Genomic DNA, 144,179 nt, shown 5'->3' on the forward strand with positions numbered 1-144,179 from the left:
CCTAAATTTGGTAACTCGGCTCCTTGAAAGTTCAGACTAACTCTATTTTCAGTCACTTTGCAGTGAAACTAGTTTTTATTTGCAAATAGCCAGAGCAGCTTTGCCCGAAGCATAGAACAGTTTGAGTGACGTTCTAAACATATTGAGATTTCAACATATTTTGAGACTATTCTTATAACAAATGTCATTACCTAACAAAAAAGGCAATGAGACCTACTAGAAAGTACTTGCGGCTTTGAACTTGGAGAATTTCACTTTGATGACTTAGAAAGGCAGATGAATTACTGCCAGTGGGGCAGGGCTTTGTTTGGACTGTAGATCTCTAGTCGGTGGTTTGAAAAGCTGTAAATGATCAGATATGGCCGTTTGTAGTTGGGAATGCTTATCTGCAATTGGGTACTTTCTAAATGAAATACTCATATTTCCCAGCCCAAATTGTACTGTGGATCTATAAACAATCCAAACTCCTGGCTTCTGATCCCAGCACTGAGGAAAAGGAGGAAGAGTAAAAGAATTGACCAGGGTTAGCCATTAAAAGAAAAGTTTAAAGAAAGAATTGGAGAGGGGCAGGGCTACCCTACAGACAGGCAGTTAGGATATACCAACCTGTGCCCTATCTTATTCACTGCTTTACACAGTGATTTCATCAACCAATTTGTCTGTAAGAATAAGGTGTATGGTAAAAATCCAGTTAGTCACAAAGTTGCTATTAAATGAGATGAGGTAAAATGGGTCAAATTGTTGCATACATTTCTCCTTAATGGTATAGATATCAAATGTGTAGACAATCAAATGTTACTTTAGTTCAGATGTGAGGTGACATATGTTTGCTTTCTATCACGAAGAAATTAAAGTTTTACTCTTTAAAGACATCAAAATGGCACTGGGCATAGTAATAAAGAATATAAAACCATGAAAACAAAATTTGTATTGGGAAAGAAAATGTCATGTACAATAAATGTAAGTCTGATGAAATGTATTACATTAACAAATTTTGTTTAAGAAACAAATACAGGTTTAGTAAAGGAAGAATGTGGAAGCTTAGAAGAGATTTCCATACACAATTTCCACACAGTTTTAAGTAACAAGATCTCAATTTGCATAAATTATATAGATCACTGAGGGAAAAGTGTATTGGTTGGTGACTATTTCCCATCATCAATTCACTTTGTACCTTAGAGATCTTTTACCATGATCTCAACTTTCATAGTCCTGATACTGTTCTAAAAAGGCCTTCTCAATCCCTAACTGGGTACTTACCAGGAGGTTATGTCACGGGTAGGGTTTTTTTGTTCATCGTGAATTAAATAAATTCCTCATGCTCTTAAATAAACTTCATGGTTTTCAAGACAGCTGCTTGAGCCAAATCTGGAAGAGCTCTTCCATTCTGGGATGTGCTTAAGTCACGTGTACATATGTGTAAAGAGTTTGGAAATGGCATCAGAATGTGTGGACAACTTTGTTGATACATGTTTAAGTCTCGTGTGAGCTAACAGAATCTATGCAATTCTGGAGACTATAGGTAAAAATGAATTATCTGTATATGGTATAGAAAACAATCTTCTATGAAAAATACTGTTTGCTTACTTTTATCCCCCAAACAGAAAACATCCAACAAGAACAATTTTATCTATGTTTATTTAATTACAACAAAGAACGATGTATGCCAAATGGAAAAAAAAATATTTTAAAATGATAAAATATTTAGAAACAGAAATGACTAAATTTAGCTGAAGAATCACCCAGGTGCCATTAAAGCACATTTGGAACTTATAATTGGTTATTAGTGTAAGTTAAATTTAGCAACCGAGTCCAAGTTCACTAAGAGTTGTCAAAATACTTTCAAAATGTTATATCAAAAATTGACAACATCCATAAGTATTACATAAAAAGCAAACAAAAAATCATTTAAAAAATGTATCCTGAGATAAAATAAAAATCACACTATGCTAGATTTATACCTCCTCTCCCCTCACATACAACTGTGAGTCTTCAGTATTTTGCATGTTCCAGGATAAAGTAATAATAATACATGTTGATGCAAATTTCAGCCATTAAAATTAAACTACTTAATAACTTAAATATTCCTACAATGAAACATCCAGACTCTAGTTTCGCTAATCAAAATTTTATGAAGACATAAATTGCATTTGGTTTTAACTCCTCAAATCACGACTGAAAACTTTCAACAAAGAATTCTAGGCTTTTTTTTTTTTCTCATACCAACAGACCCAGAATATATTTTAAGAAATGTTTATTTTCTGTGCATATTTGTTTTAAAATTATAAATCCCTGAGCACTTTTTCTTCTTCCTCCTCATCACTGTTGGTGACATTGACTTGCTGGATGCTAGAAGGAGTTGATGTCGGGGCTGTGAAGACATTCTCCAAGGTTCCAATGTCCAGCTGAGGCACAGGGTTTAAGTTTTCTTCCCCACTGTGGCTATGACTGTTACAGTAAGAAGTTCCATTCATGTTCTCACAACTCCGAGAATTTTCACTGTGTGTGCATTCACTTGAGTAGTCTCTAAAAGAATAGTCTCTATTTAAAGTTGAAAAGATACCCTCATGTTTTGGGTAACTGTCTTCATAATAACTAAGGCATTCTGGCATTGAACTCGGAAAATTTCCATAGCCAAAGGGAGGCCGACTGTAAGGGCATGTACTGCAGCAGAAAAACACAAACAAGGAATTAGATCTTGCCCACATATTGCCTTGCATACAGACTAACAGAGCAAGTTAATGCATCCTCTTTGGGGTTTGGAAAGTTCCTTTCTGCAAACACTTCATGCATTCCTCTGCTCTTTTCCCACTGCCCAGTCCCCACCCACAAGAAACAGGAAAGGGAGCTTGTGACTGGAATACTCACCAGCACTATTATCTATCGTTAGCCTCAGGCTTCTTACCTTTGACAACCATGATAACAAAATTGCTTATTCTGGTCTTCCTCTCATGATGCCTCATACCATATAAGGTTTTGGAAATGCAGATGTGTGTTGAGCTATGCTAAGAATTGACACTCAGTGGTTGGGCGCGGTGGCTCATGCCTGTAATCCCAACACTTTGGGAGGCTGAGGCAGGCGGAACATGAGGTCAAGAGATAGAGATCATCCTGGCCAACATAGTGAAACCCCATCTCTACTAAAAATACAAAAAATTAGCTAGGCATGGTGGTGCATGCCTGTAGTCCCAGCTACTCAGGAGGCTGAGGCAGGAGGATCGCTTGAACCCAGCAGGTAGAGGTTGCAGTGAGCCGAGACTGCGCCACTGCACTCCAGCCTGGTGACAGAGTGAGACTCCGCCTCCAAAAAAACAAAAACAAACAAAAAAACCCACAGAATTGACACTTAGTAAACAATGCAATAGTGCAATAGTTGTTTTTAGTGGTATTTGAAAGGAAGCTCCTGGTGGGGGGGAAATGTATAACTAGATTGAAATCAAGAGATCCAGAATATTGAGGCACTGGAACAGAAGACAAGTTAAATTTTTTCATTGACATTCAATAATAAAGTAAATTTAAAACACTGTTACTACTAGAAAGATTTAAAACTGATAGTAAACTATGGTCTTAAAGGTCTTTTCCAAAACATTTTTTGGAGGGCAGGAATGTGAAGAATCAAAAAGACATTTTGCAGTTTTACAAGTTATGGTTTTTTGGCTGGGCGCGGTGGCTCACGCCTGTAATCCCAGCACTCTGGGAGGCCGAGGTGGGCGGATCACAAGGTCAGAAGATCGAGACCATCCTGGCTAACACGGTGAAACCCCGTCTCTACTAGAAATACAAAAAATTAGCCAGGCGTGGTGGCGGACGCCTGTAGTCCCAGCTACTCAGGAGGCTGAGGCAGGAGAATGGCGTGAACCCAGAAGGCGGAGCTTGCAGTGAGCCGCGATCACGCCACCACACTCCAGCCTGGGTGACAGAGTGAGACTCCATCTCAAAAAAAAAAAAAAGTCAAATCCAAAATTTCTGCCATTTGCTGGGCACAGTAGTGCATGCCTGTAGTCCCAGCTACTCAGGAGGCTGACGCAGGAGGATCGTTTGAGCCCAGGAGTTTGAAGCCAGCCTGGGCAATATAGTGAGACCCCATCTCAAAAAAAAATTTTTTTTAAAAAGATTATACCTCAAAAATTCTGCTACTCAAACCCATTTGTCAATTGTTTTTAAGTATTATTCTCTCTTTCAAAGGCCTAGAGCAGGAATTATAGGAAGAGGTAGAGTCCAACCATCTAGTGACAGATGACATAAACATAATGACCATACTCATCGGCAAAACCCATGGCAAGTTAAGTGTTTCATTTCTGGCCTTCACACACACACACACACACACACACACACACACACACACACACACACACACACAGTCAACTTTGTTACCTTACTTTTAAAAACCTAAGTATAACAGACATACTAGACTATTATCTCAAACTCTGAAACTATGCCCTACCCCCAAATCTTCAAGTGCTAGGTACCTTGCTCATGTTAATTATAACAAATGAGGTAAAGTTTCTAAAATTTTTCAGGTTTCCATGCCTACTGCCACTCTTAGTTCAGGCATTTTAAATTTAATACACATGTCCTGAATACACTGTGCTTCTTTTTTTTTTTTTTTTGAGACAGAGTCTCGCTCTGTCACCCAGGCTGGAGTGTAGTGGCATGAATTTGGCTCACTGCAACCTCCGCCTCCCAGGTTCAAGCAATTCTCCTGCCTCAGCCTACCGAGTAGCTAGGATTACAGGTGCCCGCCACCATGTCCGGCTAATTTTTGTATTTTAGTAGAGATGGGGTTTCACCATGTTGGCCAGTCTGGTCTCGAAATTCTGACCTCAGGTGATCCGCCCGCCTCAGCCTCCCAAAGTGCTGAGATTATGAGTGTGAGCCACCGCGCACGGCCAAATACACTGTGCTTCTGGCTAGCACAGCTTTGCTCATATAGCAGGTCTCTCTATCCATTGAATTCCACAGATAATTCAGGGATGAAAAGAGGCTGACTATGGGTACAAACATACAGTTAGATAGAAGATGTAAGTTCTAATGTTCAGTAGCACAGTAGGGTGCCTATAGTTAGCAACAATGTCTGGTGTATTTCAAAGTAGCTATAAGAGAGGACTAAAAATGTTCCCAATATACAGAAATGATAAATAATCAAGGTGACAGATAACCCAAATGCCCTGACTTGATCATTACACATTTTATATATATTTATGACAAGTACCCCATAAATACGTAAAATGTTGTATATCAATAAAACAAAAATCTATCCCTTCCACAAAGCTTTCATTTCAGCTAGAAATAATTCACCCAATAACTGTCTTTTTCAGGACTCAATGTAGGCAAGACGCTATGTAAGGCTTGGTAGATAATTTTTTAAAAAACATAAAATCTAGGTATATATTAGACATGTGCTGAAGTCTATAACGCCAGCATTATAGTGACTATTTTGGTGTGGTAAAGACGAGTTCGTGTTATATTCAGAGAACAAAAAGATCAATTAAGACAAAGGCAATCCTAGAAGGTTACATGAGTGAAAGTAAAAAACTATAAAAGCATCATGGTGTAGGGGGAAAAACATTAATTAGAATAGTCCAAATAATAATATTATCCAATATGTAAGCATTTACTATTTTTTAGGCATTGGCCAAGGAGTGTATATGTTATTTCAATATAACACTGAACAACACTCAGAATGACCCTAAGACACAGATACTATAAATATCTCCACTGTACAGATGAGGAAATGGAGCTTTAAAAAGGTTAAGTAACTCGCTCAAAGTGATATAATTAGTAAGTGGCAGACAGAATCAGGCAATTTGACTCCAGAACTTGTTCTCCTAACTACTGTGCCGCCCTATCCAGGCTCTAGTTCTAGCTATGCCACATAAGAATCTGGTAAACTTAAGTAAATCTTACTTTATCTGATCCTTGTATCCTTCTTATATAAAATAGGGATAACAATGTCTGTTCTGTCAACCTAAAAGGTCTGTCATAAGGAACAGGAGAATATAAGTGATGGAAACTAGAAACACTATTTCAATGTATGATTGGTAAGTCTTATAAGAAGTTACTGCAATTTTTAGCTTGAGGATTTGTATTTGGTTCTTTTTCAATTTCTGTCTCCTTATTGATATGATCTATTTGGTGAAACATTGTTCTCCTGGTTTCCTTTAGTTCCTTGAGCATATTTAAAACAGCTGATTTAAACTATTAAGTTCAATGTCTCAGCTTCCTTGGGGATAGTTACTATTAATATTATTTCCTTGTGAATGCCCTACTTTCTTGTTTCTTTGCATGTCTTGTAACTTTTTTGTTGAAAACTGGATGTTTTGAATATTATAATGTGATGCCACTAGAAATCAAATTCTTTCCCTTATCCAAGGTTTGTTGTTGTTGCTTGTTTGGGGTTGTAGTTGTTTATTTGGTTTTCTAGAGTATTTTTGTAAAGACCGTATTCTTTGTTATGCATGGTCATTGAAATCTCTGTTCAATTAGCTTAGCGGTCAGAAATTTGATAGAGATTTCCTTAAAAACCTAGAAACAAAAACAAAACAAAACATATTTTCCTGGTCTTTATAGATTGGCTTTGAACTGGGGCACTCCTTAAATACTTAGCCAGGCTATTTTCAATTCTGCCTTAGTCTTTACTTCCTGCTTATACAGAGCCTACAGATCAGTCAGAGTTAAAAGCTTGGGGTCTTTTTGTGTATTTTCTGAACATGGGTCTAGCTCTGGATATGTGTGTGGCCTTCTGGATTTCCCATTTATATATATATTATATAATATATATAATATATATTATATATATAATATATATTATATATATATAATATATATATTTTATATATGTAATTTAAGAGATGGGGTTTTGCTGTCACCCAGGCCAGAATGCAGTGGTATGATCATAGCTCACTACAGTCTCAAATTCCTGGGCTCAAGCAATCTTCCTGCCTCAGCCTCCCAAGTACCTGAGACTACGGGTACACCACCACACCCAGCAACTTCCAGAGACTTGAATGATTGGTTTTTAAAAATAGTTTTCACCACTTACACTTGTTTGCTAGAGACTGGGTCCACAGAGCTCCCTGTGCTGCCATCTCAAAAATGAACCATACTCTCACTTACCTTTTTAATTATTTGATTCTATTTCTATTCTTGAGCTTTGCTCTTGGGTGCAGTTAAATTACTTAAAAACAAGTTGGTCCTTTCAGGTCTTGCTTTTAAGAATTTTGAGCTGGGCGCGGTGGCTCACGCCTGTAATCCCAGCACCTTGGGAGGCCAAGGCGTGTGGATCACCTGAGGTCAGGAGTTTGAGACCACCCTGGTCAACACGGTGAAACCCCGTCTCTACTAAAAATACAAAAATAAGCCGGGCATGGTGGTGCGGCCTGTAGTCCCAGCTACTCCGGAGGCTGAGGCAGGAGAATTGCTTGCTCGAACCTGGGAGGCTGAGGTTGCAGTGAGCCAAGATCGTGCCACTGCACTCCAGCCTGGGTAACAGAGTGAGAATTTGTCTCAAAAAAAAAAAAAAAAAAAATTAGAGCACAATGGCTCATGCCTGTTAATTCCAGCACTTTCGGAGGCCAGGAGTTTGAAAACAGCCTGGGCAACAAAGTGAGGCCCTGTCTCTACAAAAACATGAGAATATTAGCTGGGCATGGTGGTGCACACCTGTTGTCCCAGTTATTCAGGAGGCTGAGGAAGAAGGATCACTTAGGCCCAGGAGTTCGAGGCTGCAATGAGCTATGATCATGCCACCGCACTCCAGCCTGGGTGACATAGCAAGACCCACCCCATAACTAAAAAAAAAAAAAAAAAGAATTTTTAGTTGTGACCATAGCAACATTTAGGCTAAGGCTATCTGAAGCAAGACCCTTCTGAGTACCCAATGTTCTGTGCCCCATAAAAGTTTTCCAATCTAGTTGGTAGGACTATTCACAGCACTGTGTTAGTGCATGATTGCCAGATACTGTTTTCTCTGATCCTTTCAGGTGGTTCTTTCACTGCCTTGGGTTGTTTCTTCACAAGCATGCACTAATTAGTACTTCACTGAATACTCAAGAGGGACCCTACACAGTCATCCGGAGTTCCCTCTGTGCGTAGCTCTCTTTTCTCTGGTACTCTATCCTGAAAAGTCTAGCTAATTAGGTCTCATTGGATTTCCAGTAGAGACAGGTGAAACCCCATCTGTACTAAAGATATAAAATTAGCTGGACGTGGTGGTGGGCACCTGTAATCCCAGCTACTCGGGAGGCTGAGGCAGGAGAATCACTTGAACCCTGGAGGCAGTGCAGTGAGCCGAGATCGTGGCATTACACTCCAGCCTGGGCAAAAAGAGCGAAACTCCATCTCAAAAAGAAAAAGAAATGTCTGCATCCAGTGGACAGGGTGATTTTAGACTCTGAACCAATGTGTGAAACACCTTGGGAATTTTATTTCTAATGAAAATCACATAGAGCCCTGAGTAAAAACAAGATTCTTTCTGTGCTTTACCTGGATCAACGACAAAAATTTTATATTCCTTTTATCAAGGTTAGAAGTCCTTCCAGCCAGGTGTGGTGGCTCACGCCTGTAATCCCAACACTCTGGGAGGCTAAGGCAGGCAGATCACTTAAGGCCAGGAGTTCAAGACCAGCCTGACTAACATGGCAAAACTCAGTCTCCACTAAAAATACAAAAATTAGCCAGGCATGGTAGCATGTACCTGTAATCCTAGCTACTCAGGAGGCTGAGGCACGAGAATCGCTTGAACCCCAGAGGCAGAGGCTGCAGTGAGTTGAGATCACACCACTGCACTCCAGTCTGGCAGACAGAGCAAGACTCTGTCAAAAAAACAAAAAAAAGAAAAATTCCTTCCAGGGTCTTGGCTTTATAAAGAGGTTTTAGTTTCAGTACCTATCCCCACCTTGAACAGGGGAGCAGAGCAGGGTCAAGACCTCATCTTTTTTCCCTTCACAGACATTAAAACTCAAGTTTAGGTTTTTTTCTGTTTTTTTGTTTTAGAGACAGGATCACAATTTGTTGCCAAGACTGGCCTCAAACTCCACCTCAGCCTCCCAAGTAGCTGGGACTACAGGTGCATGACAGCACATCCAGCTTAAAACCCAAGTTTATAACCAATGAAACTATTTCTGAATCTGAAAATCATCTCCAGGACCACTATAACTAGTTTTCAACTTGTTGATCATTTTGGCACATGGCGAGTTCCTTGCTGGGGAGTTCAGGTAGGTATTAAATTGTTCATATTTAAATTCAACATTTCTAGCTTGTTACAGCAGAAGGTATTCTATGTTAACTAAGTCTATCATGTTTTGGGACTGTTAGTTTCCCTCCTCCATAAGTTTAGGCAAGAGTTTGTATATGTATGCAGATATGCATTATTATGGAAGAAGTCCATAACTTCAATCAAATTCTCAAATGGGTCTCTGACCCAAATGAAGGTTAAAGAGAATTGCTTTTAACCTTTGATTCATTTGCCTAAAATTTTACAATTTAGATGCTATTTCTACAAATCCAGGAATTCTTTGAACTTACTTTCCCTACAATATATCTGAGTGTATTTTCCATACATTTCAAGATAGTAAATCCCCATTTGTCTTCATATCTTTTCTTTATCCCTACTTACATAGATTTTAAACATATTTTTTACCCAATGGCCAACAGAATGAAGATCCTATGTATCTCCCTTGAATGTGAAAGCCCAATATACTGCAAGAAGAAGGAAGAGGAAGGGGTAGGGAGAAAAGAACTAGTCTGAAGAATTAATGTAGTACACAGAAAGAGAGCATTTTGACAAACACAATATGATGATGGTTAAGATCTGAAGGCAGGAATAAGATGTTAGCCCCAGAGAAGGGGAGCAGCACTTCTGAGTGTCCATCTGTTTTGTAAAATGACTCCTTGATTAAACCACCTAGCCTACTTGATTTTTACTCTACATAAACAGGGCAAAGTGAACTGCGTAGCGAAAAGAAACACTTTTTGGTTTTTTGAGACATGGTCTCACTCTGGTGCCCAGGTTGGAGTGCAGTGGCATGATCTTGGCTCACTGCAGCCTTCACCTCCCAGGCTCAAGTGATCCTCCCACCTTAGCTTCCTGAGTAGCTGGGACTACAGGCACATGCCACCACGACCAGCTAATTAAAAAAATTTTGGGGGTAGAGACAAGGTCTCACTAAATTGCCCAGGCTGGTCTCAAACTCCTGGGCCCAACAGATTCTCTCTCCTTGGCCTCCCAAAGTGTTGGGATTACAGGCGTGAGCCACCACGCCCAGCCAAAATTTTTAATAATGAATAATCATAAATATATACATATATACACAAAATATGTATATATAAGTATATCTCAAATGTCCATTACAATTCTAACATTGAAATAGTTGGAAAATTCCACATATAAATAACTAGAGTAGGAAGGAAATATATATATAGTTTCACTCTTGTTGCCCAGGCTGGAGTGCAGGGGTGTGATCTTGGTTCACTGCAACCTCTGCCTCCCAGGTTCAAGCGATTCTCCTGCCTCAAGCTTCCGAGTAGCTGGGATTACAGGTGCCCACCACCACACTTGGCTAATTTTTGTATTTTTAGTAGAGACAGGGTTTCATCATGTTCACCAGGCTGGTCTCAAACACCTGACCTCAGGTGATCTGCCCGCCTCGGCCTCCCAAAGTGCTGGGATTACAGGCGTGAGCCACTGCATCTGCCCAGAAATATTCCTTACAGAAAATTCCATTATCGGTTGGGAGAAGAGAAAAATTGAGAGAGAATCAATTAATTTTGGCATTTAGGGTTTACTGAAATATACTATCTAGACAGTCATAAATAGATTATCTATTTCCTTGGGGAAATTATCATCAGACACATACAGGTAGAGTTAGAAAAACAACTGAAAAATATTATAATTGATAAGGCTAGTCTTCTTTTCTAAAAAACTATGCATAGCTTAATGTTTATAGTTGACATACTGCTCTGACATTCTTAAATGAAATAAAATTCAGTATAATAGCTAGTCACTTCATTTGGTTCTTCCAATAGCATTATTATTAATTAGCAGTAATAGTATTAACAAAAAAGGTAGTTTCTGTCTTCCAAGAACTTACTTTTGGGTGGGAGCAGTGGCTCATGCCTATAATCCCAGTAGTTTGGGAGGCTGAGGCAGGTGGATCACCTGAGGTCAGGAGTTCGAGACCAGCCTGACCAATATGGTGAAACCCCATCTCTACTAAAAATACAAAAATTAGCTGGGTGTGGTGATAGGCACCTGCAGTCCCAGCTACTCGGGAGGCTGAGACAGGAGAATTGCTTGAACCTGGAAGGCAGAGGTTGCAGTGAGCCAAGATTGCGCCACTGCACTCCAGCCTGGGTGACAGAGCAAGACTCTGTCTCAAAAAAAAAAAAAAAAAACAAAGAACTTACTTTCAAGAGCTTCCTTTTAAAATGTTCCTTAAAGTGTCAGATAATTTATACATTAACAGTCAAATCTTACAAGCCTTGTCCCAAATAAATAAGATAGACTTCTATGATTTAATCTATGTAATATGTAAGGAAAATTACCTGCCCCAATGTCCACTTGACTATGTGAGGTTTTTATTCAAAATATATTTTTTCCATATGATTCTCTGCTAGCAACTAACAGCTGCCAATCAAGAGGAGCTGTCATAAAAGAAGTCTTACTGATATAGTAAAAAAGACAAATATGAAATTCAAAATCAATCAAACCTGAATTTGACTATTGGCTCTGCCACTGTACAACCTTGATGAGGCTATTTACTAATCCATTTATTTAACTGAAAAAGTAGGGGAATATTATACCCAAGTCACAGGATTGTTATAAAAACTACGTGTAAAAATTCTTAGCTCTCAAAACACTAAAAAGAAGAAAAATACAACAAACAAAAAAGTAGTAACAGCTAGAGTGAGACTGTGGTACACAGCCCATTGTAATTAACTCTTCTTCACCTATCCTGTGAGTAAATAGGGTCCAAGCATTTCCCATATTACAAAATTAATTATGTAGCAGATACAATTTTCCACAATTTTTGTTATAGGCCTCAAGATTCTAACTAAGGCCAAGTGTTCTCAAATTTACTCATTCATTAAATTCAATCTACATCCTTCATATTCTTCTTATATGTAGGAAACATTTTGTAAAATTCTCCAAAATTCCTGTAAAATCCTAGATCCTAGCAGATAGCAATGAAAAGAGATTATCAACCTCCCTGGCCTTAAATTAAAAGTCTCTTGAGGTTTGATCCCTTGAACTAAAATACTTATTAAGGCTGCAAAAAATAAAAATATTCTACATAAAACAAAACAAACCCTCGATGACAAAAATCTTCCTTTCTCCTGATCTAATCCTCTGGTTCCACTTTCTTCCAGTCCTGAGCTAAGGGCCCAAAAGCAAGCAATTGATTATAAATTGAAGCAACATAATATATACCTCAAAAGTTGTTTCTATTGAGGTGTAGTTATACCCTAATGGGAAGTAGATTTACTTGCTAAGTAAGAAACAATAAAAGATTGGTGTTAGACAGTTTAATACTCCCGTCTCAACAGAAACCATCTTTGTCTACACATTTAACAGTAATTGAAAAGTAAAGGCTAGGCCGGGAATGGTGGTTCACGCATGTAATCCCAGCACCTTGGGAGGCCGAGGTGGGCAGATTATCTGAAGTCGGGAGTTCAAGACCAGCCTGACCAATATGGAGAAACCCCGTCTCTATTAAAAACACACACAAAAAATTAGCCAGGCGTGGTGACGCATGCCTGTAAACCCCACTACTCAGGAGGCTGCGGCAGGAGAATCGCTTGAACCCGGGAGGCGGAGGCTGTGGTGAGCCAAGATCGCGCCATTGCACTCCAGCCTGGGCAACAAGAGCAAAACTCCGGAGGGAGGAGCCAAGATGGCCGAATAGGAACAGCTCCGGTCTACAGCTCCCAGCGTGAGCGACGCAGAAGATGGGTGATTTCTGCATTTCCATCTGAGGTACCGGGTTCATCTCACTAGGGAGTGCCAGACAGTGGGCGCAGGCCAGTGGGTGCGCACACCGTGCGCGAGCCGAAGCAGGGCGAGGCATTGCCTCACCTGGGAAGCGCAAGGGGTCAGGGAGTTCCCTTTCCGAGTCAAAGAAAGGGGTGACGGACGCACCCGGAAAATCGGGTCACTCCCACCCGAATATTGCGCTTTTCAGACCGGCTTAAAAAACGGCGCACCACGAGACTATATCCCACACCTGACTCGGAGGGTCCTACGCCCACGGAATCTCGCTGATTGCTAGCACAGCAGTCTGAGATCAAACTGAAAGGCGGCAGCGAGGCTGGGGGAGGGGCGCCCGCCATTGCCCAGGCTTGCTTAGGTAAACAAAGCAGCCTGGAAGCTCGAACTGGGTGGAGACCACCACAGCTCAAGGAGGCTTGCCTGATTCTGTAGGCTCCACCTCTGGGGGCAGGGCACAGACAAACAAAAAGACAGCAGTAACCTCTGCAGACTTAAATGTCCCTGTCTGACAGCTTTGAAGAGAGCAGTGGTTCTCCCAGCACGCAGCTGGAGATCTGAGAACGGGCAGACTGCCTCCTCAAGTGGGTCCCTGACCCCTGACCCCCGAGCAGCCTAACTGGGAGGCACCCCCCAGCAGGGGCACACTGACACCTCACACGGCAGGGTATTCCAACAGACCTGCAGCTGAGGGTCCTGTCTGTTAGAAGGAAAACTAACAAACAGAAAGGACATCCACACCGAAAACCCATCTGTACATCACCATCATCAAAGACCAAAAGTAGATAAAACCACAAAGATGGGGAAAAAACAGAACAGAAAAACTGGGAACTCTAAAACGCAGAGCACCTCTCCTCCTCCAAAGGAACGCAGTTCCTCACCAGCAACGGAACAAAGCTGGATGGAGAATGATTTTGACGAGCTGAGAGAAGAAGGCTTCAGACGATCAAATTACTCTGAGCTACGGGAGGACATTCAAACCAAAGGCAAAGAAGTTGAAAACTTTGAAAAAAATTTAGACGAATGTATAACTAGAATAACCAATATAGAGAAGTGCTTAAAGGAGCTGATGGAGCTGAAAACCAAGGCTCGAGAACTACGTGAAGAATGCAGAAGCCTCAGGAGCCGATGCAATCAACTGGAAGAAAGGGTATCAGCAATGGAAGATGAAATGAATGAAATGAAGCGAGAAGGGAAGTCTAGAGAAAAAAAGAATAAAAAGAAATGAGCAAAGCCTCCAAGAAATATGGGACTATGTGAAAAGACCAAATCTGCGTCTGATTGGTGTACCTGAAAGTGATGCGGAGAATGGAACCAAGTTGGAAAACACTCTGCAGGATATTATCCAGGAGAACTTCCCCAATCTAGCAAGGCAGGCCAACATTCAGATTCAGGAAATACAGAGAACGCCACAAAGATACTCCTCGAGAAGAGCAACTCCAAGACACATAATTGTCAGATTCACCAAAGTTGAAATGAAGGAAAAAATGTTAAGGGCAGCCAGAGAGAAAGGTCGGGTTACCCTCAAAAGGAAGCCCATCAGACTAACAGCGGATTTCTCGGCAGAAACTCTACAAGCCAGAAGAGAGTGGGGGCCAATATTCAACATTCTTAAAGAATTTCAACCCAGAATTTCATATCCAGCCAAACTAAGCTTCATAAGTGAAGGAGGAATAAAATACTTTACAGACAAGCAAATGCTGAGAGATTTTGTCACCACCAGGCCTGCCCTAAAAGAGCTCCTGAAGGAAGCGCTAAACATGGAAAGGAACAACCGGTACCAGCCGCTGCAAAATCATGCCAAAATGTAACGACCATCAAGACTAGGAAGAAACTGCATCAACTAATGAGCAAAATCACCAGCTAACATCATAATGACAGGATCAAATTCACACATAACAATATTGACTTTAAATGTAAATGGACTAAATTCTCCAATTAAAAGACACAGACTGGCAAGTTGGATAAAGAGTCAAGACCCATCAGTGTGCTGTATTCAGGAAACCCATCTCACGTGCAGAGACACACATAGGCTCAAAATAAAAGGATGGAGGAAGATCTACCAAGCAAATGGAAAACAAAAAAAGGCAGGGGTTGCAATCCTAGTCTCGGATAAAACAGACTTTAAACCAACAAAGATCAAAAGAGACAAAGAAGGCCATTACATAATGGTAAAGGGATCAATTCAACAAGAGGCGCTAACTATCCTAAATATATATGCACCAAATACAGGAGCACCCAGATTCATAAAGCAAGTCCTGAGTGACCTACAAAGAGACTTAGACTCCCACACATTAATAATGGGAGACTTTAACACCCCACTGTCAACATTAGACAGATCAACGAGACAGAAAGTCAACAAGGATACCCAGGAATTGAACTCAGCTCTGCACCAAGCGGACCTAATAGACATCTACAGAACTCTCCACCCCAAATCAACAGAATATACATTTTTTTCAGCACCACACCACACCTATTCCAAAATTGACCACATAGTTGGAAGTAAAGCTCTCCTCAGCAAATGTAAAAGAACAGAAATTATAACAAACTATCTCTCAGACCACAGTGCAATCAAACTAGAACTCAGGATTAAAAATCTCACTCAAAGCCGCTCAACTACATGGAAACTGAACAACCTGCTCCTGAATGACTACTGGGTACATAACGAAATGAAGGCAGAAATAAAGATGTTCTTTGAAACCAACGAGAACAAAGACACAACATACCAGAATCTCTGGGACGCATTCAAAGCAGTGTGCAGAGGGAAATTTATAGCACTAAATGCCCACAAGAGAAAGCAGGAAAGATCCAAAATTGACACCCTAACATCACAATTAAAAGAACTAGAAAAGCAAGAGCAAACACATTCAAAAGCTAGCAGAAGGCAAGAAATAACTAAAATCAGAGCAGAACTGAAGGAAATAGAGACACAAAAAACCCTTCAAAAAATCAATGAATCCAGAAGCTGGTTTTTTGAAAGGATCAACAAAATTGATAGACCACTAGCAAGACTAATAAAGAAAAAAAGAGAGAAGAATCAAATAGACACAATAAAAAATGATAAAGGGGATATCACCACCGATCCCACAGAAATACACACTACCATCAGAGAATACTACAAACACCTCTACGCAAATAAACTAGAAAATCTAGAAGAAATGGATACATTCCTCGACACATACACTCTCCCAAGACTAAACCAGGAAGAAGTTGAATCTCTGAATAGACCAATAACAGGAGCTGAAATTGTGGCAATAATCAATAGTTTACCAACCAAAAAGAGTCCAGGACCAGATGGATTCACAGCCGAATTCTACCAGAGGTACAAGGAGGAACTGGTACCATTGCTTCTGAAACTATTCCAATCAATAGAAAAAGAGGGAATCCTCCCTAACTCATTTTATGAGGCCAGCATCATTCTGATACCAAAGCCGGGCAGAGACACAACCAAAAAAGAGAATTTTAGACCAATATCCTGATGAACATTGATGCAAAAATCCTCAATAAAATACTGGCAAACCGAATCCAGCAGCACATCAAAAAGCTTATCCACCATGATCAAGTGGGCTTCATCCCTGGGATGCAAGGCTGGTTCAATATACGCAAATCAATAAATGTAATCCAGCATATAAACAGAGCCAAAGACAAAAACCACATGATTATCTCAATAGATGCAGAAAAAGCCTTTGACAAAATTCAACAACCCTTCATGCTAAAAACTCTCAATAAATTAGGTATTGATGGGACGTATTTCAAAATAATAAGAGCTATCTATGACAAACCCACAGCCAATATCATACTGAATGGGCAAAAACTGGAAGCATTCCCTTTGAAAACGGGCACAAGACAGGGATGCCCTCTCTCACCGCTCCTATTCAACATAGCGTTGGAAGTTCTGGCCAGGGCAATTAGGCAGGAGAAGGAAATAAAGGGTATTCAATTAGGAAAAGACGAAGTCAAATTGTCCCTGTTTGCAGACGACATGATTGTTTATCTAGAAAACCCCATTGTCTCAGCCCAAAATCTCCTTAAGCTGATAAGCAACTTCAGCAAAGTCTCAGGATACAAAATCAATGTACAAAAATCACAAGCATTCTTATACACCAACAACAGACAAACAGAGAGCCAAATCATGAGTGAACTCCCATTCACAATTGCTTCAAAGAGAATAAAATACCTAGGAATCCAACTTACAAGGGATGTGAAGGACCTCTTCAAGGAGAACTACAAACCACTGCTCAAGGAAATAAAAGAGGATACAAACAAATGGAAGAACATTCCATGCTCATGGGTAGGAAGAATCAATATCGTGAAAATGGCCATACTGCCCAAGGTCATTTACAGATTCAATGCCATCCCCATCAAGCTACCAATGACTTTCTTCACAGAATTGGAAAAAACTACTTTAAAGTTCATATGGAACCAAAAAAGAGCCTGCATTGCCAAGTCAATCCTAAGCCAAAAGAACAAAGCTGGAGGCATCACACTACCTGACTTCAAACTATACTACAAGGCTACAGTAACAAAAGCAGCATGGTACTGGTACCAAAACAGAGATATAGATCAATGGAACAGAACAGAGCCCTCAGAAATAACGCCGCATACCTACAACTATCTGATCTTTGACAAACCTGAGAAAAACAAGCAATGGGGAAAGGATTCCCTATTTAATAAATGGTGCTGGGAAAACTGGCTAGCCATATGTAGAAAGCTGAAACTGGATCCCTTCCTTACACCTTATACAAAAATCAATTCAAGATGGATTAAAGATTTAAATGTTAGACCTAAAACCATAAAAACCCTAGAAGAAAACCTAGGCATTACCATTCAGGACATAGGCGTGGGCAAGGACTTCATGTCCAAAACACCAAAAGCAATGGCAACAAAAGACAAAATTGACAAATGGGATCTAATTAAACTAAAGAGCTTCTGCACAGCAAAAGAAACTACCATCAGAGTGAACAGGCAACCTACCACACGGGAGAAAATTTTCGCAACCTACTCATCTGACAAAGGGCTAATATCCAGAATCTACAATGAACTCAAACAAATTTACAAGAAAAAAACAAACAACCCCATCAAAAAGTGGGCGAAGGATATGAACAGACACTTCTCAAAAGAAGACATTTATGCAGCCAAAAAACACATGAAAAAATGCTCATCATCACTGGCCATCAGAGAAATGCAAATCAAAACCACTATGAGATATCATCTCACACCAGTTAGAATGGCAATCATTAAAAAGTCAGGAAACAACAGGTGCTGGAGAGGATGTGGAGAAATAGGAACACTTTTACACTGTTGGTGGGACTGTAAACTAGTTCAACCATTGTGGAAGTCAGTGTGGCGATTCCTCAGGGATCTAGAACTAGAAATACCATTTGACCCAGCCATCCCATTACTGGGTATATACCCAAAGGACTATAAATCATGCTGCTATAAAGACACATGCACACGTATGTTTATTGCGGCATTATTCACAATAGCAAAGACTTGGAACCAACCCAAATGTCCAACAATGATAGACTGGATTAAGAAAATGTGGCACATATACACCATGGAATACTATGCAGCCATAAAAAATGATGAGTTCATGTCCTTTGTAGGGACATGGATGAAATTGGAAACCATCATTCTCAGTAAACTATCGCAAGAACAAAAAACCAAACACCGCATATTCTCACTCATAGGTGGGAATTGAACAATGAGATCACATGGACACAGGAAGGGGAATATCACACTCTGGGGACTGTTGTGGGGTGGGGGGAGGGGGGAGGGATAGCATTGGGAGATATACCTAATGCTAGATGACGAGTTAGTGGGTGCAGCGCACCAGCATGGCACATGTATACATATGTAACTAACCTGCACAATGTGCACATGTACCCTAAAGCTTAAAGTATAATAAAAAAAAAAAGAGCAAAACTCCGCCTCAAAAAAAAAAAAAAAAAAAAAGGAAAGTAGAGGCTAATACCACTCTATCAAAATACTTCCAAGGGAGTTAAATTTCTATCATTCCAAAATGAAGTTACACATTTGTTTTCCCTAGATACTTCCCTATGAAAATGAATTCCTTTATTGGTAATTTATGTGGGAAATTTTCTAATTTGGTAAAAAGGGCACAAAGAGGTAGTATAACTTTGGTCTAGTCATTTAACCTAGGTAAAAAAACAATTTTTCACGTAGACCAAGTGCCCTCCTCTATACCCTTGCTATTCAAAGTGTGGTCCATAAACCAGCAGAATTGGCAATCACTTGGGAGCTTGCTAGAAATGCCAAACATCAGGCGTACTATACTCCCATATAGGATACTACTATACCCCAGACCCAAGGAATCAGAATCTGCATTTTAACAAAATACCACATGATTTATATACACAATAAAGTTTGAGACGCACCCCCTCTATACAATAAGTACACCTCAATACATTTGACTAAATGGTCTTAAGGTCCCTTATAGTTATTTTGCATGAAAAATTATATCCAACAACATTAAAGCCTATATTCTTGTTCTTTTTTTTTTTGAGATGGTCACCCAGGCTGGAGTGCAGTTGGTGTGATCTCAGCTCACTGCAACCTCCGCCTCCCAGGTTCAAGTGATTCTCCTGCTTCAGCCTCCTGAGTAGCTGGGATCACAGGCACGTGCCATCACGCCTGGCTAATTTTTGTATTTTTAGTGGAGACAGAGTTTTACCATGTTGACCAGGCTGGTCTCAAACTCCTGACCTCGAGTTACCCACCCACCTTGGCCTCCCAAAGTGCTGGAATTACAGGCATGAGCCACTGCCTGAAGCCTATATTCTTATGTAACAAGAGTCAGCTGGAGCTGAGTTAGAGCTGCACTCTCTCTAGCTACCCCAGTCCTCACCTGGCCCTCTCCATCTATTTATGTTAACTGCTTGACTCCTAGTCAGCAGAATTGAAGAAGTCTGCTTTTCAGTATTTAAAAACAAACAAACAAAAAAAATGTTGTGACAGGTAAAAACTCATTAGCTGAATGTTTAGGTAAAAGGAAAAAAAAATGTTAATTTACCTTGATGGGAAGTAGTGAGGTCCGGGTAGGAAGTAAGGGTGATGAAAAGAGAATCTTGGTGGTGTCCCGAACAGTGTGGCTGGATGGCCAAGGGGAGGGGGCTGGTAGACATGTGGGTGTGGAATGGGAGAAGCCTGGGGGATTGGAGCACTTCTGGGACAAGGGGAAATGCTGGAATACTCCTTAGGAGGTTGGATGGTCGAAGTTGCAAATCTGGCATGGGCAGTACTTGCACTACTTGAAATCCTGTTGGTGCTCTCTAGAGAGACAGGAGTGGGTTGCTTCACAGTGTGAGTGGCTTCAGAAGGCAGCTGATGAGTGTCTGTTTGGGAAGGCCCAGTAAAGCGTTGGGGTGGGAGTGCTGGATAGACAGGTAGACTTGGATCCTGGACAGCCACCTGAGCAGCACTGGAGACGCTGGGCTGGAAAAGTGTGACAGGGCTTGGGCGCTGGACTGCAGGTGTGGGCAGCTGGATAGCAGGTGTGGGCAGCTGGATAGCAGGTGAGGTTTCACCTTTAGAAATAAAAATAGCATAAATCAAGAATTAACTGAGTCATTCCATGTTTTTCTTCTTTCAGTAAAGTTTAATAAATTGTATAAGCAGAGGCCTTCATCAATCACCTTACCTAACTGCATCATCATATCAAACCACTCTATTTCATTTGCAGCATTTTGAACAAACTGAAGTTATCTTGTTTTCTTGTTCATTTACATTTTTTGTCTCTCTCTCTCAACTAGACTCTAAGCGCCCTGAGAAGAGCAACGTTTTCTGTTTTGTTTGCTGTTGTATCCCCAGGGTGAAACATTCTGTCTGGGGCAGAAGAGGCCCTCAACAAATATTTTTTAGATGAATAAACAAATGAATAAAATTATTGATAGATATATTAAAAGACTGAAAACACATAAATGCTGGTATGCATATATATATTTAAAAATAATAATAATATGAAGCTATTGACACTAGTTACCTTTAAGGAGCCATGATCTAAGAGAGGGGACAGGGCAGTGGGGCAGGAGGAAAAGCTAGACTTTCGTTTTATACCTACTGGTACTATTTGAATGTTCTGTTTACCTAAATATATTAATCTTATTTTTACTATTACTAGGGGTTTCAGAGTAGCAGTATGGGTCACTTTTCTTTTCTTTTATAAACTTCTCTATATTAAACTAAATTATAAATGACATTTAATTTTTTTAGTTGAAAAAAACTTAAACAACAAAATTACTTCACTCTATTGTATTCAATATGAATACGAAAGGAAATTTCCAAGTGAGAACAAGACTTGCCACATGTCAACCATTGGTGACAGATACAAAAGGAATACTATTGCAGCAGAGCATGAAAGATATGGCAAAATTTTTAAAGGTAGGTGAAACAATTAATGTGTTTTAGCTTTCTGTTCCTGAAGAAGACAGGACTACTGATTGAGCTGCTAAGTGCCCAAATGACACACCTGGTCTAAATTTAATTCAACTTTCCTGAAGAAATACAGATGGATGCCACAGCAAGAGAGTCATGATCTAACGTATTGCAATACAGTTTCGAATCCATTAATAAAGAAGATGCAGTCCAAGAAATTCTGCGGTTGGACATGTCTCTGTCATAGACTGAAAGAAATGTGGATCTTTTTCCAGCTTCATTCAGGTGACTTCCCTCTCCTTTCTTTTCTCCAGATAAAGCAGATAATGCCCCTCTTAAAGCAGGAAGTAGGGAATTAAGGGACATAGCCACCTGTCTGAAGATGGGCTCTGACCCAGTGAAGTAGAGAAACAGGATGTAATGATGCTGCCCTGATTTTCACCTGATGAGGTTATAGGGACTAGCCCCCTATCTGTGAGGCACAGCCCCTACTCAGGCCCTTCCTGATTTATCAAGCACAGGTTAATTTCCCTTGTCCACATTCCCTCCAAACCTTGTAAACCTATCACCTATCATGAAATAGTGTAAATCTTTGTGATTATTTGCATGTCTGCCACCCCAACCATGATCACCAAACTGGGAGATTGAGAGCAGGAACTCTCAATTTCTATTCGTATCCCAGTATCTAGCCAGAACCTGGTTAATAAAAAATAGTTAAGAAAAGTATGAATGGATACAGCTTTTATAAAAGTTCCAAAGCCTTTAAATGAATAGGAATACTCATATAAAAGGAGGATGCTGGCATAACTGGCATCAAAGACATGTAATCAAAGATCTGAAGAGAATTCCACACTACCATGCTATAAGCGAGACAGGATAGTGGGGTGGCAGGGATCATCTCACCTTCACTCACATATTTTTCCATACATGCCCACTGACCACCGGACCTTGCAGCACCACCCCCACTGACACCATACCCATTCACCAGACCTTGCAAGCTTTCTGAAAAAACTAAGATAAGCAGCATTCCACCACAAATCTTACTCAAGGGAATCAACTCTATCGCCTGCATGTGCACAAGGGCTGCATGTGAGAATGGCCTCCTGGCAAATTCTAGAATGACGATCTAGAATTAGAATGACGATCCTAACCCCTAGGATTGTAATATTAAAATCTCTAGGATTGAAATACTAAAATCTCCGCCCAGGGAGATTTTCTGATCATGATCAACATATGAGTTAGCATGATTCCTTACTTGTCTGCACACCCTGCACTCCACCTCGCATATGTAATGACACTCAGCTACCTCATGAATTATGCATATCACCCTCCTGAAGACACCATAATGCACTCCCTTGGAGAGCCAGCCAGAGAACCCTTTCTCCTGTGCTGTCTCTCTTAATACCCAATATTTCCAGGCATAAGCCCTAACAACCCCTGTCTAGGAAAAGTTTGCCTGGCCTCTTGTTAATTTCTATTACACTGAGAGCCAAGAACTTTGCGCCAGTAACATAAGCACTTTCAGAAACTAGAAACAGGTTGGGTGCCATGGCTCACATTTGTAATCCCAACACTTTGGAAGGCCAAGATGGGAGAATCACTTGAGTCCAGGAGTTTGAGACTAGACTGGGCAACCTAGCAAGACCTCATCTCTACAGAAAAAAAAAAGAACTAGAAAGAGAAGAGGAGCTTGGGAGATAGTACTAAATGTGAGTGACAGAGTAAATAATGCACCAGACATAAAAATAATACCAGACAAGGGCTGGGCGTGGTGGCTTATGCCTGTAATCCCAGCACTTTGGGAGGCCGAGGCAGGTAGATCAACTGAGGTCAGAGGTTCAAAACCAGCCTGGCCAACATGGTAAAACCCCATCTCTACTAAAAATACAAAAATTAGCCGGGCGTGGTGGCATGCACCTGTAATCCCAGCTACTCCAGAGGCTGAAGCAGGAGAATCGCTTAAACCTGGTAGGTGGAGGTTGCAGTGAGCTGAGATCACGCCACTGCACTCCAACCTGGGTGACAGAGCAAGACTCTATCTCAAAAAATAATAATAATACCAGACAAGAAAGTAGATTCTGTCAAAGAAAAAGTAGTTATATTTATATCTATACTTGCTATGACTACCTAACGAACTCTTTGACAGCAGAGACTATAAAAAAACTTTATATGTTGTTCCTAGCAGAGTTTGCCCCATAATAGGATTTAAGAAACCTTAGTAGTGAAGGCGGCAGGTAAGCAGGCATACAAATGTGCCACTGGAATTTACTCAGAAGATATCTGAGATAAAACTCACTGTTACAGGGGAGAATACCAAATTAAACTGCCAGATTTCGAATATATTTACTGAATATCTTAATGTGATAAAAGTGTACTGGGAAGATCTAGTACAAGACAAGTGATCGATTAGAACAAAAAGGTTTGGTAGAATAGACAGTAAAATGAAATCAGCTTGAGGGCCGGGTGCAGTGGCTCATGCCTGTAATCCCTGCACTTCGGGAGGCTGAGACGGGCGGATTACTAGAGTCCAGGAGTTCAAGACCAGCCTGGCCAATGTTGCGAAACCCCGTCTCTACTAAAAATACAAAAATTAGCCAGGCGTGGTGGCGCTTGCCTGTAGTCCCAGCTGTTCAGGAGGCTGAGGCAGGAGAATCGCTTGAACCTGGGAGGTGGAGGTTGCAGGGAACCAAGATCACGCCACTGCACTCCAGCCTGGGAGACAGAGTAAGATTCCCTCTCAAAAAAAAAAAAAAAAAGAAGAAGCTTGATTGAGAGCCAAATAATGGAGAAATATTACTAGAAAATCCATGAATTCAGTGTGTGAAATATTATGCGGTAATAATCACAACATATTTAAATTTATGATCCTGGCTAAAGAGAAAGTCAAAAAAATCTATGCTGGGGTTATTCAATTTTTGGAATATTGATATTGGTTAGGGAAAAAGGCTGATAGAGATTAAAATAAAAAGTTCATAGAAAAATGGAGATTATTTTACATGACAATGCTAAATACACAGAAGAAAGAAATGTGCCTCAAAGTCACAGTTACTATGGCTTACTGGCAAATAAATAAATAAATAAAAAATAACAAAAATAACAACAACAACAAAAAAACCTTCAAAAGCTTGTCCAAATGTACAAATGAGCCCAACTGCGGTGAGGCAAATGCAAAAAAACTAGGCAGTCCAAAGGAAAATTGAAGGAGCCACATCTGAGAGACCTCAAAGTCAATACTAATTGACTCCAAATATTTTTACAAAAAGGAGAGAATCAGTGGAATTATTTAGTCATTACGGTATAAACAGCAACTGACAGAGAACGGAGAGACTCAATAAATTCCTTTCTACTAAAGAAGACCTTAAGAAGATTTCTGAACCCTAATTTTCAAAGTAAATAGGTTAAAAATATTAGATCAACTACAGTATAATGACAAGTTCAAAGAATGTTCTAATCCAATTGACAAAAGGAATATAAATAGATCTTAGATGGCATTCACCTAAGAATTTTTTTTTTAAAGAAGAAAACGGACAACAACAACAACAACAACAAAAAACCTCTGTCCAGGCATGACGGCTCACACCTGCAATCTCAGCACTTTGGGAGGCAGAGGTGGGCAGATCACCTGAGGTCAGGAGTTTGAAAAACCAGCCTGGCTATCATGGTGAAACCCCACTAAAACTACAAAAATTAGCCAGACATGGTGGTGCATGCCTATAATCCCAGCTACTCAGGAGGCTCAGGCAGGAAAATCACTTGAACCCCGGAGGTGGAGGTTGCAGTGAGCTGAGGTCGCGCCACTGCACTCCAGCGTGGGCGACAGAATGAGACTTTGTCTCAAAAATATATATAAATATAAATATTAAAAAATTTTTTTTAAAAACCGCAAGGGTGGAACTGAGAAAATTTTAGACAAAGTAGGTACAAATGGCTTCTGCCAGAGATTTTTAGAAAATTAACATGACTTCCAGCTATTGAAACTGATGACCTTGACAACTCTAGCTTGGTGAGTCTATTATCTACACCTGAAATGGTGGTGAAATGTATACAGTACGATATTAATGCACAAAGCTTGCTACAGAAAAAGAGCAAATTGTTTCTATATGAGAAAAATCATATACCTCACTATCTTGATATCTTTCTTCCATGGAAATAAAGCAAACATGCTTGAAAAACAAAATTACCATAACTTCATATTTAGAATATGAAATTACTTGAAACAACAAAAAAGTATATACATTAACAACTGTATATGACGATATTAAAATTATGATTCCCCAAGATTATAGCACACAAGAGATGTGTGCTATAATCTGTTCTAACTTAAGCTTCACAAATGATTTAGAATATTAAATATACAGTGAAATTTCCAAATTTGCAAGTGATACTGACTTCTCTAAATAATATAACGCCAAATTGATGAGAACAATCTATAAGAATATATTTCAAAGCTATATGATTGGGGAACAAAATAGCAGATAAATTTCATGATTTACTGTTAAGGTGTATATCTTAATAATTCCCAAATTACGCTTACAAGATAATGTTCTCTGTTTATCTTTTGAGATGCAAGAAACAAATTTGTTTGTTTGTTTTTAGAGACAGCGTCTTGCTATGTTGCCCAGGCTAGTCTCGAACTCCTAGGCTCCCAAAGCACCAGGATTACAGGCATGAGTCACCACAGCTGGCCCAAGAAATAAATCTTTACTGACACTACATGTCACCAGAAATAAGAGATATTGTAAAAAACAAAACAAAAAACTAAGCACAAACAAAAAAATAATTCTTGTCTTAGATTTGATTACTGTTGTGCATAGCTCTGAAGTGCTTCCTATAATTCTGCCTACCATACTTAAATACAACATCATGGACAAAGAACCCTACCAACATTAGAAGAAATCTTCCAGTTTCTACTCAACCCTTATCTTTGCTCAGAATGGCATAAAATTAATGTATCAAATGTCAACTGTTTCAAATAAGAACGTTGTTAATTCTGTTTCTGGGAAGAGAAAATATACAGCATTTAACAGTGGGTAGAAGCAGATGTAAGTGAGGTCTTGGAAAAAGGGATAAAAAGAAGAAACTTATATTATGAAAACAGAAATCATAACATAATACAGGCTGGGCATGGTGGCTCACCCTGTAATCCCAGCACTTTGGGAAGCCAAGATGGGTGGATCACTTGAGGCCAGGAGTTTGAGACAAGCCTGGCTAACATGGTGAAACCCCATCTCTACTAAAAATACAAAAATTAGATGGGCATGGTGGTGTGCACCTGTAGTCTCAGCTACTCGGGAGGCTGAGGTGGGAGAACTGCTTGAACCCAGGTGTCAGAGGCTGCAGTGAGCCGAGATCGCGCCATTACACTCCATCTTGGGTAACGGAGCAAGACTCTTGTCTCAAAAAATAAATAAATAACGTAACAGAAAAACAAGGTAAGTGAACAAAGTCATAATTAAGCCTGGGTTGAAATACAAGATTAAAGAAGTCACTACCAAACAGTGAAGATTGAGAGTGCCTGACTGTGCTAGGACAGAACAGGGCTATAGGATCAGCTTTCTGCATCTCTCTCTTGAGTCTAGACATCTGGAATGTAGCTTGTTGCTATCAATTGCTAAAATGATACATTAAAAAACAACAACAACAACAACACTGAAAATGCCTAAGATTCTAATAAGTCAGTTTCCAAGGTATCTAAAACTCTCAGCTCATATGGGTGGCTTTATTACCAGAAGGATTTAAACAGGTTAAAAAAAAATAGAAAAAGCAGGTTTACGCAGTCTTAGTAGGTTTAAGAAAGTGGACCGGGTATGGTGGTTCACACTTATAATCCTGGCACTTTGAGAGGTCAAGGTGGGTGGATCATTTGAGCCCAGGATTCGACACCAGCCTGGGCAACATGGCAAAACCCCATCTCTAAAACAATACAAAAATTAGCCAGGCATGGTGGTGTGCACCTATAGTCCCAGCTACTAGGGAGCCTGAGGTGGGAGAATCGCTTGAGCCCAGGAGGGCAAGGCTGCAGTGACCTGTGATGCCGCCACTGCACTCCAGCCTGGGCAACAGAGTGAGACCCTGTCTGAAAAAAAAAAAAAAGTGACAGCAAGTAGTGAATGTATAAAGCTCTCCCTTAAAGATGGTTAAAACATGTTCTGGGGGCCAGGCGTGGTGGCTCACAGCTGTAATCCCAGCACTTTGGGAGACCGGGGCGGGCAGATCATCTGAGGTCGGGAGTTCCAGACCAGCCTGACCAACATGGAGAAACCCCATCTCTACTAAAAACACAAAATTAGCTGGGTGTGGTGGTGCATCCCTGTAATCCCAGCTACTCGGGAGGCTGAGGCAGCAGAATTGCTTGAACCCAGGAAGCAGAGGTTGTGGTGAGCTGAGATTGCACCATTGCTCCAGCCTGGTCAACAAGAGCGAAAACTCCATCTCAAAAAAAAACTGTTCTGGAAAAACAAACCAATGATGGATAGCCCTATAACAAGTTATTAAGATATTAGGTTGTCAATTTTTGGTTCTTAAAATCAATAACAGGAATGTAAAGAACACAGAAGAGACATTTAGAGAGATTAATATAATGAACCAAAGAAATATTTGGTAGAAAATAGATTACTTCCACTGCTTTTCTAGAGCAGTGAGAGAATGGTCTCAACAAATCAGTATCATTACTAAGTTCCAGGACAGGATGCCTCATACCCCATTAGCAAGGCATTTTTTTATGCTGTTAGTAAAAAGACTCTCCTTTTTCCTATTGAATTACCTCAGTTATTTCCTGCATTATCTGCCTAATCTATGGGCTCATCCTGATTTGCTTAAAAGGTCTGAGGTTTTACACATGGATTATTTGCTACTCTGGCAAACCAAGTGTTTTGATCTCTACTGAAATTTTTCCTTCTCCTATTTAATGTTCTCACTTTCCCTCTTCTTTTTTTCTTAATATTGTTGTTCCAAATTCTTAAGACTAACAGAAAGAACACTTCAAACTTGAGGTAAAATTTTCTTGCAGCTTTTTAAAAAATAGTAATCTACAATAAAACTAACTCACCAACTGGATGAGTGATGGGATTCTGTAGGCTGGGAATTACCACAGAGTACGTAGGTGAGCGGTAAGGATAAACTGTTGTAGGATTTGTAGAGATGATATTCTGTGTGGTACCAGAAAATACACTGGGAACACTTAGAGGGAATCGTTTTCGCTTCCCTGGACGAGGCTGATAAACCCAACCTATAGAAGACAAAATATGTTTAAATGTGTAGACTCCATTTAGCCTTTAAATAATTTTTTTCATACTAAAATGCAAAGCACTTTAAAGTGTTTTAAAAACAAATTATTGTCTAAAGTATCTTTTCCAGCTCCGGGATATTATTTCAGTGAATGACTTCTCCACTGTGTATTTTAACATGCATATCCAAATAGCTCCTGACTAGCGGCCAATGTTATAACTCATCATTGAAAAGAAGAGGGTCAATTTTTTTTTTTTTTTTTGAGACGGAGTCTTGCACTGTTGCCCGGGCTGGAGTGCAATGGCACAATCTCGGCTCACTGCAACCTCCACCTCCCAGGTTCGTGTGATTCTCCTGCCTCAGCCTCCTGAGCAGCTGGGATTACAGGTGCATGCCACCACACCCGGCTAATTTTTTGTATTTTTAGTAGAGACGGGGTTTCTCCGTGTTGGCCAGACTGGTCTTGAACTCCTGACCTCGTGATCCGCCCGTCTCGGCCTCCCAAAGGCTGGGATTACAGGCGTGAGCCACTGCGCCTGGCCAAGGGTCAAATGTTTTATAACCAATGACACAGAATGAACCTGTAGTAGAGTCAACATCAAAACCGCTGTATTTGAATCCCAAAGCCTTTCCTCCACCTTATCAAATAATGCCTCACTATGACATTATTCATCTCATTTCCTCACTTTCTGTAAGTTACAATCATCTATATCTTACAATGCAATAGTCACTAATGATCAGTCACTATTTTTTTTGAGACAGAGTCTCACTCTGCCACCCAGGCTGGAGTGCAGTGGCACGATCTTGGCTCACTGCAAGCTCCACCTCCTGGGTTCATGCCATTCTCCTGCCTGAGCCTCCCAAGTAGCTGGGACTACAGGTGCCCACCACCACGCCCAGCTAATTTTTTTTTTTTTTTTTTTTTTTTTTAGTAGAGATGGGGTTTCACTGTGTTAGCCAGGATGGTCTTGATCTCCTGACCTCGTGATCCACCCACCTTGGCCTCCCAAAGTGCTGGGATTACAGGTGTGAGCCACCGCACCTGGCTGATCAGTCACTATTTTTATGCCTAGTTCAAGAAGAGTCACTCTCCTAAACTCAGCAATCTCCAAGTCCACAAATAACTTAATTTCTTCCAAAGTCAGAACAGTGGAACTACGGCATTTGCAGCCACTGTGTAATCAGAACAATCACTGGTTCACTGTAGTTGCTGCCTCTAACCTTCATTCCTAGAACCTCTCTGCCAATATTTCAGAAAATAATAAGTTTTGTCCCACCTTGCACAGACATGCTGGCCATACACTGTGCATTTTCCAAGCTTAATCCCAATGTTCCCACTGCTAGGGAGAAATCGGACTCCTTTCACACTATATCATGACAGGGCTAAATTTATCAATCAGAAGGCAGGACTATGTTCTGACAATCATATGTTAAAATGGAATATGGTGACAATCCCTGCATTCTCATTAAGCGTAGACTGCATGTTTTTTCTGTTGCTATCATTTTAACACTTCTATAGTTTACTTGCAAAATTATAGCCTAAAGCTTTCAAGATGTACTTTCATTAAACTTACATCTATCTAAATCAAAACCACAATAAAACTGCGTGTCCTCTGATTTGTATGAGTTGGTGAATATGAAATCAGATATCCCTTTGCTTGGTTCTATTTAAGGAAACTCATGGCCAGTGTCATTTCAATCATTGTTATTAGTCATTATTCTCTTTATTGTACATATCAGAAAAAAATTACATATTTTTGTCTTTCAATCTCAACCTACCCTAATCTTTAACTAAATAAATTCATTTAAAAGAAGTAAGAGGCATTATTTAATTTGATTACCAGGAAATTCCTCTCTGTGCTTTTCCTTAATCTTTTGTGCTTCATCGTAATAGGGTTTCTTTTGTTCTTCACTAAGTTTGTTCCACTCTAACCCAAGCTGGACACTGATTTCTGCATTGTTGGCTGCTGGGTTAGCTTTGGCTAGTGCTGGTCGGTGGATCCTTGCCCAAACCATAAATGCGTTCATGGGTCGCTTCACATGACCATTTCTGTCCTTACTGAAGGGAGTATCTGGTATGCCTACATGACAAAAATTAAGAGGCTAAATTAATGTGCCATACACACACACACACACACACAATTTTAAGGTAAAGTGCACCTCCGTCTATACTTATTTTTGAAATATCTGGAGGAAATATACACTTCAATATAACCAAAAAAACCTGCCAGTATTCCACAATTCCTTACATCCCCTGAACTCGCCATTCTGAACTGTAGTTTAGAATGACTCCTTTTCCTCAAAGAGGATAATATTGTTGAAGATAACTGTGGCAATAATCATGGTGAAGAGAGTAAATTGTTGCCTTATTACTTATTTGATCTGTATTATTAGTACCTCTAGCAATAATTAACATTTATTTATTTACTACTAAAAATATTCTATCATTAAGGAACAGGAACCATGCATGACTTACTCGTGACTATAATCTTAGCTAGGTAGAGGTTCTCTAAACATTCACAGGAACTCATCTACATGCTGCTCTTGTGTCCTTTCAAGCAAAACTATTTATAATATTATAACACTATATTAGTTGTATTTCACTACAAAGGTGAAGCTCTTACCAAGTGGAATCATCAACACTAGTCCTGTGTCCTGGGAGAAAAATGAAAGAAAACAATAAAAATAATTTTTTGGGCCAGGTACGGTGGCTCACGCCTGTAATCCCAGCACTTTGGGAGGCCAAGGCAGGTAGATCACGCGAGGTCAGGAGTTTGAGACCAGCCTGGCCAACATGGTGAAACCCCATCTCTACTGAAAATACAAAAATTAGCCGGGTGTGGTGGGTCATGCCTGTAGTCCCAGCTACCTAGGAGGCTGAGGCAGGAGAATCGCTTGAACCCAGGAGGTGGAGGTTGCAGCGAGCTGAGATCACGCCATGGTACTCCAGACTGGGCAACAGAGTGAGACTCAGTCTCAAAAAAATAATTTTTTGAAAGTCACAGAAGGCAGGTGCAATGGCTCACACTTGCTTCTGACCTTCATTCCTAGAACCTCTCTGCCAATATTTCAGAAAAAAAATGACAGAAAATAATAAAAGTAATTTTTTTGAAAGTCAGAGAAGGCAGCCACAATGGCTCACACCTGTAACCTCAGTACTTTGGGAGGCCGAGGCGGAGGATTGCTTCAGCCCAGGAGTTCGACACCAGCATCTCTCTTTCATAAAATAAAATTTAAAAAAAGAAAGTCACAGAGCCAGTTGAAATTTCAACAAAGGAAGTTATCTAAATTCACATCTCTCATGTATTTTATCAAAAATAACTGTCCATAAATTTATTATATTATTTTAGGATTACTTCATATATTAAAAATTTCTTAAAAACACTAAGGATGAAATAAGTAGTATAAAGAAAGCTTTCCCTTTCTTTCCTTTAGAAAACAAAAATAAAATCTAAAAACTACTAAAGATAAAAGCAACCGGGTGGAGTGGAGAGGAAGAATCAACACAGAAAATTAAAAAAAAAATAAACATAAAGTTAATGAAAATATGAACCAAAGATTAATATGACTTTCCAAGATGTTCATTGGCAAAGTGTTCTGTGTGAACTAAATCTTAAAATAAGAATTTGCTAACTATATATCTGGAAATACTGAACAGAAATAAAAACATTATTTGTACTTGTTAACTGCTGCAACTAGTCATTTCTTTAAAAATAATATTTATGGCTCATTCTACTGTATTCTTTTCAATATTTCTATAAGTCATTACCTTTCAGAGGAATAAACACTAAAATATTACATTGAATCACGTATTGTTTTCTGCTAAAATATTTATTATTCATTTTTAAAGACAGCCTCTATAATCGGTATAAACTTTCCTGTTTAATTATAATCACTTTTTTCATTCAACACCATTATTTCTTCCATTTCTTGATACATATAAAAGTACTGAGCTGTTATACTACAATATTTTTAATCTTGATTATTTGTAGCATATAAACTGAGGGCTCTGCGCTGTCTAGCAAGAATATTTCTATTTGTCTGTACAAAAATTAGTCCTATCTAAATACTGGGCCTTAAAATCGAATTTTTAAAAAATACTTGAGAATCTTGAAGGCATTCGTGTATTTTACTGCTATATGTACAAGTCAATCAGAAGTGATACCTGTGCAGACTCTGCCCTGAAAACAATCAGTTCCATTACTTTACTTTTGTAGTTTAGATTTGGGAACTGCTGACAAAACAGCTATGGGCAACACAGACGCAGTTTTGAAAACCCGACTCCCCTGCTGTCTAATACCTGCATCTGAGGGCAACACGGTGAGCGGGACATCTTTGGTTTCAATTTTTACAGAAGGCTCCAGTAGGGACTGCATTTTAATAGGCACTGGTGTCAGGGGGACCTTGGTCAATCTTATCAGCTCTGAAGGCGGAGCTCCCTGAAACTGGATCCGGGCCCCAGGGGGGACCGTGTGGAGCGTCAAAGGGATCCTAAGGTCTTGCTGGTGCGGCCCAAAGGCACCGGACGTTGGGGCCAAGATGACCTCCGCGCTGCCATGAACCAGGCCATTGGACGCGGGCTCCGCGCCGAGGCTGCAGTCCTCGAGGAGTCTCTCGGGTTCCTCCGTTTTGATCACACCTTCTCGGATGGCTGCCGGGCTTTTGCCTGCCCCGCCTTGCATCGCGTCTCTCATGACCTCCTCCGCCTCCAGCTTGCCCTTCTCGTCCCCTCGGAAGTAGCCGAGGGCCGGCCCGGGGCCTTCCAACTTGACCACCCTGGAGGCTCTAGGACCGGTTTCGACGGCCCCTCGAGGCCCCACTGACTGATCCAGGCTGGGCCCCAGCTTCTGCTTCTTGGCCTTGACATGCAGCGCCAGGGGCTGCACCGGGTGCAACTCGGGCCTGGAGGTGGCGCCGTCTGACGCTGTCGGCGGCTGCAGGAGCCGCAGGTCGGGCCTGAACTGCAACAGCCGCGCCTGCGCGGGCGAGGCAGCGGCTTCCTCGTTCTGGGCCTGAGGCTGTGGTAGCAGCAACACCTGCTCTGGCTTCACCTGCAGCAGCCGCCGCACCGCGGGCTGTAAGCCGGACGCCACTGCCTCCCCGCACGACGAGGCCAAGGTCGCACTGGCGGCCGCGCTCAGTGTAGGAGACAACGGAGGGGGCTCCATGGCTGCTGCCCAAAAGGAGGTGCCCTCGACCGGCAGCGGGGGCGGAGCGGGACGCAACCCGCGCGGCTGAGGCGGCGGCTCGGGTCTGGCTCTCTCCATGGGGGAGGGGGACGCCCCGGCCAGGATTGTGAGCTCAGCCGTTTGTTGGCGACCTTCCCCCTCCCCCTTTCGGTTAAGAGCCTTGCAAGGCCTTTGCTACCCAGAACCCTACGCGGGTCAAAACGCAGCTGTCTGTCTGGGCCTCACCCAATCACAACCGACCGATACCCGTGGACGGCCAATCACAGGCGGGTTTTCCGGCTCTTCCCGGTCCCTACTCTCGCCTCGTGCTGAGTCCTCGAATCACCTGCCATGGCGGGAGCCGCCTCACTTGTTGCACATTTTCGCTCTGACTCTCTTGTGGAGTTCTCTTACAGCCGTTGTCTTTAGTCATCCCTCCCCCACCGGAGCTGCGACAATGGCGTTGCCCAGGAAACGTTGCACTTCCAGGCCGCTGACGTCCAGGGAATGAAGTCTTGCGTCACAAGGCGAGCGACGGCCTTGTGCACGCGCTCTGTGCGGCCTGAGTAATCTGTCGGCCCTGAGTATCACCAGGGCTTTTGAATCTTTGCCAAGGGAGAATGGGGAAGATTTTGCAACTTATCAATAACCTATTAGCTAATCTTGCTGGGGAGGATCTTCGACTTTGTGTGATTATTGTGCTAAAGTTTCAATTAATCACCAGGCCCTGTGGCCCTACTTCCAAAATACTATACATCCCAAATTCATCCACTGTTTTGTGTCTCTACCTGCCATTATCCTGTTCCAGGCTCCCAGTATCTTTCACTGGGATACTGCCGTAACCCTGTAAATAGTCTCCCTGCTTGTCACCCTTGCCCCACTACACTCCAGCTGCCAGTGATCTTTCGAAAACGCAAATCTAAGGTTGTCACACTTTTCCTAAACTTTCCATGGCTCCCCACTGATAATGTAATGAAAGTCTAAAATTCTTAGCAAAGCCTTAAAAATCCCCCAGTGGCTTTGGGATCTAAGCTCCTCCTACTGCTACTATTAGATTGGTGCAAAAGTAATTGTGGTTTTTGCCATTAAATAGTTATTGAGTCGGTTTCAGCCACATTGGCCCCATCATCATTCTGTTTCTACTGCAGGGTGTTTAAACATGCTCAGCATGCTACTTTTTCCTTTGTGTCTCCTTAATTCCTCCTGCACATTTTTCAAATTGCAGCTCAACTGGGACTTCTTCAGAGAAGCTTTTACTGACTCTGAAAATCAGATCAAATCTTGGTCTACTTATACCTCTATCACTTGGTTTGCTTACCACAATTTGTAATTAGAATTTTTATGTGATGATTCCACTGCCTCTCCCACTTGACTATAAAGTCCTTGAAGGCAGAACAGTTTGTGTTTTGCCCATCACTGAATCCACAATGCAGACCATTGAGCCTGGCATATAGTACTCAATAAATACTTGTTGAATAAATAAATGAATAGCGACTGTGATAGGGTAATAATAAAATAGTAATAATCACTACCTGTGTTAAGGGCTTACTTTTATGCTAGACACTCTTCCAAATCCTTTCCATGTTTACGTTTCTCCTTTTACTAGGATTGTGTTTATTTCCATTAAACATCACCAAGAAAAACAAAAAGAAATCCTGTATTAACATTTGCTGCATTTCTAAATGACATTCTGGCCAAAAACTATAGTTTATCTTGACGTAGATGATTTTTGCAATCAAGACAAGTTATCACTCAAAGACCACTCCAATTTATTGTCTAATCCTCTGGTAACAAATGTGGTCAGTAGGAGTTCTTATACCTGGCAGATAGACAAGGGCAATGGTTTTCAAACTTTTATCTCAAGAACTCATTATACCCATAAAAACTATTGAAGATCCTGGGCTGGGTGCGGTGGCTCACTCCTGTAATCCCAGCACTTTGGGAGGCCGAGGCAGGCGGATCACTTGGGGTCAGGAGTTCGAGACCAGCCTGGCCAACATGGTGGAACCTCGTCTCTACTAAAAATACAAAAATTAGTTGGGCATGGTGGCACATGCCTGTAATTCCAGCTACTCGGGAGGCTGAGGCAGGAGAATTGCTTGAACCTGGGAGGCAGAGGTTGCAGTGAGCCGAGATCGTGCCACTGCACTCCAGCCTGGGCAACAGAGCAAGACCCTGTCTCAAAAAAAAAAAAAACTATTGAAGATCCCAAAAAAACTTTCATGTGGATTTTATCTATCAATATTTACCATGTTGTAAATAAAAACAAATTTTAAAGATAGTTAGCAACTCATTTAAAACGTCAACAATAAAACCGTTCTGTGGTAACACATTTTCATAGGAAAAAATTATATTTTCCCCACCTTACGCTCACAAGAGAATGAAGTGAAAAGAGCAAATATTACATAGGATTATTATGAAAATAGTTTTAACCTAGCTGACTCTGTAAGTGTCAGTCCCCATACCACACTTTGAGAACCACTGTACTAGGGTTTAGATGGGAGAGGCAACTGTATGCATGAGCAAAAGCTGATAAAAGAGGCAAATAAGTTGTCAGAGGTGTGTGAACCAGAGCACCTCCATCTTGAGTAGGTGCTGGGTAAAATGAGGCTGAAACATACTGGGTCGCATTCCCAGACAGTTAAGGCATTCTAAGTCACAGGATGAGATAGGAGGCTGGCACAAAGTACGGGTCATAAAAACCTTGCTGATAAAATGGGTTGCAATAAAGAAGCTGGCTAAAACCCACAAAAACCAAGATGGTGATGAGAATGACCTCTTGTCATCCTCACTACTACACGCACACTGGCAGCATGACAGCTTACAGATGCCACTGTAATGTCAGGAAGTTACCCTATATGGTCTAAAAAGGGGAGGCATGAAAAATCCACCCCTTGTTTAGCTTATCATCAAGAAATAATCATAAAAATGGGCAACCAGCAGCCCTTGGGGTTGCTCAGTCTATGGAGTAGCCATTATTTTATTCCTTTACTTTCTTAATAAACTCGCTTTCACTTTACTTTATGGACTCGCTCTGAATTCTTCCTTGTGCGAGATCCAAGAACTCTCTTTTGGGGTCTGGATGTGGACCCCTTTCCTGTAACATCTTTCTGGTGACCCAGGTGGGATTATAGTGCGTAAGCCCCCAGTAAGTGGTGAGGTCCTGTAACATCTTTCTGGCAACTATGGAATGGACTGCAGTATGGAAACCCCGACCCAAAGGCGAACTTTGGGTAAGTGGTGGGGTCCGGTAACATCTTTCTGGTGAACCCTAAGCGGACGATACTTAGGAGACTCCTGACTCAAAGGAAATAGACTATAGCCCTGATTGGACAATTTTGGATAAGTGGTGGGGTACCCAGATAAAGAATGGGATTGGGTTAGAAGCCCAACTTAGGAGGGTTAGAGTCCCTTCTAAGATTTAGGGGGCTAGAAGCCCCTCTCGGTAAAGTCCCTTTTGGCTAAGAACAGGTTTGGCACTACGGTATGTTAACTTCTATTCTCCTTGGAATAATCTGCCTTGTACTCTTTGCTGATGGATGCGGATGACAGGGTTAGGCAGGTACAGAATCATGGGACATGAGGAGCTTTTTCCTCCCGTAAAGGGGAAACTTGAGAGTCGATGGGACTGCTGGAAAACATCCCTTCACTACCGAGAAGTGGCCACCTGAACTCTTCACTGTCGCTGCAGTGGGTGGATCTTTCTGTGGCTTCCCTGAACGCCTGGCCTTCCCCACCTTGCCTCAGGCAATGCTGTCGTCTCTCTCTGTGCAAACTGGTTGTAGGAATGGTAAAAATCACTATTTCTTACAAAGTTTTGATTAATGGAAGAAAGGATTTGTGAGGCTAGTCTTAAGCTGTAGCCAATCTGGTGTGTTTCCTGTGTCATTCTGTATTGTTCTGTCATAAAGAGGGGTACCTTAGGATAGAACATGGGCTTAGGACACCTATAAGCCTGCTGTTCAAGATGGCCCAGCAAACTGGTCAGTTAAAAACTTTGCTGCAGGTCCGTGAAAAAAACTGGATGAGGTTTCCCTCTTGTCTTGTATGTCCTTGGGAGCTTGACCTTGTAACCATGTGGCTGTGCTTTCTCTTTCACAGTGGTGGCCCGGGTTCAGGGTTCAATTCCCATCTTAGGAGATGAGTCCTTTATCTTCTGTCTGTGTATTTATGTGTATTGTGTGTGGTGCTTGTATATAACAGAGGTTTGATTAATTGGTTAAAAATAATAAGTGCTTCCGTCATATTTTTGTGAGAAAAATTAAACGTATAATGCCTTTTATATAGTTCATGTGACTTAAGGAATCTTTGGGAAATGAAGACAGTTTTAAAGATTATTGGTAAAATAAAAATATCTTAAAATGTAACCATTTGGTCTAAATTATGCAGGTCAGATATTAGGTTTGCTAAATGCTTTAAGGTCATAAGCTGCTGCTTTCACTTTTGAAAATTGTTTAATTTACCTACTTTGACCATATTAGAGTCTAGATAAGGCCTGGGGACATGTGATGTTAGCCATACCCCAAGCAATGCTAGAAAAAGTCAGACCTTATCTGCACTTCTGTCTGTGTCCTAGGCTGCACGCCTAGTACATAATTAAAATGCTTACCAACCAGGGTTTTCACCAAAAGTAAAAATCACTGAAAGTTAACATTGTAACATGTAATTGAGACTACTGAAGAATAGTTCTACACATAAGGTGTGTAAGGAAAGTGAAATGTGTTTTTGGTAAAAGATCATTAGAAGTCATGAGAATGTAAATTTTCTTCCTTAGATTAAATGGTTAAATTATTGTTTTAAGTTAGATAGAATGAAGCTGAAGGTTTAACAAAGTTTTGGAAAGTGTGAAAAATTAATTGTAAGACATTCTGTGTGTGAATATATTAGTTAAAGTTAAAGGGGTATTCAGTTTTTCTATAAATTAAACATTGGAATAAAAGCACAAGTTTTTTCTGGAGCAAAAACCTGCTATGATTTGCTCTTTAACAAAAATATGTAAAGGGTTATAAAAGGTTTGTGAGAATCTTACCTTATAGTCAAACTGATTAAGATTAAATACATTTGTCTATAAGGTTTTATAAAGAATTGGGTTTGTCATCAATAATGCACAAATGCAAGAGTCACATTTGGCTTATTTGGTACAAAAACCATACAGGAAGCATTATCAAATGTAAAATGGTATTTGGATTTTTGGGGGCTGTAATTGTATAAATGTATTATTGGTATATATTGAAAATTATTTTAAAAAGTCTTATAATTCTGATATTACTTGGTGTATATTGTGAATAATTATAATTGTTACATAAAATCATTGTATACCACAGAAGGAAGCAAATTTCCTTATCAATTGAGACTTTAATAGTGGCTGTCCTAAGACTTTTTGTTATCCACACACAATTGTTGTCTTTTAATCCTCTTCAAAAGTTTGTTTATAATCAACTGTAGAACTCTAACAGGTGTTCTTAAATGCAGATTTCTGATAACTTTGGAAATTGTGATATTAAAATAAAGGAAAACACTTTCAGAATACTCATGGAGAGCTGAAATGTTCAGGAATATCAAGCAGAACAGAAGTTAACTGCATTGACTGAACTAATAGAAGACTAAAGTAATCATTTTAACTTTGCTTAAAATGCTGCTGATCCTTTGTTTTGTTTTTCAGAGTCAAGGAAACTTATCTTTTGAGCTATTTGCAGCTTGTAGCAATTGAGTAAAGTATATTGCTGTGAATAACATTTGAAGCATATTTAGTTCTCTCTACCTAATTTCTCCAGAATGTGGAAACTATTTGTGAGTATTCTTACATTATGGCAATATAGTTATTTGCATAAGTGCAATAAGAATCTGTTTTCTTTTGCAACAGGACACAATTGGAAACACTGGTTATTTTACCAATGCTTTGACTGGAATGGCGTGTTTTCCTTTAAGGAATCAAACTTGACTTGTAAAGCCAATAAAAGCCCCTTGGGGAGTTGGCCTCAGACCTTGTCTACAACAGCCCCTGTACAGGGTTTCTGACCTGTGGTAAGTAAAGAATGTCACTTTCTACAGGTCCAGGATCCCCAGGTTATCTTGGGACCCCAAGAGGAGGGGAATTTACTCATCTCACAGGTATTTGAGGGTACAAACCTATGGCAGGGCTCAGCTCTGAAAAAGTCTTATCTGAGATTCCTTCTATGGAATAAAGTTGCATCAAAACCAATTAAAAAAGTGGTTATGTAAAAAATAATTATTCTCATTGCACTTCATACAACTAATCAGGCCAAGTATAATAAAGCAAATCAGTCTTACCATTATTTGTCTTTAGTAAAAATGGGAAACGGGAGAGAGAAATTATGTTTCAGAAACTGTGGTACACTTGTTATTAAATTCTAGTCTCATCAGTTGTTTTTAAGTTTGTTTCTGCAATTTAGGCTAACCCTGCTTATTCCTCTGAACCAACTAGTGACATCTGACTGCTGCTCAGAGGAAACAAGAGGGATGGGTAATGTAAAAATCTAAATCAGTATTCTAATTCTGAGCACACTTATGAATCTTCCAGATGTCACCTTTTGTCAAAACTCGGAGTTATGAATTGCCCTCTCCATACTGATGCTTTCTGACTGAGCTCCTCTCTACCCTGAATACAAGAGACTCGCATAGTTAAGCAAGAGTATCATTGCTCCTATTCAGCATGAAGAAGTTACAGAAGATGGATTTTCAATAGAGAAGTTAGGTTTACACAATCAAGGATGGACAGGGCAGAGTCACCAACATTTTGGGGGAAAGTAGCCAGGGGCTGTACTACCACAAGGTATGTCTTCCATTCTCTCTCATTGTTTTTGCATCCTCCTCTTTTTCTTTTTCTTTTTCTTTTTTTTTTTTTTTTTGAGACAGGGTCTCACTCTGTTGCTCAGGCTGGAGGGCAATGGCATGATCACAGCTTACTGTAGCCTCAACCTCCAGGGTTCAAGCAATCCTCCTACCTCAGCTTCCCAGGTAGCTGGTACTATAGGCATGTGCCACCATGCCCAGGTAATTTTTGTATTTTTAGTAGAGATGGGGTTTCACCATATTGCCAGGCTGGTCTCAAACTCCTGGGCTCAAGTGATCTGCCCGCCTCTGCTTCCCAAAGTGCTGGCATTACAGGCATGCAACACCATGCCCAGCCCTCTGTGGCTTTCTGAACACTGGTATCATTATCAGACTGGCTGAACCTGGGGAGCAAAGCCACAGGAAACCCTGGCCTGTAGACCACAAGGAGTGCTTCCACTGCTGCTCCAGTTAGACAAATCCCGGAGCAGGAATCCAGCTGGCCCCATTTGGTTCATGGACCCATCCCTGTTCCAATCATTGTGGCCAGGTGGGATGGAGTATTCTGAGTAGCCCAGGATAGATTGGGGGCCAACTCAGTGAGTGGAGAATGTTTACACCTTAGTTGGGGCGAAGAACTGTGAAATACTCTTAACTGGAAGCTCCTGAGTTGGCTTTATGTATACCTGAGGGCTGTGCCATCTTTCAGCCGTCCAGAAGCTTCCTTTTAAAGCTGTATGAAGGGCTGGGCACAGTGGCTCACGCCTGTAATCCCAGCACTTTGGGAGGCCGAGGTGGGCGGATCACCTGAGGTCAGGAATTTGAGACCAGACTGGTCAACATATAGTGAAACCCCAACTCCACTACAAAATACAAAACTTAGCTGGGTGTGGTGATGCATGCCTGTATTCCCAGCTACTTGGGAAGCTGAGGCAGAAAAATCCCTTTAACCCAGGAAGCGGAGGTTGTCGTAAGCTGAGATTGTACCACTCTGCTCCAGCCTGGGACACAGAGCAAGACTCCATCTCTCACTCTGAGTCTCTTTGAATCTCAGTTTCCTGAAATATTAAATGGGGGTAATAATACATAATAGATGTCAAGTGCGTAAAACACCTAGGGGCTCCATATAGCTTTATTTTTATTTATTTATTTTAGATAAATATATATTTCAAATATATATTATATTAAATATATATTATCTTAAACATATTTCAAATAAATATATATTTTAAATATAGGCCAGCATCATCCTGATACCAAAGCCTGGCAGAAACACAACAAAAAAAGAGAATTTTAGACCAATATCCCTGATGAACATTGATGCAAAAATCCTCAGTAAAATACTGGCAAACTGAATTCAGCAGCACATCAAAAAGCTTATCCACCATGATCAAGTGGGCTTCATCCCTGGGATGCAAGGCTGGTTCAACATACACAAATCAATAAACGTAATCCAGCATATAAACAGACCAATGACAAAAACCATATGATTATCTCAATAGATGCAGAAAAGGCCTTTGACAAAATTCAACAGCCCTTCATGCTAAAAACTCTCAATAAATTAGGTATTGATGGGACATATCTCAAAATAATAAGAGCTATCTATGACAAACCCACAGCCAATATCATACTGAATGGGCAAAAGCTGAAAGCATTCCCTTTGAAAACTGGCACAAGACAGGGATGCCCTCTCTCACCACTCCTATTCAACATAGTGTTGGAAGTTCTGGCCAGGGCAATCAGGCAGGAGAAGGAAATAAAGGGTATTCAATTAGGAAAAGAGGAAGTCAAATTGTCCCTGTTTGCAGATGACATGATTGTATATTTAGAAAACCCCATTGTCTCAGCCCAAAATCTCCTTAAGCTGATAAGCAACTTCAGCAAAGTCTCAGGATACAAAATCAATGTACAAAAATCACAAGCATGCTTATAAACCAATAACAGACAGAGAGCCAAATCATGAATGAACTCCCATTCACAATTGCTTCAAAGAGAATAAAATACCTAGGAATCCAACTTACAAGGGACGTGAAGGACCTCTTCAAGGAGAACTACAAACCACTGCTCAATGAAATAAAAGAGGATACAAACAAATGGAAGAACATTCCATGCTCATGGATAGGAAGAATCAATATTGTGAAAATGGCCATACTGCCCAAGGTAATTTATAGATTCAATGCCATCCCCAACAAGCTACCAATGACTTTCTTCACAGAATTGGAAAAAACTACTTTAAAGTTCATATGGAACCAAAAAAGAGCCTGCATTGCCAAGTCAATCCTAAGCCAAAAGAACAAAGCTGGAGGCATCAGTCTACCTGACTTCAAACTATACTACAAGGCTACAGTAACCAAAACAGCATGGCACAGGTACCAAAACAGAGATATAGACGAATAAAACAGAACAGAGCCCTCAGAGGTATGTTGCATATCTACAACTATCTGATCTTTGACAAACCTGACAAAAACAAGAAATCGGGAAAGGATTCCCTATTTAATAAATGGTGCTGGGAAAACTGGCTAGCCATATGTAGAAAGCTGAAACTGGATCCCTTCCTTACACCTTATACAAAAATTAATTCAAGATGGATTAAAGACTTAAATGTTAGACTGAAAACCATAAAAACCCTAGAAGAAAACCTAGGCAATACCATTCAGGACATAGGCATGGGCAAGGACTTCATGTCTAAAACACCAAAAGCAATGGCAACAAAAGCCAGAATTGACAAATGGGATCTAATTAAACTAAAGAGCTTCTGCACAGCAAAAGAAACTACCATCAGAGTGAACAGGCAACCTACAGAATGGGAGAAAATGTTTGCAATCTACTTATCTGAGAAAGGGCTAATATCCAAAATCTACAATGATCTCAAATTTACAAGAATAAAACAACCCCATCGACAAGTGGGTGAAGGATATGAACAGACACTTCTCAAAAGAAGACATTTATGCAGCCAAAAGACACATGCAAAAATGCTCATCATCACGGGCCATCAGAGAAATGAAAATTAAAACCACAATGAGATGCCATCTCACACCAGTTAGAATGGCAATCATTAAAAAGTCAGGAAACAACAGGTGCTGGAGAGGATGTGGAGAAATAGGAACACTTTTACACTGTTGGTGGGACTGTAAACTAGTTCAACCATTGTGGATGTCAGTGTGGCGACTCCTCAGGGATCTAGAACTAGAAATACCATTTGCCCCAGCCATCCCATTACTGAGTATATACCCAAAGGATTATAAATCGTGCTGCTATAAAGACACATGCACATGTATGTTTATTGTGGCACTATTCACAATAGCAAAGACTTGGAACCAGCCCAAATGTCCATCAATGATAGACTGGATTAAGAAAATGTGGCACATATACACCATGGAATACTATGCAGTCATAAAAAATGATGAGTTCATGTCCTTTGTAGGGACATGATGAAGCTGGAAACCATCATTCGCAGCAAACTATGGCAAGGACAAAAACCAAACACCGCATGTTCTCACTCATAGGTGGGAATTGAATAATGAGAACACATGGACACAGGAAGGGGAACATCACACACTGGGGCCTGTTGTGGGGTTGGCAGAGCGGGGAGGGATGGCTTTAGGAGATATACCTAATGTTAAATGATGAGTTAATGGGTGCAGCACACCAACATGGCACATGTATACATATGTAACAAACCTGCACATTGTGCACATGTACCCTAAAACTTAAAGTATAATAAAAATAAAATAAAATAAATATATATTTTAAATATACATTTATTTTAAATATATAAATATTTAAATAAATATAAATAATTATAATTTATAATTTATTTATAATAAATAAATAAAAATAAAACTATATGGAGCCCTTAAGTGTTTTAGGTACTTGACATCTATTGTGTATTATTACCCCCATTTAATAGTTCAGGAAACTCAGACCCAAAGAGATGGAGGAACTTCACTAAGATCACACAGTGAGTCACTGCAAAGTTGCAAAACCTGGTCTGACTGACCATCTTGCAGGATATTCCCTTTTTTTTTTTCTTAGATGGAGTCTCACTCTGTCACACAGGCTGGAGTGCAGTGATGTGATCTCGGCTCAAATTTCAAAGCAATGAAATTCCTGAAAGCCACTTAGTTATTGGGAGAGAAGAAGATTAAAAGAAAGAAAAATTAGTGAGTGAAGAACGGAGAGGTATTGGATGGGAAGATATTGTGGGAGAAATGGAATCTTGAAGCTAAGGAGATTGGCCAAAGGTTTTTGTTTTTTGTTTTTGTTTGTTTGTTTGTTTGTTTTTGAGACAGGGTCTCACTCTATCACTCAAGCTGGAGCACAGTGGAACAATCATGGCTCGCTGTATTCTTGACTTCCTGGGCACAAGCGATCCTCCCACCTCCACCTCAGCCTCCAGAGTAGCTGGGACCACAGGCACATGCCACCATGCCTGGCTAATTTCTGTATTTTTGTAGAGACAGGGTCTGGCTATGTTGCCCAAGCTGGTCTCAAACTCCTGGGCTCAAGAGATCCTCCCATCTCAGCCTCCCAAAGTGCTGGGATTGGTGTGAGCCACTACGCCCAGCTGAAAGATTCTTTAGTCCAGTAGACACACACACACACACACACACACACACACACACACACACACACACACGTCAGTTCAAATGAAATCTCACCTGGGATCCCATTCAGGTCATCAAAATCATTAGCATATTAACATTTATTGAGCACTCATGTGCCAGGTATAAGGCCCAGCTCTTTTCAAACATGATCTCATTGAATCCTCCCAACAGCAGAATAGGTCATTTTATTAGCCCCATTTTATGGATGAGGTTTTTTGTTTTGTTTTGTTTTGAGATGAAGTCTGGCTCTGGCGCCCAGGCTGGAGTGCGGTGGCACAATCTCAGCTAACTGCAACCTCCACCTCCTGGGTTCAAGCGATTCTCCCACCTCAGCCTCCTAAATAGTTGGGATTACAGACATGCACCACCACACCTGGCTAATTTTTGTGTTTTCAGTAGAGACGGGGTTTCATCATGTTTGCCAGGCTGGTCTCCAACTTCTGACCTCAGGTAATCCACCTGCCTTGGCCTCCCAAAGTGCTGGGATTACAGGCGTGAGCCACCATGCCTGGCCAAGGTCAGCTCTTTAACATCAAAGCTGGACTCCAACCCAGGTGTCTCTTCCACCAGGTATCTGAAGAACTTGTCACCCACTCTGGGATGGATAGGCCATTAGGGAGAGTCAGGCTGGGTTAGGGAGATGTGGATGAGGGAGAGGCTCACCCAAGAAGTGGAGGGATGGGACGTAGGAGTCCTGACTGCTGCCCCAGACTCCTATGAAATAAAGAGATGAGCTCAGCTTGTCACTGGAAAATCTCTGTGGAGTATTCATTGTGCCTGAAGTTCTATGATGGTGGCAGTGGACAGATGAAAAGTACTATCTCTTAAAGAGATTAAGTATGTTTGAACACAACTTCATTTCTTGTTGAAAATACATTTCATTTCCCCTCCCTTCATTCCCCCACCAAATGCATTGCACTGCTTTGGAGTACTTGGAAAAACCAGTTTAAAAACCTTGAGGCTGGGTACAGTGGTTCATGCCTGTAATCCCAGCACTTTGGGAGGCCAAGGTGGACGGAATCACCTGCGGTCAGGAATTTGAGAACAGCCTGGCCAACATGGTGAAACCCTGTCTCTTCTAAAAATACAAAAATTAGCCGGGTGTGGTGGCAGGCCCCTGTAATCCCAGCTACTTTACTCTGGAGGCTGAGGCAGGAGAACCACTTGAACCCAGGTCGCAGAGGCTGCAGTGACCTGATATCATGCCACTGCCCTCCAGCCTGGGTGACAGAGCGAGACTCCATCTCAGAATACATACATACATACATACATACACACACACATACAAACCTTGCTGGATGCACAGTAGACTTTGTTCCTTCCCTCTACAACATTTCTCCATGACCTGGAACAAAAAGAAGGGAACTTCTGTTTACTGAGCACCTATGACCTGCAAGGCATTTTATATCTTACCTCATTCATTCCCCACAACAACACTTGTCAGGCGTCACGCCTATCTTACAGGCAAGAAAACCAAGGCACAGAGAGGTGGAGGAACTTAATGTCAGATGTGAACCAGGCCATACGATGCACAGGGCGTGCTCTTCCCATGCCAGGCTGCCGCCCAGTGATTCTCAGCTTCATTATGAGCACAGAGTTTATTTCAGCCATTATTGGCCAAAGGAACTGCTCTGTGAGGGATGCCCATGTTTGGAGCCTTCGTTTATGGTCCCTGGCCACTGACTCTTCTCCTACGGCTATAGCTGTTGAAGACAGTGGTTGATAACATGTCAAGAAGGAAGCCTGGGATGAAGACTTATTCCCCACACTGCAGGTCCTAGCTCCAGGCTGTCAGGCAGGGGCAGTGATTTCAGAATGTGAAGGATTCAGAATCTGGTGGGTCCAGAGGATCCTGCCAAAGGGTTAGCCAGCTGGAATCAGAGGGGTAACTTGTCAGGGAGCAGGGGGAGGTAGGTAGCTGCTGAAGTTGCTGCTAAGAGTGATCCCAAAGTTCTGACATATCTGTCTCATCCATCCATCCATTCATCCATTCACTCACCAATCCATCCATTCATCCACTCATCCATCCATCCATCCACTCATCCATCCATCCACTCATCCATCCATCCACTCATCCATCCAACCACTCATCCATCCATCCATCCATCCATCCACTCACCTATCTATGTGGCCCTTGAACACACAATCAGAACATAAAGGTGGAAGAACGGGTTTTCTTCTTTGCTGTGACACCTCTGGCTTTTCCTGATCAGTGATGGGGAGCTGCAGACTGGGAGTGCTTCAGCTCTGGTTCACTCTGATCTTGGGCAAGTTACCTCTCCACTCTGAGAGGTTGGGGAGGTGGAAGAGACCATATAGCTGTCTTGTGCAGATCGCCTCTCCTATTTCATCGATGGGTGACCGAGCCTGGGAGTAGGAATGTGACTTGCCAAGGTCAGGTAAGGAATTAGTGGTAGATTTGGTACTGGATCCCAGGATCCTGCTGCTCATTTGTAAAGTGAGAATGGGAATCCCGGCTCTCCTCACTTCCCAGGATTGTAGAGAGCACCCCATGAGATAAATGGTGGGAAAGCATTTTGACAGGTGAGGTCACAAGGCCAAAAGGTGCCAAATGTGCACCTGGGGCCCTGGCTGCTAGACTAGGGCAGATTCCACAGAGACCAAAAGGGGTCAGCAGAGGCTTGTGCTTAAATGCTCAGCTAGTATCTGCTGCAAGGCACAATGCCTGGGTGCTGGGATTGGGCCTGGGAGGCAAAGTCATTTAATTAATTTATTTTTATTAATTAATTAATTTTTTGAGACAGAGTCTTACTCTGTAGTCCTGGCTAGAGTGCAGTGGCACTATCTCGGCTCACTGCAACCTCAGCCTCCTGGATTCAAGTGATTCTCCTGCCTCTGCCTCCTGAGTAGCTGGGATTGTAGGCAGGCACCACCACACTCAGCTAATTTTTGTAGAGATGGGGTTTCACCATTTTGGCCAGGCTGGTCTTAAACTCCTGACCTCTAGTGATCTGCTCTCCCCGATCTCCCAAAGAGTTGGGATTATAGGTGTGAGCCACCGCGCCCATCAATTTTATTTATTTATTTATTTATTTATTTATTTATTTATTTATTTATTTATCTGAGACAAAGTATTTCTCTGTCGCCCAGGCTGGAAGTGCAGTGGCACAATCTTGGCTCACTGCAACCTCCGCCTCCCGGGTTCAACTGATTCTCGTGCCTCAGCCTCCCTAGTGGCTGGCATTACAGGTGGGCGCTACCACGCCCGACTAATTTTTTTATTTTTAGTATAAACGGGGTTTCATTATGCTGACCAGGTTGGTCTCGAAAACTCCTGACCTCAAGTGATCCGCCCGCCTTAGCCTCACAAAGTGCAGGGATTACAGGCATGAGCCATGGCACCCAGCCTGGCCATTTTTCTGTGGAATTCCAGGAACAGGCTGAGTGGGGATGGGGGTGGTTCTGAGGCTACTAAAGAGAATAGCCAAAGATTGTATAGGTAAATCCTACCTGCCAACGCCCTAGACTCAAATGCATCAGGCTCACCCCAGGAAGGGCAGCTAGGGCTGCCTTGTTCTAGAGACTATATGAAGGGCAAGGAAAAAGCCTCCTGAACCCAGGTGGAAGCCTAAATGCTAAGGGATGTTCTGGATCCTCATCATCAGATAATCCAGAGAGAAGTGAACTGATGGCCCCTCAAACCAGTGAGTAATGGGAATAAAGGAATGTGCTGTTCATCACAGCAACTAAAAGTCTGCAGGAGAGACAAAGCTCTTGAGGGTAAGGGTAGTGATAGGAGGAGGGTCAGTCATTTTCGTGCTAGTTAAGAAATATGTATCAGGCACTATATTAGGTGTTGGAGATACTGAAATGTACAAGACAGTCATGGCCCCTTTTTTCAGAGCTCAAAGTCTAGTGGGGAAAACAGACATTAAATAGGCAATTACAGGCAGACAGAGCTTAAAAAGAGGATAACAGTGGCTACCTTAAAAGGATGTTGTGAAATTTAATGAGATAATCCAGGTAATGAGTTTTATCAGGGCTTGGCACAGAGTAAGCCCTCTAAAAATGATAACTATTTTTTTCTTGCTTTGGATAGGGAAGTTAAAATGAAGGGCTCTGTGGAAGTGAAGTGTAAAGAGAGATCTATTCCAGGTCGGAGGCTAGGGAGTCCCAAGACCGCCTGAAGAAATCACAAGAGATCTGAAGAACTTTTAGCTTGAGGGAGAGGGAGGGGAGAAAAAAATAGCAACTCGTTAGCAATTCAGTTTCATCACTTTACAGCCTATGAAGTCTTTGGCTTCCCTCATCTGGTTCGATCTTCAAACCTAAACAGACCGGCATCTAGAGTTAATATTTCCATTTTACACAAGAGGGAAGTGAGACCCAGTGGGAAAAATGACTTGTTCAGAGTCATAAAGCAAAGTCCGGAAGCAAGTCTTTCTGGTCCATTATGTGTGGGAAAAGTAAACAAACACCGCGGGGCGTTACCGAAATATTAGGTTATAAACGTGGAACAAAGTCTAAGAGTTAACGAGAGCGAGGCACGACTTATAGGGGTGGGCCAGGTAGGTTTCCCGGGGGAGCTGGCATTGGAATAGGCTTCTTCGCCTGCTCGGTGTCAAGACCCCGCAGGAGAGTGGCGGATTCATTCAGGAAGCAGCCGCTCCGCGAAGCCTTAGCCAAGGGTCTTCCGGAAAGACACCAGTCTTGATCCTGGAGCCTCAATCCCCGCTGGCCCAGCACTTTGGTTTCCATAGCAATTGTCTCGTCGCAGAAAGGAATCGCCTGTGCTGGGTCTTCAGACCTCAGCTCCACGCCCCTGAGCAGCCCCACCCTGGCTCAACCCGTTACCCGCCCCGCCAGCAAGCCGGGGTCACTGCAGTCCCCGCGTCGAAGCGGAAAAGGTCTGCTCAGCTCACCGCACCCCACTTCTTCCAGACCCGTCCGTCTTCACAGCAACGCGCCGGGTCTCACCACAGCGGATGCGAGGGACAATATTACCGCGTCCGTGGCCTCCGGACTCTGCGCGCCATGTCCAACAGCCCCCGTCCCCTTCCCCGCAGCCAATATGTGTCTCCCAGGCAACGCGCCGCGCTCGGTTCAGGGCTCCGCCCAGGGACTCACTCCGCGTCAGCGCGCTCCCACCTAGGTGCGCCGGCAACCAGCCTCCAGTTTCCAACTCTTTCTCCAACAGGGAAGCCGCAATGACACAGCCGACTAGGTCCTCGGTCACCTGTGACCAGGGATCCTCCACGATCTGCGGGACCGCCGCCCAGGCGACCACCAGTTCCAGCGCCACCTCGGGTTCGAACTACCAGCGCGATAGACTCGGCCGCCGCCCAGAAATCGGCGTAGGGGGTCAGCCGCAGATCTGCTTTCCGCGGCCGAGGTCCGCGCAGCAGCCGGTGCTGTTCAGGTGTGGCCCGCATGCCCAGAGCGTTCGTCAGACCCTCGGACCCGCGAGGGAACCCTAACTCTTTGGGACTTGCGCTCCCCTTAGCCGGACCCCGGCCCTTTTTCACACCCCAGGATAGTCGATTTCTCGTAGCCCCGGGCCCCAGCACCTTCCCAGTCTAGCTCTTCGGATTCCCCGGAGCCCGAACTCCCTCGCCCCGGAATCCCGGGAGAACCTGGAATCCCCATCTCCACTGACATTTTCTCAGAATGACATCTCCACTGACATTTTCTCAGAATCGGCCCCGGCCCGTCAGTCCCCCAGGCATGACATCGTGTGGCCGCAGCGCCCTAGGGGGTGAGCCCTGACTCTTAGAACCTGGCGAGGCCCAGGTCCTCCCAAGTTCGAATCCGTCTCATACGCCCCTTCTCAGCCTCTCTGTTCCCCGGTGGTCCTGGAAAAAACCCCAGTTCCCTCTGCCTGGCCCAGATCCTCACAAACCCCAATTACCCGCGCTCCTTTCCATTCCACAAACCCGCCTCACTGCATCCTTCAGGTTCCTGTCCATGGAGAACTTGAGGTGGAAAGCAATTTGGTTCAAAATGACCTTTATTACTTGAAAGGGAATATTTCCAGTCGTTGCCACCCTCTTCCCCTTCTAGTATTGGTAAATTTGGTGCACCCACTGAGTGGGTGAAGAGTTTTATGTGTCCTTAAATGTTTTAGGGATTTTTTTTTAAACAACAACAACAAAAAACCAGGATTTGGGGAACTTTTGTGTTTGAGCATCTTGATCTCTAAACCAGCCTTTTCCATCACCTCATACCTAGGCTGTGCATAGAGGTCAGAAAAATGTAAATGGGAGACTGGGAAATTGGATTGTTCATATTAGTTTGTAAATCTAAAAACATACATGACACTCCGGGTTCCAAATTGGCTGAAAATGAATTGCGATTCTCCTGCCTCAGCCTCCTGAGTAGCTGGGATTACAGGCGTGGGCCACCATGCTCGGCTAATTTTTGTATTATTAGTAGAGACCGGGTTTCACCATGTTGGCCAGTCTGGTCTGGAACTCCTGACCTCAGGTGATCTGCCTGCCTCTGCCTCCCAAAGTGCTGGGATTACAGGTGTGAGCCACTGCACCTAGCATCAGTTAGAAAAAAATTCTAGTCCTTCAAAATGTTTCACCCTTCCACAGTTGTCTTTTTTGTCCTAATTATAAAAGTAGCATACACTTATGGATAAATAAGGCCAGGTGCAGTGGCTCATGCCTGTAATCCCACCGCTTTGGGAGGCTGAGGAGGGTGGATCGCCTGAGCTCAGGAGTTTGAGACCAGCCAGGTCAACATGGCGAAACCCTTTCTCTACCAAAAATGCAAAAAATTAGCTGGGCATGGTGGCTGGCCTGTGGTCCCAGTTACTTGGGAGCCTGAGGTGGGAGGATTGCTTGAGCCTGGGAGGCAGAGGTTGCATTGAGCGGAGATTGCGCCACTGCACTCCAACATGGGCGACAGAGTGAGATCCCATCTCAAAGAAATAAAAATAAAATAAAATAAGAAAAATAAGACAGATTAGCAGCATGATTGGCTAGGGACAATCACTGTTAACATTTTGGTGCATTTTGTTCAGGCTTCATTCATATATAATATATATATATATGACAACATACTTATACTTAAAAAAAAATCACAAAAAGTTCAGTTTCTAGTAACCTGCTTTCTTCTCCCATCTAATACACCACCCGTGTCTATGTTTCATACACGACATGTATTTTATTTTATGACATACCAAAATTTATTCAATATTGTACATTGTTTCCACATTTTAGAAAGAACATATGAACAATTTTTTTTTTTTTTGAGACGGAGTCTCACTCTGTCGCCCAGGCTGGAGTACAATGGTACAGTAGTTCACTGCAACCTCCGCCTCCTGGGTTCATGTGATTCTCCTGCCCCAGCCTCCCAGGTAGCTGGGATTACAGGCGCTCACCACCATGCCCAGCTAATTTTTGTATTTTTAGCAGAGATGGGGTTTCACCATGTTTGCCAGGCTGTTCTGGAACTCCTGACTTCCAAGTGATTCGCCTGCTTCAGCCTCCCAAAGTGCTGGGACTACAGGCATGAGCCAACTTGCCCGGTCCTGAACAATTATTTTTAAATGGACAAAACCATTTAAAGGTATATGTTCATAAGACTACTTCGTGGTGTAACCAAATTATCAAAAAGTGAAAACTCAGTGCCTGGAAGTGTATCCACTTTTCACCATTTTCTCATTTTGACCAAATTGTTATATTTTCACCTGGAGTACTTGGCTCCATTCTACCCCACCCCACCCCATCTTTCACCTCTCACCTTTCAGAGTCTCCTAAAACCCCTAGCCACCCCATACCTCCTTCACTTTTCTAAACTCCCCAAACTTTCTTCCAGAATTTCCCTGTTAACCAGCCTAACACCTGTCCAAGCTTTTCATTTGCATTTCTCCCTGCTCTGATTTATACTCCCCCAACCCCCCACCTCCCAGATCCCCTTGAGGCATATGCTCTAGAGCAAGTGCCCCCCAAGCTAAACACCTCCCAGATTCATCCTTCTGAATCCTACCCTACAACTTTACTCCTCTCCTCTAAGACTCCTCTCACCATTTCATCCTTAAGAAGGATCAAGATGACTGCTTTTGGCTGGGTGGGCGTGGTGGCACTTGACTGTAATCCCAGCACTTTGGGAGGCTGAGGTGGGTGTACCTCTTGAGGTCAGGAGTTTGAACCCAGCCTGTCCAACATGGTGAAATCCCGTCTCTACTAAAAGTACAAAAATTAGCCAGGCATGGTGGCAAGTGCCTGTAGTCCCAGCTACTCAGGAGGCCGAGGCAGGAGAATTGCTTGAACTGGAGGTGGAGTTTGCAGTAAGCCAAGATTGCACCACCACACTCCAGCCTGGGAGACAGAGTGAAACTCTGTCTCAAATAAACAAAAAACACAAAAAGGGTGACTGCTTCTGAGGATGGTTCTGAGTTCCTGATAACCCTTCTCTTGTGGACTGCACTGGGCCATTTTACATCCTCAGAATGGCTTTTCTTCTGGGTATCCATGAAATACCCCTTTAGCATACCTTTTCCACAACAAGAAACTGTGGTTACTCCCCTGTTCTGAAAATTATGGCAGACCTGCACTTGTCCCAAGAAACCCGGGGAAGCCTCAGCCACTCCCTCAGGACCCCATCAAATGTGCTCTGGCCCAGGCCCCAACCGTCTGTAACCTGTGCCACCTTTCCCTCCCTGCTCCAGCTTAATGAATTCCAGTGAAGCAGCGATGAAAAAAACTTTACCCAAGAGCCATTTATCTCGGGTGATTATTCATGATAACCGCATCGCACAACGAATCTATGAGATGGAGGTAAAGTAGCCACAAGCTTTTGCATTAGAGGGTGTTAGTGGCTTGACCCATATTCATTTCATTCTCCCTATATGCTGGGATATCATAGAGGTGATAGGGAGTCATCAAGGTGCTCTAAGGCAGGCCCCATTTTACAGAGGAGGCAATTGATACTCGGGGTTACTGAGTTGCGCAAGGTGTCGCACCTGTTCCTGGGCTAAGGGAGCCAGAGAGAAAGACTCCATGTCTCTTGGGTCTTTTTTTCTGAAAGCACATTATATCTCTATTTGGGGAATCCATGAATGGATTCTTATTTTCTCCCATACAAAGTCTTGGGTCCTAGGCCACACACAGTGGCTCATACCTCTAATCCCAGCACTTTGGGAGGCTGAGGCAGGAGGATCACTTGAGGTCAGGAATTCGAGACCAGCCTGGCCAATATGGTGAAATCGTGTCTTTACTAAAAATACAAAAATTAGCCAGGTGTGGTGGCAGCCAGGTGTGTGGCAACAGAGCAAGACTCCATCTCAAAAAACAAACAAACAAACAAACAAACAAACAAACAGAAAACCAAAGTCTTGGGTCCTAGAGTTTGAATGGGCCTCAACACCATCTTGTCAATTTTTTCCTTTGGGGATTATCCCCATTTTCCAGATGAGAACTGAGGCTCTTCTCCCACTTTTTGCTATGGACAGGTAGAGTTTCACCTGCTTACTCGAAATCCTGAGTGCTGTCACCCCACTGTTCCCACAGACCCTGATTGATGGATTCATTAAACCTGTCCTTAGGGCCTGCTTGGGACAGGTACTGTGTTGGGCGCTAGGAAGAGACAAGTGAACAAGATGGACTCCAGGAACACACTCATTCTTTCAAGCAGAGCAGGGTGCCCAGGGTTGAGCTGCTGCCACCTTCTTTTCTCTTTTGAGACAGAGTTTCATTCCTGTTGTCCAGGCTGGAGTGCAGTGGTGCTATCTCAACTCACTGCAACCTCTACCTCCCGGGTTAAGCAATTCTCCTGCCTCACCCTCTCAAGTAGCTGGAATTACAGGCATGCACCACTACGCCCGTCTAATTTTTGTTTTATTAGTAGAGACGGGGTTTCACCATGTTGGCCAGGCTGGTCTCAAACTCCTGACCTCAGGTGATCCACCCACCTCAGACTCCCAAAGTGCTGGGATTACAGGAGTGAGCCACCACGCCCAGCTGCTGCCTGCTTCTTGACTCTTTTGAGCTTCCCTCCATGTTCCAGGGTCAAGTCTGGATGGGCCCACAGGATTCTAACATTAAAAACAATTGGAGATCCTTAAGAGATGGTGCCAGATCCTCCTGAAGGCCACAAACACCAAAAGAAGAGTAGGGACCTGGGCATTTCTCTTTCTGCTACACTTCCATGGGTGTGGTGTAGTGGAAATAGATGGGCAAGCCAGCTTTGTGTGACCCTGTGTGAATTACACTTCCTCCAGACTCTGCTTTCTCATTTGTAAAATAGGATCTATTAAGATCCTCTCAGTTGCAGGTAACATAAACTGAACTTGAACTAGTTCAAGCAAAATAGAAAAGTTGGGTTTACATAATCAAGGATGGATAGGGCAGAGTCGCCAATGTTTTTGGGGAAAGTAGCCAGGGGCTGTACTACCACCAGGTATGTCTTCCGTTCTCTCTCATCATCTTTGTATCCCCTTTTTTTCTTTCCTTTTTTTTCTTTTTCTTTTTTTTTTTTTTTTTTTTTGAGACAGGGTCTCACTCTTTTGCTCAGGCTGGAGGGCAGTGGCATGATCACAGCTTGCTGTAGCCTCAACCTCCTGAGTTCAAGCAATCCTCCCACCTCAGCCTCCCAGGTTGCTAGGATTACAGGCACGTGCCGTCATGCCCAGCTAATGTTTTGCACTTTTAATAGAAACGGGGTTTCACCGTATTGCCCAGGCTGGCCTCAAACTCCTGGGCTCAAGTGATCTGCCCATCTCTGCTTCCCAAAGTGCTGGCATTATAGGCATGCTCCACCATGCCCAGCCCTTTGTGGCTTTCTGTATTTAGTAGGTAGAGGCCAGGGACGCTGCTGAATATCCCGCAGCGTATGGGACAGCCCTCTACCACACACTGCCTAGCTCAAAATGTCAGTAGTGTCAAGGTTGAGAAACCCTGATTGGTAAGAGTCATGCTCAAGGTAAAATCACTAGTTGAGAGAGGCCAAAAAGCCTACTGTCATGGGGTGGACTAGAAAATGGTGGTAAGCCAGGGTGGTGGCTCACGCACTTTGGAAGGCTGAGGTGGGCGGATCACCTGAGGTTGTGAGTTCGAGACCAGCCTGACCAACATGGAGAAACCCCTCTCTACTAAAAATAGAAAACTAGCCAGGTGTGGTGGCACATGCCTGTAATCCCAGCTACTTGGGAGGCTGAGGCAGGAGAATTGCTTGAACCCGGGAGGCCGAGGTTGCGATGAGCCAATATCGCATAATTGCACTCCAGTCTGGGCAACAAGAGTGAAACTCCCTCTCAAAAAAAAAAAAAGAAAAGAAAAGAAAAGAAAATGGTGTTAATAAGATTGGGCACAGTGGCTCACACCTGTAAGCCCAGCACTTTGGGAGGCTAAAGCAGGTGCCTCACTTGAGGTCGGGAGTTTGAGACCAGCCTGGCCAACATGGTGAAACCCTGTCTCTACCAAAAATACAAAAATTAACCTGGTGTGGTGGCTCAAGCCTGTAATCTCAGATACTTGGAAGGCTGAGGCACAAGAATCGCTTGAACCCAAGATGTGGAGGTTGCAGTTAACCAAGATTGTGCCACTGCACTCTCTCTAGCCTGGGCAATAGAGTGAGACCCTGTCTCAAAAAAAAAGAAAAAGAAAAAAAGAAAATGGTGGTAATAGCAGCCACTTGGTAATGGGGCTGGATCAGAATAATCTCAGGTGCATGACAAAAGTGGAGATTGCTGGCCCCCATCCAAACCCTATTAAGCAAGAATCCTTGGGGCCTAAGTTTGTATCAAGCAACTGAAATGCTCCCGATGCTCAGCCAGGTTTGGAGAACACGGACTTGAACTATGACATTTAGTACCCACCCTCCCTCTTTAATTCCTCATGTCAAGTAATCATGTCAATATTGACTGGCCTTTATGAAGAAGTCCTTTGCTTAACCTTGTGCTAGATCTTCAGATAATGTTAGTGCTTATCAGAATCCCCTGGAGGGCTTGTTAAAAAACGTACATTCCCAGGATCACCACCCACCACATTGTTTCTACATGCCCCAAACCTCCCCATCCTTCAAAACCTAGCCTCAGTTTATATGCTAACTTCTCTGGGTAGCTTTTCTTTTCTTTTCTGAGACAGAGTCTCACTCTGTCACCCAGGCTGGAGTGCAGTGGCACAATCTCGGCTCAATGCAACTTCTGCCTCCTGGGTTCAAGCGATTCTTGTGCCTTAGCCTCCTGAGTAGCTGGGATTACAGGCGCATGCCACCACACCCAGCTAGGTTTTTTTGTATTTTGAGTAGAGATGGGGTTTCCCCATGTTGGCCAGGCTGATCTCAAACTCCTGGCCTCAAGTGACCCACCTGCCTTGGCCCCCCAAAGTGCTGGGATTACAGACGTGAGCCACAGCGCCCAGCCAAGTGAAATTTGTCGTGATATCTCCCTTCCTTGAACTCTGTGCTTCTTTTGGAAGTGGACCACTTTCTCTCTTAGAAATATTTGGGCACGTGGTCCGGGCACGGTGGCTCACGCCTGTAATCTCAGCACTTTGGGAGGCCGAAGCAGGCGGATCACAAGGTCAGGAGATCGAGACCATCCTGGCTAACATGGTGAAACCCCGTCTCTACTAAAAATACAAAAAATTAGCCTGGTGTGGTGGCGGGCGCATGTAGTCCCAGCTACTCTGGAGGCTGAGGCAGGAGAATGGCGTGAACCCGGGAGGCGGAGCTTGCAGTGAGCTGAGATCGCACCACTGCACTCCAGCCTGGGTGACAGTGCGAGACTCCATCTCAAAAAAAAAAAAAAAGAAATATCTGGGCATGTGTCTTACCTCCTGACTACACTGGAGTTACTGTGAAGACCTGTGGCAGTTTTTCTTAGTATCCTCTCCTGTAGCTAGCTCATTGGAGTAAATGAATAAGACATAGGATGTTGGCTTCCCACACCTTACCGCCTTTTGGGGGACAGGACAGAAGTTATACAATAGAAGAAATAAGTAGAATTCAGTGTGAGACAGAGTCTCACTCTGTTGTCCAGGCTATAGTGCTGTGGTGCGGTCTCGGCTTACTGCAGCCTCCACCTCCTGGGTTCAAGCAACTCTCCTGCCTCAGCCTCCCGAGTAGCTGGGATTACAGGTGCCTACCACCATGCTTGGCTAATCTTTGTATTTTCAGTGGAGACAGGGTTTCACCTTGTTGGCCAGGCTGCTCTCAAACTCCTGACTTCAAGTGATCCACCCTCCTTGGCCTCCCAGAGTGTTGGGATTACAGGCGTGAGCCACTGCGCCAGTCCTTGGAGTTATCTAGCTTAATGCATGCTTTTTACAAATAGAGAAATAGGCTCTCTGTGAGTCAAAGTATATGGAATGTACATAGGGTCCAGCTGACACTTTTCCCATTCCCACATCAGTAGCACAGATGCCTGCCCTGCTGTGAAGTAATCCTAATCTCACCTCTTTAGGATCTTGATCCTAACCTCACCTCTGTTTTTTGTAAGGTGAGCGCTTTAGAGAAGACCAAGAAAAAGATCAGCCACTACTATGAACACCTGAAAAAAAAGTTCATGACAGAGCAGCTCAGAAAGCTGGGGCGATGGAGAGAGGAATACGTGAACAGCAACCGGTACTTAACCTTCGGGATACCACCACCAGTTTAAACTCCAGTCTCCCAAGAAAGGCCAACCACCCTAGTTCTGGCAAAGGGATCTGCCCCAGGGTCACGATGACACCAGTGTGACCCGAGGAGAACTAGTAACTACAACCTACACAACTGTAGAACAATAAACAGAAACCAGCAGACAGCGGAGCATAACAAATCCTCAGCAATCCTCATATTCCTTGCCCATGCATCCCCTCTATTCTGGTGAAGGAGGTTCTGATAGTCTCGTAGATGCTCAACTCAAAAAGGTGGGATCAAGCTAGCTTCCATGCTTAAGGCAAAGATTGACCTCTCGGTGCCCACATGTCTGAGGTGACATGCCAGGCCAAGTGTGCTGGGACAGTGGTACCTTAGATGGAAGGCCTCAGTAATGCCACTGCCTGGCATTCCAGTGGTAAGGAGGTCAGGGGGAGGCATCAGAAGGACCTGGCTTAAGTGCTATTTCTACCACCATTTCCTTATCTGAAAGAATGTGGTAGTAGTAAGGGAACCTACCTCCGAGGTCTAGCATGAGGATGTAAAGTGCTGAGCCCAGGGCTCATCATTTCCAGTGGTTCTCACCATGATGGCTCCAGTAGCCTTCCAGTGGTCCCCACTCGCTGTTCTGCCTGCTCTCCAGACTACACCTGGATAGTCCCCACACTGTAGCTTTATTTGCGAAGATCCTTCATCTGGAATGCCGCTTTAGCTCTCTCTTCATCCTTCAAGGCTTATCTGTATGTCATTTCCTACATGGCATTTTTTTCTTTTTCTTTTTCTTTTTTTTTTTTTTTTTTTGAGGTGGAGTCTCTATCGCCTAGGCTGGAATGCAGTGGCGCAATCTCGGCTCACTGCAACCTCCGCCTTCCAGGTTCGAGTGATTTTCATGCCTCAGCTTCCTGAGTAGCTAGGATTAAAGGCATGTGCCTCCACACCTGGCTAACTTTTGTATTTTTGGTAGAGAAGGGTTTTCGCCATGTTGGCCAAGCTGATCTCGAACTCCTGACCTCACGTGATCCTCCCTTCTTGACCTTCCAAAGTGCTGGTATTACAGGCATGAGCCACCGTGCATGGCCACCAAAGTCATTTAATTCCTGGAGACCCCTAGCAGGGAACACTTTCCAGCCCAGCCCTTTGTTAAGTCAGAAGTGTTACTCTGCCTATTAAAATTCTGGGCCTGGTCCAGCTGCTGACTTTGAAAGTCTGCAGACCTATGAGGGCCGAGGGGACAGAGCCAGGGGCAGGCCTTGGACTGGGACCTCCTGCCTCCCTCAGTAACGTCTCTCTGGGTTTCAGCTCTCCCACTTGCTCTTCAGGAATGGTGGGGCTGGTGGGTGGTTTCTGCACTTCCTTCCATTTCTCAGATCCTGAGATGGGGCACAGAGCTTTGTACACATAATGCTTCATGAATGTCTGCTGAGTGGAAGGAAACAAATCCTGCTCTGAGCAAAGCAATAAAGTCCAGGCTTATCAAAATGATCACTCAGGGAGAGTTTAACTTGACTAATCACTTTACAAAGTGATTCCCAGTGGTATTCCTTATCCAGTCTGCTCATCCAGGAGCATTTTCAAAGCTTCTGTCACCAAGCCCCTGTCATTCAAGTTGGGTCTCCCAGCTAATGGAAGTACCCCTTTATAGGAGCTTTGTGCAATAGTCTTAAGTTTGGCCAGGCGCAGTGGTTCATGCCTGTAATCCAAGCACTTTGGGAGGTCCAGGTAGGAGGATCACTTGAGGCCAGGAGTTTGGGACCAACCTGGGCAACGTAGTGAGACCCTGTCTCTACAAAAAATAAAAAATAAAATGAAAAATCAGCCTGGTGTGGTGGCGCGTGCCTGTACTCCCAGCTACTCGGGAAGCTGAAGTGGGAGGATTACTTGAGCCCAGAAGGTCAAAGCTGCAGTGAGCCAAGATCACACCACTGCACTTCAACCTGGATGAGAGAGCGGAAACCCTATCTCAAAAAACAAACAAACAAAAACTCCCTATAGTTAAAAAACATTCACCTTCCACATCATCCAACACATGTTTATTTATTAATAGCTCCTTATACATACCAGGCACTCTTGTAGGGGCTAGAAATCATTAGTGAACAAAATGGACTCAAATCCTCTGCTTTCATGAAGGCACGATCCTCAGCTCACTGCAACCTCCACCTCCTGGGTTCAAGCGATTCTCCTGCCTCAGCCTCCCAATAGCTGGGATTACAGGTACCCATCATCATGCCCAGCTTTTTTTTTTTTTTTTTTTTTGTATTTGTGTAGAGACAGGGTTTCACCATGTTGGCCAGGCCGGTCTTGAACTCCTGACCTCAGGTGACCTGCCCGCCTCAGCCTCCCAAAGTACTGGGATTACAGGTGTCAACAACTGCACCCAGCCAAAGCTTATATTTGAATAGTCTTGGGGTGGTGGAGAGGGGAGTAGGAAGAACAGGAATCAGATGAAACAGGAATCAGCTGCGGGAGTCTGGTGCCTCTGGCTGAAGGCAGGATGCCTCCTCTGGGCTTTATGGGGAGAATCTGGTTTGCATAGTATTTTCTCTGTGCAGTCCTTTGGCATCTGGAAATGCTGTTCCCAAGCCTGGAAGGCTGTGTGTGTCCCTCTCTGCTTCAGTGAGGTTTCTTTTATCTGATGTGCATGATCTTTGCAGTCAAATGGCTCTGATTTGGAATCTCAGCTCTGCCTTGCAGAAGAATGTCATTTTGCCCCTTGGAGCTTCACCTTCCTCATCTGGAAACTGGGAATAATTGTAGTACCTATCTTATAGGCTTGTTCTGAGAACCCAGTTAGCTTGACAAGAACCTAGCCCAAGGCCTAGCATCTTGTAGGTGAATCGGAAGGGGGTTCTGTTGGGAATTGTAATTGTTGCGTTGTACCTGGAGTTGACACATACACTTCAAGAGGCAGCCTGGTGCTGGGGAGTGAGCCTTGGAATAAGAATCTAGAGGTGGGAGTTCAGCTTGTATGACTCCTCAGTTTCCTCTGAGACCCTGAGCAACATACATTCCCTTTCTGAGCATTGATCTGCTCTCTTCCCTCATGTTCAGTTAATCCCCTAGGAGGAGGAAATTGGGTTGAGATAGATCCATATCCTCCAGGGGGCCTTGGAGCATCCCAAGCCAGCATGTGCCTGTTGGGAACCTGGTCAGGAGCAATGGTTGGTCACTGGGGTTCCAACCAAGCCCTCCACAGTTACTTCTGGGGGGCTGAGTGCACTCGTTCCACAAGAATGAAATGGTCACCAGGAAGAATTCTTCCTTAACTTTGTCATATTAGAGGGCTGGGAGGGCCTGATTCCCTGGAACCTGCCTTTTCAACCTGATTTCCCATACTTCTTCCCATGAGCCAGATCCCATGCATGAATTCTCTCACTTCTCCAAACAGGCCCCTTGATTTTCCACCTTGGAACTCACTTTCTTCCTCCCTTCCTCCCTCCCTCCCTTCCTTTCTTCCTTTTGTTCTTCCTTTCTTCCATTTTTCTTCCCTCCTTTCTTTCCCCCCACCCCTCCCTCCTCCTCTCCCCTCCTCACTTCCCCCCACCCTTCCCTCCCCTCCTCTTCCTCTCATTGCCCAGGCTGGAGTACAGTGGCATGATCATAGCTCACCACAGTCTTGAAGTCTTGGCCTCAAGTGATTCTCCTACCTCAGCCTCTTAAGTAGGACTATAGGCATGTGCCACCATGCCCCACTAATTTTTTTTACTTCTTGTAGAGACAGGGGTCTCACTGTGTTGCCCAGGCTGGTCTTGAACTCCTGGCCTCAAGTGATCCTCCTGCCTGGGCCTCCCAAAGTGCTGGGAATACAGGTGTGAGCCACTATGCCTGGCCCACCTCAGAACTTTTGATTCTACTGTTCACCCTGAAAGGAATATAGATTTCCCCTCATTTCTACCTGAGGAAACTCAGCTCAGACCTTTCAGGGCCTGCCCTGACATGAGCTCTGCCTTCCAAGACTAGACTCTGTCCATCTCCCATCAGACTAGGAGTTTCCACCAGGCAGGGGTTGGACACGTCAGGAAAACAGAGGCTTGGATGGATAACCCTTTCTTTGCAAATTGCATTATGCAGAACCAGCCATGTTCTCTGGAGCTCTCAGGTAATTTCCATGGTGGTCCCCCCAACCCCTCATTGCTTTAGAGATTCTGCATACTTCACTAAGGAATCATTGACTCCTCTGAAAGGTTTTCAGATAAAACCTGTCACTATCACTCTAAGCAGAGGTCACTAATTAATAGTCTTCCTGGGACCAATAGCAGGGCATTGGTTTGATCAAACACTATGCTTCTCATGGTATTGAATTAAAGTACTTTGGGTGTGGTATGGAAGCTGCAGTTAGCTGCAGCTCCCACCACTGCCATCTCCCTAAACCCAAGTGCACTTAATCTCCCTGGCCCCTGAAGGTATGTGAGTTTGTGATCACTCCAAAGTGTTAGAACAGCAGTTCCTTTAAAATAACTAACAAGTTTTTAAAACTTTAAAATCGTAATACAAGCACTATATATAAAATTCCATTTAAAGGGTATTCAATAAAGGAAATTTCCCCTCCTCCTCTCCAGGGCCACAGCAATAACCATTTCTGTGTGTCCTTCCAGAAATGTTCTAAGAGTATAGGCCCTTAAGATGCCCTTTATGGGCTTCATAAATTACGTGCAAAACTTTATTTTTATGTATTTATTTATTTGAGATAGAGTTTCGCTCTTGTCACTCAAAAAAAAAAAAAAAATTAGCCAAGTTTGGTGGCACATGCTTGTAGTCCCGGCTACTTGGGAGGCTAAGGTGGCAGCCGTGACTGCACCACTGCACTCCAGTCTAGGTAACAGAGTGAGGTCCTATCTTTAAAAAAATAAAAAACAAAAAACAAAAAACAGAAACAGAAAAAAAGAAGCCACCAGCCTGGCATTGCCCAGCTCAGTCAATAAACATCCTTTTTTTTTTTTTCTTCAGGAAAAGTCATTACAAATGTTTGGCCAAGGGCAGGTCTAGCATGTCTCCCAGAAATGGGTTTGCCTTAGTATCCCTTATATACCCAGGAACTAGCTAGAAAAAGCTTGAAGGAAATCTGGTCTCAGTATAAACATGATGATGGATTTCACAGTGCAACAGTTGGGAGCCCGTAGTCAATTTTGCTTTCTGTAATTAGAGGTCTGTGGGGTGCATTCCTATGCACAGATGGCATTGTGATTCCCATTTTACAGAGCAGGCAGAATTTCAGAAAAATTCCAGGGTCTGCCGAAAGTCAAAGCCAAGTGGTGGAGCCGGGCGTGGTGGCTCATGCCTGTAATCCCAGCACCTTGGGAGGCCGAGGCAAGTGGATCACTTGAGGTCGGGAGTTCGAGACCAGCCTGACCAACATGGAGAAACCCCATCTCTATTAAAAAATGTAAAATTAGCCAGGAATGGTGGCGCATGCCTCTAATCCCAGCTACTCGGGAGGCTGAGGCAGGAGAATCACTTGAACCTGGGAGGTAGAAGTTGCAGTGAGCTGTGATCGCGACATTGCACTCCAGCCTGGGCAACAAGAGTGAAACTCCGTCTAAAAAAAAAAAAAAAAAGGCCAAGTGGTGGATGAGTCAGGATGAGAATCCACACCTCTCAATATTCATCCCAAGCTCCTTCCTAGGTGCTACTGGGCCACAATTCAGAGGTGGAGGGTAATGGATTCCTAGGACTTTTTTTTTCCTATTTTTATTTATTTATTGAGGCACCACTGCACTGTGTCCTTGGCAACAGAGTGAGAACCTGTTGCCAAGGATGCAGTGCAGTGATGCCATCATAGCTTACTGCAGCTTCAACCTCCTTGGGCTCAAGTGAGTCTTCCCACCTCAGTCTCCCAAGTAGCTGGGACTACAGGTGTGCACCACCACTCTGGGCTATTTTTTTTTAACTTTTTGTAGAGAAGGAGTCTCCCTATGTTGCCCAGGTGAAGGGGGCCAGCCCCTCCACACCTGTAGGTATATCTCATGAGGTGGAACGAGAGACTGAGAAAAGAAATAAGACACAGAGACGAAGTACAGAGAAAGAACAGTGGCCTAGGGGTCCGGCGCTCAGCATACGGAGGACCCACACCAGCACTGGTCTCTGAGTTTCCTCAGTATTTATTGATTACTATTTTCACTATCTTGGCAAGGGGAATGCGGCAGGAGAACAGGGTGATAGTGGGGAGAAGGTCAGCAGGAAAACATATGAGCAAAGGAATCTGTGTCACAAATAAGTTCAAGGGAAGGTACTATGCCTGGATGTGCACCTAGGCCAGATTTATGCTTCTCTCCACCCAAACATCTCAGTGTAGCAAAGAGTAACAGAGCAGAATTGCCGCCAGCATATCTCGCCTCCAGCCATAGGGCGGTTTTCTCCTATCTCAGAATAGAACGAATGTACGATCGGGTTTTACACCGAGACATTCCGTTCCCAGGGACATGCAAGAGACACAGGCCTTCCTCTTATACTAATCCTCCTCAGCACAGACACTACGGGTGTCGGGCTGGGGGACGGTCAGGTCTTTCCCTTCCCATGAGGCCATATCTCAGGCTGTCTTAGGCTGTCATCCACTCCTTTGGGTCTCCACTGCCATTACCCTGTTCCAGGCTCCCACCATCATTCACCTGGATACTGCCGAGGCCCTGTAAATAATCTCCCTGTTTGTCAGCCTTGCCCCACCACACTCCAGCTATCTTTTGAAAATACAAATCTAAGGTTGTCACACTTTTCCTAAAGCTTTCTTTCCATGGCTGCCCACTGATACGTGAGAAAAGTCTAAAATCCTTGGCAAACCCTTAAAATCCCCAAATGGCTTGGGATCTAACCTACTACTACTACTACTACTACTACTACTACTACTACTACTGCTAGGTTGGTGCAAACATAATTGTGGTTTTTGCCATTAAACAGTTACCACTCTAACCCTGAGTCTTTAGGTTTCAGCCACATTGGCCCCATCTTCATTCTCTTTCTACTGAAGGGTCTTTAAACATGCTCAGCGTGTTACTCTTTCCTTTGTCTCCTTAATTCCTCCTACACATTTTTCAGTGCAGCTCAACTGGGACTTCTTCAGAGAAGCTTTTACTGACTCTGAAAATCAGATCAAATCTTGGTCTACTTATACCTCTGTCACTTCGTTTGCTTAACACAATTTGTAATTAGAATTTTTAATGTGTTGATTCCACTGCCTCTCCCACTTGACTATAAAGTCCTTGAAGGCAGAACTGTTTGTGTTTTGCCCATCACTGAATCCGCAATGCAGACCATTGAGCCTGGCATGTAGTACTCAATAAATACTTGTTGAATAAATAAATGAATAGCGACTGTGATAGGGTAATAATAAAATAGTAATAATCACTACCTGTGTTAAGGGCTTACTCTTATGCTAGACACTCTTCCAAATCCTTTCCATGTTTATGCTTCTCCTTTTACTAGGATTGTGTTTGTTTCCATTAAACATCACCAAGAAAAACAAAAAGAAATCTTGTATTAACATTTGCTGCATTTCTAAATGACATTCTGGCCAAAAGCTATAGTTTATCTTGACGTAGATGATTTTTGCAGTCAAGACAAGTTATCACTCAAAGAAGACCAACTCCAATTCATTGTCTAATCCTGTGATATTGAATGTGGTCAACAGGAGTTCTTATACCTGGCAGACAGACAAGGGCAATGATTTTCAAACTTTTTTTTAATCTCAAAAACTCTTTATATCCATAAAAACTACTGAAGATCCCCAAAGAGCTTTTGTTCATTTGGATTTTGTCTATCAATATTTACTATGTTATAAATAAAAACTGAAATTTTAAAAATAGCTATCAACTAATTTAAAACAATAATAAAACCACTATGTGGTAACACATTTTTATGGGGGAAAAAGACGGTATTTTTCCCCCACATTACACTCACAAGAGAACGAAGTGAAAAGAGCAAATATTGCATTAGGATTATTATGAAAATAGTTTTAACCTAGCCGACTCTCTAAGAGTGTCCATCCCCATACCCCGCTTTGAGAACCACGGTACTAAGGTTTAAATGGGAGAGTCAACTGTGTGCATGAGCAAAAGCTAATAAAAGAGGCAGACAAATAAATCAAGCTGTCAGAGGTGTGTGAACCAGAGCAACTCCATCTCGAGTAGGTGCTGGGTAAAATGAGGCTGAAACCTACTGGGCTGCACTCTCAGATGGTTAAGGTATTCTAAGTCACAGGATGAGATAGGGGGCTGGCACAAAATACAGGTCATAAAGACCTTGCTGACAAAACGGATTGCAATAAAGAAGCCAGCTAAAACCCACCAAAACCAAGATGGCAACCAGAGACCTCTTGTCATCCTCACTGCTACATTCCCACCAGTGCCATTGAGAGGTGATAGCGTGCTGGCAGTCCTCACAGCCCTCGTTCGCTCTCGGCGCCTCCTCTGCCTGGGCTCCCACTTTGGCGGCACTTGAGGAGCCCTTTAGCCCACCGCTGCACTGTGGGAGCCCCTTTCTGGGCTGGCCAAGACCGGAGCCGGCTCCCTCAGCTTGCAGGGAGGTGTGGAGGGAGAGGCACAAGCGGGAACCGGGGCTGCGCGCGGCGCTTGTGGGCCAGCTGGAGTTCCGGGTGGGCGTGGGCTTGGCAGGTCCCGTACTCGGAGCAGCCGGCCGGCCCTGCCGGCCCTGGGCAATGAGGGGCTTAGCACCCAGGCCAGCGGCTGTGGAGGGTGTACTGGGTCACCGAGCAGTGCCAGCCCACTGGCGCTGCGGTCGATTTCTCCCCGGGCCTTAGCTGCCTTCCTGCAGGGCAGGGCTCAGGACCTGCAGCCCACCATGCCTGAGGCTCCCACCCACTCCGTAGGCTCCTGTGCGGCCCCAGCCTCCCCGATGAGTGCCGCCCCCTGCTCCACAGCGCCCAGTCCCATCCACCACCCAAGGGCTGAGGAGTGCAGGCGCACCACGCAGAACTGGCAGGCAGCTCCACCTGCAGCCCCAGTGCAGCATCCACTGGGTGAAGCCAGCTGGGCTCCTGAGTCTGGTGGGGACTTGGAGAACCTTTATGTCTAGCTCAGGGATTGTAAATACACCAATTGGCACTCTGTATCTAGCTCAAGGTTTGTAAACACACCAATCAGCACCCTGCGTCTAGCTCAGGGTTTGTGAATGCACCAGTTGACACTCTGTATCTAGCTAATCTGGTAGGGACGTGGAGAACCTTTGTGTCTAGCTCAAGGATTGTAAACGCACCAATCAGCGCCCTGTCAAAACAGACCACTCAGCTCTACCAATCAGCAGGATGTGGGTGGGGCCAGATAAGAGAGTAAAAGCAGGCTGCCAGAGCCAGCAGTGGCAACACGCTGGGGTCCCCTTCAACAGTGTGGGAGCTTTGTTTTTTCGCTCTTTCCAATAAATCTTGCTACTGCTCACTCTTTGGGTCCACACTGCCTTTATGAGCTGTAACACTCACCGCGAAGGTCTGCAGCTTCACTCCTGAAGCCAGTGAGACCACAAGCCCACCGGGAGGAATGAACAACTCCAGACGCGCCGCCTTAAGAGCTATAACATTCACTGCGAAGGTCTGCAGCTTCACTCCTGAGCCAGCGAGACCACGAACCCACCAGAAGGAAGAAACTCCGAACACATCTGAACATCAGAAGGAACAAACTCCGGACACGCCGCCTTTAAGAACTGTAACACTCACCACGAGGGTTCGTGGCTTCATTCTTGAAGTCAGTGAGACCAAGAACCCACCAATTCTGGACACACCATGACAGTTTACAGATTTCATGGCAATGTCAGGAAGTTACCCTATATGGTCTAAAAAGGAAATAACCATAAAAATGGGCAACCAGCAGCCCTTGGGGCTGCGCTGTCTATGGAGTAGCCATTATTTTATTCCTTTACTTTCTTAATAAACTTGCTTTCACTTTAGGGACTCGCCCTGAATTCTTTCTTGTGGGAGATCCAAGAACCCTCTTTTGGGGTCTGGATCTGGACCCCTTTCCTGTAACATCTTTCTGGTGACCCAGATGGGAATTTAGTGCGGAAACCCTGGGTAAGTGGTGGGGTCCTGTAACATCTTTCTGTTGACACAGAATGGACTATACTGTGGAAAACCCCAACCCAAAGGCTAACTTTGGGTATGTGGTAGGGTCTAGTAACACCTTTCTGGTGAACCCTGAAGGCATGATACTGAGGAGACTCCCATCCCAAAGGAAATAGACTGCAGCACTGATTGGACGACTTTGGGCAAGTGGTGGGGTACCCAGATAAAGAATGGGATTGGGTCAGAGGCCCAACTTAGAACAATTAGAGCCTCTCCTAAGACAGAGTGGGTTAGAGGCCCCTCTTAATAAAAGGCAAGGACACTTGACCATCCTTGGGTTAGAGGCCTGACTTAGGAGGGTTAGAGTCCCTTCTAAGATTTCGGGTGTTAGAGGCCCCTTTCGTTAAAGTCCCTTTTGGCTAAGAAAAGGTTTGGCACTACGGGATGTTAACTGCTATTCTCTTTGAAATACTCTGCCTTGTACTCTTTGCTGACAGCTGTAGGTGACAGGGTTAGGCATGTACAAGATCGTGGGACACAGGGAGATTTTTCTTCCCCTAAAGGGGACACTTGAGAGCTGATGGGACTGCTGGAAAAGATCCCTTCAGTACCAAGAAGAGGCTGCCTGAACTTTTCAGTTGCTGCAATGGGTGGGTCGTTCTCTGGCTTCCCTGAGTGCCTCACCTTCCCCACCCTGCCTCAAGCAATGCTTTCCTCTCTCTCTCTCTCTGTGCAAACTGGTTGTAGGAATGGTAAAAATCACTATTTCCTGCAAAGTAATGGAAGAAAGGATTTGTGAGGCTAGTCTTAAGCTGTAGTCAATCTGGTGCATTTTGTGTGTTGCTCTGTATTGTTCTGTCATAAACAGGGGTACCTTAGGATAGAACATGGGCTTAGGACACCTATAAGCCTGCTGTTCAAGATGGCCTAGCAAACTGGTCAGTTATGAACTTTGCTGCAGGTCCCTGAAAAAAACTGGGTGAGGTTTCCCTCTTGTCTTGTATGTCCTTAGGAGCTTGACCTTGTAACCTAACCATGTGGCTGTGCTTTCTCTTTTCACAGTGGTGGCCCAGGTTCAGGGCTCAATTCATGGCTTAGGGAAAGAGTTGTTTATCATCTAACTGTCTATACATTTTTTTATTTTTGAGGTGGAGGTTCGCTCTTGTTGCCCAGGCTGGAGTGCAATGGCGCAATCTTGGCTCACTGCAACCTCTGCCTCCCGGGTTCAAGTGATTCTCCTGCCTCAGCCTCCCAAGTAGCTGGGATTACAGGCGCCTACCACCATGCCCAGCTCATTTTTGTATTTTTAGTAGAGGTGGAATTTCACTGTATTGGCCAGGTTGGTCTCAAACTCCTGACCTCAGGTGACCCACCCGCCTCGGCCTCCCAAAGTGCTGGGATTACAGGCATGAGCCACTGCACCCAGACTTGTCTATGTATTTATATGTATTATGTGTGTGATGTTTACATATGAAAGAGCTTTGATTAATTGGCTTAAAAATAATTAAGTGCACCAGACATGGTAGCCAACACCTGTAATCCCAGCACTTTGGGAGGATGAGGTGGGTGGATCACGAGTTCAGGAGTTTGAGACCAGCCTGGACAACATGGTGAAACCCTGTCTCTACTAAAAATACAAAAAATTAGCCGGGTGTGGTGGCATGCACTGTAATCTCAGCTACTCAGGAGGCTGAGGCAGGAGAATCACTTGAACCCAGGAGGCAGAGGTTGCAGTGAGCACAGATTGTGCCATTGCACTCCAACATGGGTGACAGAGCAAGACTCCATCTAAAAAGAAAAAATTATAATAATTAAGTGCTTAAATCAAATATTTTGTGAGAAAAGTAAAAAGTGTAATGCCCTTTATTTAGTTCATGTGACTTAAGTAACCTGAGGGAAATAAATACAGTTTTAAAGATTATTAGTAAAATAAAAATACCTTTAAAAATGTAAACATTCGTCCTAAATTATGCAGGCCAGATATTAGGTTTGCTAAATGCTTTAAGGTCATAAACTGCTTCTTTGACTTTTGAAAATTGTTCAATTTACCTACCTTGAAGACATTAAATTCCAGATAAGGTCTAGGGATATGTGGTGTTAGCCATACCCCCTAGCAATGCTAGAAAAAGTCAGACCTTATCTGCACTTCTGTTGAGGTCCTAGGCTCCACACCTAGTACATAGTTAAAATTGCTTACTAACCAGGGTTTTCACCAAAAGTCATAATTGCTGAAAGTTATCATTGTAACATGTAATTGAGACTATTAAAGAAGTAGTTCTACATGTAAAGTGTGTAGGGAAAGTAAAATGTGTTTTTTTGGTAAAAGATTATAAGAAGTCATGTGACTAAATTTTCTTGCCTAGATTAAAGGGTTAAAGGATTGTTTTAAGTTAGGTAGAATAAAGCTGAAGTTTTAAGCAAGTTACGGAAAGTTGTGGAAAATTAATTGTAAGAAATTCTGTGTGTGTGTACATATTGGCTAAAGTTAAAGGGGTATTCAATTTTTCTGCAAATAAAACATTGGAATAAAAGCACAACAGGTTGTGGGTTTTTTGTTGTTGTTGTTGTTGTAGCTTTTTTTTCTTTTTTTTTGAGATGGAATCTGGCTCTGTCGCCAGGCTGGAGTGCAGTGGTGTGATCTTGGCTCACTGCAACCTCCTGGGTTCAAGCAATTCTTCTGCCTCAGCCTCCCAAGTAGCTGGGACTACAGGCTCGCACCACCATGCCCAGCTAATTTTTTTGTATTTTTAGTAGAGACAGGGTTTCACCATGTTCTTAGAGCAAAAATCTGCTTATGATCTGCTCTTTAACGAAAATTTGTAAAGGGTTATAAAAGGTTTGTGAAAATTTTACTTTGTTGTCAAACTGATTAAGATTGAATACATTTGCCTATAAGGTTTTATAAAGAATTGGGTTTGTCATTAATAATGCTCTAATGCAACAGTGACATTTGGCTTATTTGATACAAAAATCATTCAGGAAGCATTATCAAATGTAAAATGGTGTTTGGATTTCTTTGGGCTGTATTTGTGTAAATGTGTTATTGGTGTGTCTTCCACAATTATAAAAAACCTCATAATTCTGATATGACTTAGTGTATGTTATGAATAATTATAATTGTTACATAAAATCATTATATGCCACAGAAGGAACCAAATTTCTGTATCGATTGTGACTTTAATAGTGGCTGTCCTAAGACCTTTTATCATCCACACACAATTGTTGTCTTCTTTTAATCCTCTTCAAAAGATGGTTTGTTATCAACTATAGAACTCTAACAGGGGTTCTTAAATGCAGGTTTCTGGTAACTTTGAAAACTGTGACAGTAAAAATAAAACAATTTCAGAACTCTCATGGAGAGCTGAAGTGTTCGTGAATATCAAGCAAAACAGGAGTTAACTGAATTGACTGAACCAATAGAGGACTAATCTTTTTAACTTTGCTTAAAATGCTGCTGATCCTTTGTTTTGTTTTTCAGAGTCAAAGAAACTTTTCTTTTGAGCTGCTTGCAGCTTGTAGCAATTGAGTAAAGTATATTGTTGTGAATAACATTTGAAGCATATTTGTTTCTCTCTACCTAATTTCTCCAGAATTTGGAAATTATTTGTGAGTATTCTTACATTATGGCAATATAGTTATTTGCATAAGTGCAATAAGAATCTGTTTTCTTTTGCAACAGGACAAATTGGAAACACTGATTATTTTACCAACGCTTTGACTGGAATGGCGTGTTTTCCTTTAAGGAATCAAACTTGACTTGTAAAGCCAATAAAAGCCCCTGGGGGAACTGGCCTCAGACCTTGTCTACAGCAGTCCCTGTACAGCGTTTCTGACCTATGGTAAGTACAAAAATGTCACTTTCTGACAGGTCCAGGATCCCCAAGTTATCTTGGGACCACAAGAGGAGAGGAATTTACTCAACTCATAGGTATTTGAGGGTACAAACCCATGGGCTCAGCTCTAAAAAAGTCTTATCTAAGATACCTTCTATGGAACAGAGTTCTATCAAAGCCAATTTAAAAAGAGATTATGTAAAAAATAATTATTTTTGCTGCACTTTATACAAATAATCAGACCAAGCATAATAAAGCAAATCAGTCTTACCGTGATTTGTCTTTAGTAAAAATGGGAAACTGGAGACAGAACTTACGTTTCAAAAACTGGCTGGGTGCCTTGGCTTATGCCTGTAATCCCAGCACTTGGGGGGCACAGGGCAGATCACTTGAGGTCAGGAGTTCAAGACCAGGCTGGCTAACATTGTGAAACCCTGTCTCTACCAAAAATACAAAAATTAGCCAGGCCTTGTGGTGGGCACCTGTAATCCCATATACTTGGGAGGCTGAGGCAGGAGACTCACTTGAACTTGGGAGGCAGAGGTTGCAGTGAGCCGAGATTGTGCCACTGCACTTCAGGCTAGGTGACACAGCGAGATTCTGTCTCAAAAAAAAAAAAAAAAAAAAAAAAGACAACAGGCCAGTTCTCTATGAAATGTGCACACTGTGCCTTCACAGATCCAGGTAGTGTAAGCTGTCCCTAGGTAGACACCTCTTTATCAGACAGGCAGTTAGTTGGCTAGTCTCAACTTTCGTTTATTTCTGGTTTGTATTTGATATAGAACTTTGGGCCTCAGAGATGTCAGAAGACATAGTTCAGGCTCTTGAGCTTATATTGAAGTGGGGAGCATCCCTTTGTGAGGGAGAAAGGTGGAAATTGTAAAGCACTTGAGCACCTCCCCAAAGAAAATTTTCTCTTTCACCGACTCTTTGAGAACCTTGAGGGGCAGGGCATGGTGGCTCATACCTGTAATCCCAGCACTTTGGGAGGCCAAGGCAGGTGGATCACTTGAGGTCCAGAGTTTGAGACCAGCTTGACCAACATGATGAAACCACATCTCTACTAAAAAAAAAAAGTACAAAAATTAGCCAGGTGTGGTGGCATGTGCCTGTAATACCAGCTACTTGGGAGGCTGAGGCAGAATTGCTTGAACCCAGGAGGCGGAGGTTGCAGTGAGCTAGGATTGCATCTTTGCACTCCAGCCTGGGCAACAAGAGGCAAAACTCCTTCTGGGGGAAAAAAAACAGAAAAAGAAAAAAGAAAACATTGAGGAAGGTGTTGGGCTGAGGTGCAAAACCATTTTTTTGGTACTTTGAAAATCTTTGCATGGCTGAGTGCGGTGTCTCATGTCTGTAATCCCAACCCTTTGGGAGGCAGAGGTAGGCAATTCACCCGAGGTCAGGAGTTCGAGACCAGCCTGGCCAACATGGCGAAACCCCATCTCTACTAAAAATACAAAAATTAGCTGCGTATGGTGGCACACTGCTGTTATCCCAGCTACCTGGGAGACTAAGGCAGGAGAGTTGCTCGAGCCCAAGAGGTGGAGGTTGTAGTGAGCCGAGCTAGTGCCACTGCACTCCAGCCTGGATGACAGAGTGAGACTCCGTCTCAGGAAAAAAAAAAAATTAGCCAGGTGTGGTGGCCTGTGTGTGTAATCCTAACTATTCAGGAGGCTGAGGCTGGAGAATCACTTGAGTCCAGGAAGCAGTGGTTTCAGTGAGCTGAAGTTGTGCCATTGCACTCCAGCCTGGGCATCAGAGTGAGACCCTGTCTCAAAAAAATAAATAAAATAAAATGCCCTGACCCCTGAGGAGAGATCCACTTAGAATTTTATTTTTGGTTTACAATATCTATTTTTTTCCTTTTCTTCCAGATGGGGTCTTAGTGTGTTGCCCAGGGTGAATTAAAAGCATGAGCCACCATGCCCAGCTATATACCTATCTTTATGTCAATAACACAGTCTTGATTACTGTAGCTTTATGGTAAATTTTGAAATTTTGAAATCGTGTAAGTCCTTGAACTTTGTTGTTTTACAAAATCATATTGACTATTCTTGGTCCTTTGGATTCAAACGATAAATTTTAGGATCCTCTTACCAATTTTTCTTTCTTTAGAAAAGCAAACCCTAATGACACTTAGATAGGAATTGCATTGAATCTATGGATCAATTTTGGGAAAACTGACACCTTGAAGATACTGAACTTTCCTATTCACAAACATGGAACATACCTTGATTTATTTAGGTCTTAATTTCCTTTGACAATGTTTTGTAATTTTCAGTGTACTGTCCTGTACTTCTTTCATTAACTTTATTTCTGAATGCTTTATTCTCTTTATACTATCATGAATGTAATTGTTTTCTAAATTTCCTTTTTAGTTAGTTGTATGTCTATTTTTGTATTTTTATTTTCTTACCTTATTGCACTGGCTGGAACCGTCAGTCCAAGGTTAAATAGAAGTGGTGAGAGTGTACATCCTTTTGCCTTGTACCCAATCTTAGGAAGAAAGCATTCAGTCATTCACCTTTAAGCATGTTGTTAGACACAGGTTTATGTAGCTGCCTTTTATCAAAGTAAGAAAGTTTCCTTCTATTCCTAGTTTATTGAGAATTCTACGGTGAATAGTAGTTCAATTTTATCAAATGCTTTGTCTGTGTCTATTGAGACGATTATATGGCTTTTTCTTTTAAGGGTCAGCAACATTTTCCAGAAAAGGCTATATAGTAAATATTTTTGGTTTGAGCCATATGATCTCTGTTGTAACCAATCAACTCTGCTTTTGTAGCAGAAAGCAATCATAAACAATTTGTAAATGAAGGGGCTTGGCTTTGTTCCAGTAAAATTGTATTTGCAAAAAGAAAAGTCATGCCAAATTTGGCCTAGGGACTATAGTTTGCTGACCACTGCTTTATTCTATTAATACGTGTATTACACTAATTAATATTCAGATGTTAAGCTAAAGTGTCTTCCTGTAATAAACTGACGGCACTTGGTAATAGTGTGTACATTACTGGATCTAACCTGCTGTTATTTAAAGAATTTTAGCATTTACATTCATGGGCAGTATTGGTCTATAGTTTTCTTGTGATATCTTTGTCTGTGGCTTCCAGTATCAGGGTAAAATGAACTGTAAGTTGTGCCCTTCTATTCTATTTTTGAAAAGATTTGCATTAGATTGGTATTACTAATTACTTAGATATTGATACCGTTCCAAGTAAAACCATCCAGGCCTAGATTTTTCTTTGTAGAAAATTTTAAAATAATTTAGTAAATATTTTAACATTTTTTGCTGATATATATCTATGCAAATTTTATAATTTCTTTTTGAGTCTACTTTGATCATTTCTGTTTATGAATTTGCCCCTTTCATCTAAGGTGACAAATTGTTGGCATAAGGTTGTTCAAAATATTCCTTTATAAGCCGTTTAATTTCTGTAGGGTTCAGAATGCTTTCTCTTTTATTCCCAGTTTTGGTAATTTCTGTCTTCTCTCTTTTTTCTTGGTCATTTGGCTAAAATGTTATCAATTTCACAGATCTTTTCAAGGAATCAACTGTAAGTTTCACTACTTTTCTCTATAGTTTTGCAGTTTTCTTTTTGTTGATTTCTGCTGTGGTCTTTAGTTCTTCATTCTACTTTGTCTCTTCTTTTTGTGGTTTCTTAAAGTGGAAACTTAATTAATTTTTTAAAATTTATCAGAGACTTCCTTTCTAAGTTTTATTTATTTATTTATTTATTTGAGACAGAATCTTGCTCTGTGGCCCAGGCTGGAGTGCAGTGGCATGATCTCTGCTCATTGCAGCCTCCACCTACCATGTACCAGCGATTCTCCTGCCTCAGCCTCCCAAGTAGCTGGAATTACAGGCGCATGCCACAACGTCTGGATAATTTTTGTATTTTTAGTAGAGACCATGTTTCACCATGTTGGCCAGGCTGGTCTCATACTCCTGACCTCATGATCTGCTCGCCTCGGCCTCCCAAAGTGCTGGGATTACAGGTGTGAGCCACCACGCCCGACCAGATTTTTGCTCTCTTCTCTCATCCTTCATGGAAGGGCATCAATAATAATTGTTAAATAACATAAGGTATATATTTCAGTAAAGGCTTCCTTGGTGATTTACATAAGTTATAGCAGGAGTTATTATTAATTTGTTTCTGTAGTTACGATGGAAACCTATGTGCAATAATCATTTTCATCTGATTCCTTGTAGTGGGTTGAGTAACATCCCCAGAAATTCAAACCCAGAAGATTAGAATGTGACCTTATTTGAAATACGGTCTCTGGAGATGTAATTATTTAAGAATCCAGATGGGATCATACTGGATTTGAGTGGACACTAAAGCCAATGATTGGTGTCCTTATAAGAAGAAGAGAGGATACAGCAGAAAAGATCATGTAAAGATGGAAGCAGAGATTGGAGTAATGTATCTACTATGAGCCAAAGAATGCTAAGAATTGCCAGGAGCCACCAGAAGTTAGGAAAGAGGCATTGAAGGCACTTTTCCTCAGAGCCTCCAGAAAGAGCCAACCTGTCTACACCTTGATTTCAAACTGCTGGTCTCCAGAACTCTGGGAGAGTGAATTTCTGTCATTTTAAGCCACCCAGTTTCCAGTACTTTGTTACAGAAGCCCTAGGAAACTAATACATTCTGTTTTCTTCTTTCTCTTTCTTAATAGAAATGTGCAGCAAAGAATTCTGGGATTAGTTCTTTCTTAAGACTGCACAATCTCAATTACTAAGGCCGGGAAGAGAGTTTCCATTCACTGATTTATTCATTTATTCATTCAGTTTATGTTTACTGAACCCCTAGAATGTGTCAAGCCCTGTATTAGGCTCTAAGAATACAACAGTGACTAGGACAAATGAGGCTTCTTTTCTTATACAACTTACGTTTTTACAAAGAAATTTTAAATTCATATGAAAACTGTCCAAAGTCACAACAACGTCTCCTAAGAAGGCTCTGAATGTGATCTTATTAAATCAGCGTTATGGACTGAATGTTTCCTCCCAAAATTCATATGCTGAAGCCCTAACCCCCAGTGTGGCTGTATTTGGAGATGAGACCTCTAAGAAAATAATTAAGGTTAAAATGAGATCATAAGGATAGGGCCCTGATAGGATTCCCATCTTTATAAAATGAAACTCCAGCTCTCCTCCCTGCAACCCCAATATGCACCAAGGAAAGGCCATGTGAAGACACTGTGAGAAGGCAGACATCCAAAAACCGGGAAGGGAGCCCTCTTTAGAAACCAATCCTGCCAGACCTTCAGTGAAAAAATTAATTTCTGTTGTTTAAACCACCCCGCCTGCAGTATTTCAGTATAGCAGCCCATGCAGATTAATACAAATAGGAACCAATTCAGAGTAATTGGTGGAAAAGGGATATTTTGTATCCTTAAAACATTATGAAATTAATTTAATTAAACTTATATTTAAGAAATTTGGGGTTATAATTGCCACTACGTGCTAATTCTTAGAACAAACGAGGTATTAATCAATTCTAATTTGTGTGTGTGTGTGTGGTGGGGAAGGGCTAATTCTCTCTAAGGCTAATTTTTGAGGGTAGAGGGACTTTTTTTTTTTTCCTCTTTTTGGACTTCTGGTGCAGAGAATTGATTTAATCATTTTCAACAGTTTCAACAGAGCATTTTCTTTGGTCTGCACAAGTTCTTGTACTAGTTTCTTATTGTTGTTGTGGCAAATTACCAAAATGTAGTGGCTTAGAATACCACAAATGTATTATCTTACAGTTCTGAAGGTGAGACGTTCGAAATGATCCTTATGGATCTAAAACCAAGGTATCCATAAGACAACTTACCCTCTAGAGGCTCGAGGGAACAATCTGTTCCTTGACTTTTAGTTTCTAGAGGCTGCGTGGCTCATGGACCTTTTGCTTCTTCAAAGCCAACAATTTCATCACTCTGACCCCTGTTTCCATCCCTGTATTTCCTGCTTTGGCCCATCTATTTCCATTTTCCACCTTTTAAGGCCATTGTGACTGTATTAGACCCACCAAGATAATCCACAATAGCCCTCCTATCTTAAAATCCTTATCTCAATCCCAGCTGTGGAATCCCTTTTGCTAGTAAGGTAATGTATTCACACCTTCCTAGCATTAGTATATGGATATCTTTGGATGAACCGTTGTTGTGCTTTACAATCCCCATTCCTGTTTTATTTTATGATTTTTCCCTCCATTTACCATTTCTGTTCCTATTCTAATTCTACTCTCCCTCACCCTCATGCTCCAGGCACCCACTTTAATATGCTTAATATGTGTCAGTTACATATGTATCATGGAGTGAGTACAGTATTTGGTGGATGTATGTATTTGTGTTTTAATTTACCCATGTCCTCTTAGATGTATACAATCTGTTTCTTATCTTTTCCACATATTTTTTTTTCTTATCTGTATTTTTCTACAGTGGGTATGTTCATTACTTTTTTTTAGTTTATTTATTTATTTTATTTACTTTTTGGTTTTTGAGATAGAGTCTTACTCTGTGGCCCAAGCTGGAGTACAGTGGTGCGATCTCGGCTCACTGCAACCTCTGCCTCCCGGGTTCAAGCGTTCTCCCGCCTCAGCCTCCTGAGTAGCTGGGATTATAGGAGCCCTCTACCAGGCCCAGCTAATTTTTTTATATTTTTAGTAGAGACTGGGTTTTGCCATGTTGGCCAGGCTCGTCTCAAACTGTTGACCTCAGGTGATCCACCCGCCTCGGCCTCCCAAAGTGCTGGGATTACACACATAAGCCACCACAGCAGGCCTAGCTTTGTTTTTCATTGTACAAGTTAGTGGTTTTTTGTATGTTCACAGCATTGTCAAACGATCACCACTATCTGATTCCAGAGCATTTCACGATCCCAAGAGGAAACCTCAAATCCATTAGTAGTCCTCATTCCCCCTTACTCCTCACCCCACCTGCGTCCCTAGAAATCACTAATCTGCTTTCTTTTTTTATTTTTATTTTTTTGATACAGATGCTCACTCTGTCACACAGGCTGGAGTGCAGTGGCATAATCTCAGCTCACTGCAACCTCCGCCTCCCGGGCTCAAGCGATTCTTCTGCTTCATCCTCCCAAGTAGTGCTTTCTGTCTTTATGAAACTCAATTTTTACTCCTCCATTCCTCTAATAGTGGATTCCTAGGGTGCCTCCAGTGAGCTCTTACTAGAAGCAGCATTGTCAAGGACATGTGCCCTATAAACTTGTTTGACAGTTTCTCAGGAGATCTACCTACGAGTGGGATTGCTGTGTCATGGGCATGCACATACACTTTCACTAAAGGACAGATTCACTCCTACATGGCTGTTCCTCTTTAGACTCCTAATAGCAGCACAAGAGGATTTGCTTTTTCCCACTCCCATACCAGCCCTTGGTTTAACTCAGTAAGTTTTGCCAATCTTATTGGTACATAGAAGTGTCTGGTGTTTTTTTTTTTTTTTTTTTAATAATTTGCACTTCTCTGATGATTGGATAGGTTGAGCACCTCTTCATAAACTTAGTCTTTTAGGCTGGGTGCTGCTGCCCATGCCTGTAATCCCAGCACTTTGAGAGGCCATGGTGGGTGGATTCCTTGAAGTCGGAGTTCGAGACCAGGCTGGACAAGATGGTGAAACTCCAGCTATACAACAAATACCAAAAATAAATAAATAAATAAATAAATAAATAAATAAATAAATAAATAAAAGAAAAATAGCCAGGCATGGTGGCGAGCCTGTAGTCCCAGCTACTCGGGAGGCTGAGGTGGGAGGATCCCTTGAGCCCAGGAGGCGGAAGTTGCAGTGAGCCAAAATCAAGCCAATGCACTACAGCCTGAGTAACAGTGAGACCCTGTCTCAAAACAAAAATAATAAAATAAAACAAACTTAGTCTTTTAGCTTTCCCTATCTGTGATGTTTACTTACATTCAAATCACTTACAATTTAATTTTTGTGTTTCCTGCTTTTTATATGTTGATTTGCAAGAGTCTATTTATTATAGATATTCAAACATTGCAAATATCTTCTTGTCTGTGACCCATCTGTTAACATGTTTCTGATATCCTCTGTTGGACAGAAATTCTTAATGTGGTCAAATTCATCATTTTTTCACCTTATATTTTGTGCTTTTAGGATCTTGTTTAAGAAATCCTTTCCCACGCCAAGTTCTCAAAGACATTCTTTTATATTTTTTCTATTACTTCTATAATTTTACTTTTTATATTTAGATCTTCAATCTATATGCTGTTTTCCTTTACATATGATACAAAATTGGGATCCAAGTTCATTTTATATAGCGATCTAGTTATCTTATCAGCCTCTAACAATCCATGTTTTCTCTGCTACGTTAACCTGCCTGTTTAGAATATCTCAGGTACCCTATAAAGAGGTCACATGGAGAGGACCGCAGCCTCTGCCAACAGCCATCAGAGTGATCATATTGGACGCAGATACTCTAGCCCCAGTCATGCCTGCAGGTCATGGAAGCCCCAACGGAAATGTTAATTACAACCTTATGAGAGACCCTGAGCCAAAGCCACCCAGCTAAGCTACTCCTGAATTCCTGAATTAGAGAAACTGTATGAGATGATAAATGTTTATTTTATTTTATTGTCATTCTTTTTTATTGATTTTTTGAGACAGAGTCGTGCTGTGTTGCCCAGGCTGGAGTGCAATGGTGTGATCTTGGTTGCAGTGAACCAGGTTCAAGTGATTCTCCTGCCTCAGCCTCCCAAGTAGCTGGGATTACAGGCACCCACCACCACACATGCTAATTTTTGTATTTTTAATGGAGACAGAGTTTCACCATTTTGGCCAGACTGGTCTCGAACTCCTGATCTCAGATGATCCGCCCACTTTGGACTCCCAAAGTGCTGGGATTACAGGTGTGAGCCACCACACCCAGCCTATTTTATTTTATTTTATTGAGTCAGAGTCACACTCTGTCACCCAGGCTGGAGTGCAGTGGCACAATCTCAGCTCACTGCAACCTCTGCCTCCTGGGTTCAAGTGATTCTCCTGCCTCAGCCTCCCAAGTAAGTGGGATTATAGGCTTGCACCACCACACCTGGCTAATTTTTGTATTTCTAGTAGAGACAAGGTTTCACCATGTTGGCCAGGCTGGTCTTGAACTCCTGACCTCAGGTGATCCACCCGCCTTGGCCTCCCAAAGTGCCGGGATTGCAGGTATGAGCTACCGTGCCCAGCCAATAAATGTTTATTTTTGTTTTTTTATTTTTATTGATTTTGTTGTTGTTGTTGTTGTTTTGAGATGGAGTCTCACTCTGTTGCCCAAGCTGGAGTGCCATGGCACAATCTCAGCTCACTGCAACCTCTGCCTCCCAGGTTCAAGCAATTCTCCTGCCTCAGTCTCCAGAGTAGCTGGGACTACAAGCACGTGCCACCATACCTGGCTAATTTTTGTATTTTTGGTAGAGACAGTGTTTCACCATGCTGGCCAGGCTGGTCTTGAACTCCTGACCTCAGGTAATCCACCCCCCTCATCCTCCCAAAGTGCTGGGATTATAGGTGTGAGCCACCGTGCCTGGCCTATTTTTGTTTTAAGCTACCAAGTTTTGGGATAATTTGTTACACAAAAAAGAATAATGAATACAGTTTTAATACTGAATAAAGAGCAAGTGGAGCTCTTGTCTCTATCACATGGTGTCCTACAGTTTTATTACAGTGCTACCAGAAAAATCAAAGTAAGTTGTAGTTTTTCAGTGTTGGCATTCCCTAAAATAAGAGAATAACATAGTTAATAAAAGAGAAGGATGAGAAGAGGGAGAAAGGTATCTGGAAAAGGAAAAGATATTTGAGGCCCTATACAGTGTTTCTATTATGTCTTTTGTTATCTCTTTTGATCAAAAGAGCATTTAATCAGCTAGCAAAAATGTGGTTCTTGTATTTATATTATCTTGGATCTCCTAAGCATGTCTAATCACTGTTGGCCAAAGCAAGGAGACTAGGCATTAAATGGCTCTGAGTTGGCTGGACGCCACAGAAAGGAATATGTCAGATTTGGAAATGACTATGAAGGAAATGCAAGTGTTGAATGGAATTTGTACTAAACACTTTTTAAGGTCCACTCAGCCCTGATTTCTGAGATATTTGTCCTTTACCTGATAAACTCTTACCTATCCTTTAAGGCCCCAGCTTAAATGTCACATTCTCTACAATGCTATCTCTGGTTATCCTAGGCAGAGTGTAACATTTCTTTATGCTTTCACAGCACTTTCTATATACCTCTGTTTTGGCACTCATATTGGAAGAGGGGTAGGGCCATTGTTGCCTACCTGCTAGCCATCCTTCCACACTTTTCATTGCTAACAGAACTCTGATTTTGTTTAGAAGGCATTGTGCCAAGTACTGTTCCCTTTTGTCAGAAATTGCTATGGAGGTGGGCATGTGACTCAAGTTTTGTCCACTGAGACGTAAGGAGCAGTCTGTTGGATGCTTCTGGTGAAAAAAAAAAATTCCCTAATAAAAGAGAGAGCAGATATAAAAAGAGCACTCTTTTCTGTTTATCTCTTTCCTTTCTGTTTTAAATGCTGTAATGTGAGAACTTGCTGGTTGCTACCATAGCAGCCATTTTGTGAGCATGAGGACAGATCTCTCTCATATGCTATGGATAGTGAAACAGAAGAACTAAAAGTGTTCCAATTTTTAATGACATCACTGAGCCCCTGAAGAGGTCCTGAAATTAACAAACTAAATTTATCTATATGATATTAAATTTCCATAGTGTTTAAGATTTCATTAGTGAGGTTTTCAGTTATTTGCAGGTAAAAACATCCAAATTTATGGAAAAAGGAACAGAAACAACATTCCTAAAACACTTATATCATGCTTTAATTTTTCGTTAATGTAATTTGCTACCTCAATTGTTAGAGCAAGGACCTTGTCTTAATCAATTCCTAGCACGGTCTACAGTCTCTGATTTGAAAATGATTGCTTAAGAAGCGTTTGTGTCGAATGTGGATTTTGTTGCAATGGAAAGTAAAATTTTTTAAAAAAGCGTTTGTGGAATGAATGAATCAATTAACAGATGAATGAATAAATGAATCTATAGATCAATATGATGGTGTTATTGAGAGGTAGAACAGAAAAATGAGTTAAGCACATAAGCTCTTGCATTGCATTCCTGGCTTCCTATCCTGGCTCCCCCACTATGTGACCTTGGGTAAGTCACTCCCTATAAGACTGTTTCCCCAGTTATAAAATGTGAATAACAGTGCATACTTAAAATAATTTTTGTGAGGTTATATTTTATGTAAAGGCTTAACATATAATTTGGAACTGAATAAACACTCAATATGTTGACCATTATTTTTGGAGAATGAAGAACAGCCAGTAATTATTCTAAATTGTCAAACCTGGTTGACTGGGAAAATTAAAATAAATCTGACCAAAACTGAATGTGTAGATGGAAAAGATGATGTTCAACTTCAGACATGTAAAATACAGCCTAAATATAGTTAGAGAGTGAAGACATGTGGGTTATGCTTATATAGATATATACATAACGTTACTCTATCTAGGTTCTGATTTATATTACATTTACTCATCCTGAGATTCTATATTTACAGAATTGTTCTTTACAAATATAGTAACTTAAAAACGAAGGTAACTTTTGGATTATATCCATAATGAGTCAAATCCAATAGGCCAGGAGTTGCTGAGATTTTGCCTAAAAATGTGTACACAGGCAGTAATCTTCAAAAACAAAATATCATGGATAAAAAAGATTTCTTTTTCAACCTAAGAAAGCAGGTTGAAAAAAGGAAGGAGAAAAAGGTTTCCTTAAATAGTGTAAATATGTCAGTGATGTGATGTTGCTCAGTCTTTGGAATTCTTTGAATTCTCTTCCTAATTTAACGTTTCTTCACAGACTACTATGCAACAGAAGAAAACTATGCCTGAAATATCTACAGGAGAAATTCTGTGTATGAGTGTTTAAGGAACCTCTTTTGTTACTCAAGTAACCAGAATGAGTAATAAAAATCAAGCATGAGTAGTAGTATTTGTCATGCACTTTTTTTCCTATTGCTAAAATGAAAGCTATCATTGAACTCAGATTAGGAAATAATTCTTCCCAAGCAAAAAAAAAATCATGAATTATTTATTAGATTTTCTTCTACCGTTAATTTTTAATGCATGGGAATGACTAATAGTATAAGCCAAATCAGAAAGTCAATTCACATTCCAGATTCCATTTTTAGATGGGCATGAAGAATTCAAATTCTTTTATTCAATAAGCCAGCCCAGTCACTGGAAAAAATTAAATTGAAATATCTGCCTGCATCAATCTCTCTACCAACGTATGACCCTTTCAGGGCCAAATGATTATGGGCCACTCTACATGCAGCCCTATAACTCATAGCTATGTGGTGAAATTTACACTTCAGTGAATATGATTCTGTCTCTGTATCAATAATATTATTTTTATATTATATCAAGATGTCTTAATACCTTGCCTTTTCTAAAAAGTATTAGAGTTCTTTGTGATATAGGGCCTCAAAACATTTTATGGACACCAAATTCTATTCTTTTCTTTCTCTTTCTTTCTTTTCTTTTCTTTCTTTCCTTTTTTCTTTCTTTCTCTTTCTTTCTTTCTCTTTCTTTTTTCTTTCTTTCTCTTTCTTTCTTTTTTCTTTCTCTTTTTTCTTTCTTTTCTTCTGTCTTTTCTTCTTCTTTATCCACCTCTTCCTTTTAATCGGTATTGCATCTGAAATAACAAAATAAATTCTCAGTAGCCTAGCCACCTCCAGGTTTTCTTCACCTTTGTTTATGTTTCAAACCACAGCCGGATTCTTTTCTTTTCTCTTTTTTTTTTGCGGGGGGGGGGGGGGACAGAGTTTCCCTCTGTCACCCAGGCTGCAGTGCAGTGGTGCAATCTCAGTTCACTGCAGCCTCCGCCTCCCAGGTTCAAGCGATTCTCTGCCTCAGCCTCCCGAGTAGTTGGGATTAGAGGCATGTGCCACCACACCCAGCTAACTTTTGTATTTTCAGTGGAGACAGTGTTTCATCATGTTGGCCAGGCTGGTCTTGAACTCTTGGCCTCCCTCAAGTGATCCACCTGCCTCTGCCTCCCAAAGTGCTGAGATTACAGGCATGAGCCACCGCACCTGCTAACCAATCTTGAACACAAATACTAGAACATTTTTCTACCTGGGAAGCTGTGGCATCTGTTCAAGATTCTGGGTTTTTGTTTTTGGGGGTTTTTTTTTTTGGTTTTCTTTTTTTTGGAGGTGGGGAGAGAGAGAGGATCTCGCCACATTGTGCAGGCTGGTCTCAAACTCCTGGGTTCAAGCAATTTGTCCACCTCAACCTCCCAAAGTGTTGGGATTACAGGCATGAGCCACCGTGCCTAGCCATGCTCCAAGGAAATTGCTAACCAGTAAGAAAGGAGAACATGAGAGAACAGTTACTGGGAAAAATAAAGTTACTTTTTATTTATACTCCCCAATGAATTGAGACTTCCAACAAACCAGTTACATATACAAAAAAGAAAAACAAAAAAGGAATTTATCAGCTCAATTATTCAACAGATATTTATTGATTGCTTCCTTTGTGTCAGGCACTGTTCTAGGCATAAGGGATTCAGATTTGAAAAATATTAAGCAAAGTCCCCCTCTCCAGGAACTTATGAGTCCAGGGGTAGCACTGGCTCCAAGTGTGGTGCTCAATGTTATCCCAGTTTTTGTCTCCATCTGTCATATTTTCTTTCCTTTCTGTAAACTGAAATCTTGGGTGGTCTCTTCCCTTTTGAAGGCAACATGGCCACCAGTGTTAACAATTCTAATGGGAAGAGAGCCTGTCTTTCCTGGTCATCCTAGCAAAGGGCCAGACTGTCTCATTGACCTGGCTTGGGTCAGATCCACATCTCAGAACCTTACTGGCTAGGTCTCAGTCATTAGGAAGGCCACAAATATTTGTGCAGGTTGTTCATTGTAAAAAACGACAAGCAGGGGCTGAAATCCAGCGAAGGCTGCATTCACCAAGCCTTTATCCTGGTGCAGGACTGTGTGTGACAGGAGAGAGGGATCTTTGTCCAGTTCACACTAGGACATGACAGTGTCTTGGCCGTGTGCTCACCCTGGAGCAACAGGTGAGGAGGGATTATCTCCACCTGGACTACATGGCCTGAAGGTGGGGAAAGGACAGTTGGGCTTCCCTGGTCCAAAGTCAGAAAAATGAAATGCTGGGCATGCAAAGACAACAGCTATCTACTTCATTCCTGACAAGCATGGAAAGGCAAGGTGGCAGAATGGAGGGGACCTTGGATTTGGTGTCAAAAGGCCTAGGTTCTAATCCTAGTTTGGAAAGTTGTGGGACATTGGGCAAATCACTTAACTAATCCCCACAACATTTGTTTCCTTTCTTATAAAATGGAGAAAACTGTTGTCTTACCTCCCCTACAGACTCATTGAGAGAGGAAAAAAATGAATAATGTATGAGAATATGGTTTGGAATAAGTTTCTTATGTCCAGAAGGTATAATTATTATCAATGATATCCTCCTAGTCAGTACCTATGGACACGAAAGTTCTTTTTTTTTTTTGTCTTTTGTCTATCTCTTCCATTTAATCAGTCCTGGATATCTGAAATATCAAAATGATTCTCAGTTGGCCCAGACACCACACACATCATCCAGTGCCCTCACACTTTGAAGGTGCTCAATCAGTGTTTATTCATTGGCTGACCCATGATATAGAAATTCACACTACTCAGGGTTCCTTTCCAAAGTCTTATACAAGCAAAATGTTGTGGCAAAACATTCACCCAACATTACAATTCAAAGATTCCAGAAACCTGTAAGCATGCTGTCTTATGATCTCATTACTGGGTCTCAATTTAAGTACTGCTTCCTCAGGGGAAACTTCATGGACTATCCCCAGCCACACCCGCCCCCAGCGCCAGGCCTCCAGCCTGATTCACAACACTTCACACAATTGTTTGTCATCAGGTCTGTCTTTCCCAACAGACCATGAACCCCACCAGGCACGCAGCATGGCTGTCTTGTTTGCTGTTGCGTGATAGCCTTGGTGCGTGGTACATAGAAATAAATCAAGAAATACTTGTTAAATGAATGAGTACATTTGTGAAATTAAATGGAACAAGGTCAAGTGGGACTAGGCAACGTACATTTAATTTCCTCTTTCTCTTTTCCTAACATCTTTTTCCAAGCCCTCCATCAACCACATCCTCTGACTTCTGGAACCCCTGTTAAGTAGAGAAAGAATGAGTAGTTAACTTGAACGTGTCCTTTTAAGGACACACAATCAATTACTCTTTAGAAATAAAATCCATTCACGCTGACCTATGTAAGCAATGCCTAAAAAATGCAGGACAAATATAATAATTATAACTCCCTGTAATCATGAACTTATTCTGGAATAATGGTTCTAAATTTTATACCCTTGTATATCCTGGTATGTCCTAATGCTTATATCTGCCTCAAAACCAAGACAGACCTAGGCAGTCATTCCTGGAATCACATACATTACTCCAAGCCAGAAATTAGATTAGAGTGGTTCAGAGGAGAAAGGAGATTTTAGACACAAATTATTCCTTCTTCTTTCCCCTCTTCACCATCCATTATGTAAATTTCATTTACATAATGCAGCTTTTAGCACAAACCAAATGAGTCAGCATCAAGTCAAATGAAATATGACTTTTATGCCAAAGGAAATTAATTTTATTTGTGTCAGCCTGCAGTGAGCAAGTGATCTTCTAAGTAACAGAAAATTTAAGAAATAAAAATAGAGGTCCAGTTAGGTCATAAACACCTGTCGTGTGAAGATTTTTAATTTATTTTTAATTATGCTAAGATACACAGAATATAAAATTTACCATCTTAACCATTTTAAGTATACAATCCAGTAGTGTTAACTACATTCACATTGTTATGAACCAATCTGCAGAACCCTTTTCACCTTATAAAATAGAAACTCTGTACCCACCAAGTAACACCTCCCTACTCCCTTCTCCCCAACCCCTTGGCAACCACCATTGTACTTTCTGCCTCTATGAATCTGACTACTGTAGGCACCTCATATGAGTGCAATCACACAGCATCTGTCTTTTTGTGACTTGGTTATTTCATGGAGCATAATGTCCTCAAGATTCATTCATGTGGTAGCATGTGTCAGAATTTCATCCTTTGTTAAGGCTGAATAATATTTCATTGTGTATGCATACCACATCTTGCTTATTCACTCATCCATTAATAGACACTTAGGCTCCTTCCTCATTTTAGCTATTGTGAATAAAGCTGCTATGAACATGGCTGTACAAATATCTCTTTGAGACTGTGTTTTCAACTCTTTTGACTACGTACCCAGAAGTGAAATTGCAGGACCAATGGTAATTCAATTTTTTGTTTGTTTGTTTGAGACGGAGTCTTGCCCTGTCGCCCAGGCTGGAATGCAGTGGTGCGATATTGGCTCACTGCCACCTTCGCCTCCCGGGTTCAAGCGATTCTCCTGCCCCAGCCTCCTGAGTAACTGGGATTACAGGCATGCGCCACTGCACCCAGCTAATTTTTGTATTTTTAGTGGAGACGGAGTTTCACTATGTTTGTCAGGCTGGTCTCCAACTCTTGACCTCGTGATCTGCTGGCCTCGGCCTCCCAAAGTGCTGGGATTACAGACATGAGCCACCGCACCCAGCGGTTTTTAATTTTTTTTTTTTTTAGAGATGGGGTCTTGCTATGTTGCCCAGGCTGATCTTGAACTCCTGGGCTGAAGTAGTCTTCCACACACGACCTCCCAAAGCACTGGAATTACAGGGGTGAGCCACCATGCTCAGCCCTATATTTAATTTTTTGAGGAGCTGCTATACTGTTTTCCATAGCAGCTACACCATTTTATATTCCCTATGTGCAGAATTTTACAAAACGGTTTGTGAGTTTCAAAGAAATTTAGGGTTTACTTTTCCCCTTCAATAACATTCTTCCTGGGGATTCTCATGGTACTTTGTCTGTGGGAACTCTATGACACCCACCATGTTTTCCCTTGCAGTATAATCGTCTTATCTTCTCCACCTGTCAGAACCCTGAGAGTAGGTAGGATCACCTCTAAAGACAGTGATCTGGATGAGTCTCCCAGCTTCCCTAGTTCCCATATATAGTACTGCAGGAAGTTATTGTATCTCTTGTAGGTATCTGATAAGTAAGGAGAATAATGCTTCTCAACAAGGTGGCTGAGAGGATGGGTCTAGAAAATGTATCCTGAGTGCTTAACACAGCACCAGGGACATAGTATGTGCTAACTATTTTATTGGAGCAGGAGAGTGTTTTGGCTAAAAGTGCAGATTTTTAATCCCTATAAGCCTCTGTTTGTTTTCTCATTTGTAAAATGGATTATTCTGAGGATGAAAAAGGATGACCTGTACAAGGTTTATGCAGCATCACATAGCAATTTGCGAGTGCTCAAAAAAATGGCAGTTATCTTTACCATAATCAGTTTCTTCATTCATCTTAGTTCAATATTGATCTATTATGTTTATTCTATCAGTTCATTCAAATATGCCCTGTCAAATCATTCTGGTTCATCCTTAACCAACATTTGGCAGATTTCCTAATCTTCCTGTCACTTTGATAATTTAAAGCTCAGTTTCTGCAGTCCAAATCTGTGATCTCAATTATTATTATTATTATTATTTTTCAGACAGAGACTTACCCTGTCTCTGTGCGGTGGCACCATCTCAGCTCACTGCAACCTCCACCTACCAAGCTCAAGTGATTCTCCTGCCTCAGCCTTGTCAAGGACAATCCTTGACCTTTCTTGGCTTGTAGATGCATCACTCCAATCTCTGCTTCCTTCTTCAGGTGCCATTCTTCCTCTCTGTGTGTGTCTCTGTTTTCTTATAAGAAAACCAGTCATTGGACTAAAGGCACACCCTAATGACCCCATTTTAACTGCTTACAGTAGCCAGTAGGGCAAAGACCCTACTTCCACATAAAGTTACATCCACAGGTATATGGGTTAGGACTTCAACATATTTTAGGAGAGTCACAATTCCACCCATAACATGTAGAAAAGTTAAAAAAAATACATAATGGATACCCATAAAACCACCACTAGATTCAATAGTTGTTAACAGTTTGCCACTTTTGCTTTTACTACCAATCTACTTTTTTACTGTTACTATCTCATCCCTAAATACTTCTTAATATGTCTCCTAAGATTAGTCTTTTACACACTACATTATCATACCTGTAAAATTTAAAATTCCCTAGTATCCACTAATAAAGAGTGGCAATAGATTATATTATTACTCAAAAGTATTCACTTTCCTCTTCTCTATGGGAAGATGACACACTCCTCCCCTATAATCTTAGCGCTTGGCCATATTGCTTCAGCAAACATATTGTGAGCAGCAAGATGCACATTGTGCGGTGTAGAAGCTTTTCTAATCATTTCCTGGGTTTTGGGGTAAGACACAGGGATCAAAACAGCTATCAGGAATATAACCATAGTCAACTGGCAGTACAAGTGACTTGAACAGGAAATAAACTTTTCTTTTACAAACCACTAAAACCTAGGGTTGTTTGTAACTGCAGATTTCCCCAGTGAATTTAGAGCTGTTTTCAATGGTTTTTAGGCCAGTATCCAGTCAAGAGTTTTGCATTGTATTTGGTTGTTATGTCTCTTAAATCTCTTATTCTGGAACAGTCCCCACTTACCTTTTCTTTCTTTTTTTTTTTTTGAGACAGTGTTGCTCTGTTGGCCAGGCTGGAGTGCAGTGGCACAATCTCGGCTTGCTGCAAACTCTGCCTCCCAGGTTCAAGCAATTCTCCTCCCTCAGCCTCCTGAATAGCTGGGATTACAGATATGAGCCACCAAGCTGGCTAATTTTTATATTTTCAGTGGAGACAGGGTTTCCCCATCAAGGCCAGGCTTGTTTCCAACTCCTGACCAAGTGATCCACCCGCCTCAGCCTCCCGAAGGGCTAGGATTACAGGCGTGAGCCACCATGCCCAGCCCTCCACTTACCTTTTCTTTCTTCCCTGTTTCTCCTCCTTTTTCATTTTCCTTTTTTCTCCTAGGACACATGTTTGATTATGTTCTTTTGGTGTGTGTGTTTTTGTTTTGTTTTTTTAAGATGGAGTTTTGCTCTTGTCACCCAGGCTGGAGTGCAATGGCGCTATCTTGGCTCACTGCAACCTCTGCCTCGTGGGTTCAAACGATTCTCCTGCCTCAGCCTCCCAAGTAGCTAAGATTACAGGCATTATCAATACAATTGCAATACAACTGCAATCAATTATAGTTATTATTTTTATCAATGCCCAAATTATCGCATATTTGGCCAGTGGGAACCCCTTTAAGCTGGCTCATCTTTTTTGAGATACACTCATTAGTCTGAGCATTTCCTTCCTTTCTGGGACAACACAGTGTCCCAGGCTCGCCTAGAATTTCCTCTGCCACAATGTGGAGCCAGCCATTTCTTCAAAGAGTTTATTTTCATTTTCATGGGGAATGGTAATTTGAAGTTAAGATCTGGATGCTTACTGCTTCTGGAGTGTCATTTTATCTCCACCCAATGGACAGAGCTGGGAAATACACTTTATTTTTTTGAGACATTATCTGGATCTGTCACCCAGGCTGGAGTGCAGTGGTGAGATCGCAACTCACTGCAAGCTCCTCCTCCCTGGTTCAGCCGATTCTCATGCCTCAGTCTCCCGAGCAGCTGGGATTTACAAGCATGCCCCACTATGGCAGGCTAATTTTTGTATTTTTAGCTCAGAGTTTCACCATATTGGCCAGGATGGTCTCAAATTCCTGGCCTCAAGCAATCTGCCCGCCTTGGCCTCCCAAAGTGCTGAGGTTACAGGCATGAGCCGCCGCACTGGGCCTGGAAAATACATTTTTAAAAATCATGAATTCAGGGCCGGGCACAGTGGCTCACACCTGTAATCCCAGCGCTTTGGCATGTGGATAGCTTGAGCCCACAAGTTGGAGACCAGCCTGGTTAACATGGGGAAACCCTGTTTATTCTTTCTTTCTTTTTTTTTTTTTGCTTTTAAGGAGCGGAGAGTTTAATAGGCAAGAAGAAAGGGAGAAGACAGAAGAAAGAAGTTCCCCCATACAGAGACACAGGGATGGGGGCTCCAAAGCCGAAAGAGGAGGTCCCCACCTGGCAGGGATACCAGCCAGGTATATATGCAGAGGCTGGAGGTGGTGTTTGATTTGCATAGGGCTCAAGGGATTGGTTTGACTAGGCATGACATTCACGTAGCCTGTAAAAAAGCTGACCCTCCCACCCTAGCCTTTTAATATGCAAATGTAGGGCGCCATGATGTTCTACACTCCTGGGGATATTTGGACGTGGCCATGTTGCCAGGAACATGTGGGGAAAGGGCAGGAAGGCCACAGGAATCTCCATGTTTGGGTGGGCCCACTTTCTAATGGTCAGTATTTGCATATCAAAGGTTGGTGGGCTGGTGCTAAGAGCCGGGGCTTTAAGAGAAACTTTTCCAGAGATGCTTTAAAAAACAAAAGCTTCCCTTGGCCAGGCACGGTGGCTCACGCCTGTAATCCCAGCACTTTGGGAAGCCGAGGCGGGAGGATCACGAGGTCAGGAGATAGAGACCATCCTGGCTAACACTGTGAAACCCCATCTTTACTAAAAATAAAAAAAAAAAAAAATTAGCCGGGTGCAGTGGCGGGCACCCATAGTCCCAGCTACTCAGGAGGCTGGGCCAGGAGAATGGCATGAACCTGAGAGGCGGAGCTTGCAGTGAGCTGAGACTGCGCCACTGCACTCCAGCCTGGGCGACAGAGTGAGACTCTGTCTCAAAAAAAAAAGAAAAAAAGAAAACTTCCCAAGGACCTCTCTTCCTACAACATTCCCCCCTATGGAGATGCCACACTAACTGCTGTTAGAGGGTTTTGGGTTATGATTCTTTCTGGCTACTTTCTGCTGAAAAGGGGAGTCACATGGGGGAACAGCAGCTAGGGCTCCTCCTGGGGTGGATCTAAGGGTCCTCAGAAGAATGGCATCTCCGTGTGTGTTTCAGTTTACAGCACCATTTGGAGTTTGATTGCTTCTAGGTGAGAAGAAACAATTTGAGTTATAGTATTGAGTATATAGGCTCCAAATATCAATACAAGACATATAAGCAAGAGAGTGCTTAAAAAAGGGGTTAACCAATTCCATAAAGAAGACTGGAATTTATTTAAAAGGGACTGTAGCCACTCAGAGCTGAAGCTGTCATTTTTCCTGAGCCTGTCAATAATTATGATTTGATTTTTTTTTTTTTCTGAGATGGAGTTTTGCTGTTGTTGCCCAGGCTGGAGTGCAATGGCGTGATCTCGGCTCACTGCAATCTACGCCTCCCGAGTTCAAGCAATTCTCCTGCCTCAGCCTCCTGAGTAGCTGGGATTACAGGCGCGTGCCACCATGCCCGGCTAAATTTTTGTACTTTTAGTAGAAACAGGAATTCACCATGTTGGCCAGGCTGGTCTCGAACTCCTGACCTCAGGTCATCTGCCTGCCTCAGCCTCCCAAAGTGCTGGGATTACAGGCATGAGCTGCCACGCCCAGCTGATTTGATTTTTAAGTACCTGTAGATTTTCCTCTACTTTACTAGCGGTGTTAATCCAGAAGCAGCATGTTTCATTTAAAACTGCATTACTAAACCCAAAAAAAGGCCTAGCAGACTCAGTGATGGTAAAACTTTCATGCTTCCTTTTTGTCAACTATTATCCCCGCTATAAAGATAATAATTAAGCAAAATACTACAGCAATGGAAACTCTCTGTCCAATATTTCAGTTTAAAGATGCTACCATGGGAGGTCTGTTCCAAGATGGCCGAATAGGAACAGCTCTGGTCTGTAGCTCCCAGTGTGATTGACGCAGAAGACGAGTGATTTCTGCATTTCCCACTAAGGTACCTGGTTCATCTCTTTGGGACTGGTTGGACAGTGGGTGCAGCCCACAGAGGGAGAGCCGAAGCAGAGTGGGGCGTCACATCACACGGGAAGCAGAAGGGGTCAGGGGATTTCCCTTTCCTAGCCAAGGGAAGCCATGATAGACTGTACCTGGAAAAACAGGACACTCCCGCCCAAATACTGGGCTTTTCCCACGGTCTTAGCAGCCGGCAGACCAGGAGATTCTCTCCCGTGCCTGGCTCAGTGGGTCCCACCCCCATGGAGCCTTGCTCACTGCTAGCGCAGCAGTCTGAGATCCACCTGCCAGGCTGCAGCCTGGTGCAGGGAGGGGCGTCCGCTATTGCTGAGGCTTGAGTAGGTAAACAAAGTGGCCTGGACGCTCGAACTGGGTGGAGCCTACCACAGCTCAGCAAGGCCTACTGCCTCTATAGAACTCCACCTCTGTGGGCAGGGCATAGCTGAAAAAAAGGCAGCAGAAAATTCTTCAGACTTAAACATCCCTGTCTGACAGCTCTGAAGAGAGCAGTGGTTCTCCCAGCACAGTGTTTGAGTTCTGAGAACAGACAGACTGCCTCCTTGAATGGGTCCATGACGCTCATGTAGCCTAACTGGGAGACACCTCCCAGTAGGGGTCGACAGACTACTCATACAGGTGGGTGACCTCTGGGACGAAGCTTCCAGAGGAAGGATCAGGCAGCAATATTTGCTGTTCTGTAATATTTGCTGTTTTGCAGCCTCCACTGGTGATATCCAGGCAAACAGGGTCTGGAGTGGCCCTCCAGCAAACTCCAACAGACCTACAGCTGAGGGACCTAACTGTTAGAAGGAAAACTAACAAACAGAAAGGAATAACATCAACATCAACAAAAAGGACATCCACACCAAAACCCCATCTGTAGATCACCAACATCAAAGACCAAAGGCAGATAAAACCACAAAGATGGGGAAAAACCAGAGCAGAAAAGCTGAAAATTCTAAAACCAGAGTGCCTCTTCTCCTCCAAAGGATCGCAGCTCCTCGCCTGCAATAGAACAAAGCTGGGTGGAGAATGACTTTGATGAGTTCACAGAAGTAGGCTTCAGAAGGTCGGTAATAACAAACATCTCTGAGCTAAAGGAGCATGTTCTAATCCATTGCAAGGAAGCTAAAAACCTTGAAAAAAGGTTAGACAAATGGCTAACTAGAATAAACAGTGTAAAGAAGACATTAAATGACCTGATGGAGCTGGAAACCACGGCACGAGAACTTCGTGATGCATGCACAAGCTTCAATAGCTGATTCGATCAAGTGGAAGAAAATATATCAGTGATTGAAGATCAAATTAATGAAATAAAGTGAGCATACAAGATTAGAGAAAAAAAAGTAAAAAGAAATGTACAAAGCCTCTGAGAAATATGGGACTATGTGAAAAGACCAAATCCACGTTTGATTGGTGTACCTGAAAGTGATGGGGAGAATAGAACCAAGTTGGAAAACGCTCTTCAGGATATTATCCAGGAGAACTTCCCCAACCTAGCAAAGCAGGCCAACATTCAAATTCAGGAAATACGGAGGACAGCACAAAGATACTCCTCGAGAAGAACAACCCCAAGACACGTAATTGTCAGATTCACCAAGGTTGAAATGAAGGAAAAAATGTTAAGGGCAGCCAGAGAGAAAGGTCAGGTTACCCACAAAGGGAAGCCCATCAGACTAACAGCAGATCTCTTGGCAGAAACTCTACAAGCCAGAAGAGAGTGGGGGCCAATATTCAACATTCTTAAAAGAATTTTCAACCCAGAATTTCATATCCAGCCAAACTAAGCTTCATAAGTGAAGGAGAAATAAAATCCTTTACAGACAAGCAAATGCTGAGAGATTTTGTCACCACTAGGCCTGCTTTACAAGAGCTCCTGAAGGAAACATTAAACATGGAAAGAACAACTGGTACCAGCCACTGCAAAAACATGCCAAATTGTAAAGACCATCGATGCTATGAAGAAACTGCATCAATTAACAGGCAAAATAACCAGCTAATATAATAATGACAGGATCAAATTCACACATAACAATATTAACTTTAAATGTAAATAGGCTAAATGCCCCAATTAAAAGAAACAGACTGGCAAATTGGGTAAGAGTCAAGACCCATCAGTGTGCTGTATTCAGGAGACCCATCTCACATGCAGAGACACACATAGGCTCGAAATAAAGGGATGGAGAAAGATCTACCAAGCAAATGGAAAGCAAAAAAAAAAAAAGGGGTGGGGGTGGCAATCCTAGTCTCTGATAAAACAGACTTTAAACCAACAAAGATCAAAAGACACAAAGAAGGCCATTATATAATGGTAAAGGGATCAATTCAACAAGAAGAGCTAACTATCCTAAATATATATGCACCCAATACAGGAGCACCCAGATTCATAAAGCAAGTCCTTAGAGACCTACGAAGAGACTTAGACTCCCACACAATAATAATGGGAGACTTTAACACCCCACTGTCAACATTAGACAGATCAACGAGATAGAAAGTTCACAAGGATATCCAGGAATTGAACTCAGCTCTGCACTAAGCAGATCTAATAGATATCTACAGAACTCTCCACCCCAAATCAACAGAATATACATTCTTCTCAGCACCACATTGCACTTATTCTAAAATTGACCACGTAATTGGAAGTAAAGCACTCCTCAGCAACTGTAAAAGAACAGAAATCACAACAAACTGTCTCTCGGATCACACTGCAATCAAATGAGAACTCAGGATTAAGAAACCCACTCAAAACCACACGGCTACATGGAAACTGAACAACCTGCTCCTGAATGACTACTGGGCACATAACGAAATGAAGGCAGAAATAAAGATGTTCTTTGAAACCAATGAGAACAAAGACACAACATACCAGAATCTCTGGGACACATTTAAAGCAGTTTGTAGAGGGAAATTTATAGCACTAAATGCCCACAAGAGAAAGCAGGAAACATCTAAACCTGACACCCTAATATCACACTTAAAAGAACTAGAGAAGCAACAGCAAACACATTCAAAAGCTAGCAGACGGCAAGAAATAACTAAGAGCAGAGCAGTACTGAAGGAGACAGAGACACAAAAAAACCTTCAAAAAATCCATGAATCCAGGAGCTGGTTTGTTGAAAAGATCAACGGAATTGATAGACCGCTAGCAAGACTAATAAAGAAGAAAAGAGAGAAGAATCAAATAGACGCAATAAAAAATGATAAAGGGGATATCACCACTGATCCCACAGAAATACGAACTACCGTCAGAGAATACTATAAACACCTCTATGCAAATAAACTAGAAAATCTAGAAGAAATGGATAAATTCCTGGACACACACACCCTCCCAAGACTAAACCAGGAAGAAGTTGAATTCCTGAATAGACCAATAACAGGCTCTGAAATTGAGGCAACAATTAATAGCCACCAACCAAAAAAAGTCCAGGACAAGATGGATTCACAGCCGAATTCTACCAGAGGTACAAAGAGGAGCTGGTACCATTCCTTCTGAAACTAATCCAATCAATAGAAAAAGAGGGAATCCTCCCTAACTCATTTTGTGAGGCCAATATCATCCTGATACCAAAGCCTGGCAGAGACACAACAAAAAAAGAGAATTTTAGACCAATATCCCTGATGAACATCGATGCAAAAATCCTCAATAAAATACTGGCAAACTGAATCCAGCAGCACATCAAAAAGCTTATCCACCACAATCAAGTCGGCTTCATCCCTGGGATGCAAGGCTGGTTCAACATATGCAAATCAATAAACGTAATCCAGCATATAAACAGAACCAAAGACAAAAACCACATGATTACCTCAATAGATGCAGAAAAGGCCTTCAACAAACTCAACAGCCCTTCATGCTAAAAACTCTCAATAAACAACTCTCAATAAAAACTTTCAATAAACAAGGTATTGATGGAACGTATCTCAAAATAATAAGAGTTATTTATGACAAACCTACAGTCAATATCATACTGAGTGGGCAGAAACTGGAATCATTCCCTTTGAAACCAGTACAAGACAAGGATACCCTCTCTCACCACTCCTATTTAACACAGTGTTGGAAGTTCTGGCCAGGGCAATCAGGCACGAGAAAGAAATAAAGGGTATTCAATTAGGAAAAGAGGAAGTCAAATTGTCCATTTGCAGATGACATGATTGTATATTTATAAAACCCCATCGTCTCAGCCCTAAATCTCCTGAAGCTGATAAGCAAATTCAGCAAAGTCTCAGGATACAAAATCAATGTGTAAAAATCACAGGGATTCTTATACAACAATAACAGACAAACAAAGAGCCAAATCATGAGTGAACTCCCATTCACAATTGCTGCAAAGACAATAAAATACCCAGGAATCCAATTTACAAGGGATGTGAAGGACTTCTTCAAGGAGAACTACAAACCACTGCCAAACGAAATAAAAGAGGACACAAACAAATGAAAGAACATTCCATGCTCATGGATAGGAAGAATATTGTGAAAATGGCCATACTGCCCAAGGTAATTTATAGATTCAATGCCATCCCCAACAAGCTACCAATGACTTTCTTCACAGAATTGGAAAAAACTACTTTAAAGTTCATATGGAACCAAAAAAGAGCCTGCATAGCCAAGACAATCCTAAGCAAAAAGAATAAAGCTGGAGGCATCACGCTACCTGACTTCAAACTACACTACAAGGCTACAGTAACCAGAACAGCATGGTACTGGTACCAAAACAGATGTATAGACCAATGGAACAGAACAGAGCCCTCAGAAATAACACCACACATCTACAACCATCTGATCTTTCACAATCCTGACAAAAACAAGAAATGGGCAAAGGATTCCCTATTTAATGAATGGTGCTGGGAAAACTGGCTAGCCATATGTAGAAAGCTGAAACTGGATCCCTTCCTTACACCTTATACAAAAATTAATTCAAGATGGATTAAAGACTTAAATGTTAGACCTAAAACCATAAAAACCCTAGAAGAAAACCTAGGCAATAACATTCAGGACATAGGCATGGGCAAGGACTTCATGACTAAAACACCAAAAGCAATGGCAACAAAAGTCAAAATAGACAAATGGGATCTAATTAAACTAAAGAGCTTCTGCACGGCAAAAGAAACTACCATCAGAATGAACAGACAATCTACAGAATAGGAGAAAAATTTTGCAATCTCCCCATCTGACAAAGGGCTAATATCCAGAATCTACAAAGAACTTAAACAAATTTACAAGAAAAAACAACCTCATCAAAAAGTGGGCAAAGGATACGAACAGACACTTCTCAAAAGAAGACATTTATGCAGCCAAAAGACACATGCAAAAATGCTCATCATCACTGGTCATCAAAGAAATGCAAATCAAAACCACAATGAGATACCATCTCACGCCAGTTAGAATGGCGATCATTAAAATGTGAGGAAACAACAGATGCTGGAGAGAATGTGGAGAAATAGGAATGCTTTTACACTGTTGGTGGGAGTGTAAATTAGTTCAACCATTGTGGAAGACAGTGTGACAATTCCTCAAGGATCTAGAACTAGAAATACCATTTGACCCAGACATCCCATTACTGCGTATATACCCAAAGGATTATAAATCATGCTACTATAAAGACACATGCACACATATGTTTATTGTGGCACTATTCACAATAGCAAAGACTTGGAACCAACCCAAATGTCCATCAATGATAGACTGGATTAAGAAAATGTGGCACATACACACCATGGAATACTATGCAGCCATAAAAAAAGATGAGTTCATGTCCTTTGCAGGGACATGGATGAAGCTGGAAACCATCATTCTCAGCAAACTATCACAAGGACAGAAAAGCAAACACCGCATGTTCTGACTCATAGGTGGGAACTGAACAATGAGAACACTTGGACACAGGGTGGGGAACATCACACACCGGAGCCTGTTGGGGGATGGTGGCCTGGGGGAGGGATAGCATTAGGAGAAATACCTAATGTAAATGATGAGTTGATGGGTGCAGCAAACCAACATGGCACATGTATACCTATGTAAGAAACCTGCACATTATGCACATGTACCCTAGAACTTTAAGTATAATAATTTTAAAAAAAATCTATCAGAAGGATCAGTTAAAATTTAAAAAAACAAAACAAAAAAAAGAAGGTGCTACCATGTATAACCCTAATGCAAATAGTAGAGTGAAGACAGCAGTTCCCACAAGTGTGGTGTGGCAGGTAATTTCCATCTAAAATTTTACTTGCCAAGATATAGAATTCCCCTTTGGGGGTCTATGAAGTTCCTTGGTTTTATTTTCGCAAAGAAAGAAACCTCCAGGTTATGGGCACCTTACTCACTTTCATCACCTGGCAGAATTTGCAAGATAATTGCCCAGAACTAGCATATTGATTCACATTTTTATGTTACCCATCTCTTTTTTTTTCCCCCAAGCTGCAGAAGATCACCACTTGATTCACAGGAGTAAGCAGGGCTAAACTGTAGGCAAAAAGCTTAAAAACAATAATGAGACTAGGATTTAATGACAAATGTATGATAAGCTTTGGAGCAAAGTTTTTCTCTCCAGTCCTCATTTTGGTAAAAACTAATTATGAATAAACTTTAGTCTTATACTTGGCCTGATTATTTGCATAAAGTGCAGCAAGAATGGTTATTTTGACATAGGCCTTTTGGATTGGCTTTGATGAAACTCTGTTCCTCAAGGAATTTTAGGTAAGACTTTTGTTTGTTTGTTTTTTGAGATGGAGTCTTGCTCTGTCACCCAGGCTGGAATGCCGTGGCGCAATCTTGGCTCACTATAACCTCCGCCTCCCGGGTTCAAGTGATTCTTCTGCCTCAGCCTCCCTGGTAGCTGGGGCTACAGTCGCCTGCCACCATGCCCAGCTACTTTTTGTATTTTTAGTAGAGATGGGGTTTCACCATATTGGCCAGGCTGGTCTCGAACTCCTGACCTCAAGTGATGCACCCACCTCAGCATCCCAAAGTGCTGGAATTACAGGCATGAGCCACTGTGCCTGGCCTTCAGATAAGACTTTTAAAGCTGAGCCCAGCCATGGGTTTTTATCCTCTAATACCTGTGAGTTGGGTGATCCTCCCCTCTTGAGGTCCCAAGATAAACTCAGAGCTTCCAGACCTGTTAGAAAGTGACATTCTTTACTGACCACAGGTTAGGAACCCTGTGTGGGGACTGTGCAGACAAGGTATGAGGCCATTTCTCCCCAAGGGGCTTTTATTGGCTTTGCATGTCAAGCTTGATTCCTTAAAGGGAAACACACCCTTTCAGTCAAATCCCTGGTAAAATAACCAGTTTTTCCAACTGTGTCCTGTTTACAAAGAAAAATGGATTCTGATTGCACTGAGACAAACAACTATATTCCCATAAGTTAAGAGTACTCACAGATAATTTCCAAATTCTAGAGGAACCAGGCAGAGAAAAATAAACATGCTCCAAATTTTCTTCACAGTATAACTTACTCAATTATTAAAGTCCATAAATAGTTTAAAATAACTTTCCTTGACTCTGAAAATCAAAACAAAGATCGACAATATTCCAAGTAAAGGTTAAAAAGGTTGCTTTAACTTTCTGAGTGTAGTCCACCTAGTAAACTTTTATTTTGCTTGATATTTGTCAACATGTCAGTTCTTTATGAGACCCTACATTCTTTATTTCAATGTTACAATCTTTAAAGCTATTAAAAACCTGCATTTGAGAACACCTGTTAAATTCCTTCACATAGCTTGATTATAAACCATCTTTTGAGAAGGAACAAAGCAAGACAACAATTGTCTGTGAATGAAAACTTTCCAGGATAGTTAAAAATATGACTGATGAAGTTTACTTATCTTCATGGTTTACAATAATTTTACCCTTAATTATGATTGATAGCTATACTTAGACATTAGAATTTTAGAAATCCCATACAATTTTGGAACATATATTAGTATTATTCATCAAAATATAACTTAAAGAAGATTGGACATCATTTTGGCAATCTCTTATGACTAAACATGTCAAATGATTCAATTTATCTCTTTTCTGAATGTTTTGAGGCCCTCTGAACCAACCAAAAAGTCAGGTATCCGGAAGGACAATTTCCAGATTGCCATAAATTATTTTGCCAAAATGATGACTCAAAAGGCAAAAACCTTTCATTAGCCTTTATTATGACATGAAAATTTTGTTCAAAGCAAAATTTTACCCTTGCATTAATTTATTAATATTAACCCCAATTCATTTACATGAAACCTTCTAGATTATTCCATTTAATCCTAACCAATCTGACCATGAGGTGAAAACTTTACAAACCTTTTATAACCCTTTTACTAAAGGGCAGATTAGTGTCTTAAGACCTCCTTGCTATGCTGTTATTTTAATGCTTAATTTATGTAAAGACCATATAGATGCTATGGGAGAAGACAGTGTAGTACTTCTACTATGCATTTCACTGCAAAGCAACCCAAAGCCAATTGGCTTATTTTATATTCAGCCCATCCCTGATAGGAGTCTCATCTCCCAGTGTAGGATGTGGATAGGGAAACCCTGTTTCTACAAAAAAAATACAAAAATTAGGTGGGCATGGTGGCACACACCTGTAGTCCCAGCTACTAGGAAGGGAGGTGGGAGGTTCACCTGAACCCAAGAGGTCTAGGCTGCAGTGAGCTGAGATCATGCCATTGTACTCCAGCCTAGGTGACAGAGTGAGACTCTGTCTTGAAAACATACACATAAAAAAAAATAAAAATCATGAATTCATATTGATTAGTAATTTTTAAAAATTCACCTAATGAAAGTAGGGCTCCTAGAGGAGGTAAGATTTGGTTGTCTCCTGGTCAGCTTGGAGAGAGGAGTTTGTGGAAGTAAAAGGTGAGGAATGATAACCTACAGAAAACTGACTTCACAGCAACAGAAACAAAGAAAAGATGCAGGATGTCATAATTTATATCTTGGTCCTGCCACATATGTGACCTTATGTAAATTATTTTTTTCTCTTTGAGTCTCAGATTTCCCCTTTGTAAAGGTGAAATCCAAGTTCCTCTTTTGCATCCCTCTGATGTTACTCTGAGCATCAAAGGAGTGATGACTACCATTTGTGGTGCTATTATGAGGATATACACACATACTGATATAGATCCCTGTATGGATACACAAAAAACTGGTAACAGTAACTGCCTAAAGTATGTTGTTAGGAGTCAGTGAGAGACTTTTTGCTACATACAAAAGGATTCATATTGTTTGAATATTTTTCTTTTTCTTTAGAGACAGATTCTTGCTCTGTCACCGAGGCTGGAGTGCAGTGGCTAATCATGGGTCACTGCAGTCTCAAACTCCTGGCCTCAAGTATCTTCCCACCTCATCCTCCCCCAGCTAGGACTACGGGCATGGGCTACCAAGTCTGGATAATTTTTTTTCTTTTTTGTAGGAACAGGGGTCTTGCTTCGTTGCCAAGGCTGGTATGAATCTCCTGAACTCAAGCAATCCTCCTGCCTCTGCCTCCCAAAGTGCTGGGATTACAGGCGTCAGCCACCGTGCCTGGCCTGAATATCTTTCTTGAGGATGGAAAAAAAAAAAAAAAAAGTAAGTAAGTAGGTAATGAATTTGAAAGAGCTTTGTAAATCACAAAGTATGACACAAATATTAGGATTTTATTTTTACTATTATCCACCAGCAACAAGATATCAAACACTGGTTCTGTGATTATTTAATGGTGAAAAAGTTGAATAAATCAATTTAGTATACCCATATGTTGGAATATTGAGTCCATTTTTCTTTTAAAAATCACACTTTGGAATAATTGATGATACTGGCAAATGCTCAAGCTGAGTGGAAAAATATATAAACATTGTATAGGCGAATAATTCCAATCTTGTGCATTCCCTGTGTAAACCTACATACACAAAAAGAAAAAAGACTGAAAGGAACCATCCACAGTGCTTTGGTGGGAAAGACGGAGAAACAAAGTGTTAATTTTCTTAACTATAGTTTTGGTGTATTCCAGATTTTCTACAAGTTAATAAATGCCACTAAGAAAAGGGGAAACATCACAGCTACACCTTCAAACACCAGAAAAAGAATTTTTTTTTTTTTTTTTTTTTTTTTTTTTTAGGTAGGGGTATGATTTTGATCTGGGCACTAACGGGGACACTGATTGCTTTCGCCAGTAAGTCAAGACCAGCAGATAAAAAATAATTTTTAAAAACCTCGTAAGACTGATTTGCCGCAGGACGGGAGAAGGAAGAAGCAAGCGTGGGAGGTGCTAACGGAGGAACCTAAACCTCCATCCTCTTCCCCTGGGAGGTTAAAAACTACAGGGAGAGGCGAGAGAGACTATGACCGCCCTACGGCTAGAGTAGCCGCGAAGAGAACACTTCCGGGGCGGGGCTATCTGGCCCTTTCCTTTCCGCGTGTAGAATGTGGGGCGCGTGTAAAGTTAAGGTTCACGATTCCTTGGCCACCACTTCCATCACTCTGAGACGGTACCTGAGATTGGGGGCGACCATGGCAAAAAGCAAGTTCGAGTACGTGAGGGACTTCGAGGCTGACGACACCTGCCTGGCACACTGCTGGGTGGTAGTGCGGCTGGACGGCCGGAATTTCCATCGGTGAGCGAGGTCGACTCGGGGCGTCGCGGTGCGCCAGCGCTTCCGGGGAATCCAGCTTCTTCCCTGCAAGTGCTCCCGCCCACTCCAGTCACGGTTACCAGGGTAACGCGGTAGCCAATGAGTGCGCAGCATGGAGCATCGCCCCGCCCTGCGTGTTGGCTAGGACAGTGCCTGAACGCTGGCTGTTAGCGTAATTGAATGGGCGATGTGCTCCCGTGATGAGGATCTGGCTTGGAGTGCCCGTGTTAAGTGAACAGAGACTTGTTAGCAAGGACCTGTTGTTAAAAGTCACTCTCATGCACAATATTTAAGCTCTTAAGCCAATTGCCTAGCTATTCTGTTAGATATCTTTGAATGCTGACGGTTCAGAAGTCTGTGTAAGCCTTGCTTGTGGGCAATACTTAACGTCTGTTCTTCATTATCAGTAACAGGCCACATGGACTAGTTTCAACAGAGAGTCAGAAAAAAGAGAAGGCTGGGCGCGGGAGGCAGGAGGATCACTTAAGGCCAGGAGTTGGAGACCAAGTTTTTTGTTTTTGTTTTGTTTTTTTGTGGTGGTTGTTGTTTGTGAAACTCCGCCACTACAAAAAAAAAAAAAAAAAAGAGAGAGAGAGAGAAAGAAGGAAGAGAGAAAGAAAGAAAAAGAAAAAATTTAATTTGCCCGGCGCAGTGGTGCACACATGTAGTTCCAGCTACTCGGAAGGCTGAGGTGGAAGGATCGCTTGAGCCTGGGAGGTCAAGGCTGCAGTGAGCGGTGATTGGACACTGCACTTCAGCTTGGGTGACAGAGCAAGACCCAGTCTCAGAAAAAGAGGGAGGGGGAGAAAGAAATATAACAGAAAGATGGGAATTTAATCTTTAAAGAGGGCTGCATTATTAATGATTATTATAACTTTTATTGAGCACTTACTAGGAGCTAGGTATGATTACTTTTATCTTCTCCCTAATCTTCAGGACAACCCAATGAGGTAAATATTCTTTTATTCCCATTTCACAGAAAGGAGAGTTGAGGCTTAGCATTTATGTCTGGTTTTCTCAATTTCAGGGCAGGAAAAAAACTTAAGTTCTTAAGAAAATGGATCAGGTTGTGGCTAGTTGAGCATTTGCGTTCACAGTGCTATTACATTATCTTCCTCCAAACAGCCTCTGTTATCTAGCAACAGAGCGTGTTGTTAATGACAGGCTTCCATCCCTGCTTTCTTCCCTTTTCTCTTTCCCCTGTGAAGTTTTGCTGAGAAGCACAACTTTGCAAAACCCAATGACAGCCGTGCTCTCCAGCTGATGACCAAATGTGCCCAGACTGTGATGGAAGAACTAGAGGATATTGTGATTGCGTATGGACAGAGTGATGAGTACAGCTTTGTGTTCAAGCGGAAAACCAATTGGTTTAAAAGAAGAGCCAGGTAATTCCATGACCTAACTCCTTTCTTCAGAATATTTCCTCCCAGCATCTGGTTTTCTGTTTATCTTAATCGCAGACTTACAGGCTACAGATGATGTCTGCAGTATTTGTAACTGCAGAGTACATGTATATTTCCTGTTTAGATTGTTGTACTTCCATCTGATAGCCGAGCATTCTGTGTGCCTCTTTTATCTGATTCTTTCCCCACATGCCCCATAAGATTGGTTTCTAGACTGACCTGGCATTGAACATTAAGATTAGAAACAGAGACCATAAGAATGTAATATTAACAATTCATAGGTTGGCTTTAGCCAGTGGTAGTCTCTACGTGCATTGCATTACACTGTTCCTCAAGACAGATCTCATTATAAAATACACAAATCTGATATTTGATTTGGCAGTATTTTGAAACGCTGTATGGGAAACAAATCATATAATGAATTGGTTTTTTCTTTCTCTCTTTTTTTAATAGAGGTGGGGTCTCTCTGTGTTGCCCAGGCTGGTCTCAAACTCCTGGCCTCAAGCAGTTCTCCTGTCTTGGCCTCTCGAAGTGCTAGGATTACGGACATGAGCCACCACGCCCAGCCTGAATTGGCATTTTTTTTACAACAATGGTTTCTCTCCTTTCACGACTGTAAACACAAACAGGTCAGGCGTGGTGGCTCACGCCTGTAATCCCAACACTTTGAGAGGGTAAGGGAGAGGATTACTTGAGCCCAGAAGTTTGAGACCAGCCTGGGCGAGATGGTGAGACCTCATCTCTACAAAAAATTTAAAAATTAGCCGGGCTCAGTGGCATGTGCCTATAGTCACAGCTACTAAGGAGGTTGAGGCAGGAGGATCCATTGAGCCAAGGAATTTGAGGCAGCAGTGAGCTATGATTGTGCCAATCCAACCCAGCCTGAGGGACAGAGAGATTCCATCTTTTAAAAAATAAAATAAAATTTAAAAATACCCCTTGAATCATAAATTCGTATCACATCCTGTAGGGAAAGGTTTAGTATCAGTAGGTTACTTAATAGAACTGGAAGGAGAGGCAGGCTGCATTTAAAATACATAACTGGCCGGGTGTGATGACTCACGCCTGTAATCCCAGCACTTTGGGAGGCCGAGGCAGGCAGATGACTTGAGGTCAGAAGTTTGAGACCAGCCTGGCCAACATGGTGAAACCCCATCTCTACTGAAAATACAAAAATTAGCTGGGCGTAGTGGCCTGCACCTGTAATCCCAGCTACTCGGGAGTCCGAGGCAGGAGAATCACTTGAACCCAGGAGGTGGAAGTTGCAGTGAGCCAAGATGGTGCCATTGCACTCCAGCCCAGGCAACAGAGCAAGACTCTGTCTTAAAAAAAGAAAAAAAAATACAGAACCAAGGTATTAAAATAGTGTTTCTTAGCCAAATGCATTTTATCTCCTGGCTTTCTGGGCAGTTTGTGTACTCTCTGTGGTACCCACGGGTCTTATCATGGTGTTGAATTAATTCCGTGTATTTTTCTTTTTCTTACTCCACCCAATGTGCGTTACATTTTCAAGTAAGTTCATGACTCACGTGGCCTCCCAGTTTGCCTCCAGCTATGTGTTTTATTGGCGGGATTACTTTGAGGACCAGCCCCTTCTGTATCCCCCAGGCTTTGACGGAAGAGTTGTGGTGTATCCCAGCAACCAGACTTTAAAGGACTACCTCAGCTGGCGACAAGCAGATTGTGAGTGGCACCAAATAAACACATGTAGTTAAACCACCAATTCCATGCCTTACAGGTGTTGATCTGATACAGGATTGGCTCACATATACTTTGTTTCAACATATACTTTGTACAGAATGCAGTATTTAAATATTTTTTCAATTGGTTAAAAGTATTTGAAAAATTAAATTTTATGTAAAAACTCCTTATCTCTATTTTTTTTTTTTTTAAGACAGAGTTTCGCTCTTGTTGCCCAGGCTGGAATGCAGTGGTGTGATCTTGGCTCACTGCAACCTCCACCACCTGGGTTCATGGGATTCTTCTGCCTCAGCCTCCCGAGTAGCTGGGATTACAGGCATGTGCCACCACGCCCGGCTGATTCTGTATTTTTTAGTAGAAATGGGGTTTCTCCATGTTGGTCAGGCTGGTCTTGAACTCCTGACGTCAGGTGATCCACCCGCCTTGGCCTCCCAAAGTGCTGGGATTATAGGCGTGAGCCACCACGCCCGGCCGCCTTATCTCTATTTTTTAAAAAAATCAGATGTGGCAATACTGGATCTGCATTCTTACTTAGTACTAGACAAAGCCTGTGCAGTGGCAGCTACCTTTACACACACACACACACACAAATGCCAGTGTGCCATAGTCTCTGCCATTCCCTGTTGTTCCTCTGGGGTCACCCACTGCTTTACACATTTATGTTCATGCCAGCCTCAGTGGGTATTTGAATTGTGACCCTTGCCTTATATGACTGTGATGATGTTTGTGAGGCTTTTACTTGCTTGTTCTAGTTTGAATTTTCCAGAAGAACTGGAAAAGAGATTGAAATAATATAAATCAAATAACTTCTAAAGTATTCCTAGGATTAACACACAAGTTAACAGATTTGTATAATGTATAACTGAAATGACCAAATAAAACTGTTGTTAGGGATGAAGTTTTTTCCCTCCTGCTCCTTCCCTCCACGTTCCGTGTGTAGGACTTCGGTCAAGTCACTAAATGTCTCTGAGATCTCTTTACTTTGAAAGAGGAGAGGGTCAGGGCTCTAGTATTCCTTGAAGAATGAATATTCAATAAAGATTTTATGTATATAAACATTACTATTTTGTTCTCCTCACAGGTCACATCAATAATCTTTATAATACTGTTTTCTGGGCACTTATACAACAATCTGGACTAACACCAGTACAAGCCCAAGGGAGATTACAGGTATAAAGATCTTACTACATTAATACTTAACTGGGGACAGTTCGCTGTAGGCTCTTCCATAACTTTTTTTTTGTTAAATTTACATTTCTTTCTTTTAAGATCCCTTTACAGCTTTGTTTTGAAAGGATATAAAAATCATAATAGGAGCAGCTCTGCTGCCTGCTTGGTCTGTAATCCTGGATGAATTACTGCTTCTCCCTGAGCCTTTGTGTTCTTAGTGGAAAATGGAATTGACGGCACTGGCTCTGCATTCCCACGTGCTAACACTTGCCTGAAGCCGTGTATGACTGTGTATGACTGCCGTCTTCAGCACTGACTTTTTTTTTTTTTTTTTTGAGACACAGTTTCACTCTGTTGCCCAGGCTGCAGTACAGTGGTGTGATCTCAGCTGATTGCAACCTCCACCTCCTGTGCTCAAGCGATTCTCGTGCCTCAGCCTCCTGAGTAGCTGGGATTACAGGTGCATGCCACCACACCCAGCTAATTTTTGTATTTTTAGTAGAGACAGGGTTTCACCACGTTGGCCAGGCTGGTCTTGAACTCCTGACCTGAAGTGATCTGCCTGCCTGGGCCTCCCAGAGTGCTGGGATTACAGGCGTGAGCCAGTGAGCCACCACACCTGGCCAGCACTGAATTTTTGTCAGTCCCACCACGCCTCTTCCCTCGTTGCCATTTTCCCTGCTGGGCACCTGTAGTTTCTTGGGTTTATGACCTCTGGGTATAGGAAGAGTTCGTGCTGAGTTTGTTACTTTCATAAATGTCATAATAACTACTCACATCATGCTTCTGTGTAATTTTATCCTTTCTGCCTCAGTTCTTTATAGGTAAAATGTAGAAAATAGTAGTTTCTACCTCATAGGTTTATGGTGAGAATTAAATGGCATGATGCATGTAAAACACAGAATCGTATGAAGCACATTGTAAGTGCTTAATCAATGTTTTTGTTATAACAGTGCTACTTGTAGGATGACTAACTGTGAAATGAGGTAATGTGTTGTAACAGATCTTTTATTTGTATTTTATTTTATCTATTTATTTATTTTTTGAGATGGGTTCTTGCTATTTTCCCCAGGCTGGTCTTGAACTCCTGGGCTCCAGCAGTCCGCACACCTCAGCCTCCCAAGTAGCTGGGATTACAGGTACATGCCACTGTGCCCAGCTGTAACAGTTACTAATACAATGCCTGGTACATTATGATTGCTCAATAAATGGTTGTCATTTTTAATAATAGTAATGATAGAGATTTTTATATAGCAATAATAGGAATACTGGGGCCTGGTGTGGTGGTTCACGCATGTAATCCCAGCACTCTGAGGAGGCCAAGGTGGGTGGATCACCTGACGTCAGGAGTTCGAGACCAGCCTGGCCAACATGGTGAGACCGCTTCTCTACAAAAATTAGCTGGGTGTGCTGGCACACACCTGTAATCCCAGCGACTCAGGAGGCTGAGGCATGAGAATCGCTTGAACCTGGGAGGTGGAGGTTGCAGTGAGCTGAGATTGCACCACTGCACTCCAGCCTGGGCGACAGAGTGAGACTTTGTCTCAAAAAAAAAAGGCATACTGGTAGGTACATCCAGGTTTGGAAGAGTCAAGTTCAGATTTCAATTCTTTGTAGAAGAATAAAGACAACCTTTTAACCTTGGGGAATTTATATAACCTTTCTAAGTTTTACTGGACCAAATACATAATATGTATTCAGTTAGTATTAATTCCCCCCACTCCCTTTCAGTCTTGACTTGTGAAGCCAGTGTTTGGTATAGGAGAGAATTTTATCTAAATAAGATCATAATTGCCCTTAAGATGAAAATTTACTAATAACTATAAGATGTTTGATAAAATCCTTCCACTTCTTGATTGTGGAAATTTAGGTTGTGGGTCGAATGGATAGTAGCACTAGGGGAGAAAGAAGACATGCAGAGCTTTTAATATCTATTTTTATTTCCTCAGGGAACTCTTGCAGCAGACAAGAACGAGATTTTGTTTTCTGAATTCAACATCAACTATAATAATGAGCCGCTGATGTATAGGAAAGGGACTGTGTTGATATGGCAGAAGGTAATGCTGTTATGTTCAAAGAAAAATGGAAGTCAGGAAAAAAGAGAGCCTGTGCCCATTCCAAGCTGTGCCCTCCCTGCTGCCTGTGTGCTGATGTGACTACAGTTGCTAATGCAAACCTTTCCAAGAGGAGAGGCCATAGATTCTTATTTTTAATGTGCATTTTGTCAGTCAGTAGTGGTCCGAAATCTCCCATACATAAGTAGAATTACAGAATTTTAGAATTAGTGCCTTTATTTTTCTGTGTTGTAAGCTGTCCCTGTATCCAATAAAATCCTTTAAAAAGGATACAGTACAGGTATGAGGATTTGTGCATTAATAAAATACTTAAAAAATACTTTCACACTGGATAATACCATTAAATGGTCTCTCCATCCCACGACAACTGTAATATGAGGCACTAAGAGACAATGTATATGAGGGTTTATTTTCATAAATGTCATGAGATTCCCTTGACATTCATACTTACCTTAATATTCTGTAATAAGTCTGTACATTTACCTATATCCTTAATTTTACCAATATTTTCTCTCTGTACCAGCTGTTAGGCATAATGATTTCTCTAAATTTATTTCCTTCCATGCAAAGTTTTTTTGTTTTTTTTTTCTGAAATGAGTGTTTTCAAGTACCAAGGAGTACCTTGAGAGCTAGTCATTCCACTGGCAACTCTAGCTCTTTGAGTTGTTCAAAACATTTATCTTTGGTACAGACTTGGATACTTCTTAATGCAGGTGGAAGGTAAGAAATACCTTTAAGTCTATAGTTATTGCTAATGAGGAACACGGAATCCTTTCTTTGTTCCTAAGATTGCTTCAGAATAGTATAACCTTTTTTTTTTTTTTTTTTTAAGACAGAGTCTTGCTCTGTTGCTCAGGCCGGAGTACAGTGGTGCCATCTCGGCTCACTGCAACCTCCCCCTCCTGGGTTCAAGGGATTTCCAGCTAATTTTTGTATTTTTGGTAGAAGCAAAGTTTCACCATGTTGGCCAGGCTGGTCTCGAACTCCTGACCTCAAGTGATCTGCATGTCTCAGCCTCCCAAAGTGCTGAGATTACAGGTGTGAGCCACTGCGCTCGGATAACATAACCTTTTTAAAACTATTTTTAATTATAAAGAACTTCATGCATACTGAGATTTTATATATATATATGTATATATACACACATACATATATGCGCATATATATACACATATTTATATCTATATATATCTCGAATCTGGCAGTCGGAAGTATATGAAGATAAAAAGTGAGCTATCCCCACATCTTTCCTTTCTCTCCCAAACCCACTCCTGACTTAACAATGTCACTACTTTATTTTTACCTGTAGGTGGATGAAGTGATGACAAAAGAAATTAAGCTGCCAACAGAAATGGAAGGAAAAAAGATGGCAGTGACCCGGACCAGGACAAAGCCAGTGCCCTTGCACTGCGATATCATCGGGGATGCTTTCTGGAAGGAACATCCAGAGATTCTAGATGAAGACAGCTGACCCTTTGCGCTTCAGTTCTGGTGTGCTTAACCATGCAAGCCCTCCCACCTCCCAGGGTTCCTTGCCTTAGGTGGCTGTAGCATCCCTACCACCCAGGACACTGGTGCGAATGACACAACTCAAGTTGGGAGGGGAACAGGGAAGGAAGGGATGGATGGGGGTGGTGTATCTTACTCTGTTTAAGCAGAACACCTTGTTTGCGGTGTTGGAACGTGGTTCCTTTGGCAGAAGTGCTTTTTTTTTAATCGCAGTACTATTTTTATAAAGCAAGAACTATTTCATGCCTTGGAGAATGAATCATTTTTAGATTGTGACATAAATCTTGTAAAAACCTGTCAGTTATTTTCATCTATGAGAGAAGAGGAGCCCAAACTCTCGCCCACCTGTTCTTAACCAGAAAACCCACTGACTTTGAAAATCTCACCTCTGCCACCCGTCTACTTGCCTTCATCTTTGGCAGACCTCAAGATAAATATGGGTTAATGCCTGCATGATGCCTCTGAATTCAGGAATTGCAGGCAAAACTCGGGGCTTTGTGCCAGTCTCTAAGTTGGCAACTTTGGCTGAACAAATGAGTAGTGGCTTCAGTGTCCTTGCGTACACATTCTGTGGATTGATTTAATGGAGTTGTCAGCATGATCATCATCTTCTAGCCAGGGGCATAGTTGCCAAGGCCATTTACCTCTTTCTAAGAAGAAACAGAATTATGTGTATATATGAGAGAAAGAAACAAGAATGAGTGAATGAGGATGAAGAAACATTTACCCCATGTACTCAAGACATTTCAGTTTTAAAAGTCACTTTCCTATTAGACTTCTTGAAAAAGATTCTCACATAGCCTCTATGTAATCAGACAAATGACGTTTGATTTCAAGAGCAGAGGGGTAAACATCCTCTGCTAATCGACAGGTAGCAGGTGTCAGAGGAGGCATAATATTAATAGCGCCACCTTCTGTTGGGTCAGTGAGATGGGTGAGGAGCAGCAGAGAGCAGCAGGGATCATCACATGCAGCCAAACTTGGCCTCTGAAGGGGGAAGGTAGTGGGAATAGGTGGTGAGAGAACTCACATTTTTCTCTTGTCCTGGTTTTATATTTCGGAGGGAAAGGATTATTTGGCCCCATTAAGAATTAAGAGGCTGGGTGCGGTGGCTCACGTCTGTAATCCCAGCACCTTGGGAGGCCCAGGCAGGCAGATCACCTGAGGTCGGGAGTTCGAGACCAACGTGACCAACGTGGAGAAACCCCCATCTCTACTAAAAATACAAAAAATTAGCTGGGCATGGTGGTGCATGCCTGTGATTGCAGCTACTTGGGAGGTTGAGGCAGGAGAATCATTTGAACTCAGGAGGCGGAAGGTGCGGTGAGCCAAGATTGTGCCATTGCACTCCAGCCTGGGCAACGAGCGAAACTCCATCTCAAAAAAAAAAAAAAAAAAAAAAGACATGGCTGGGCATGGTGGCTCACACCTGTAATCCCAGCACTTTGGGGGGCTGAGGCAGGTAGGTCACTTCAGGCCAGGAGTCCAAGACCAGCACGTCCAACATGGCAAAACCCAGTCTGTACTAAAAATAGAAAAATTAGCTGGGCGTGGTGGCGTGTGCCTGCAATACCAGCTACTCAGAAGGCTGAAGCAGGATAATTGCTTGAACCTGGTAGGTGGAGGTTGCAGTGAGCTGAAATCATGCCACTGCACTCCAGCCTGGGTGACAGAGCAAAACTGTCTTAAAAAAAAGAAAAAAAATTAAGAGACAGCCCGTGTCCCAGTCCCTTGTCTTGCACTGCAGAATTTACATCTAAGAAGAAAATGTATTTTTGAAAGGGCGATGGCTGGCCTCATCCCTCACTAATTGACAGCCCATCTGTCGATGCCATTTTTTCCCTTCCTGTTCTCATTCCACAGAAAGAGGAGATACGGTTCTTGTTTGGTAATTGCTAAAATCTCTTTGAGGAAAGAAATAAAGATGTCAACTCCTTTGGCCTGCTTTTTCATTTATTTTTCTTAGACAAATAGACTATATGAAATCTAACTTTTGTGTATATCTCTGGGTAGCCCAGGATACACATGCCCTCATCATAGCAGTGGTTCACAGACTTCTGCATGCAAACAAAAATTACTTGGAATGCTTGTTTAAAAAGCACATTTTTGACTCCTCCCAGCCCCCAGGAAGGTTTGAAGCTCAACAATCTTTTTTTTTTTTTTTTTTTTTTTTTTTTTTTTGAGATGGAGTCTCGCTCTGTCAGCTCACTGCAACCTCTGCCTCTCGGGTTCAAGTGATTCTCCTGCCTTAGCCTCTTGAGTAGCTGAGACTACAGGCACGCACCACCATGCCTGGCTAATTTTTGTATTTTTAGTAGAGACAGGGATTTTCACTACATTGGCCAGGCTGGTCTCGAACTGCTGACCTCGTGATCCGCCCACCTCAGCCTCCCAAAGTGCTGGGATTACAGGCGTGAGCCATCACGCCCAGCCAGCAATCTGATTTTTAGCCCCAAAGGCTTCTGATATGTGTGGTTGTCAATATACAGCACCTTGGGCAGCAAGGCCCTCGGTATACTGTGATAGGCTGGGTGGGAAGGAAGTAAGATAATGTAGCTCTTGATTGGCAATTTTAACTTAATGGTAAGTTGACAGCATTTTATATCAAAATACAGACAAGTAGGCATTAGAGTACAAAATTTCAAGAAAACCACCCAGAGAAACGTGCTTTCTGTGGGTCTTAAATGACACTATAATAAGGCTATCACTCAGTTTTGCCATATGATGTGGGGATGAGCACTCATTTGTTGAATTGCCAGCAGTTCTACAGCTTTGAGTTTTTTATTCAGGCAGGGGGTTTTGAACAAAGTGATAAGCTGGGTTCAAAACCTGTGCCATAAAGAAACCTGTACTGCTACTAATTAGAAGTCACTGTTTGATGTTTTTTTTTTTTTTTTTTTTTTTTGAGATGGAGTCTCCTTCTGCCACCCCAGGTGGAGTGCAGTGGCGCGATCTCGGCTCATTGCAACCTCCGCCCCTCCAGGTTTAAGCAATTCTCTGCCTCAGCCTCCCGCGTAGCTGGGATTACAGGCGCGTGCCACCACGCCCTGCTAATTTTTTGTATTTTTAGTAGAGACGGGGTTTCGCCATCTTGGCCAGGCTGGTCTTGAACTCCTGACCTCGTGATCCACCCGCCTCGGCCTCCCAAAGTGCTGGGATTACAGGCGTGAGCCAGCGCGCCCGGCCTGCTTGATGGTTTTGTCTTCGCTGTAGTATGCATTCATCCCAAGGTATATTTCACAGTTGTATATTAATTTTCATCTTGCTCTCTAAGGTACTCTCCAGTATTCTCTCGGACTTCCTAAGTCTTAAGGAAACTGAAATGTACACAAAGCAACTAGTACAGAGAATACTAGTTGATGGCAGTTTGAGAATGTGGTGACGGGCAAGTGATGTGTGGCCTGTAGGTGAGTGGAAACATTTTGGCTCTGCTGGATGAGAATGTTATATCTGGGCCTTCCGCGAAGAGTAGACTGTCATTTTAAAATCAACCAAAAAATATTTTGCCGAACTGAGACTATAAAGTAGCAAGTGGTATGATCAGGTCTTGGGAATTTTCCATAGTTTCCTCCAAGAGCTGGATCTTCGTTTCTTCCAATTGGTTAGCAATGCTTAGAAAGACAGTGATATAATGAATTTTCTTTGATACTAAGATCAAATTTGTTTATGCACAGGGTATAGGAAATGGAGGACAGACACCCAGTATTGGCTGACATGCATCTATTATGAGCTATGTAGGCAGTATTTCTCCATCCTGAGGTCAGTTCTATAAGGTAGGTGCTATTTATATCATATTTCAGACGAGAAACACGCTAAATACTTTGAGCCCAGGTAGGCTATTCTTCCCACCCTATCAGTAGTACTCAGCATGGAAGCAAACTGAGACATTCATTGCCTTCCTCCAGACGTTTCCTGCCAGCTCAAGCTAGGATGCGATCCCGAGCTCATTCCCGGGGAACCCAGAGTATTAACAAACACCCTAAGTGATAATGATATAGACGGGGAAACTGCACTGGAGCAGGTCAAGCAGCAGTCGACAGCGTTAACCTGTAAGCTATGGGAGGAGGCGGTGCGAGGCGCGGGCTGGTCGGAGCCGCGTACCACGCCCCCCGGCCCGGGTGGAACGAGGACAGGTGCTGCCCTCCGGCGGCCGCGTCGGCGCAGTGCAACCCCGCGCCGCGGCTGCGCAGTGCCGCCCTCTGGCGGCTCCGTTCCTTCTTCCCATCGGCCTCGGCTTGCGGGCCTTTCAAACATGGAGGAGCGGGAGCGGGGGGCGAGGTCGGCTGGCGCCGGGAGCCCCGCGCGCCCGCCCAGCCCGCGGCTGGATGTCAGCTCTGACAGCTTCGACCCGCTGCTGGCCCTGTACGCGCCCCGCCTGCCTCCCATTCCCTACCCCAATGCCCCCTGCTTCAACAACGTGGCGGAGTACGAGAGCTTCCTCAGGACCGGAGTCCGGGGCGGCGGGCGCGGGCGCGGGCGGGCTCGGGGCGCGGCCGCGGGCTCTGGGGTTCCCGCCGCGCCCGGGCCCTCGGGCAGGACTCGCCGCCGCCCGGACGCGCCCGCCCCAGACCCCGAGCGCATCCAGCGCCTCCGCCGTCTCATGGTGGCCAAAGAGGAAGGGGACGGGGCCGCAGGAGCGGGCCGGAGGGGTCCGGGTCGGAGCAGGAAGGCGCCACGCAACGTGCTCACGCGAATGCCCTGTGAGTCCGCGGGCCGGGCGGGAAGCGGGGCAGCCGCCGTCCGGAAGCTGGCTGCCGAGGGGGCGTCTGCGGGGCGGCGGTGGCCGGGCGCGGGTCTGCACGTATTGCGGGAGCGCCTTGGTGAAAATTTGCGGGGATCATCAGTGACTATGGGGTGGATCTGCTTGAGTAATGTGGGTAATGAGGGCGTGGGGAGGGTCACCCTGAGTAAGAAAAGGGGCTGTAGGAGCAACAGAGGGAGAGTGGTAAGGCTGTAGTGGTGATAAGAAGCCGTGGGAAAGGTCTCCAGCGGTAATCGGGGCCCATGGAAGGGTCCCAGAGGTGATGAGCCTGCCGAGAGGGTCTACAGGATTGATGGAGGACCTGGAGAGGTGGCGGGGCTACAGAGTTTGGGGGACATCATAGGGACGTCTACAGCGGTGATGAGAGGTCTTAGAGACCACAGTGAGAGGTAAGGTGGGGCGGAAAACGGGAGACGTGGGGGAGCGCACAGCCAATATTAGGGGAAGGAGAGTATTTGGTCAGTGGGATTTGAGGATGATCGGATGGAGTGTGGGGAGATCTGTTCAGATAGCACAGGCGCATAATCCCATAACCCCTGTACATTGACAGCTCCTTCTCGAGTGCGATAAGCAGAAGGGCTGCAGGGTCTTGATACACATATGTTCACATTACTAAGTCACAAGTGCTGAAATGCAGCAGGCACAGAATGCCACTAAAACACAGACGCTGTTTTACAGCCACTCTGCCTAGCTGGGTGCAGGACTGTGTCTGTCAGGCTCATATTACCATATGTGCAGGTTATTTTAAGTTCTAAAGGTGTAAATGGCACAAGGGAATTTCTTGGAGCCTCCTCATAGATCCTTAGAGTAAAGCTGTAAACAGCAGAGGCTCTAATGTGTGAGTTAGGTCTTGTATAAATGGAATAAAAACAGCGTAAGATTATCTCTTTAGTCATCTGGCAAGCAGTTCTGACATCTGCCCTGTGAACACAATGACCTACTTAGCCATTCAAAGCATCTGTATCCTGATAATTAAATTGTTACCTTATTAAGTCACTGTCTTTTGGATGGAGAGGTGTGCCAAGCAAGGGACTGTTTTGCTTCATTCCTAGAAATTTGTTTATTAAGAGAGAACATCCTGAAACGCTGTGTGCTGTTCCGTGTGCCTTTGTTGGATGTCTTACCATGCCACAGCATCCCTGCCCAAGCTAGGATTTACCCCGGCCTGCTTGCCCGGCTGTAACACAAAGACAGTATGCGTGTTCCCAAAATGAGAGCAGTTTGGGGGACCTTAATTTGCCTATGCAATTTGCCACCATTAGGTAGTTGAAATGCACTCCAAGTCTCATTGCAACATTTATTTCTATTTTACCAGTTATTACTTTGCTACCAAGGTTGTCAAGGGAAAGGAATATTCCTGTGTATTGCTATGTAGTGGGTGGTTTTAGCTTTCCCTATAGAGCACTTTACTGTAATGGTATGACAGTGTGTGAAGACCAGCTTTGTCAACTTCTTATGATTAAGTATATATCCCTGGAATCAAGATCTCAGAGAATATGCCCTATATACTGAACATTTTCACCATGGCACTGCAGACAGTTGGGTGTACATGAGAGAAAGGCATTGACGTCGCACAGAGTTGATGACCTTCAGAAAGCAAGAAACAACAGAAACATGGGTGAGGATTGGATTCATTCAAGAAAGAGTTCCTACTTGAGGGTGAAGGGTGGGAGGAGGGTGAGAATCACAAAACTACCTATGGGGTACTATGATCACTACCTGGGTGACAAAATAATTTGTGCACCAAACCCCAGTGACACACGATTTACACATGCAGCAAACCTTTCGTGTACCTCCTGATCCAAAAACAAAAGTTGGAAGGGGGGGAAAAAAAGAACTAGGTATGTTTTATATGTATGCCACAGTTTTAATTTAAAAAAATATATGCCTACTCTAAACTCTGATTGGATACAGTTGCTCAGGAAAATCAAAATATAGATACCAGTAAGATAATACTATTTGTGGACATATACAAATGCATTCTGGAAAAAAATGCCTATGCATTTGAGAATGCATAATCCTTTGCAAAATATTTACATAAAATGTAAGTTCCATCAGGCTGTAACAGCAAACAGAAGCTTTGTTAGGTCATATCATCAGTGAAACATAATGAAGAATACATGAGGAGCTACATTTTGTCGCTGACTTTAAAATGATGTATTTCATCAATTCAGATCCAGGTTACCCATCCAAGTTCACAGACAGGACAGTGTGGAATGTTTATGAAAAAACAAGGAGTGCAAAATTAAGTGTAATAGTGTTTTAACTGTAAAATATTTCACTTTGTATCTCTGTCATAGAATCTCTTTGAATTCCCTTGTGGAGCAGTCGTATTCTTTTCCTTGCAGTAATAAAATTTTAAAAGTAGCCAGGCACAGTGGCTCACACCTGTAATCCCAGCACTTTGGGAGGCCGAGGCAGGCAGAACACTTGAGGCCAGGAGTTCAACACCAGCCTGGCCAACGTGGTGAAACCCTGTCTCTACTAAAAATACAAAAATTAGTTGGGCGTGGCAACATCCGCCTCTAGTTCCAGCTGTTCAGGAGGATGAGGCATGAGAATCGCTTGAACCCTGTAAGTGGAGGCTGCAGTGAGCCGAGATCATAGGGACATCATAGAGACGTCTACAGAGGTGATACGAGGTCTCAAAAAAAAGTAATAATAAAAGTATAGGAGGTTGTTGCAATACTGGGAATACTAAAGGAAAAAAAAAGCATAGGAGGAAAGGTTTTCCGTCATCATTAAGCCTAAGCCATCACTGATACCAACAAAGAACTCACACACAAGCTGTACTTGCAAGTGGAATGTAATTGCTTTTCCTCCTTTTTAATATTGACATGCCTATAGAGACGGTAAGACAAGACTAAAGAGCATTATCCTCTTTTCCACATAATTCTAGTGTCTATATTTCTCCTTGGTATCGCAGCACCATACCTAGCCCACGGTGGTTCTGGTTTATAATTGTGCTTCAAGCAAGCTTTTTCTAGGTATATCTGTCACTGTGAAATGAACTGGTGTGTTCAAGCTCACATCTTGACATTATAAAGCTGTAAGAAAAAGTGTTATCATTACTTTGTTTTAGCTACAGGTGTGTTGGTGTGCAGCCTGTGCCAGTGTGAACAAGTGTGTGTGGTCAATCCAAAATGCGTATGACGTGCAGGGTTTGGCTTCTAGACCATTGTCTAGGTGAATGGCTTGTCTCCAGTTCCAAATTCAGTTCTCCTGCAGGGAGCCTACACAGTCCTTTTACTCGCACACATCCTGCTGAGAAGGATTTCAAAACAAACCTGATTTATTGGGCCTCTGACGTGATACCATGATTGAAAACTTGTTCGAGTCCTGTTGTTGTAGTTTACTTTGATTGCTGAAATAATTTCCCACAATATGGTGTCTTGATGTTTTCATTTTAATAAAGTGATTGGATAACTTTGACTTCACTTCCTGCAAATAAAGAGCAAGAAAATAGACAAAATCAAGAACATCTGAGCCCTGCATACAGCAGTAAAATGAACTCTCAAATTTGAACAGCATCTCTGTTACACAGAGGTTGCCAAAAGGGCATGAATATGACTTACATAAAACCGAGAACAGCGGTACTTAGGCCTCAGAAAAGGCCAAGCTTAAAATTCAGCCTTGTCACTTTTCTCAGCTCATTGCAGCTGTTTCCAGTCAGCTGTCTCCAGTGCAGCTAAGGAATAGTCTCAGATGATTTCTGCACCACACTGCTGTGTGTGTGTGTGTGTGTGTTTAGGCCAGTTTGACATAGCATCACAATAGGGAAGACACTGATGTGCCTTTGCCGGGTCACTGATTCAAACATTGTACTTTCAATCTGTCATGGCACCCTTCTATAGAATGGCAACTAAAACTATTTTCAGAGAAAAGAAAAAATATCTTTCCATTGCAGACTCATAAGGTGACTGTTACAGTTTGTGGTTTCATTTCTCTGGGCCCTTAATAGGTTATGGAATCTGGGGAGCTGCCTTTGCCCTAATGAGCTAATAACTTTGTATATTTGGAGATATATATGTAGATACAGTTTTGTCCTTAAATCTTCTTTGAATAGGTAGTTGTGGAGGCTAAAGCAACTCCATCTTGAATGCCAGTCCACCATGTTGACTTCTGATTAAACCCAGTTCTGGGAAGGCCTCTAAGATTTCCAATTTATCTGTTGTTTCTTGTGTAAGAGCATGTACTTACTGTAACTCCTGTCCTTACATGAAAACAACCTTGACGTTATCTTACTTCAATTGTCCTACACATCCCTTCTGAATCACCCTTTCCCTGTAGCATATAAGCCCTGCATCTGGGGGTCATGGCACGGGGATCCACCATCTTGTTTTGCTGCCACCTGAGACGCAGACGTGGCTTCTGTTCCTACATTCCTATTAAATATTTCTTTCTAAGGAAAACAAGAGTTACTGTAAGAGGCAAGTTTTAGGTCTTTAAAGAAGGGCATGATTGAGAACAGTTATTTTAAAATCAGGCTATGATGGTGTAATTTACATGTAGCAGGAGAAGGAAGAGTGGAGTTGAAAATGACCTGGATCTGGAAGGATGTGGCAGTAGAGAAGGGGATTGGAAGAGTAACTTTCTCCAAAGATAAGGCATATGCTTTTTTGTCATATTTTGTCATAGAAACCTGACTCATATCCATTTGGAGCTTGCCACAGAGACGGCTGGAAAGAGAATGTGCACTCTGATTCAGAACGGGGAGCTCATTTTTGCCTTGGCGGTTTGCTCTGATAGGTGGTGCTAGTGTTGTACTTTTGATCACACAAGGATACAAGGAGAGCAATGCTTCCTGGAATTACACCTTATTAAATCTTTGGAAGAAAAAAATTAAAGGTACACGTTTGAGAAAGACCAATTGAAAGACCTGAATTTGCCATCTATTTAATTAGAGTAAGAGACTATTGCTAAGATACCTGCTTGCCCTTTCTCTCTATTTTTGGAGGTGTGGGAAAGAAGTAATGTCCCTGTTTTTTTCCAAGTTAGAAAAAAATAGTCTTTCCACTCTTTGTATAAACATACATCATAGGGCAGGGGGCAGTATATATGTATGTGTAGGAAAAGAAATAATGCAGGCATGTGATCAGTTTCTAAGAAATTGAGTTATTGGGACTTAGTCCTGAAATAAATCTACAAGTTAACTAAACCTCATTTTATGAATGAGGAAATTTGGAACTTAAAGAAAAAGTTATTCATCAGGTTCACACAACTAGTTATAATGACCTGAAAATTGTTTACAATGCTTGAATGCTTGATTTAATATGGCCTATAACACATATACGTGCGCACGCGCTCACACACACACACACACACACACACACACACCCTTGGCTAGCAAATGTACAAAGGACTTTAAAATACTGCTAGAAGAGAGGTAAATGATGATGGTCAGACCAGAATTCTCATGGTCTTTTCCAAAGTCACTGCTTCATGTCGCTTCCAACTCCGACTTATTCTCACACCGTTAATCTGACATAAACTCCTCCTGCTAGTCTGCTAAGTCATTTTCTTCTAAGAATCTTTTATTAATTTATCACAGCCATCATTTATAAGCCAATCCATGACAGAGGGATAAGGTGGCTTCAGGAGGAACCAATTTAGTTATCCAAACTGAAGTGCAGGACTGTTGTTCTCCTTTATGTCACTAGAAACAAAGCAGGAGAGATCTTTCATTTGTTTACTGTCAATGCCAAATACTTTATATATCCAGACTTCTAAGACCTGACCAAAAACAAACTTTCTACAGAATTTTGCGTTGCAAACTTGGGAAAGAGTGAGACTGTGTACGCACGAGAAAGAGAGAGAGATTGGGGGCGCGTAGTGCGTGCCTGTAGTCCCAGCTACTCAGTAGGTTGAGCTAGGGGGATTGCTTGAGCCAGGGAGATCAAGGCTGGAGTGAGCTGTGATTGTGCCACTGCACTCCAGCCTGGGTGACAGTGAGACCCTGTCTCAGGAAAAAAGAAGAATGTGTATGGCTTTCTTTTGGGAGGTTTTATATACCATAGCCAGCATATTGTGAGAGCTAACATGAAATAATAAAAATAAAATTCCTCTTTCCTCCCATGCTCTGAGAAGAGAATCCTTCATAATAAAAGCTGAAATTTATAGTCTCAATATTCTTTCCATGAGTCATTATCCTGCTCTCTTCACATGATGCTTATTAGTAGTGTCATAGGAGCCAGATACTCAGCAGGTGCCTTTTTCACCGTCAGGGCTTGGGCCAGAACCACTGCTTTTCCTCCCAGAAACACCAGTGACTCCAGAAAGCTTGTGCATGGAGTAGCTTTCGTGGGGTCAAAGGCCTTTCTTTCTGACAGGATTGTACATGTTTAAGGGCAGAGTGCAGTTTGTTTCCTTTGAACATGTAAACAAGGTTTTTGTTTTTTTGGAAGACTCAAGCTGGATATGTGATTCATGAATTGTCTTAAGGCACAGAATTGAGAAGGATCTCGCTGTTAATATATACATTTAATGTTTGCGTGCACGTGTGTGTGTGTGTTTCTCAAGACGGAGTCTTGCTCTGTTGCCCAGGCTGGAGTGCAATGGTGCGATCTCGGCTCACTGCAACTTCCACCTCCTGGGTTCAAGCCATTCTCCTGCCTCAGCCTCCTGAGTAGCTGGGATTACAGGCATGGGCCACCATGCCTGGCTAATTTTTGTATTTTTAGTGGAGATGGGGTTTCACCATGTTGGCCAGGCTGATCTCAAACTCCTGACCTCAGGTGATCCGCCCACCTCAGCATCCCAAAGTGCTGGGATTACAGGTGTGAGCCACCACGCCCGGCCAACCCCAAAAGTTAAGTGATAGTGCATGTTAGAATCAGTGACATCGTGGAATAAGAGATATACTGGTAGTGAAACATTTGGCAGATATTCATACATATGGATGATCCACATTCTGTTGGAATCTAGTCTCGTGTCAGTGTGTGTTGGCCGTACAAGCCATGTTGCCCATTGGACCTTCCTGTTCCAATAGTGAGATTGTCACTCTACCATGGGCCTCATGTTGCTGGCCGAAGTTGGGTGGTCGTGGCTTAATTCTGGGAATGAGGGCAGATATTAAAACTGTCCTGACTGTTCTTCTCTTGTTTCAGTGCACGAAGGCAGCCCTCTGGGTGAACTCCATCGCTGTATCCGTGAGGGGGTGAAGGTGAATGTTCACATCCGCACTTTCAAGGGACTTCGGGGCGTCTGTACAGGCTTCCTTGTTGCATTCGACAAGTTCTGGAATATGGTAATTAAGCCTTTCTCAAGGGGCTGGAGAACCTCCTACAGATTACGTCTTCTATATATTTAAAGGACCTGAGTAACTGCATTAAGTAAAACCCAAAAAATAACTTCTCAGAAGAACTAGAATTTTTGCATACTTTTGGGCAACAAGAAGAAAACGTCTTTTTATTGCTTCCTTCTCCTTAAGGCAGTGGCTCTTAACCAAGGTGATTTTGTTCTTCCTTCACTCCCAGGAACATTCATCAATGTCTGGGGACATTTTATTGTCACCACTATAGGAGAGGGTACTACTGGCATCTAATAGGTAGAGGCCAGGGTTGCTGCTAAACAGTCTACAACACACAAGATAGTCCCTCAACAACAAATAATTATCCAATCTGAAAAGTCCTTAGTGCCAGGGTTGAGAAACCCAGCCTTAAGGACCAATTATTTTATCGGTTTAGTAATTTTTAGTTGATTTTCTACCAACCATTCTTTCATTAATTAAGAAAAACATTTATTGACTTCCCATTTTGGCTGAACCCCATGCTAGGTGCAAAAGTTTCAGAAAGGAACTTGCACTCTACAGTACATGGGAAGGTAAATAAGGATAGAGGTGAAGCAGACATCAGTAAACAAAGCATTTTGCATGATGTCTTTTTTTTTTTTTTTTTTTGAGACAGTGTTTTGCTCTTGTCACCCAGGCTGGAGTGCAGTGGCACAATCTCAGCTCACTGCAACCTCCGCCTCCTGAGTAGCTGGGATTACAGGCCCCTGCCACCATGCCCAGCTGATTTTTGTATTTTTAGTAGAGACAGGGTTTCACCATGTTGGCCAGGCTGGTCTTGAACTCCAGACCTCAGGTAATCCGCCTGCCTCAGCCTCCCAAAGTGCTGGGATTACAGGCATGAGCCACTGCGCCCGGCCACATGGTGGTTTTATAATGAGGGAGTGTGCCACATTTCCTAGCCTTCTAGAGGCTTACTGTCTTTTTTTCTAGACATTTGTAGGAGAGAAGGGATATATAAGAGCACAACTATAATTTGAGGTAGTTAAGAACTACTAGGCTGCACGCGGTGGTTCACGCCTGTAATCCCAGCACTTTGGAAGGCGGAGGCAGGCGGATCGCCTGAGGCCAGGAGTTCAAGACCAGCCTGGCCAACATAGGGTAACCCCATCTCTACTAAAAATACAAAATTAGCCAGACATGGTAGCACAAGCTTGTAATCCCAGCTACTCAGGAGGCTGAGGGAGGAGAATCACTTGAAGCTGGGAGGCGGAGGTTGCAGTGAGCCGAGATCACGCCACTGCACTCCAGCCTGGGTGGCAGAGCGAGACTCTGTCAAAAAAAAAAAAAAAAAAAAAGAACCACCAGAGCTTTCCGGTGTTTCTTTTCCATATGGTCTTCTGTCTCCAACTTTCCTTTTCCCTGTGCTTTATCCCCATCCACGCATCCTCCTGGATAAGAACAATAGCTGCTAACATATATTGAGTACCTGCTATGTGCCAGATACTGTACTGAGGGCTTCATATATTATCTCAATGAATGAGTTGTGGGTACTATTACTGTTCCATTTCACAAATGAAGAAATTTTCTCGAGAGATTGGAATGTTGGTCGCAGATCACACTGTTAGTAAGTGGAAGTGCCAAACTTTTTCCTCGGCCTAACTCCTAAAACCATGTTTTTAACCATTATGGAATTTGAATCCTAGCATCATCACTTGGTAACTGTGTGACTGTAAGCAGGATAATTTCTCTGAGCCTCAGTTTTCTCATTTCCAAAATGCAGGGAAAATTGTTTTATTATGATCTTTTTACCTTTGAAGGAAAGAATTGAAGAGAATGTGTTAGATGATAGTGGTGATTATAACAGTACTGTCAGCTTCTATTTGTAGGGTGATTTACACTTTTCAAAGGAATTTGTCTTGTACTTCTCATTTGGTCCTAACAGTTGTCCTGTCGAGGTTGCTCTCGGTGATGAGAACTCACCAGCAATTGTGTGTGTAACGCTGGTTAATCTCTGTTAATTGCTTTCATAAGACATAGAAACTGAAGCGGGTAAAGAAGCAGTAATGTTCCTCAAAGTGGGACCTAAAGCCATCCTGCATCAGAATCACCTGGGGCTTCTGGTTGAAACAAAAGGTTCCTGGGCTTCATCCCAGACCTACCAAAACAGAATCTCCAGCAGAATAACTTTGGGTTCGTATTTTAATAAACCTCCTAGATATTCTTGCACACTGAAATTTAAGACCTTCTACCATGCAGTCATAAAGGCCCTTACCATCCATAGGTGAAACCCATCTTATATGGTGATAGCAGCTTAAAAATATTACACAGAAGGTACCAGGTGTCACCATTTTCTTCTGCCTAGGAGCTGAGTCATCTGTTAAGTGTAGTTCTGCTCTGAATAGATGTTACTCTGCCTTTTTTTTTTTCCCTGAAAAAGCTATACAAATAATAATTTTAATTCTGTCTAATGTTTTTCCTTTTGGGCTGTTCCTCTAGGCACTTACTGATGTGGATGAGACCTACCGAAAACCTGTCCTAGGCAAAGCATATGAACGGGATTCTTCACTGACTCTCACTAGGGTAGGCAGTTTCCCCCTGACCTCCTGAGTAGCCATCATGCTTTCCAGCTTAGGAATTAAGATCCCTGAGCCCAGTGACTAGGATTTCCTAGAGGGAAATCTCTGTTGCTATAAACCAGCTGTGCCTGTACCAAGGTCTTCCTTAGTTTCTCTTTTCATGCTTCCAGTGAATCTCAAGTGAGTCTGTGCTTGTAACCTGCATATTATTTGAGGAGCAAGTTGTCTCTTACAACACTTGAAAGTCTTTCAGCTTTATACCACAGAAATAAGCCTTTTCTCTTGACATATGTATTATGTGCATTATAGTTAGAAATAGGAAATTTATGGCCAGGCGTGGTGGCTCATGCTTGTAATCCCAGCACTTTGGGAGGCCGAGGCGGGTGAATCATGAGGTCAGGAGATCGAGACCATCCTGGCTAACACGGTGAAACCCCATCTCTACTAAAAATACAAAAATTAGTTGGGCAGGGTGGCAGGCGCCTGTAGTCCTAGCTACTTGGGAGGCTGAGGCAGGAGAATTGCTTGAACCTGGGAGGCGGAGGTTGCAGTGAGCTGAGATCGCACCACTGCACTCCAGCCTGGGCGACACAGTGAGACTCCGTCTCCAAAAAAAAAAAAAAAAAAAGATTTATTACTAACTTTTAAAAAATTGCAAAGCAAGGAGTCCACAGAACATAATTAAAGAATTTGGTCTTTTTCTGTGTGTTGAAAGAGGGTGATGAAGGCTAAAGAGAAGGCTAATATTTATCATTGTTTTCTTTATAGCTGTTTGATCGGCTGAAACTTCAAGATTCCTCCAAGAAAGAAGCAGATTCTAAGTCTGCAGTTGAAGATTCCACTCTGTCTAGATACTCACAGACATCCACTTGGAAGTTGGCTTCAGTGTGGGGAAGAGCAGACACTGACCGGGGCTCACACAAGCGTTCCCGCTCTGTCCCTTCTTCCCTGCAGGCCTCTGCAAGGGAGGAGTCCAGGTCAGAGCTGTCAGGGAGGACTACACGGACAGACGGCTCCAGTGTGGGAGGTACCTTTTCCAGGGCTACCACCCTTTCCAGAGGCCAGTCCCGTAAGAAAAAGCGAAAGCCCAAAGTGGATTACCAGCAGGTATTCACTCGACACATAAATCAGATTTTCATTCGAGGCGAGAATGTCCTGCTGGTTCATCTTGCACAGTGACCAGCTCAGCCTGAGCTTTGGTTTTTAGAAATAAAGTGCATGAATTGCTGCTATGCTGTATCCTAGTATCCCAGTGAAACTCTGAGTTGGAATGATTCCCTCTGGTCCTGCATATGCAGAGGACGGAGCAGGCTCAGCCCCCTGGAAGATGAGCTCAAGGGGAGGACAGGCCTTGGGAGGGCGGGCGTTTGCATTAATATCAAGGCAAAAAGCATTCATAGATACATGCATCTGATTTGGTATTGTGATTTACTTCAGACCCTGAAACCAAATATCTGATCTTCCATTAGACTTAGGGGTCACGATATGAGTGGAATTTACTTTTTAGATACTATAGGGGAAAGAAAAGTCTCAAAAAGAAGTATTGCATGTCTAAAAGCTAGTGCCCTGAGTACTCATGAATTCGATTCTAAGAGTAGCGGTGTAAATTGCCTTGGAGCCCTGCATCCACGTCTTGTAACTAACTTTTGAATTTTGCCTGACATGATTCTCTCTTGATGAAGAAATGACATATATTATCTTTGAATATCTACAAGGAAAGTTACCAACTTATGTAGGGGTGAAATTTGGATAGGCGGTATGCTCAAAGCAGCCAGCAATGAGTGCTCTGTTTTGATCCTTCTTCTTATTATGGGAAGGAGTACAGGACCTCTTCAGTCTTCCCCTTACCAGAGGTAGCCTCTGCAAATGGCATACCAGATGGGACTCTAAGATGCTTGTGTGGTGGCTTCTTGTCCTTCTCTTTGACTTCTGTGGCATGGTGCTAGTGCATGTACCCTGTGGTATTGCCCCTCTGTCCGTAGTGTGAACTGTCCTGTGAGCTTTATGTCAGAAGACTGTGACCTTCATGTCCAGCTTCAAAGAGTTGTGCATGAACTCGGTAATACGCATCACACGGCTTAGAGTCCCCTTTCCAGGCAGGGCCAGCATGTGTAGAATATCTTTCAGAATATGGTTTCACCATGAAACAGGGGTGGTAGATTTATTCCCTTGTGTCAGGCCAAAGAAGTTCTTACAAAGTACAGTGGGTAGTGTCTAAAGCGACACTTTACTCACAGCCTGGCTTGAGTAACAGGAACACCATAGCACCCACAAATACTTCTACTTGAATCATATTCTGTGCTTTTTCAATCACTAGTGCAGAATAGGCTGCATCTTGACACAGACTGTTAGGCAATATTGATTTTTTTGTTTTGTTTTTATTTGGTTTTATCTGAGATAACTTATGTTCAAGGTGAGAATAAGAAATAGCCAACTAGTTAAAATGTATGAAAAGAAAACTTTCCCCTGCTGTATTTGTTGTGTAACATAAATAAGCCTTCTGAGAAGCAGGGTGAATAAAGTTTAGGGAGCTGGGACACCTGGTCCTGCTAGCTGGACCACTGGCTCATCATGCAATGAAAGGTGAGCCGACTTAACCCCTCCGTGCCTCAGCTTTTTCCCCACAGACACCTACCTCACAGGGGCATTGAGAAAAAAAAAATGAAGGCATTTTACAGTCTCTAAACATCTTTAAGTGCCATGAGTAATTTTTCCTGACTCTGTTTCATAGCTTTGTAAGAATTCTGTGTCTTTATAAGACACAGAAGCAAGGCAGGTGCTACATAAAAAAGTAATCTCAGCCAGGCACGGTGGCTCACGCTTGTAATCCCAGCACTTTGGGAGGCTGAGGCGGGTGGATCACAAGGTCAGGAGATCAAGACCATCCTGGCTAACACGGTGAAACCCTGTCTCTACTAAAAATACAAAAATTAGCCGGGCGTGGTGGCGGGCGCCTGTAGTCCCAGCTACTTGGGTGGCTGAGGCAGGAGAATGGCGTGAACCCGGGAGGCGGAGCTTGCAGTGAGCCAAGATTGCACCACTGTACTCCAACCTGGGCGACAGAGCAAGACTCTGTCTCAAAAAAAGGGGGAAAAAAAAAGTAATCTTAGGGTTCATAGTTATGATCCTGTTGTAACTATCTTCAGAAGGCAGCAATATCTTCTGGAACTTCCATATTCCATTCCTTCCTCCTAAGGGACAATGGAAGTTCTCAGAAGAGTGTCTTCAGTAAGAGGAGAGTAACTTTTTTTTTGCTGCTCCCGCTATATCCCAGGCCTCACCCTTTTCTGATCATTATCAGAAAGAATCCCCTGAACTTCTCAAGGGGTTTATATGGTAGCACCAAATGGAGAATGAGCATCTAAAAATGACACATCCCGAAAGGGCAATCTGTGGAAGTTTGTTGTTTGTTTGTTTTTATTTTTAAATGCATTGTAAAGTATACTCTAGCGCCAGATCAGATGCACTAAAGTTTATAGAGGTTCCAGGTTACAAACTCAAGTGAACAGTAATCTTTGGAAGCTGCCAGTCTAAATTCTAAATAGTGTATCTGAAATCTCAGTTCCCAAAATTGTTGTCATGTTTAATCATCAGGCAACCCTGCATATACCTGTGTGGCCATCCTCATCTGCCTGCCCTCTCATCCCTCGGCTAGAATGATGTACTCTACTTTCCCAATAAGGTAGAAATTTGGAATCCAAAGGAATATAATCAGTTTTCATTCATTCCAGTGCCTAGTTAAATCTAACCTGACTTAAACATATGCCTGTTTTTATGTTTACCTATAATTTTCATATAGCCGTATAAGGATTTATTTACCATTTTTTGCCCAACTTGACAATTCTGGCTATGAAAATTATGTTTAAACTGTGTATGATCTATTTTATGTGCTCTATGTTCCCATTTGTTTGTTTGGTCTGGACAGTGGTTCTGGAATGAATTCTATCTAGTAAATTAGTAAATGTGCTGTTTTGTATAAAGCATGATAATTACTTTTTAACGGAAGTTCATTTTTAGAGATTACTCCCTTTTCTTTCTCTCTTTTTTTTTTTTGAGACAATTTTGCTCTTGTTGCCTAGGCAGTGCAGTGGCGCGATCTCAGCTCCCTGCGACTTCTGCCTCCCAGGTTCAAGCGATTCTCCTGCCTTAGCCTCCTGAGTAGCTGGGTCAGCCACTATGGCTGACTCATTTTTTGTATTTTTAGTAGAGAAGGGGTTTTACCGTGTTAGCCAGGCTGGTCTTGAACTCCTGACCTCGGGTGATCCACCTGCCTCGGCCTCCCAAAGTGCTGGGATTACAGGCGTGAGCTATCCCGCCCGGTCCCCTTTTCTTTATTATTGAAGATATTGTTTAAAAGAAAGAAAAAATAGGTCCCAATAATATATGTGCTACTCAAAAAATGTGATCATTTAGGACATTATCACAAGTTGCTATGGAAATAACTGAAGACTTCCTCAGAAGAAGGAAAGAAAATGAGGAACGTAATGATAGAGTCGGGGAACGCCTACTAGCTCACCTGAGGGGGGCTCGATGCAGCTGAAATACTGAATACTGAAATACTAGAAACCAACAAAACTGGTTTCTAGAATTCTCCAGGGATTTGGGCTTGGGAAACTTGGTAAGAATAGTTTTTATTTTTGAACATTCAACTTTGGTTCTTCAAAGTAATCTTTAAACATGGGAATATGTTCTCAAGACAATTTACAGGACATACTTATGTAGTTGGTGAGGTCTTCTCAAAAGTATCTACCTTTGTTAGATAATAACAAGTGATTAAGAAAGGGGAGATATGGTTTTATACTCATAACAATTTCCTGTGCCATTCTTTGTACACAGAGGTGATTCTTTTACTCTCCCATTAGTAGAACTTGCACTTTGGGCTGTCTGTTCTAGTATTTGGGAAGTGTTTATGCTTCCTTCCAGGGACCATCTTATTATCAGAGGCAGGATGTCTGTGAGATGGTTAGCCAGAGTTAGCAGTGTCTGGGGAGAGTGGCTTTAGACCAGTCAGTACCTTGCTCTTTGTGCATGGTGCATGTCAAGTCAGGAAGCCAAGAAACCGTTGGCATTAAAATCTAGATGTGTAGAGATCCTTGCTATGAGTTGTGGATAGGAGTGGCTCCATCCATCCTTGTGGTGAAAGAGTCCAGGAGCTCCTTTAGAGATTGTCAAGTCCTGAGCGATGAGCTGCCCTTAATCCTCAGAAACCTTACAAAAATTGAGATGTACCATTTCTACCCTTTGAGAAAAAAGAAATAGAAACTTACTTGATGCAGAATGGATATTTATATTTCTGCTTGCACCATTTCCATAGCAGCTGACAAAGGCAAAATCATGAAATAGAATCATTTCTATAAATTGCTTAAGTTTTCTCTAAATTTTGCCTCTAGGAAAAAATTAAAACTATTCAATGACAGCTAGCTGTCACTGGTGCTACCCCAAAGCTTTCCAATCTTTTATGTATTTTTTGTGAATGAAACTGTTGCTGTAGGAAAGTCAAGGTTCATGTAAGAGTATCGTGGTGTAAATATAATGGTTTCACAGCTGTTTGAATTTTTCTTTTCCTGTGCCAGATATAGAATGCAGTCAACCCTTTTTCAGTAACTTATGTTCACCAGTCTGTGCTTTTCTTCTCCCAGAAGGCTTTTCTTAGTGGTTGTAAATGCAAGAATCCTGGGCCCTGTGTTGCAAAGGTGGGTGGTCTGTCAGCACTTTCTGGCAAATTGAGTTGATGGATTTAAGATAAGCCTTTGGGGTTCCTGTCAGTTTTCTGGGCTCTGAGGAAGGGTTGGGCCTCCTTTACTCTCAGTATTTTGAGTGTTTTTCAAATATTTGTACGTTATCTTGCACTGCTCTAATAAAAATGAAAGCTCTCTGACAAGAAATAGTTCTGGATGGTTTGAAGATCTGCGGGGAAAAATAAGTGTACACCTGAGACCTTCAGTTAGTCTTTTATTTATTTAGAATAAAAAATAGTTTGATAACCTACCAGAGTTAGTGCTTCTTTAAAAACACTCCTTGGAAAGGTGGGGACTGTCCCTTAGGAAAGCCATAAAAGTGATTCCCAATACTTTGCAATTGCTTTTGATTTTTAGTCCTTTGGAACAAATGTGTGATGTTATGTCTGATGTTGTGTTTTTAGAGCTGTGAAAAGTCTGAAAAATTTCAAGGGGTATTATTTAAATGATGATTACCTGGCTGAATTATGTGTGAGCTAGAATCTAGGGTAGCTGTCCACTTCTTTTTCTGTTGTCCTGACAGTAAAGCAAATAGTAAGCCATGTCTTGAAAGTGATTTGCTTGTTTCATACTGACATCTAAAGACATCAGCCTTCTCTTTGGCAACCCTGGGGATACTCCTCTGCACCATAACTTATTAATGTTTTTTTAGACAAGGCTAAACCTGAATGACTCTACGTATCTATAGTTTCACTGCTCATATACCAGCTGCTACAAGAAAAACCATGACTTGTAAGTTTGTCTTTACTCCTAATTGCTAAATTAACTGAAACCCTTCCTGTCTAGGGAGAATTGCTGCTAGTAAGGTCAGTTTGCAATGTTCAGCTTTAGATATGTGTCGTATGGGAGTCTGAAAACTGTAATAAACTGTATTCATATCCTGGCTGCTTTGTCTCTGTTGATTTAGGGGGGTGGGAGAGAGGAGGCAGGGGAGTCTGTTACCAAGTGATGACACCTGTCTAGAAAGTTAGAACATCTCAAGCCTTCTGCATTTACATTATTGTAACCTTGTACCTTTTCTTTACCAAAGTCCACACATCTAAGTCACCACTCTTGCTGGTGCAGTGGATCACGCCTATAATCGCAGCACTTTGGGAGTCCGAGGCGGGTGGATCACCTGAGATTGGGAGTTCGAGAACAGCCTGGCCAACATGGTGAAACCCTGTCTCTACTAAAAATACAAAAATTAGCCAGGTGTGGTGGCAGGCACCTGTAATCCCAGCTGGCTCGGTAGGCCGAAGCAGGAGAATCACCTGAACCCGGGAGGCAGAGGCTGCAGTGAGCTGAGATCATGCCACTGCACCCCAGGTTGGGCCACAGAGCAACACTCAGTCTAAAAAAAGGAAACAAAAATAGCTGGGCATGGTGGCAGGCACCTGTAGTCCCAGCTACTCGGGAGGCTGAGGCAGGAGAATCACTTGAACCCAGGAGGCGAAGGTTGCAGTGAGCTGAGATTGCACCACTGCACTCCAGCCTGGGCGATAGAGCGAGGCTCCATCTCAAAAAATAAAAATAAGTAAAATAAAAATAAAACACCACTCGAGGTGGCTTTTTTCTTCCAAGTTTACTTGAAGTTCATGCTTAGGAAAGGAACTTGGCCCACATTCTGAATTATCTCCTCTAAGCTGCAAGCAGTGGTAATTGCCCTGTGAATTTATTCTACCTAATAGCTCACTGGCACTAGTCCATTCTGTTCATGATCTGCTGAAATCACCATTCATTCTGCTCCCTCTGAGTGTTTTACCACATTTGGCAAATCAATCTTCACATTCTTCCAAAAATATTTAAATTTTCTACCAGCTTTCCACTGTGCATGTACAGGAAGTTTAGCTGTCCCAGATTTGCCACATTGATTACTTGATCTCTTCTATGTGCTTCCAGAACTGAATCACCTGGTAAGGTAGACAAGAAAAGTCACATTTATTCTTAGAGGGGGAAACCTGAAGTTAACTGTCAAGACCCAGTTTCTCACTTTAAAGGATCCATTAACTTGAGCCCAGCAGACACACACCAAGTTGCTAACTGCTGCAGTGGCAAGGGAGGCAAGACCCGTGTGCTCTATGTCTGGTCCTTGCCTGTTTGTTTTGAATCTCAGATACTTCTGATTAAATGAGAATGTCCTAATTAATCAAAATAATGGCAAAAGAGTCAGCTAGCTTGACACTGTAAATGTACAGTGACAGTTAAATGTTGGCAGGGAGTGGAGGCCAGTGGAAAGAGACACATCGATCACTCTCCCTGTGCTTCCAAGATAGGAGTGGCAAGCAGAAAAAAATGCCAACCGTTCTCTCCTTGGTTATAGATGAAGAGTTTTTCAGTCTGCTCAGTTACCACTAGGTGGCAGTGGGTTAAAGAAAACTGCTTACCTAGAGGTCCCAGAAGGACCGGAGTCTCTAGGTCTCCAGTCACTGCTACAATTTATCGTTAAATGCTCACCAGTCAGGACTGAGTTAATTAAGGAAAAACAAGTTATAATCAACCCAAGTGGCAATATAAACGTTTCTTTTCAGTGTTGAATTTACCTAATTCGAAGCTCGGGAAGCCTGACTGATGGCGTTCAGGTAGTGAATGTGCTTGGAGAAGGGTGGCAAAGCGGGATTTCTCAGTGTCTGCTGTTTAAGGGGTCTCTCACTACTCTTCCATCCTGAGACTCCATCTCAGAAACTGTCAGCTCCATCCAGCCTCTTCCCACCTGCTGCCAAGGGATTGCCCTGGGAAGCCTCTCTTAAAGCCCTTGTTTCTTAGCAACTGTCTCACTTTGAAACAATTCAGTTCTACCCAATGTTGCCTGAAAGCCCATTTGTGAGAGAGGTTGCAGCTCTCTTATGATTCTATGGCCAGAATTGAGCCTCCACTCCAAGATCGTGAGCAAATATGCTCGAGCCAGAGGGGACTTTCTAATAAACAGAGGAAAACCTGTTTTAGGTTGAGATACTGGCGGGCAGAAGTCGGGGGTGGGCAGTGCTAGTCAGGCTCCTCGCACATCACACCAAGACCTTCAAAAAGCCTTTCCCTCCCTACCTCAAGCATAATTTTTCAGCAGCCTATTCCTGTGGTGTAGAGGAATACAGTATGTGAGATAATAGTAGATACTGGTCTTCAAATGTTTAAAAATAAGGTTATAATAAAGAGCCATTTTGATCCTTGGCAACTTGCACCACATTTCACTTAGTCACGCTGTGTGAAGAGGCAGAAAACAGATCATGCAATAAGAGACACTGTCCGTTTATAACATTTCATCCCTGCATTAAGCATATTACATGCATTACCTTGTTCAGATACCACCGTGAGAGGAAGACTATCCCCTTGATACATGTGAGGAAACTATAAAGCTCAGAGAGGTTATGTAAGTTGCTAAAATCTCTCTACTAATAAATAGTGAATTGAGGGGTCTATCTAGGTCTCACTGACTCTTAAGTTTATTGCCAGCCAATTGCACCTTTAAAATATTAAGTTTCTCAGACATTAACCAGAAAAATTTGAGAGTAAGCAGAGCCATCTCCCTAAACTAATCAGAAATCAGAAAGCTGAATTAAAATGCAGCATGGCTGGGTGCGGTGGCTCACGCCTGTGATCCCAGCACTTTGAGAGGCCAAGGCAGGCAGATCACAAAGGAGTTCAAGACCAGCCTGGCCAACATGGTGAAACCCTGTCTCTACTAAAAAAATACCAAAAAAAAAAAAAAAAAAAAAAAAAGCCAGGTGTGGTGGTGCGTGCCTGTAATCCCAGCTATTCAGGAGGCTGAGGCAGGAGAATTGCTTGAACCTGGGAGGCAGAGGTTGCAGTGAGCCGAGATCATCCCACTGCACTCCAGCCTGGGCGACAGATCAAGACTCCGTCTTAGAAAATAAAATAAAATGCAGTGTGGTGGTTTACTACAAGTGTCTAGTCCCTTCTAATTCACGCTGCTCTTTGGCTGGGAGTGGGCACATGCACCCAGGGCTTCCTGGCTTCTAGAGAGAACCGGGGGGGGAGCACCCCCAGGGGCAGCAGGCCAGCTGTGGCTCTAGGAAGAGTGGCTGCCAAGTGAGTGCTAGGAGGCCTTTGCCCACTAGTTAGTTTGGTCCTGGAAGGGGTATTGATCCCATAATCTTGTTGAAAAGAAGATGGAGTGACTGGTGGTCTCCCCAGCTCTTCAGTATACATTGAGAAAGTTCACCATCCCTTTCCAATCTTCCCCAACACTTGGGAAGGATGCTTTGTCCCAGCCTTGACTAGAAAATCATCTAATTAAAGAAACTCTTCTCACGGCTAAACTATGGAAGTGCCTAAGCTACAGAAAAAAAAAAAATTATTACTTGAAGGACTGTATCTTTCTCCTTAGAGCTAAAGGAGGCATTTGGCAAGCTGTCTGTCCAGCTTGTAAAATTGCCCTTCAACTTGTATTAATTTCCATAGGATGGCAATCCTGGGAGGATCCCCAGCTCCTTCTCTTATTACCTCAGGAAACTCCTGATCCCTAATATAGGGATAGTGCCACCTGCTTCATAGGTTTGCTGGTGTCAAGTGCTCAGGCCATACAGCAATCCCCTAATATCATTTATGCTCGATGAACATGCTGTGCCATGCTGAACGGCTTTCTTAACTTCCCTGTGCTTCCATTCTGTGTCCTGAGACCAGACCTGGCAAACAGATGGACAGAGTTGGATGTTTTCCTCCTTCTTTCCCAGCACGCAGGTGTTTGAAAGATTGCTTCTAGGCTTCCTGAGTTCTCCATGCTTCCTCAATTGGCTCTCCCCGGGTTAAAACTTCAGAATGCTATCAGCTTCTCCACTGCTGGGAGAGCTGTGTGTTCCCCCAGGAATGACATTAGGCTCCACGGGACATTCATTAGTTGGGGTTACGAGGGGGCCACAGGGCACTGGAATGGTAATTTCCTACATGGGACCCCAGTAACCCAGAGTGAGCTAGCTCAGCTGGTCTGAGCATGTGGCTAATGAGGACAAGGTCATGGTTTCTCTCCTGTTTGGGCCAATTAGTGTCACGTGGAAGGCGCGCTCCTGGGGCATCAGGCAGCAGCAGCCTTACACATGTGGCACTGGTCACTAGGATGGCTCAGTGTAGCTATCATCACTATCACAAACCCAACACAAAGCCTATATCTTCTTATTACATAGCCCATTGTTTCCAAAACTTGGTCATTGACAGAGCACCTTCATGATTTTTGCCTTATCCTAAGCAGACCAGTACATTTTTTTTTATTCAAGATTGTTCAATAAATTCTATAAATTGACTCACTTTTAAAAAGTTACCAATTTAAAAAGTGACTCACTTTTCAGAGTAACCAGTGCCACACGTGTAAGGCTGCTGCCTCACTTACAAGGAAGCTGTACGTCACTACCACCAATGGAAAATTGGGAAACTTGCCCTACATGAAAGTCCACGTTAAAATAAATATATAACTATTGACATTAAAATGTCTTTGTGCCATTTGCAAACAGTTTCTAGGCCACAGTGATCAATGCACCGCGTGTTAATAAATGTTGCATGTATATAATCTGCATATGTTACATAATATTCACACTGGCAATAAAACGGTACCATCCACAAAAACAATATTATAAAACACCTGCTTTAGTGGGAAGAGCTGGGATCAGTGACTGGGGAGTTTCACACTTGAAGCAATGAAATTATTATTCTTAAAGCAATTTCAATACCAAGAACCTTTCTACTAGCCATAAATGTGTACCTATAAAAACTAAACTCTGAACAAATCCAGGGTTTAATTTACCTCTAGCTTTTGCTCAACAAAGTCATGACTTTTGTTCACACCCTCCACTGGCACTATCATTAACACGGTGCTTCTTACACGTCCTATCATTATCATGTTTTATGATCAACAAAGCACAAACATGCAAAGCAGATGTTGACTGCACAACACCTCTGTTCTCCTTCAGTCATAAGCCAGTTCACGCTCATCTCCCCTGGTCGGCCAGTTCCTTATGGAGATCAAGATATAACCAAGAGTGGCATTGGTAATAAAAATGTATTCCCTAATTAACTGGGCATGTTACATCCAATCCCATTATGAAAATGTGCCCTGGAAGATGAATAAACATGAAAACACAGACACGAGGTTGAGAGGCAGCCTAGCCACTTCCATTATTTCAGATTTCCAATACATTAAAAAATGAAGACATGTCAGAGCAGAGTTGTAAAAGTTCTGGTATATTTTTAAAAATCCAACTGGAACAATGGACAGCGTTCAGTCCTCTCTGCGTATGTGACTGGTGTGCAGCCTCATTTGGAGCCGAGCCACAGTCTGCATATGAGGTCTCAGTGAATGTGAGGTCCCAAGGGTCCTCCCCTCCCCACCCCAGGCCCAGAGAAGAACCCTGCCAGGAGCTTTGCCTCCTATAAAGATCTGGGCTCGAATATTCCATAAGACAGCCCATTTGGCAAGAAACACAAAGTGGTCTGGGGAGTAGAAAGGCCAGAAGGTGAATCACTCCACTTGCCTTCTTGCGTCTCCCCTATCTTGTTATTCCCACTGCAGCCACTCCTGTTATTATCCCACTTTTAAAGCTTTCTCATCATCCTTGAAAAGCCACTAATTGGTAGCAAGAGGGCCAGGCTATTTTATAAGTGCCAGAAGGACTTACGTAGACTAGAAAATCAGAATGTTGAGAAGTGGGAAAGTAGTCATAGCTTTTCTTCCTTTGCTCATGAACCTGATGACTACTTTAACTACAAGAGCTTCCGTAAAGGATTGCACGCATGAATGCACATGTGCACACACACATACATATGCACAGATACGCATGCACACACACACATACACACACATATGCACACATACAAAGCACACATGCACATACGCACACACACGCAATACATATGCACATACACATATGCACAAGCACACACATACACATGCACACACACGTGCACACATGCATACACATGCAAACACATATACACACACACACAGTGAAGACCAGGCAAAGGACTCCATGATATTAATATCTACAAAGTTCTCTTGCATGATACTTGCTGGAACAGTAACAGTGTGTAATCGGGGAGTGTTGTGTATGAATTTATGTAAAATAGTAGAAAAACAGTGTTGATTGAAAAATAAGCTATGAGGGCTCTGTTGGTATGGCTTTGTGCTAAGACTGATGCACACTTCTGATCTTCGCCTCTGAAGGCAGAAAGTGATGAGCTAATTTGGTATTCTGGGTGAAGAATCTGGGGTCCAGTGCTACAGCCTCTTATCTACTGTTGTCAGGTCCAATTATGCCTCAGCCAAGTCCTCTCGCCCCCATCTCCTTGCCTGTCCCCAGAGCCAATCTGAGCACATCTGTTGCTCCATGCAAAGTATTTTGGCAGAAACTGCCCTCCCCTGTGCTGGGAGTCATTTGTCTTCACTGGCTTGGAACTGTTTTTGCTTATATTGAAATAATGTAGGTTGAAAATATACATATATGTCTGTATATAATAGAGACCAAAGTGAAGTTATGACACCAAACTACAGATAATATAAGAGATTCCAACTGAAACAATATTTAGAAGAAACTGTTTTAACCTCCCACATGCCAGATGAAGAACCCAGAAGGATTCTCAACATTTCCTTCCAGCATTACCTTTCATTTCAGTCCTCAGCTAGAACCCTCAGGGATCATGTCTCATATCCAGCCTCTCTTGGGCGGAGTAGGCTTTTGAAATCCAATACTTAGCCTTCATTTTGAAACACACAGTAGCAAGGACTCAGTAGACCTATCTCAGGTCACAGAGATCTTACCATGAAGTAACATACTTGGGGATGCATCCTACACGGGACGGCCCAAATGGCGAGTCAGTGCACCGTGGGGTATGATATTGATGCTTCGCCTCTTGGGGCAGCTGGAACCTCTGGGTCGGTTATTTCCAGCCACAAGTATCAACAGCTTCATCAAGGTCCCTTGAGGGTGGCCAAATGGAGGAAGGTACAAAGGTGTGGCCCACGGTCCTGCAAACATGGAACCTGCTGAGCCTGATGACATCCACATTGTTATGCTCCATGTCAATGAGTTGAATGCAGCAGCTTAGAAGTTGCTTCACCTGTGATAGCACATGCCACTGTCTATCATGAGCAAGGGCGCAGGGTAGCTACTGAAGGAGTTTGTATTCCAGTTGCCCAAGATGCCAGGATCAGCTACATAAACTGCAGAGCCTGGTGAAAAAAGAAAATACAGGGCCCCTTGTTCAAAAATTATTAAGAATTTCAAGATGGTGGCATCAGAACATTAAACTAAGCATAGGATCCTTCCAAGTGCAGGGTCCTGTGCAGCTGTCTAGGTTGCAAGTCAGTGAAGCTGGTCCTGCAAGAATCACAGCGTTAGGCCAACGTGGAACCAGTGGAAGTGGAAGTTCAACAGTGCCAGGGATGGGGACAGTTCTTGGCAGGCACAGCATTGAACCTGTCATCACACATATCAGATTCTTTCAGCTGTTTGTGACTGGCGTGCCCCTTTCTGTGGTATCCAAACTGGCTGTGCTTAGTAACTATGCATGAGTGGTCTGCACATTAAAGCATTGTCATGATTTTGAAATACTTTAAGAAAGTTCCATTCGATTTGAAAGTCATTCACATGATTGCAGGAATTTCAACACTGCTGTTGTCAATGAAAGTAAAAGAACTATTTGTTTCTTAAAATATGACTCAGATGTTGTAAAATTTGGAATGATTTCAAAAAATATTTTACTTTTTTTTACATGACTTACTTGTGTGAACAAAGTTTATCTTAGTGATGACTACCAAGAGCTTGAAGAGACCATTGATAAAAAGCGTTGGCCGGGCGCGGTGGCTCACGCCTGTAATCCCAGCACTTTGGGAGGCCGAGGTGGGTGGATCACGAGGTCAGGAGATCGAGACCATCCTGGCTAACATGGTGAAACCCTGTCTCTACTAAAAATACAAAAAATTAGCTGGGCGTGGTGGCAGGCGCCTGTAGTCCCAGCTACTCGGGAGGCTGAGTCAGGAGAATGGAGAATGCCGTGAACCCGGGAGGTGGAGCTTGCAGTGAGCCGAGATCGCGCCACTGCACTCCAGCCTGGGTGACAGAGCAAGACTCCATCTCAAAAAAAAAAAAAAAAAAAGTGTTGATGGGATTAAAAAAAATCTGATTAGGAATTGCTATTTTAAGCATAAAATCAGATATTATAAAGCTACATGCTAGCGCCGTGGCTCACCCCTGTAATCCCAGCACTTTGGGAGGCCGAGGCAGGCGGATCACTTGAGGTCAGGAATTCAAGACCAGCCTGGCCAACATGGTGAAACCCTGTCTCTACTAAAAATACAAAAATTAGCCAGGCATGATGGTGTGCGTGCCTATAATCCCAGCTTCTCTGGAGGCTGAGGCAGGAGAATCGCTTGAACCTGGGAGGCGGAGGTTGCAGTGAGCTGAGATCATGCCACTGCACTCCAGCCTGGGTGACAGAGCAAGACTCTGTCTCAAAAAGAGAAAAAAAAGCTATGTTCATAAAAGCAAATGGAAGCCGGGCATGGCGGCTCATGCCTGTAATCCCAGAACTTTGGGAGGCCGAGGTTGGCGGATCACAAGGTCAGGAGATTGAGCCCATCCTGACCAATACGGTGAAACCCCGTCTCTACTAAAAATACAAAAAATTAGCCGGGCGTGGTGGCACGTGCCTATATTCCCAGCTACTTGGGAGGCTGAGGCAGGAGAATCGCTTGAACCCGGGAGGCAGAGGTTACAATGAGCCGAGATCACACCACTGCACTCCAACCTGACGACAGAGCAAGACTCCGTCTCAAAAATAATAATAATAAATTAAATAAAATTAAATGCAAATTTCTTATTAAAAATTGAAGAGGTTATTTTGGGGGAATTTTGTAAAACTTTAGTATTTAATGTCTTCTTTAAATTTTGAGCTTTATTTTCTTATATAATGAAGGCTTTTGCCAAGTCCCATATAGATACCCCAAGTCCTCTTCAATTTATTCCAATGTGTGGCTTAAAATGTTATTATTTTCCATGTGAAGCAAAAATTGTTGACAGCAGTACTCTAGCCAGCAGCTATCTCAGGAAGTCTGAAGACTATGAAGAAACTCATTTGCTTTTGCCCACTGGTGGTAGGAGAGGCTACTGGGGTTTGATCTGGGAAATCAAGCCATGACAAAAACAGAATTCAATCATGGTGACAATGAATAATACTTCATAGAGGTGTTGAAATGATTCCATGAGACACTGAATTGAAAAGCACTCAGAATGATGCTTGGAATGTAGGAAATACTCAGCGAATGAGAGTTGCTATTACCTGGTACCCTGATAGCTAAAGCACTGGCAAGTTCTGTTGATTCTGTGTCCACGATGCCTTAGCTCTGCTCTAGACTTTACTTTCCATTCCTATTGTCTCACTCCACCATAATTTATTATTTTACTACTGCTCACCTGGACAATTATATGAGCCTCTTAATTTGTCTTTTAGCTTCTAGAGTCTTTTTTGTTTTTTAAGTGACTTGAAGAAGAAGTTAGAGTCTTCATTTTTTACCTATCTGGTTCAGTTGGGATGCTTTAGACTTCAAGAAACAGACTACCCAACTAAAACTTACTATTTCATACATTAAGACATCCAAAGTTGTCAGAGTTGGTTCAGCAACCAAACAATATCAGGGCTCAGGTTTAGGGAATGTGTGTGTGTGGCGGGGGGCGGGGGAGCGGGGGTTGTTTTATTGGTTTTTTTTTAGACAGAGTCTCGTTCTGTCACCCAGGCTGGAGTGCAGTGGTGCAATCATGGCTCACTGCAGCCTCTGCCTCTCAGGCTCCAGTGATCCTCCTGCCTCAGCCTCCCAAGTAGCTGCCACTATAAGCATACACCACCATGCCTGGCTAATTTTTGTATATTTTGTATAGTCAGGGGTCTTGCCATGTTGCCCAGGCTGCCCTCGAACTCCTGGACTCAAGCAGTCTGCCTGCTTCAGCCTCCCAAAGTGCCGGGATTACAGGTATGAGCCACCACACCCAGCTGTG

General features: G+C 42.6%; 4 protein-coding genes and 1 long non-coding RNA gene across 12 annotated transcripts; 3 read left to right on the plus strand and 2 right to left on the minus strand.

Annotated features, from left to right (window-relative positions):
• Positions 1–1,619: 1,619 nt before the first annotated feature.
• On the minus strand, positions 1,620–50,189 carry SOX30 (SRY-box transcription factor 30). 3 transcript variants are annotated; one of them, XM_019026126.4, is made up of 6 exons: positions 50,057–50,189; positions 46,464–46,518; positions 30,448–30,687; positions 28,428–28,607; positions 20,019–20,532; positions 1,620–2,664 (listed from the first exon to the last, which is right to left on the minus strand). In XM_019026126.4, the coding sequence occupies exons 2-6, from the start codon at positions 46,513–46,515 to the stop codon at positions 2,283–2,285; spliced, it is 1,368 nt and encodes a 455-aa protein (XP_018881671.4). In that variant the 5' UTR covers positions 46,516–46,518; positions 50,057–50,189; the 3' UTR covers positions 1,620–2,282. The 3 variants fall into 3 exon arrangements, with proteins under 3 accessions (XP_018881671.4, XP_018881669.4, XP_018881672.2); XM_019026124.4 differs by lacking the exons at positions 46,464–46,518; positions 50,057–50,189 and adding an exon at positions 32,907–34,918; XM_019026127.3 differs by lacking the exons at positions 20,019–20,532; positions 46,464–46,518; positions 50,057–50,189 and adding an exon at positions 32,907–34,278 and having other exon boundaries at positions 2,546–2,664.
• Positions 39,434–58,899, plus strand: C4H5orf52 (chromosome 4 C5orf52 homolog). Of its 3 annotated transcripts, XM_055387221.2 has the most exons (5): positions 39,434–39,564; positions 40,316–40,567; positions 50,332–50,553; positions 53,812–53,920; positions 58,582–58,899. In XM_055387221.2, the coding sequence occupies exons 2-5, from the start codon at positions 40,506–40,508 to the stop codon at positions 58,738–58,740; spliced, it is 552 nt and encodes a 183-aa protein (XP_055243196.2). In that variant the 5' UTR covers positions 39,434–39,564; positions 40,316–40,505; the 3' UTR covers positions 58,741–58,899. The 3 variants fall into 3 exon arrangements, with proteins under 3 accessions (XP_055243196.2, XP_018881674.3, XP_018881673.3); XM_019026129.4 differs by lacking the exons at positions 39,434–39,564; positions 40,316–40,567 and adding an exon at positions 49,179–49,702; XM_019026128.4 differs by lacking the exons at positions 39,434–39,564; positions 40,316–40,567 and having other exon boundaries at positions 50,120–50,553.
• Positions 58,900–83,363: 24,464 nt separating this feature from the next.
• On the minus strand, positions 83,364–105,071 carry LOC109027086 (uncharacterized). Its single transcript, XR_002006230.3, has 3 exons — positions 104,902–105,071; positions 87,680–87,757; positions 83,364–85,260 (listed from the first exon to the last, which is right to left on the minus strand). It is a non-coding gene; the product is annotated as an uncharacterized lncRNA (long non-coding RNA).
• THG1L (tRNA-histidine guanylyltransferase 1 like) lies at positions 101,329–113,199 on the plus strand. 2 transcript variants are annotated; one of them, XM_019028605.4, is made up of 6 exons: positions 101,329–105,023; positions 106,250–106,426; positions 107,958–108,127; positions 109,227–109,315; positions 111,265–111,372; positions 112,700–113,199. In XM_019028605.4, the coding sequence occupies exons 1-6, from the start codon at positions 104,833–104,835 to the stop codon at positions 112,859–112,861; spliced, it is 897 nt and encodes a 298-aa protein (XP_018884150.1). In that variant the 5' UTR covers positions 101,329–104,832; the 3' UTR covers positions 112,862–113,199. The 2 variants fall into 2 exon arrangements, with proteins under 2 accessions (XP_018884150.1, XP_018884154.1); XM_019028609.4 differs by lacking the exon at positions 101,329–105,023 and having other exon boundaries at positions 106,360–106,426; positions 108,053–108,127.
• Positions 113,200–115,812: 2,613 nt separating this feature from the next.
• Positions 115,813–134,089, plus strand: LSM11 (LSM11, U7 small nuclear RNA associated). 3 transcript variants are annotated; one of them, XM_055387223.2, is made up of 6 exons: positions 115,813–116,306; positions 116,574–116,672; positions 116,805–117,599; positions 124,768–124,907; positions 127,389–127,472; positions 128,237–134,089. In XM_055387223.2, the coding sequence occupies exons 3-6, from the start codon at positions 117,152–117,154 to the stop codon at positions 128,645–128,647; spliced, it is 1,083 nt and encodes a 360-aa protein (XP_055243198.1). In that variant the 5' UTR covers positions 115,813–116,306; positions 116,574–116,672; positions 116,805–117,151; the 3' UTR covers positions 128,648–134,089. The 3 variants fall into 3 exon arrangements, with proteins under 3 accessions (XP_055243198.1, XP_055243197.1, XP_018884144.1); XM_055387222.2 differs by having other exon boundaries at positions 115,813–116,672; XM_019028599.4 differs by having other exon boundaries at positions 115,813–117,599.
• The last annotated feature ends 10,090 nt before the right edge of the window (positions 134,090–144,179 follow it).

Source organism: Gorilla gorilla, chromosome 4 (assembly GCF_029281585.2).
Source record: "Gorilla gorilla gorilla isolate KB3781 chromosome 4, NHGRI_mGorGor1-v2.1_pri, whole genome shotgun sequence".
NCBI classification, from domain to species: domain Eukaryota; kingdom Metazoa; phylum Chordata; class Mammalia; order Primates; family Hominidae; genus Gorilla; species Gorilla gorilla.

Coding starts and splice junctions, on each gene's coding strand:
- SOX30 (XM_019026124.4), bottom strand. CDS start 33,873: ATGGAGAGAGCCAGACCCGAGCCGCCGCCTCAGCCGCGCGGGTTGCGT. Junction 30,688..32,906: donor CGTGTTGCCCTCAGATGCAG/GTATTAGACAGC, acceptor TTTGTCATGTAG/GCATACCAGATACTCCCTTC. Junction 28,608..30,447: donor GCACAGAGAGGAATTTCCTG/GTAATCAAATTA, acceptor TGTCTTCTATAG/GTTGGGTTTATCAGCCTCGT.
- C4H5orf52 (XM_019026128.4), top strand. CDS start 50,120: ATGCGAGGGACAATATTACCGCGTCCGTGGCCTCCGGACTCTGCGCGC. Junction 50,554..53,811: donor CAGCAGCCGGTGCTGTTCAG/GTGTGGCCCGCA, acceptor TCCCTGCTCCAG/CTTAATGAATTCCAGTGAAG. Junction 53,921..58,581: donor AACGAATCTATGAGATGGAG/GTAAAGTAGCCA, acceptor GTTTTTTGTAAG/GTGAGCGCTTTAGAGAAGAC.
- THG1L (XM_019028605.4), top strand. CDS start 104,833: ATGTGGGGCGCGTGTAAAGTTAAGGTTCACGATTCCTTGGCCACCACT. Junction 106,427..107,957: donor TGGTTTAAAAGAAGAGCCAG/GTAATTCCATGA, acceptor TACATTTTCAAG/TAAGTTCATGACTCACGTGG. Junction 108,128..109,226: donor CAGCTGGCGACAAGCAGATT/GTGAGTGGCACC, acceptor TTCTCCTCACAG/GTCACATCAATAATCTTTAT.
- LSM11 (XM_019028599.4), top strand. CDS start 117,152: ATGGAGGAGCGGGAGCGGGGGGCGAGGTCGGCTGGCGCCGGGAGCCCC. Junction 117,600..124,767: donor CGTGCTCACGCGAATGCCCT/GTGAGTCCGCGG, acceptor CTCTTGTTTCAG/TGCACGAAGGCAGCCCTCTG. Junction 127,473..128,236: donor CTTCACTGACTCTCACTAGG/GTAGGCAGTTTC, acceptor TTTTCTTTATAG/CTGTTTGATCGGCTGAAACT.